Source organism: Oncorhynchus gorbuscha, linkage group LG22, assembly GCF_021184085.1.
Source record: "Oncorhynchus gorbuscha isolate QuinsamMale2020 ecotype Even-year linkage group LG22, OgorEven_v1.0, whole genome shotgun sequence".
Classification (NCBI taxonomy): Eukaryota; Metazoa; Chordata; class Actinopteri; order Salmoniformes; family Salmonidae; genus Oncorhynchus; species Oncorhynchus gorbuscha.
Window position 1 is genome coordinate 34035110 of NC_060194.1, and position 122500 is coordinate 34157609.

General features: G+C 44.9%; 2 protein-coding genes and 2 pseudogenes across 7 annotated transcripts; 2 read left to right on the forward strand and 2 right to left on the reverse strand.

Annotated features, from left to right (window-relative positions):
* The first annotated feature begins 23651 nt into the window (after positions 1-23651).
* Positions 23652-28197, forward strand: LOC124009970 (protocadherin-8-like). The gene is made up of 3 exons (XM_046322239.1): positions 23652-26266; positions 26987-27221; positions 27336-28197. Exons 1-3 carry the CDS (start codon positions 23858-23860, stop codon positions 27701-27703), a joined length of 3012 nt encoding a protein of 1003 aa, XP_046178195.1. The 5' UTR covers positions 23652-23857; the 3' UTR covers positions 27704-28197.
* A 1671-nt stretch (positions 28198-29868) lies between these two features.
* Positions 29869-53555, forward strand: LOC124009303 (annotated as a pseudogene).
* Positions 53556-55994: 2439 nt separating this feature from the next.
* LOC124009426 lies at positions 55995-90743 on the reverse strand (annotated as a pseudogene).
* A 324-nt stretch (positions 90744-91067) lies between these two features.
* LOC124009562 (ETS-related transcription factor Elf-1-like) lies at positions 91068-109111 on the reverse strand. Of its 6 annotated transcripts, none has more exons than XM_046321458.1 (8): positions 108962-109111; positions 101224-101858; positions 100449-100569; positions 95572-95682; positions 94862-95017; positions 94593-94661; positions 93598-93790; positions 91068-93494 (listed from the first exon to the last, which is right to left on the reverse strand). In XM_046321458.1, exons 2-8 carry the CDS (start codon positions 101293-101295, stop codon positions 92837-92839), a joined length of 1380 nt encoding a protein of 459 aa, XP_046177414.1. In that variant the 5' UTR covers positions 101296-101858; positions 108962-109111; the 3' UTR covers positions 91068-92836. The 6 variants fall into 6 exon arrangements, with proteins under 6 accessions (XP_046177414.1, XP_046177418.1, XP_046177415.1 ...); XM_046321462.1 differs by lacking the exon at positions 108962-109111 and adding an exon at positions 108780-108798; XM_046321459.1 differs by lacking the exon at positions 108962-109111 and adding an exon at positions 106264-106614.
* Between the last annotated feature and the right edge of the window lie 13389 nt (positions 109112-122500).

The following is a 122500-nucleotide window of genomic DNA, read 5'->3' on the forward strand; positions in this document are numbered from 1 at the left end:
CATTTAGGCATTCTGTCAGAAAGCCCTGTCTCCCCTCTGTGAGGTTGAATATTTAACTGTTCTCCTTTTGTTCCTAGTTTCATGTTTTTGATCATGAGGAGGAGAGTGTTAGGCACCTACATTATGGAGCTGTGTGTGTGTGTGTGTGTGTGTGTGTGTGTGTGTGTGTGTGTGTGTGTGTGTGTGTGTGTGTGTGTGTGTGTGTGTGTGTGTGTGTGTGTGTGTGTGTGTGTGTGTGTGTGTGTGTGTGTGTGTGTGTGTGTGTGTGTGTGTGTGTACAGTGCTATGATCTGACAGTGGGTTAGAATGTCGCTCAGGGAACTGTTACTTGTTAACCCTTTGAGTGAGGTTTGACTGTTCTACTCTAGAATGCATTATATTCACTATGCTACAGTTAAATGCCCAGTGTAGCTGTTCATTTAAGTGGAAATATGTTTGGACACACCTACTCATTCAAGGGGTTTTCTTTATTTTTACTATTTTCTACATTGTAGAATAATAGTGAAGATGCCAAAACTATGAAATAACAAATATGGAATCATGTAGTAACTAAAAAAGTGTTAAACAAATCAAAATATATTTGAGATTCTTCAAGTAGCCACCCTTTGCCTTCATGGCAGCTTGGCATTCTCTCAACCAGCTTCATGAGGTAGTCACCTGGAATGGTATAAAGTCCAGAAGATATTGGCAGAGTTAGAAAGTTGGCTGTGAGAAGTTTTACAATATGTTTAAAACAAAGTTCAGTCCAACCCACTGGGTAACTCACCGCACAATCACATGCTATGTTTTGAAATATGCAGATATAAGTATTAAAGGTTAACATACCGTAAAACTTCACACAGCCATCTTTCCTACTCTGCCTATAACTTCTGGACTTTATAGCACTTCCAGAATATTTTGATATTAAGTACAAAATCTATAACTTATTTCAGTAAAAGGATAGACAAATATGGAAACACACGTGCAATGAAGGTAAAGTGGCTTAAGGGTTAAGGGTGGACACACACATGAAGACACACACACACCAGATCTGTTCTCAATCCAAGGAGTAATTACTCATGCACAAACACTAAAAGGAAAAGCTTTTGTTATCGCCACAACAAAGAAGGCATTCCCCTAGATTCATGGACCCCCCCACACACATACACACACGCCAACAACACTTTGAACTCACACTTCATACTCCTGGGTTCCCCTCATGTGCCAAAACACAGAAAGTCCATAAGAGTCAATCAGGTAGAAACAACCACCCAACGCCTCATATAAACCGGGTCATTAAACATGTATGGTTATAAAACATGAACATTAATGTTTAGAGTGAATCATGTTCTCCCTCATCATGCTCTTTTCATGAGGACTCAAGGAGAGACCCCCCTCTGACTAACACTCTGCCTCTACAAACACCTGTGTGTGTGTGTGTGTGTGTGTGTGTGTGTGTGTGTGTGTGTGTGTGTGTGTGTGTGTGTGTGTGTGTGTGTGTGTGTGTGTGTGTGTGTGTGTGTGTGTGTGTGTGTGTGTGTGTGTGTGTGTGTGTGTGTGTGTGTGTGTGTGTGTGTGTGTGTGTGTGTGTACCACATGGACCCCATCTCTTGGGACACTGTAATGGCTTTCTTCCGTCGAAGGAGAGGAGGACCAAAATGCAGTGTAGTTTGTGTTCAACATGTTTAATAAAAGACGATAACGTGAACACTACACAAATACAAAATAACAAACGTGGCAAAACCCGAAAGAGTCCTATCTGATGCAGAGAACACAAAGACAGGAAACAACCACCCACAAACCCCAACACAAAACAAGCTAACTAAACATGGTTCCCAATCAGAGACAATGACTAACACAGGCCTCTGATTGAGAACCATCAGGCCATACATAGAAACAGACAAACTAGACACACAACATAGAATGCCTACCCAGCTCAAGTCCTGACCAACACTAAAACAAGGAAAACACAAAAGAAATGTGGTCAGAACATGACAGTACGCCCCCCCGACCTAAACCTATAGGGGAGGATCTGGGTGGGCAAATTGCAAATTATGGTGGAAAATAAGTATTTGGTCAATAACAAAAGTTTATCTCAATACTTTGTTATATACCCTTTGTTGGCAATGACAGAGGTCAAACGTTTTCTGTAAGCCGTCATAAGGTTTTCACACACTGTTGCTGGTATTTTGGCCCATTCCTCCATGCAGATCTCCTCTAGAGCAGTGATGTTTTGGAGCTGTTGCTGGGCAACACGGACTTTCAACTCCCTCCAAAGATTTTCTATGGGGTTGAGATCTGGAGACTGGCTAGGCCACTCCAGGACCTTGAAATGCTTCTTACGAAGCCACTCCTTCATTGCCCGGGCGGTGTGTTTGGGATCATTGTCATGCTGAAAGACCCAGACACGTTTCATCTTCAATGCCCTGATGGAAGGAGGGTTTCACTCAAAATCTCACGATACATGGCCCCATTCATTCTTTCCTTTACACGGATCAGTAGTCCTGGTCCCTTTTCAGAAAAACAGCCCCAAAGCATGATGTTTCCACCCCCATGCTTCATAGTAGGTATGGTGTTCTTTGGATGCAACTCAGCATTCTTTGTCCTCCAAACACGACGAGTTGAGTTTTTACCAAAAAGTTCTATTTTGGTTTCATCTGACCATATGACATTCTCCCAATCTTCTTCTGGATCATCCAAATGCTCTCTAGCAAACTTCAGACGGACCTGGACATGTACTGGCTTAAGCAGGTGGACACGTCTGGCACTGCAGGATTTGAGTCCCTGGCGGCGTAGTGTGTTACTGATGGTAGGCTTTGTTACTTTGGTCCCAGCTCTCTGCAGGTCATTCACTAGGCCCCCCGTGTTGTTCAGTGATTTTTGCTCACCTTTCTTGTGATCATTTTGACCCCACAGGGTGAGATCTTGTGGAGCCCCAGATCGAGGGAGATTATCAGTGGTCTTGTATGTCTTCCATTTCCTAATAATTGCTCCCACAGTTGATTTCTTCAAACCAAGTTGCTTACCTATTGCAGATTCAGTCTTCCCAGCCTGGTGCAGGTCTACAATTTTGTTTCTGGTGTCCTTTGACAGCTCTTTGGTCTTGGCCATAGTGGAGTTTGGAGTGTGACTGTTTGAGGTTGTGGACAGGTGTCTTTTATACTGATAACAAGTTTAAACAGGTGCCATTAATACAGGTAACGAGTGGAGGACAGAGGAACCCCTTAAAGAGGAAGTTACAGGTCTGTGAGAGCCAGAAATATTGCTTGTTTATAGGTGACCAAATACTTATTTTCCACCATAATTTGAAAAAAAAATCATTAAAAATCCTACAATGTGATTTTCTGGATTTTTTCCCCCCTCATTTTGTCTGTCATAGTTGAAGTGTACCTATGATGAACATTACAGGCCTCTCTCATCTTTCTAAGTGGGAGAACTTGCACAATTGGTGGCTTTTTGCCCCACTGTATGTATGTATGTGTGTGTGTGTGTTTGTCTGTGTGTGTGTCTGTGTGTGTCTGTCTGTCTGTCTGTCTGTCTGTCTGTCTGTCTGTCTGTCTGTCTGTCTGTCTGTCTGTCTGTCTGTCTGTCTGTCTGTCTGTCTGTCTGTCTCTGTCTGTCTGTCTGCCTGCCTGCCTGCTGTCTGTCTGTCTGTCTGTCTGTCTGTCTGTCTCTGTCTGTCTGTCTGTCTGTCTGTCTGTCTGTCTGTCTGTCTGTCTGTCTGTCTGTCTGTCTGTCTGTCTGTCTGTGTGTGTGTGTGTGTGTGTGTGTGTGTGTGTGTGTGTGTGTGTGTGTGTGTGTGTGTGTGTGTGTGTGTGTGTGTGTGTGTGTGTGTGTGTGTGTGTGTGTGTGTGTGTGTGTGTGTGTGTGGACATCATTTTTCATTCCGTTTTTCTTTCATCCTCTCAGTTCACCTTCAAAAAAAGTGTGATAAACATGTGAACCTGATTTGAGTGACAGCTGTTTGAAGGGGCGTGTGCAAAGTGGAGTAGAGATTACTGGGAATTGTGAGGGATGATAGTGGGTGGAGAAGAAGAGAGGAGAGAATGAGAGGAGAGAAGAGAAGGAGAGTCGAATGGAGAGAATGGAGAGGAGGAGAGGAGTTAGAAATGTTGAGATTATCAGTCAGACTGGAATCCCTCAGCAGCCAATCAGTATAAACACACAGCAACTTCAAGCCAACACACATATCGCCCCAAGCACAACATAGCTCGTTAGTGCAACATGCCCAAAATGTGTCTCTCTCTCCCTCCCTCTATCTCTCTCTCTCTCTCTCTCCCACTCTCTCACATAACTGGCAATATCATTCCAAATGAATACACATAGACATGACATTTTATGACACAGAACATATATTTAATATACGTGGTGAGAATGAAAGTAGCTCATATAGAACTGAAATGTATTTTTGACAAGGAAAAACATGCAATTACACAGGTAACTAACAAAATAAAGGAAACACCAACATAAAGCGCCGTAATAGATGATACCATTCTACCACAAGAAATTATATCCTTTGGGGTTGTGTTGATGGTGGTAGAAAACGCTGTCTCAGGCGCCGCTCCAGAATCTCCCGTAAGTGTCAATTGGGTTGAGATCTGGTGGCTGAGACACACACAACACATACCTACACCCTTTAAAACACTGTGCTCTTTGAGGCCCCTCTTCAAAGTCACTGAGATCTCTTCTAGCCATGGTAGATAAAATACTGGGCGACTGGACATTTTTATAAATGACCCTCAGCATGATGGGATGTTAATTGCTTGATTACCTCAGGAACCACACCTGTGTGAAATCACATGCTTTCAACATACTTTGTATCCCTCATTTACGCAAGTGATTTATTTTATTTTGTCAGTAATCTAAATATACAGTAGAATGGAATCATTTGTGTGTGCCTATGTGCATGTGTGTGTGTTTGTGTTTCTGTCTGTCTGTGTGTGTGTACCGCGCCTTTAGAAAGTATTCATACCCCTTGACCAGTGGAGGCTCCTCAGAGGAGGAAGGGGAGGGCCATTCTGCTCAGTGAATTTCATAAAAATTAAAATGGTAAAACATCTGAAAAGTTATCCTTTTTAGATAAAACTATACTAAATATAATCACGTCACAAAATATATATTTTTAAACAGGTCTACAGTAGCCTCAACAGCATTCTGTAGGGTAGAACCATGGTGTACCCGGAGGACAGCTGGATTCCATCCTCCTCTGGGTACATTGACTTCAATACAAAACCTGAAAGGCTCAAGGTTCTCACCCCCTTCCATAGACTTACACAGTAATTATGACAACTTCCGGAGGATGTCTTCCAGCCTATCAGAGCTCTTTCTGCATGAACTGACATGTTGTCCACCCAATCAAAAGATCAGAGAATTAATCTAGTGCTGAAAGCATAAACTACAGCTAGTTAGCACTGCAGTATATAAAATGGGGTGAGCATTTGACTCAAAGAGAGAGAAAGACAATAGTTGAACAGTTTTTAACAAATTAATTTCTTCCAAAATGAAGGAGATGTGAAACAGAGAAATAGAGAGAAAATATTTTTTTTTCAGTTTCACTTACCTTAGATAGCAAATGCAGCTAGCTAGTTTAGCCTACTGAAACACCCTGTTACTGTCTGTCGCCTCAAATGTGTCTCTCAACCTGCGTGCACCTACATTTTAAACTTTTATTCATAGGCTAGATTGTAGCAACCTCATGATGGGTACATGGAAAATGTGAGTATCATGTAGTAGCCTAAACCTATCGATGTTGCATTGAACTGAGTGAATGGAGTATGAATGAGAGTCATCCAATATGCTGTAATAGAAATAATGGTCATGAAAAAAAGATTCACCCTCCCTAATCTTAAACAGCACTGACCACCACTGACTTATTCCACATTTTGGTGTGTTACACCCCGAGTTCAAAATGGATTAAATGGATTATGTTTCTCACCCATCTACACACAATAACCCATAATGACAAAGTGAAAACATGTTTTTAGAAATGTTTACACATTTATTGAACATGAAATACAGAAATATCTCATTTATATGAGTATTCACACCCCTTTGCTATGACACTTCATATTGAGCTCAGGTGCATCCAAGTTGCTTTGATCATCCTTGAGATGTCACTAAAACTTGACTGGAGTCCACCTGTGGTAAATTCAATTGTTTTGACATGATTTAGAAAGAGACACACCTGTCTATATAAGGTCCCACAGTTGACAGTGCATGTCAGAGCAGAAACTATTCCATCAAGTCCAAGGAACTGTCCGTAGATCTCCGAGATAGAATTGTGATGAAGCATACAGTACCAGTCAAATGATTGGACACCTACTCATTCAAGGGTTTTTCTTTAGTTTTACTATTTTCTACATTGTAGAATAATAGTGAAGACATTAAAACTATGGGGAAAAAAACATTTGACTGTTACTGTATATCTGGGAAAGTGTATACAACTATTTCTAGAGTGTTGAAAAGTTTCCAAGAGTACAGTGGTCTCCGTCATTGGGAAATTGAACAAATATGGAGCTACTCAGGACTCTGCCTAGAGATTGCTGTCTGACCAAACTGAGTAACCCGGGCAAGAAGTACCTTGGTCAGGGAGTTGACCAAGAACCCAATGAACACTGTGACAATGACTGAGAACCTGTCAGATGGACAACAGTCTCTACAGCACTTCACCAATCTTAGATTTATGGGAGAGTGGCTAGACAGAAGCCACGCCTGAGAAAAAGCCACATGCCTGTTTGGCCCTGTCTGGGGGTATCGTCAGACAGGGCCACAGGGTCTCCCGACTCCTCCTGTCTCAGCCTCCAGTATTTATGCTGCAATAGTTTGTGTCGGGGGGCTAGGTTCTGTCATATCTGGAGTATTTCTCATGTCTTATCCGGTGTCCTGTGTGAATTCAAGTCTGCTCTCTCTAATTATCACTCTCTTCTTTTCTCTCTCTCTTTCTCTTCTCCTCTCTCTCTCTTCTCCCGGAGGACCTGAGCCCTAGGACCATGCCTCAGGACAACCTGGCCTGATGACTCCTTGCTGTCCCCAGTCCACCTGGTCGTGCTGCTGCTCCAGTTTCAACTGTTCTGCCTGCGGCAATGGAACCATGACCTGTTCACTATACATGCTACCTTGTCCAGGACCTGCTGTTTTGGCCTCTCTCTCTACCACACCTGCTGTCTCTAACTCTGAATGAACAGCTATAAAAAGCCAAATGACATTTACTCCTGAGGTGCTGACCTGTGCACCCTCTACAACCACTGTGATTGTTATTATCTGACCCTGCTGGTCATCTATGAACATTTGAACATCTTGGACATGTTCTGTTATAATCTCCACCCGGCACAGCCAGAAGAGGACTGGCCACCCCTCATAGCCTGGTTCCTCTCTAGGTTTCTTCCTAGGTTCTGGCCTTTCTAGGGAGTTTTTCCCTACCACCGTGCTTCTACATCTGCATTGCTTGCAGTTCGGGGTTTTAGGATGGGTTTCTGTTACAGCACTTTGTGACATCAGCTGATGTAAAAAGGGCTTTATAAATACATTTGATTGATTTATTGATTTATTGATTGATTGATTGATTGATTGGCAGCACACCTGGAGTTTGCAAAAAGGCAAGTAAAAGACTGAGAGCATAAGGCAAAATATTCTGTGGTCTGATAAGACAAAAATGTCAAATTGGCATGAATGCAAAGTGCTATGTCTGGAGAAAACCATGCACAGCTCATCATCCATCTAACACCATCCCTACCGTGAAGCATGTTGGTGGCAGCATCATGCCATGGGGATGCTTTTCAGTGGCAGGGACTGGGAGACTGGTAAGGATAGAGGGAACAATGAATGGAGCCAAATACAGGAAAATCTTTGACAAGAACCTGCTTCAGAGTGCAGGTGCTTCTACACCTGCATTGCTTGCTGTTTTGGGTTTTAGGCTGGGTTTCTGTACAGCACTTTGAGATATCAGCTGATGGACGAAGGGCTATATAAATACATTTGATTTGATTTGATTTGATTCAGAATGCAAACGACCTTACACTGGGGCAAAGATTTACCTTTTAACAGGACAATGACATCAAGCATACAGCCAAGCAACACTGGATGGCTTCAGAACAATTATGTGAAAGTCCTTGTGTGGCTTAGCCAAAGCCCAGACTTGAATCCCATTGGAAATCTGTGGAAAGACTTGAAGATTGCTGTTCACCGCTGCGCCCCATCTAACTTAACAGAGTTTGAGAAAATCTTCAAGGAAGAATGAAAGAAAATCCCCAAATCCAGATGTGCAAAGCTGATACAGACATACCCAAATACGACTAAATACTGTCATAATCACAGCCAAAAATGCTTCTACAAAGTATTGAATACTTACAGAAATGAGATATTTCAGTATATAATTTTCAATACATTTGCAAACATTTCTAAAACATGTATTCCCTTTGTCATTCTGGGGTACTGTGTGTAGATTGCTGAGATTTTGTTTTTATCCATTTGGAATTCAGGCTGTAACACAACAAATGTGGAATAAGTCAAGGGGTGTGATTACTTTCTGAAGGCACTGCATGTGTGTGATCTTTCATTGGAGTGTTTGTGTGTGTAATTTTGTATTACAGCGAGTGTGTGTGCCTGTGTGTGAGTGAAACACCCACAGCCATGCTCTGGAGATGAAAATGCGCATGTTGGAATTACCACATCTCCAAACAGCTTGTGGGCATTCAGTTAAACTATGAATTTTATGTATTTTTTATGTATTTTTTACTTAAACAGTCATCTCTCTTCCCCTTCGTCTCTCCATCTCCTCCCTCTTCCTCCTTTTCTACCACCTCTATTCCCCTCTCTCTTCAAGCCCCCCTTCTCCATTTCTCTCCCTCAACTCAAAAAGAGGGTGTATCAGTATTGCTGGTAGATATAGACAGAGTGGGTTTTATCGCCAAAGCTGCTTGTTAATTAAAATCAGACAGGCGTTAGCACAATCACTTTAGCTCATTCATATTCTCCATAAGGGCAGAAAGTAGGCCAGGCTTTGTGTTCCAGTCACTTTTATGCCATCCTTGCACTAGAATGACTTAAATCTGAGTCCAGGAGAGAGGAGAGGAGAGATAAATAATTGCCAATGTATCACAGATGTCAATCAGACCATGCTAGAAATGACATGAGTCCTTCCTTAACCTCATCCTTATCCTTAATGTTACCTGCACTCCTACATGAAGTTCAAATAGTGTGTTGTGTATCAGCTGCGGTTGAATGAGTACAAGGGATATAAATAATGGTCACAGATTCTGATGGAACAGATTGCACATTGTGGTCGCGCAAGCTCGAAGGTGGTACATTAAACTCTGCATGAGGTGTTATCATCTTACTTGAGTCTGTCACACAAGCTCATTTGCATAATCCCCTGTCTCCTTTTCCAAATGAACACAGTACACACACACAAACACACACACACACACACACACACACACACACACACACACACACACAAAACACAAATACACACAAACACACACACACACGCATACACACACACACACACACACACACACACACACACACACACACACACACACACACACACACACACACACACACACACACACACACACACACACACACACACACACACACACACACACACACACACACACACACACACACACACACACACACACACACACACACACTGTTATTAGCCCACTTGAGGATACGGACACTCCTATTAGAATAATGTAGCCTAACACACATTAACCCCTGCGGTGCTTGACAGACCTAGAGGTGAGAGCCTTCTCTTATCCCATATGTTACTGTATCAAACAGAGACTAAACACAAATGAACCACACACAACTTATCCCAGAGCACATCCCAGATACGACTCCTCTGCTCAGTTAAGTGTGGCTCTCACATTCTTCAGTCCAACTGTGGTCATGTGGTTGAAGAAAACAGTTCCCTATTAGGTCTAGGCTATAATTACCCTTGTACACACAGATCATCTTTCAACACATGGCCAATCTGAGATGGTATGAGTTCCATTCAGTGGGTCCCTCTCGTCCACTCATTGCAGTCATTGCATAAAGCTGAGTCCCTGAACCACCTGGAAATGAAAATGTGTAATACATTGCATGTAGGTCCTCGAAAAGTGAAATAGAAAGGCCTATCCAAAATGTGTTGGCTGCTGCAGGCCTGTTTGATTACATATTGAGATACTGGGTTGGTACTTAGTGTGCCACAGCCTTGTGGAATAGGCATGTAGTGGCCTATCCCTTACCATTAAGGCTTACTGCCCACTGGGCACACACTGGTTGAATCAACGTTGTTTCCACGTCGTTTCAATGAAATAACATTGAACCAACGTGGAAAATATGTTGAATTGACATCTGTGCCCAGTGGGTGGTCTATCCTGTTTGTCTCAACCCTGGCGGTCCAGTGTCTGAAAGCACACGCATGATATCAGTTTCTTGGCACCCATGCTCTTTGTTGTCTGTTCTACGGGATATTAATATAGGCTGTTTTTCTATAAGAGACTTGTTCACGATATATAGATAACCACTCGCCTCTGTTGGTTAAACAGTAGCAGTTGCTATCAACAGGGGTTTGGATCTACAATATAACTCCCGCTGCATGCATCCATTCACTGCCGTTTAGAGAGGAAAAACACTCTCTGATGGCTTTTGTCTAGTAAGGACTAACTCAATTGGGAGAATGGCGCACAGCAGGGTACACATTTGGATGCATTTAGACACACCTCATTAACAGTTTAAAATGCAGCCTACACCTGCCTCACGCATTCCGCTCCTCACAGGGGAGAACAGGGACCCTGCGGTGTTTTAACTAGGCCTTGACGCACGAGGACAATGACATCCTGTCTCAGAGGCTTTTAGATTCAGGCCAAGAGAGAGAGAGAGACGCCTGTATAAAGTAGTTATCAAGCCATTGATCTGTGATTGGATATTTGAATGACTATGAAGTTGAATACAGGGAATTTTTTGAGGGAAACCTGTTTCAGTCTTCCAGAGATTTGAGACTGGGACGGAGGTTCACCTTCCAGCAGGACAATGACACTAAGCATACTGCTAAAGCAACACATGAGTGGTTTAAGGGGAAATATTTAATATATTGGAATGGCCTAGTCAAAGCCCAGACCTCAATCCAATTGAGAATCTGTGATTTGACTTAAAGATTGCTGTATACCAGCGGAAACCCATCCAACTTGAAGGAGCTGGAGCAGGTTTGACTTGAAGAATGGGCAGAAATCCCAGTGGCTACATGTGCCAAAGTCATAGAGACATACCCCAAGAGACTTGCAGCTGTAATGGCTGCAAAAGGTGGCTCTACAAAGTATTGACTTTGGAGGGGGGGGGTGAATAGTTATAGACACTCAAGTATTCTGTTTTTTTGTCTTATTTCCTGTTTGTTTCACAATAAAAAATATGTTGCATCTTCAAAGTGGTAGGCATGTTGTGAAATAAAATGATACAACCCCCCCAGGTTGTAAGGCAACAAAATAGGAAAAATGCCAAGGGGGTGAGAACTTTCGCGAGCCACTACAACAAAAAATCAATGTGTACGTGTGTATAGTTCGTATGTTCTCATGTGTTTGTATGCATGTTTCTGTGCCTGTGTTGCTTCACAGTCCCCGCTGTTCCATAAGGTGTATTTTTATCTAATTTTACTGCTCACATGAGTTACTTAAGGTAGAATAGAGTTCCATGTAGTCACTGCTCTATGTAGTACTATGCGCAACCATAGTCTGTTCTGGACTTGGGGACTGTGAAGAGACCTGTGGTGGCATGTCTTGGGTTTCTGAGCTGTGTGCCAGTAGTTCAAACAGACAGCTTGGTGCATTCAACATGTTAACACTTCTCACAAATATGAGTAGTAATGAAATCAATCTCTCCTTCACTTTGAGCCAGGGAAGATTGACATGCATATTACGAAGGTTAACTCTCTGTGTACATCTAAAGGCCAGCCGTGCTGCCCTGTGCTGAGCTAATTGCAATTTTCCTAAGTCCCTCTTTGTGGCACATGACCATACAACTGAACAGTAGTCCAGGTGCAACAAAACTAGGGCCTGTAGGACCTGCCTTGTTGATAGTGTTGTTAAGAAGGCAGAGCGGCACTTTATTATGGACAGACTTCTCTCCATTTAGCTACTGTTGTATCAATATGTTTTGACCAGGACAGTTTACAATTCAGGGTTACTCCAAACAGTTTAGTCACCTCAACTTGTTCAATTTCCACATGATTCATTACGATAAACATCGATTACAGGAATATAGGCCTACCTCTTTTCGCTTGTCTTACTTTACAATTGTGTGTCTTTGACGGCTCGCCTAAATAACGTATGTATGACCACCAGATTCCTATTCCATCGGTCAACCAGGCCTGTAGAATACCTCACTGCATGGCCTCTCTTTACCACTTTCATCTGCGTCACATTCAGGATATATTTCATGCAGTAAAGAGCGCTGAAGCACAGCGAGAGCTCACGCTCAAATGACTTTAATTGTCCTCCTAATTGACAATTCAGTTCCGGTATATTACCGATTTTCCGGTCCTTCTTTATGGAGAGAGGGTAACCCCCGAGTTATGGGCTCTCTGATCAAATTCATTGGTAACACTTTTATATTGCACGATATAAAGTGAAATTGGTCAATGCATTGTAAGACTTGTCATAAGCATGAATTAACCACACATGTATTTAGCATCTCATAATGAATCAGTCATTTTGACATTGGAAGCTTACCACTCATAGCCTAAGACATGCCATTCTGATTTGATGATAAAAAGGCATCAGCCTTGTCTTTAGCAATACATTTAGCTTAATATGCAGGTTTTAGGTGTTATCACATTTCATCAATGTATGGACACCAGGAACTGAGGGACTAGTTTGTTTTTCTGATTTTGTAGGTTATATCCTGAAATGTAGGCATATGTGTATAATGGTGGGCCCAATAGCCAGGCCTTAACAGATTGAGGCTATGGACCTGAGTGAGTCTGTTGAGGTGGGTGTTTGAAGGAATGGAAAGCACCAAGAGTGTTGTCCATAGGCCTACTGATAAAGCTCATAGCAGGATGGGCAATTCACCCTCCGATGACCCCAGCAGTGTGGGTACAGGCTTTAACTCCAGCCAAAACATCTGAATCTACTAAATATGGTCTTCAATCAAGGTTTGATGAGAAGCCTTGAATTAGGCTTGTTAGGCCTACTGCTTGGCTAAGGCAGAAGCCTACATCCACATGGGCCCTTAGATGGTAAGGTTCCTTCACCCCTCCTTCAGGCCTATCTGATTACCCTGGGCCCCAAAAGCACTTGTCTTGGCGTAACAAACTGCCTTTAGTCCAGTCCCAGCCTCTGCATTAGACCACAGAGACCTTGAATATAGAGCAGGCATTCTTTCTAATGAGGCAGAACTTCATGGTTCCCCTTTAATAAAACTTTCTCTGGCTCCACTTCTACAGCAACAAAGCCTGAATTTAAAAAAGTTTGCCTGTTTTTGTTGTTGTTGCTGTGACACACAAACGGTTCAGATGAATCGAACACTGCTTCCTATTTCCCCTTGCGCTAATACTGACGCCAGCGTGTGTGTGACAGCGTTCCAGAGATGCTCATGCAGAGAAATAGGCCGCTTTGGCGGAAAGCGCGACTATCAGAACAGGGCTCCTCAGGGGAAAGCTTTGATGCCGCCTGGTTGTAGTTAATTACTCTACATTTCACTTTGTGTCTAGAACTCTGTTGAGGTAGAGGATTCCTTCCTTTTTGTATTTCTTATTATTCTTCCCAGACCCTTTTCAAAATGTTCTTAGGTTTATTTACTGTGCGCAGAGCTGGGTGAGGTAACTTTGTGTGTGTGTGTGTGTGTGTGTGTGTGTGTGTGTGTGTGTGTGTGTGTGTGTGTGTGTGTGTGTGTGTGTGTGTGTGTGTGTGTGTGTGTGTGTGTGTGTGTGTGTGTGTGTGTGTGTGTGTGTGTGTGTGTGTGTGTGTGTGTGTGTGTGTGTGTGTGTGTGTGTGTCATCCTCTCTGACTCCAACCATTGAACATTCACAGGATTTCACTGTGTGAAATCTTAAAGGGGATCCCGAGTGGCGCAGCGATCTAAGGCACTGCATCTCAGTGCTAGAGGTGTCACTACAGACCCTGGTTCAATTCCAGGCTGTATTACAGCTGGCTGTGATTGGGAGTCCCATAGGGCAGCGCACAATTGGCCCAGTGTGGTCCGGGTCAGGGTTTAGCCGGTCTGGGTCAGGGTTTAGCCGTGTAGGCCATCATTGTAAAGAAGGATTTGTTCTAACTCACTTGTCTAGTTAATAAAAACAAATAAAGATCCAGTCACTCCTGAGGGAAAGTGTGTGTATTTTGTTTTCAAAGTATATTTTGGTAAGCACCAAGAACCCAGTTTCGCCTCATTATCGTCTCAGGGCCGTCTTGAACAAGAACAATCAAAGCCAAGAGATTAAATATTAATTAGAGAATATTGTGCTCGATGTTGTTTAAGATTTCTCATGTGAACCTTTGCCGTATATATAAGGTATTTGTTTTAAATAAGCGGTTGTTTTCTCCTGCAGGAAAACGGGACCCTTTCTTTAAACTCTCCCTGGCACACGCAAAGAGATGAGAGTGTAAATTGGCGACGCGTTGATCGTGCGCAACTGTGTGTGAATGTGTGTATGTAGCCTACGTGTCTGCTGTCCCCTCACCGTCTGACCGATGTTGGCCCGATGTATACATGATACATCGTGAAGATGTAGTATGGAGAGTGTTGGCTAATTGGCAAGATGTTGCGGAGACGTGCGGACTGTGATCACATTCCCCCCTCAGTCGTTGTTTGGACGATGCACGTCAAGCTGCATGCTGCTCTACAGACGACATTCATTTACAGATTCTCTTTATTTGAGGTCTGGTATATAGGTTGTAATCCCCATGAACGATTTGAAACCCTTATCAAATAAACACATGATAAACATAGACTTTTAATGAGAGGAAAGATTATTAGCTAAATCACAACAGCAATAATGAAAAACAAATATGCCTGAAGACTTGGCTGAACCTGTGTGTTCTGTGTGCGTCTATAATGAAGAGACAAGATTTAAGTGAATTAAATTTATTAAGCTTTATAGCATGTTTCTGTCACAGCAACAGCCCACGTGGAAACTGCCTGCAGTTACACATGGAGTAAAACAAACATACAGTCACGAATACAGTAGAAAAATAAGTCTATATACAATGTGAGCAAATGAGGTGAGATAAGGGAGGTAAAGGCAACAAAGGCCATGGTGGCAAAGTAAATACAATATAGCAAGTAAAAAATAAATTAAAAATAAACATTGGAATGGTAGATTTGCAGTGGACCTGAAATCTAGCAGTCTGTAGTGACGCCTCTAGCACTGAGATGCAGTGCCTTAGACTGCTGCGGCACTGAACAGGGAAGGTTTCCGTTTTCCAAGCTATAATATCCTAACACAACCTAAATGTAAATATGTGACCAAAAAACATGAGATCACGTTATCAACAGATAGAACATTGGGATTTGGCACAAATTCTCCTTCGTTAGTAGGCCATTCTTGAACTCAAATTTCTTTCTCTATCTCCCTCCCTCCCCTCTCTCTTTTCTCTCTCCATTATTTTTGTCCTCTCTCTCCCTCTACTCTCTCTCCATTCTCCCTCTCTCCCATCTCGGTGTAAGTGTAGGCAGGTATCAGTTTTACATACTGATCCTACTGTGGGCTGATGAGACCACCATAGAACAGCCATTGGCTGATTAATTACAAATACATGCAGAGAGAGAGGCAGAGAGAGAGAGGGCTAGAGAAAGAGAGGTGGAGAGGGAGAGAGAAAGAGAGGGGGAGAGGGAGAGAGAAAGAGAGGGGGAGAGGGAGAGAGAAAGAGAGGGGGAGAGGGAGAGAGGAAGAGAGGGGGAGAGGGAGAGAGAAAGAGAGGGGGAGAGGGAGAGAGTGCGAGAGGGGGAGAGGGAGAGAGTGCGAGAGGAAGAGAGGGGGAGAGGGAGAGAGAAAGAGAGGGGAGAGGGAGATAGAGAGAGGGCGAGAGGAAGAGAGGGGGAGAGGGAGAGAGAAAGAGAGGGGGAGAGGGAGAGAGAAAGAGAGGGGGAGAGGGAGAGAGAGAGAGGGCGAGAGGAAGAGAGGGGGAGAGGGAGAGAGAAAGAGAGGGGGAGAGGGAGAGGGAGAGAGAGAGAGGGCGAGAGGAAGAGAGGTGGAGAGGGAGGGAGAAAGAGAGGGGGAGAGAGAAAGAGAGGGGGAGAGGGAGAGAGAAAGAGAGGGGGAGAGGGAGAGAGAGGGCGAGAGGGAGAGGGAAAGAGGGGAGAGGGAGAGAGAGAGAGGGTGAGAGAAAGAGGGGGAGACGGAGAGAGAGAGAGGGGGAGAGGGAGAGAGAAAGAGGGGGAGAGGGATGGGTGGGGGTTAGCGATGCGACAGAGAAAGGGGGAGTTGGGAGTGAGAGAGAAGACGGGTGGGGGTGAGATGTGAGAGCGAGAGAAAGATGAGAGATAGGAATTGTAAAGTGAGTGGTGGGAGGAAAAGAGAAAATGTCTTTATCGTTGTTTACTTTAAAGACCCGTTCCACCTCAGCGGTTAATGCAGTGAGTAGCGCTCGCTTGTGACTCATCTGCTCTTTATAAAGTAGGTCAGTAGGTTTTTTGCTCAAAGTTCTAATAAGACTTAGAGAGTTCTAAAGCCCCCATGTTCTGAAGTTCTGGGTAGAATCACGCCCACGCTCACCTCTACAGAGGCAGAAATGGTGTAATAGATCATTCTACCCAGAACATGTCTCATGAAATGCCAGTAGTTATACATGTTGTTTTATTGGAGTAGTCCTACATGTTATATAGACCTAAGATGATCAGTGTGACTCAGGGCATTGGCCCTGGCCGTTAGCACTAGTCGGGATCAGCTTAGGTCTAACCTTCCCTTAATCTTTATGGGGTGAAATGCAATTCTGACTTATGGCCAGTGTGGCAACTGCATAGTGTTCATGAGGACAACAACAGACATAACTTCACAGGAGTGATATCCCCCTTTAACAGCTTTCTTAACTCATCCTCCCCATCTGTCCATCTGCAACCCACCCCTCCACCCAGTCTGGCAAGTGTGTGCGTGTGTGTGTGCGTGTGTGTGTGCGTGCGTGTGTGTGTGTGTGCGCGTGCGTGTGTGTGTGTGTGTGTGTGTGTGTGTGTGTGTGTGTGTGTGTGTGTGTGTGTGTGTGTGTGTGTGTGTGTGTGTGTGTGTGTGTGTGTGTGTGTGTGTGTGTGTGTGTGTGTGTGTGTGTGTGTGTGTGTGTGTGTGTGTGTGTGTGTGTGTGTGTGTGTGTGTGTGTGTGTGTGCGTGTGTGTGTGTGTGTGTGTGTGCACTTGCGTTTTGCAGGTCCTCCACAAACCTGTTCTGACAGCTTTCCCTTTGATTAGTTAAACTCCTAAACTCTTTTATTTTTATTTTACAGAAATTTGAAAAAACTCCCATATTCGTCCTTCCACAATCCCCCTAAATTCTTTAGCTACAGCCTCCAACTGAAACGCTCCCTCCCTCAGTAATGTATGGACCAAGGTCCTCAGACAATAACTTTCTGCCATTCCCTTTATTCAACTAATGTGAGAATCTTTATGTGAGTGTTCCTTTGACCTCCTGCATCTCTTTCACTGGGATGGAGGACAGGGGCAGCGAGGCGAGACACAGCGAGACAAAAGCTGAAGAGATTCAAAAGGATCGAAAGAAACAAGGGACAGAGGAGGAGGGAGGAGACGGAGAAACCCTTTAAATCACCATTGGAAAGTCATTAGAAACCTGGCTGGGCCGGGCCGGGATGGCCGGGCCGGCTGCACAGATTGCCTGCTCCGGAACACAAAACCGGTAATGAAGTGGAAGCTCGGAGGGAGTGGCAGGAGACACATTTCTTTGGGTTAGCTATACTGGCCCTAAAGTTCCCCTCAGTCTGTGTGGGTGTAAAGAAAGATGTATTCATGAGGTGTTAACTGTTTTGTTTGTCTGATGGTGGAATGTATTCAAAGTGTTGCAGATATCTCTGCAACAGATGGCTGAGATGTGACGGATCTGAGCAGAAGTTAACTAACACATTGGAGAGAGAAAATAGAACCCCGAAAAGAGAAAGAATGATAATGTGTTGCCCATGCTATTTCCATGTTACCAATCTGGTGGTAATTCGAGTATCTGAGCTCTCCTCTCGGCTGGCTACTGGGAGAGAGTAGGAGAGAGGTGAGAGGAGCATATGATGGGAAAAATAGATGTGGTTAACATTGATAATGAATGTTTCATTCGAATAGTCTACATAATGTGATGCTATTATTTGTTTAAAAATAAACATAGCCTACTTAAATGATAGCTTGGTATAGCATATATCTGTAAAATGTGATGTGATACGCTACGTAAAACTATTCAGCCAACCACGCATTGAGGATAATTCATCTTTTATGAGCCAACGGTTTAAAAGCCTTCAAGGAGGTGCCTGAAACAGTCTAATTTATATTTCTTTATTCTCATTCTGTGTCCTGATTTCTCTATTCACACGACATCTGGAGCCTTACTGTCATTTAGAGGACCCGACTCAATACTCTTTCAAGTGCTCCTCTCTTTAACGTGGTTATGTCGAGGGCTAACTGTTGAGCCTGATGGGGCATTCACACATTTATACTGTCTTTATTTAGCAATGGTCGGTAGGTATTATCCCTTTGAGTCTCTCTCTCTCCGTTAGAGGCGATAATTAGATCATTAGTTGTGAATCACGTTAGGAACTAATTAGGATGTGTGCGTGTGATGGCACGTGAGTTAAGCAAAGGTTAGCGGGAGGTTGAAGGGGCGCGAGAGGGGCGACCGCCTGCCTGCCTCAACAGCTCGAGGGTCGATTATCTTGGACATCCCTATGTACCCCTCCATCCCTAACCGTCTCCTCTTCTGCCTACTTTCCCATCAGACGGATAATGAAGCCTAAATCACCTCATTTCCATCTCAATGAGTTAAACCCAAAAAGAGACGAGGATCAGGAGACGAGGATCAGGCGACGAACTCCTCACCACAAATGCCGGGCAATCACCAGAGCAAATCGGACAATGAGAAAGAGAGAGAGAGGGAGGAGGTAGGAAGGAAAGGGAGAGTGCGGGTCTGCAAAAAATATTTGTTAAGAAAATGCTAATATGTCTCGTGAACAATAGAAGGGATTTGCGAGGCTCGCACTAATTCTGCTATTGTTGAACTCGCGTGCAGACGGGTGAGAGTGACACACCAATCACGTGAGAGAATGAGGTGTATGTGCGAGTGTCAGAGCTGGAGTAGTGAAAGCACGCTCACACAAAAGGCAGTTTTGGGTTTGCCGAAAGCCTGTCCAGTATTTTAAAGAGAATCTAAAGAGGTTTTAAGAATAAACATCTCCCTTTCTCTCTTTCTCTTTCTCTTACACACACACACACACACGCACGCACGCACACACACACACACACACGCACAAACGCACGCACGCACACACACACACACACACACAGAGAGATCTCTCTCACACATAATCGACAAAGTGAGACTCTACACAGTGTAATTTGCCTTTGATTGCTCTCTCTCTGTGAGAACACTGAGCTGTGTATTACAACATGCAGGCCAGGGCAGCCTAATACAAAATAAACAGAGCAATTCTCACCGTATAGAATAGAATAGCATTCAGTGAAAAGTCAATAGGCCTACAGCTAGAATCAGTCTACAGAATGTATTGAGTTACATTAGACGGGTTTTAAAGAGGAAGGCCTGTTAAACCTTTTTTATTAAAGAATGTTTGGATTAAAGCTTTTGTTTCCACAATAGCAGGCTATATTTGATTGTTGACTGTTGCAAACACTTTGCTCAAATGTATTTTCTCACAGGCTGTTCTCTGGTACGCCTGGCGGGCCCGTATAGCCAACAGATAGCACTCACAGGCTGTTCTCTGGTAAGCCTGGCGGGTCCGTATAGCCAACAGATAGCACTCACAGGCTGTTCTCTGGTACGCCTGGCGGGCCCGTATAGCCAACAGATAGCACTCACAGGCTGTTCTCTTGTACGCCTGGCGGGTCCGTATAGCCAACAGATAGCACTCACAGGCTGTTCTCTGGTACGCCTGGCGGGTCCGTATAGCCAACAGATAGCACTCACAGGCTGTTCTCTGGTACGCCTGGCGGGTCCGTATAGCCAACAGATAGCACTCACAGGCTGTTCTCTTGTACGCCTGGCGGGTCCGTATAGCCAACAGATAGCACTCACAGGCTGTTCTCTTGTACGCCTGGCGGGTCCGTATAGCCAACAGATAGCACTCACAGGCTGTTCTCTGGTACGCCTGGCGGGCCCGTATAGCCAACAGATAGCACTCACAGGCTGTTCTCTGGTACGCCTGGCGGGCCCGTATAGCCAACAGATAGCACTCACAGGCTGTTCTCTGGTACGCCTGGCGGGCCCGTATAGCCAACAGATAGCACTCACAGGCTGTTCTCTGATACGCCTGGCGGGCCCGTATAGCCAACAGATAGCACTCACAGGCTGTTCTCTGGTACACCTGGCGGGCCCGTATAGCCAACAGATAGCACTCACAGGCTGTTCTCTGGTACGCCTGGCGGGTCCGTATAGCCAACAGATAGCACTCACAGGCTGTTCTCTGGTACGCCTGGCGGGCCCGTATAGCCAACAGATAGCACTCACAGGCTGTTCTCTGGTACGCCTGGCGGGCCCGTATAGCCAACAGATAGCACTAACAGGCTGTTCTCTGGTACGCCTGGCGGGCCCGTATAGCCAACAGATAGCACTCACAGGCTGTTCTCTGGTACGCCTGGCGGGCCCGTATAGCCAACAGATAGCACTCACAGGCTGTTCTCTGGTACGCCTGGCGGGCCCGTATAGCCAACAGATAGCACTCACAGGCTGTTCTCTGGTACGCCTGGCGGGTCCGTATAGCCAACAGATAGCACTCACAGGCTGTTCTCTGGTACGCCTGGCGGGTCCGTATAGCCAACAGATAGCACTCACAGGCTGTTCTCTGGTACGCCTGGCGGGTCCGTATAGCCAACAGATAGCACTCACAGGCTGTTCTCTGGTACGCCTGGCGGGTCCGTATAGCCAACAGATAGCACTCACAGGCTGTTCTCTGGTACGCCTGGCGGGTCCGTATAGCCAACAGATAGCACTCACAGGCTGTTCTCTGGTACGCCTGGCGGGCCCGTATAGCCAACAGATAGCACTCACAGGCTGTTCTCTGGTACGCCTGGCGGGCCCTTATAGCCAACAGATAGCACTCACAGGCTGTTCTCTGGTACGCCTGGCGGGCCCGTATAGCCAACAGATAGCACTCACAGGCTGTTCTCTGGTACGCCTGGCGGGTCCGTATAGCCAACAGATAGCACTAACAGGCTGTTCTCTGGTACGCCTGGCGGGTCCGTATAGCCAACAGATAGCACTCACAGGCTGTTCTCTGGTACGCCTGGCGGGCCCGTATAGCCAACAGATAGCACTCACAGGCTGTTCTCTGGTACGCCTGGCGGGCCCGTATAGCCAACAGATAGCACTCACAGGCTGTTCTCTGGTACGCCTGGCGGGCCCGTATAGCCAACAGATAGCACTCACAGGCTGTTCTCTGGTACGCCTGGCGGGTCCGTATAGCCAACAGATAGCACTCACAGGCTGTTCTCTGGTACGCCTGGCGGGCCCGTATAGCCAACAGATAGCACTCACAGGCTGTTCTCTGGTACGCCTGGCGGGTCCGTATAGCCAACAGATAGCACTCACAGGCTGTTCTCTGGTACGCCTGGCGGGTCCGTATAGCCAACAGATAGCACTCACAGGCTGTTCTCTGGTACGCCTGGCGGGCCCGTATAGCCAACAGATAGCACTAACAGGCTGTTCTCTGGTACGCCTGGCGGGCCCATATAGCCAACAGATAGCACTAACAGGCTGTTCTCTGGTACGCCTGGCGGGCCCGTATAGCCAACAGATAGCACTCACAGGTGTAACCTAGTAGTTCACAGGTATCAGAATATTTGACATTCTGCGGCAGCTGGGCCTTTAGAAGATGCCAACTGATATTAGTTCCCTCTGGAAAGTGTTGCCTTAGAGTGTGTGTGTGTGTGTGTGTGTGTTTGTGTGTGTGTTTCTGTTTCTTATGGAAAGAAAGACAAAATCTCTTAAAGACCCGTCACGGGTCCCAGGCCGTTTTCTAAATGTAGGCCTATTTGAATAGGAGGTGCCCCCATGTCCAGTCCAATTCATCCCCCATCTCCTGTTTAATGAAAGGAGTTGTGGCCGGTCTGGGGCAGGAGGAGGTGGGGGGGACAAAGGCTGCATGTGGCTCTGGCACATTATACTGCAGTTAGGGGGCTATGTGAGAGCAGCGGGGGTTTGGTTCAGTACAGGCTGGCTCACGGGCACAATACACCCGGCTCTGCATAAAGGGAAGCCCTACCATGCCGTTATATTGTCACTGCTAACGAGCGCTTCATACGCCTTTCATATAATCTCACTATTGAAATCCGTATAAATCTCCCCGCGTTTACAGCCAAATCCTATTTGTTACGGGTGTGTGTGTATGTGACTGTGGGGGTGAGTGAGTTTTGTCTCTTCACCTGCGCAGCTCTGTTCTGGCAGACGAGGCTGTGTAGAGGGGCGCGCAAGGCGCTGACACGCATGTCAAATAGACCCTGGTACACCGGCTTTCATTAACAAATCCCCACTCCCGCTCATACCACATCTCGTGGGCGGATCTGAGCTGAGGCACAATTAGAATAAAATCAATGTTTAAGTAGATAAGGTGGATATAGCCGTTACTATCGAGTCAAATCTGATCTGATAACAGTTATTGGATTACACATGGGGAATAATAATCTAAATATCTACACAGCTCTTGGTGAATAGAATTAAAGAATTATGAATGACAATAACATAGCCATGCACATTGGACAACCATCACAGAACACTGGTGCACTTGTTGGGTTCATATTCCTATATCTCATACATTTATGAAACCTTTTTTTGGTGCAATTTGTTCGTGTAATATAGTATAGTATATTGCACGTTTTGATTTACAGGCCCACACAGTGGTAGCCTACCCTTTCTTCAGGATTATTGGGTGAGAGGTGCTGCTGACACACGAATGTGTCCTCTAAAAGGCTTTAGGGGCTCTTTGGGTTGTTTGGACAGGCCTGTGTAATACCATTTCCTTTCGGAGAAGGGATGGATAGGTTTCTGTTCAGAGCTTCCCAACCAAACCTATCAATATTCTGATGATGCATCGATAGCCCAATGATCCAATACGTTTTCAGCTGTCATAGAGGAGAGAGCAATAGAAGAGGTTCTATAGCATATGTCCATAATGACGAAGGTTTTTCTTTTTAGGCTACTGTAGGCTAGCTACTGTCTGTTACCCGGGTGCTTTGTCCTCTAGCTCAGGGGCACTGCGCATCTTTTCTGTTCTCCACGTGTATTTGTGCGCAGACTCATTTAACAGACCAACCAACATAAACAAGCAACGGAAACATTTTAAATCAAGCCCAACGTTTAGCCCACCTATCTGTGCCAAGTTTCTCCACACAGTCCAGGAATCTCTAAGCAGGTTTAGGGGTCTTTTAGAAGTGCCCTTTCCGTTTTCAATGCGTGGATTGGTCACAGTGAAGCTCATTTGCATGCGCCGCCCATATAAATCATCCCACTGCAGCCCTCTCGCACTGGGAGAGCAAACCTCCGAGAGTGCAAAGCAGAGAGCGCGAGAGAAAGAGAATGAGCGCGTACTAAAACTAAGGGATTATTATCGCAGCATCCTAATAAGAAAACTGGCTTGCCCAACGAGAGAGGGCGAAATTCAACTTGAAAAGTGCTTTTGTTTTAATAAATAGTTGAGTTAAGTGCAGCCAGTTCAGTGGGTTTTAATTGTGTTAAATCGGCAGAATGTGTATGAGAGGGTGGAACTGGTGGGTGCTGGTGGGCATCCCACTGGCTGTCCTGCCCACTCTCACGCAGGGAAAGACAGTGAAGTACGAGACATTTGAGGAAGACGCCCCGGCAACTGTCATTGGAAACTTGGCCAAGGACATTTCATCCAGCCCCTCCTCCGGCTCCAAGACAAATTTCAGGATGATGAAACAGTTCAACTCGTCTTTTATCCGTTTGAGGGAGAGCGACGGACAGCTGACTATCGGAGAGAGAATTGACAGAGAGAGAATCTGTAAACACACCCTTCACTGCCTCGTCGCCTTTGATGTGGTAAGCTTTTCCAAAGAGCAGTTCAAACTCATCCACGTCGAGGTAGAGGTCAAGGACATCAACGACAATTCCCCCGAGTTTCCACGGAAAGAGTCGAGTCTGGAGATCTCCGAAAACACAGTGGTGGGCACGCGGATCCCGTTAGACTTCGCTGTGGATGAAGATGTGGGGGTGAATTACATCCAGAGCTACCAGATCTCCGTTAACAGTCACTTCACCATAGACGTGCTCAGCAGAGCCGACGGGGTTAAATATGCGGAGCTCGTGCTCATGAAAGAGCTGGACCGTGAGACACAGTCTTCCTATGCGCTCCAGCTGGTTGCTATGGACGGTGGCAACCCGTCCCGCACGGGATCCACGCGCATCAACATCAAGGTGAAAGACTACAATGACAACAGTCCCTTGTTCGACAGGAGCAGTTTTACAGTGGACCTCCCTGAGGATGCACCAGTAGGGTTTCTCTTACTGGACCTGAACGCAGAAGACCCGGATGAGGGGCTGAATGGGGAGGTAGTGTATGGTTTTGGTCACCAGGTGCCATCCGAGATAAGACAACTTTTCAGAGTAGACCGCAAAACGGGAAGGCTCACCCTCGAGAGCCCCATTGACTTTGAGAGCAAGAAAACGTACGAATTCAATGTCCAGGCGGCTGACCTGGGTCTGAACCCAAGCCCGGCCATCTGTAAGATAGTGGTGCGGGTCCAGGACGTTAACGACAACGCTCCAGAGATCTCCATCACTCCTATGACGTCCATCACGGCGGGAATCGCCTATATCACGGAGGCTGCATCGCGCGAGAGTTTTGTAGCGCTGGTCAGCACCTCTGACATGGACTCTGGAGCTAACGGACAGGTGCACTGTACGCTCTATGGCCACGACCACTTCAGGCTGCAGCAGGCGTACGAGGACAGCTTCATGATAGTGAGTACGAGCCCGTTGGACCGGGAGAAGATCCCTGAGTATAATCTAACAGTGGTGGCAGAGGACTTGGGCTCCCCACCGTTCAGAACCATCACCCAGTACACCATCCGGTTGATGGACGAGAATGACAATGCCCCTGTGTTCAGTAAATCGGCGTATGAAGTGGCTGTGGTGGAGAATAACACCCCGGGGGCCTACATCACCACGGTGGTCGCCAGGGACATGGACTTGGGACACAACGGGAAGGTGATCTACAAGCTCGCTGACACCTACGTCACGGGCTCCCCGGTGTCTACGTTCGTCTCACTGGACCCCGCGAGCGGCTCCATTTACGCACTCAGGAGCTTCAACTATGAAGTCATGAAACAGCTCGAACTCTGCATCACAGCCAGCGACGGTGGGTCCCCGCCCCTCACCGGAACCGCAAGCATTCATGTCAGGATAGTGGACCAGAATGACAACGCACCTGTCATCAACCAGCCCGCACTAAATAATGGGTCCTCTGAGATTCTGCTGCCCCGGGACGCACCCTCAGGCTACGTCATCACCCGGGTGGAGGCGCGAGATGCTGATGAGGGCGTGAACGCAGAGCTGTCCTATAGACTGGCATCTGGAGAGGGTTCCGTGTTCTCCGTTAGCAAGGCCACCGGAGAGGTCTACCTCAACCGCGAGCTCAGCCACGATGTGGACGAGACCCTGCGTATGACCGTCACTGTGAGTGACAATGGGAGACCTGCGCTCACCGCCACCGCCACGCTTCATTTCCTCATCATTGTGGGCGCCCCGCCGAATGACAGGACGGTGTACTGGGCAGGCAGCGGGGAGCACGCACAGTGGGACCTGTCAGTGGTGATTATCATCGTCCTCGCGGGGAGCTGCACGCTCCTGCTGTTAGCCATCATCCTCATCGCCACCACCTGCAGCCGGCGGAAACGGGACAAGACTGGAGATGACACCGACTCGTACGGGGAGAAGGAGAGTCTGGAAAGGGGCAAGAACATCAGCGACAATCCACTGCTGCCTCTCCATGGAACCGTGGGAGGGTTTGAAGCTCACACCTTCTCTAGCCAGCCCGGGTTTACTGGGGGACACACTGGCAGCAGCGACCTGTGCTCCACCTCTGAGGATGGGAGAGAGGCACCATGCGTCTACGAACCGGACAGCAAACCCAAGGTGAGATGCTGTTTTTAATCTAGGCCTACTACCACCCTTTGTCTGTTTCTCTTTGTCTCTCTCTCTCTCTCTCTCTCTCTCTCTCTCTCTCTCTCTCTCTCTCTCTCTCTCTCTCTCTCTCTCTCTCTCTCTCTCTCTCTCTCTCTCTTTGTCTCTCTCTCTCTCTCTCTCTCTCTTTGTCTCTCTCTCTCTCTCTCTCTCTCTCTCTCTCTCTCTCTCTTTGTCTCTCTCTCTCTCTTTGTCTCTCTCTCTCTCTTTGTCTCTCTCTCTCTCTTTCTTTGTCTCTCTCTCTCTTTGTCTCTCTCTCTCTCTCTCTCTCTCTTTCTCTCTCTCTCTTTGTCTCTCTCTCTTTGTCTCTCTTTGTCTCTGTCTCTCTCTCTCTTTTGTCTCTCTCTCTCTTTCTCTCTCTCTCTCTGTCTCTCTCTCTCTCTCTCTCTCTTCTGTCTCTCTCTCTCTCTTTGTCTCTCTCTCTCTCTTTGTCTCTCTCTCTCTCTTTGTCTCTCTCTCTCTCTCTCTCTTTGTCTCTCTATCTCTCTTTGTCTCTCGCTCTCTCTCTCTCTCTCTCTCTCTCTCTCTCTCTCTCTCTCTCTCTCTCTCTCTCTCTCTCTCTCTCTCTCTCTCTCTCTCTCTCTCTGTGCTCTCAGCCACATACAGTGCTATTGTATTGTGTTGCTGTCCATGGTGCTGAACTATGTGTGTGTTTCTCTCTCTGCTCCACAGGGCTACTCCACTCTGCCCGGCTACGGTAACAGCTACAATAATGGTAAAGAGGCAGTCAGACCAATCACAATCTGGAAGGGCAACTCCTACACCACCATCTCCGCGAGAGACCCCGCGTTCAGCGGGAAGGACAGCGGGAAAGGCGACAGTGACTTTAACGACAGTGACAGTGACATCAGTGGCACCGACCTGAAGAAGGAGGGGGTACAGGTACACCCCATGGGCTGTCACAGTGGTAAGAGACCATTATATTAATTTGAATGAAATCGGTGTGTATGGAATTTTGCTTTTGTTGTTGGTCGCACAAGTAGCCTAACCTCTTCCCTTCCCTCCTCTCTCTCTTTCTCAGGTCTATGGGCATGTACCAGTGAGTGTAAGGTTCTGGGCCACTCTGACCGCTGCTGGAGCCCCTCGGCTGTCCGTGCTCACATTGGTCCCTCACTCGTTCCCACCCCCACCAGCCAGACTGTCTCCTCCTTCAACAGCTTTTCCAAGACTGCCTCGCTGCCCCGGGACTCGCTCCGGAGGGATAACTATTACCAGGCGCACATCCCCAAAACAACGGGCCTGCAGAGCGTGTATGAGAAGGTACTACATAAGGAATATGACTATGTCCTGGTCACTCCTCCCAGACCCTTGAGAGTTCAGGAGATTAGTGACATCACTATCCCAGTCTATAGTCCCACCACAACACGGTGTCCCAGCAATGAAGTCTAAAAAAGAACTTAGTTCGCAGCTTTCCAAAAAACGGTTTAATTGATTAAATCATGTCAATGAGAATCACATGTTGCTTACTAATGTATGAGATTATTGTGGGAAGAATATGTAAATTCGTTTATATATCCAAAATAATATTTGTGTATTTTGCATTTTTAAGTGTTTCATTGTAAAAGTCACATTTGGAGTTTATATCCAATCACTTTAAAGACTTTGTTGGACATACTGTGTAATTTATGCAAGGATTTGTATATAAAGAGTTTATTTTTTATAAAAATCATAATAAAAAAATCGAAGATGTGTACATATTAATTGTAATTATACTCGATTCAAAGGCATGACTTCTATTTAAATGGCCCAGAAACCACGGTTTTAGGCTGGAGACCCAACGTACAAGTTGATAATTATGTATGAATTCATTTGAATGCAATAATGTAACAATTGTTTAGATTTTGTATCACGATATTCGAAAGAAAATAAACATTGAAATACTGTTTTGCAACCTTAGTAATCTTTTCCTACATTGTTTCTGTGCACTCCTGCATTATAGCCTATTTGTGCAAGTCATGCTGCTCTTGGTTTTAGAGGAATAAGGGAGCTAAATAAAAAGGGCTTCTATATTATTAAATAGAGGCATAATCCTTCGTCAAGACATTATGCCCCTTCTGACAATGAAATTCATTGCCCTCATCTATTCTGCAATTTGCAGAAGAGAGGTGTCGCTATTGTAAAAGCTGTGCGCTCAGTAGTTGTCATTCAGTGACAGGACAGTTTAGGAGTGAGGGATGAAATAACACCTAAAAGTGAATACAAAATACGAACCCCGACTACTCGTCTCATCCACATTTGATTGAAGATTGACTTTGACTACTACTTTGACTGTGCTCGCTAGAGGCAAAAAGTTGTAACCAAACAAGCTAATCAATCAGATTAAATTTAACGGAATCCTCTGCTCATATTATAGTCTCCAGGAGTTAGTTTCTCTGTCTAAAGAGTCAAATAGTCTGTGGACCACATCAAGGCGTAGAATCACAATCAGTTGCGCACACATACTCAAAATGCACGTTGCCAAATGCGCGCCAATGCGTAAAAGGGCCTTGGTACATTTGGATAGGGAACTGTTTACGCATGGATTGACTATCGCCTATAACCACATGGTGTAATGAGGATGGATCAATCAGTGCACATAAGCATTCCGGGGGGGGATTTGTTCCCATGGATCTTGCCTTAGTGGCAGAAATATGGTATCATCAGCTCGAGACAAGATGACACATTCCACAGGATCCACCGCTGAATTTAGGCAACTTTAGAACTGAGTGAGAGAGAGAGAGAGAGAGAGAGAGAGAGAGAGAGAGAGAGAGAGAGAGAGAGAGAGAGAGAGAGAGAGAGAGAGAGAGAGAGAGAGAGAGAGAGAGAGAGAGAGAGAGAGAGAGAGAGAGAGAGAGAGAGAGAGAGTGACTACTGTAAGAGCAGCTCAGGTATCCCACCTGACTGAACATATGTTCCAGGGTGCCTTTAGATCCGCTGTGCACGTTCACGTTCGTGTTCCACCTACAGAACAAGGCCTTCGTGTTCCACCTACAGAACAAGGCGTTCGTGTTCCACCTACAGAACAAGGCGTTCGTGTTCCACCTACAGAACAAGGCGTTCGTGTTCCACCTACAGAACAAGGCGTTCGCGTTCCACCTACAGAACAAGGCGCGTTCCCGTCTGGATTAGGACTAGAGAAATAGTGCATCATGTGTGCCTGTCAAACGTAAATACACACATTATGACAAATGATTTCTAAGATTTTGTAGTCCTACACTGCCTGTATTTGAGTGCCTCTGCCAAGAGATCTGGAGATGTTTTACACAGAAGTTAATGAATGCACTTGCCCTGTGGTTGGTTCAAGACCCGAACAGGCTGTTCTTCCTCAGTCTACTCAAAGCCTTAACACCGTCCTACTCTGCATTCCTTATGGAACCCCTGTTGTGAGGCCAACAGAGTGACAGAATTTGAAAACGCATACCGTCCACCATGTCGTTTCCCAGGCCGGTAATATAACACGCCTCTCGCATGAATGGGCAGTTTTGTGTTCCCCCTGCCCTGTCCCAGAGAGAACAAGAGAGAAGAGAGAGGAGAGAGAGAGACCTTTGCTCAGGCTCTCGGACCCATTCGCAGCCATGGCCGGGTGTTCAGAGAAAGAGCCCATCGCCTTAGCGATGACCTGCAACAGTTTATGCCACCAGTAAGCAGCCTATATCATATATCTTTGCTTGTAAAGTGTGCTAGATAGACTACTCTCAGAAAACTTTGTTTGGACATTCCACGAAGACACCTGCTCATTCTGAGGGAGGTGTTGTGGTTGAACTGAACTTTTATTAGCGCAACTCATTATAAACACTTTGTGAACTTTGTGTAGGTGGCATTCATGTGTAAATGGTTCATGTGTTCACCGCAGGCATACACTGCTGTGGCCGTTAAACCGGCTGCCACCAGCCGCCTGCTGACGACCCGGGATTGTGGTCCTTATCGCCAGGGCAATTCTGCTGCTGTTCGGGGCTATCGGAGCGTTTTACTTCTGGAACAGCAACAACGACCATGTAAAGCATTTAAACATTAGTCCCTCTGGCGATAGCGAGTTCCAGAAACATTGGGCCTTGAACCAGCCAGCGACTCTTGTTTTTCAAGAGTTAAGAGGGTAGCTGAATAGAAAGAAGCCTTGTATGTTTCTGAGACTGTCCTGCTGATGTACCGGGGGTCGAGAGGTGTGAGCGCAGTAGGACCTTGCTACTTTAAAAATACTTTGTTAGGAATTTCTCAATGCGTTTAATTGTGTAGGCTTTGGGTGCAGGGTAGTGTCTGTCTGTGCCTGTTTGTCTTGCTGTTTCTAGGATGTGGATGGGGGAATGTAAACAAAACACCCATTATGAACCTCCCCACTAAGCCATATATAGAATCTACACCCCCCCCCTTCTCTCTCACACACAGTAAACGAAAACTGAAACTAAAATAAAAACTAAAATTGGAAACCCACTTTTAAAACTGAAACTAAAATAAAATGAAAATATTACAAAAACTCAAACTATACTGAAATTACTTTCTTTGACTGCAAAACGAACTAAAATAAACTCAACAAAAATATAAATGCAGCATGAAACAATTTTAAAGATTTTACTGAGTTACAGTTCGCATAAAGAAATCAGTCAATTTAAATAAATTCATTAGACCCTAATCTATGGATTTCATATGACTGGGCAGGGGTGCAGTCTTGGGTGGGCCCACATGGGAGCGAGGCCCAGCCAATCAGACAGATTTTTCCACACAAAAGGGCATTATTACAGACAGAAATACCCACGCCGCCCCATCCCCCCTCAGACGATCACGCAGGTGAAGAAGTCGGATGTGGAGATCACTTAATGTCAAATTCTCTAAAATGACGTTGGAGGCAGCTTATGGTAGAGCAATTAACATTGAATTCTCTGGCAACAGCTCTGGTGGACATTCCTGCAGTCAGCATGCCAACTGCACGTTCCCTCAAGACATCTGTGGCATTGTGTTGTGTTACAAAACTACACGTTTTAAAGTGACCTTTTATTGTCCCCAGCACAAGGTGCAACTTTGTAATGATCATGTTGTTTAATCAGTTCCTTGACATGTCACACCTGTCAGGTGTGTAGATTTATTAGCAAAGGATAAATGCTCACTAACAGGGTTGTAAACAGATGTGTGCACAAAATTAGAGAGAAATAAGCTTTTTGTGCATATGGAACATTTCCGTTTTTTATTTATTTCAGCTCATGGAATATGGGACCAACAACTCACATGTTGAGTTTATATATTTTTTGTTCAGTGTAAAATAAAATCAATGATCAATTATGTTTAGTTTGAGTTTTGTTCTTCTAAACTTCCAAAATCAAATGGGGTTTTCAAGCTGGTTTTTGAATGGGGTTTTCAAGCTTCTGAATCTCGGTCGGCTAAATGCTGCCAGTAGATGCCACCGTTTCACATAGGCTTAGCTTGTGCATCTCTATCCCTAGCTATCACTACCTAACAGGGAAGAAATCAGAGGGCGAGCACGGAGTGTGACTGGGCCAAGCTAAAACAACTTCTGAAGTTGTAGGAGCCGTTGGCATGCCACACTGATCAACTTCAGACTGACAGCTGGTTGCTGTCTGATGTGGTGACGTGCCTTCTAAACCTTGGGGCACCCAGTTTCGGTCAACTACTGTTGCAAAACAGAACATCTTGTTTGGTTGAACAGAAACACACAAGCAGCATGTCTGTGAACTGATAGAGTTGTCATGACTTGTTGTATTGCTTATGTTTTTGCTGTTGTTGTAGCTGTATTTATTAACCCTATTGGAAGGGGTTACTTGTGATACATGTTTAATATTACAAAACATAACATGTCAAATGTGCCATGTGCCATGACTTCATTTGTTTTTTTCCCCTCTCTTTCAGTGAGATAAAGGTAAAGGTACTTGATTATTCTTATATCTACTATTCAAGTTTCAAAAAAGCATTCGATTTGTGTAAACATGGGCAAGACAGTTTCCTTCCATCATAATTATTGCACCAGACTAGGTGCTTATCCCTTAAATCCAATTCACATAAGATTGATTTATAATTTAAACCTAACCAAATAAATCAATTTCCTGGCCATGAAGTTGCACGGAGTCCTCTACTGGCCAAAAGCCTGCTAGCATGGGCAGCGCCATTGAGGATTTTTACCGTTTTGATTTAGACAACTGGGCGGGACTTCCAACTTCATTGACTGATCCCTCCAGATGACCCTGTTGGCATGACCTGATGACCCGGTTGGAGTCGTGACATCAGGATGGATCAGCCAATTAATTTGACTTCAAAAGAAGAAAATGGACTATTTCAAGATGGAGAGGGCCTCAATGGCACTGTGCATGCTCTCACAGAGGAATGGCAGACGTTTTACAGGCTCTTGACCAATTGTCCTATTTTGTGTATTTCTTTTGCACTGCTCTTAACTTTTTTTTAACATAATGTTTCCGCTATCGTTTCCTATGACCGGAAACAGCTTCTGGACATCAGAACAGCTATCACTAACCTCAATTTGGACGAGGACTTCTACTTCAATGATTCGGAAGTGAAATAAGCCCTACTCTCCGACACACAAAGAAGGCCAAGACGGTGCTATAGAGGTCGGCGCGAGGGCACAGTGATGAGCCTACAGTTGGAGAATTACTAAATCGCCTCTACCCTCTGTTCTATTGACGTGCACAATCGCTGGAGAATAAACAGGATGAGCTCCATTTGAGACTATCCCATCAATGAGACATTAAAAACTATAATTCACTACGCTTCTCAGAGACATGGCTGAAAAAGGACATGGATAATATACATCTAGCTGGTTTTTCTATTCATCGGCAGGACAGAACGGCAGAGTCCGGTAAGATCAGGGGGGTGGTGTGTGTCAGCTGGTGCACTATCTCTAATATTAAGGGGGTCTCAAGGTTCTGCTCACCTAAGTGATAAGCTGTAGACCATATTATTTACCAAGAGAGTTTTCATCTGTATTTTTCGCAGCTGTCTATTTACCACCACAAACCGCTGCTGGCAGTAAGACCGCACTAAATGAGCTGTATAGAGCCATAAGCAAACAAGAAAATGCTCATTCGGAAGCGGCGCTCCTAGTGGCCGGTGATTTTATTGCGGGAAAACTGAAATCTGTTTTACCTAATTTCTACCAGTATGTTACCTGTGCAACTAGAGAGATAAAAACATCTAGATCACCTTATTACAAACACAGAGAGGCATACAAAGCTCTCCCCCACCCTCAATTTGGCAAATCGGACCATAACTATATGCTCTTGATTCCTTCTTACAAGCAAAAACTCAAACAGGAAGTACCAGTGACATGCTCAGAAGTGGTTCGATGAAGCGGATACTACGCTACAGGACTATTTTGCTAGCACAGACTTGAATATGTTCCGGGATTTATCCAACGGCACATCAGTTACTGGCTTCATTAATAAGTGCATCAACGACATTGTCCCCACAGTGACCATATGTACCTATCCCAACCAGAATCCATGGATTAAAGGCAACATCCGCACTGAGCTAAAGGCTAGAGCTGCCGCTTTCATGAGCAGGACACTAATCTGGACACTAATCTTTGCCCGCTTTGAGGATAACACAGTGCCACCGACGCAACCCGTTACCAAGGAATGTGGGCTCTCCTTCTCCATGGCCAATGTGAGTAAGACGTTTAAGCGTGTTAACCCTCGCCAGGCTGCCGGCCCAGACGGCATCCCTAGCCGCGTCCTCAGAGGATGCGCAGACCAGCTGGCTGTGTGTTTACGGACACATTCAATCTCTCCCTGTCCCAGTCTGTTGTCCCCACATGCTTCAAGATGGCCACCATTTGTCCTGTACCCAAGAAAACAAAGGTAACTGAACTAAATAACTATCGCCCCGTAGCACTTCAGTATCACTTCTGTCATCATGAAGTGCTTTGAGAGACTAGTGAAGGATCATATCACCTCCAGCTTACCTGTCGCCCTCGACCCACTTCAATTTTCTTAACGCCCCAATAGATCCACAGATTATGCAATCCCATCACCCTGCACACTGTCCTATCCCATCTAGACAAGAGGAGGAATAAGAGTAATAATGCTGTTCATTGACTATGTCTCAGCATTCAACACCATAGTACCCTCCAAGCCTATCATTAAGCTCGAGGCCCTGGGACTGAACCCCGCCCCGTGCAACTGGGTCTTGGACTTCCTGACAGGCCGCCCCCAGGTGGTGAAGGTAGGAAACAACACCTTTGATCATCCTCAACACTGGAGCCTCACAAGGGTGTGTGCTTAGTCCCCTCCTGTACTCCCTGTTCAGCCATGACTGCATGGCCAAGCACACCTCCCACTCAATCATCAAGTTTGCAGACGACACAACAGTAGTAGGCTTGATTACCAACAATGACGAGACAGCTTATAGGGAGGAGATGAGGACTCTGGGAGTGTGGTGCCAGGAAAATAACCTCTCACCCAACATCAATAAAACAATGGAGATGATTGTGGACTTCAGGAAACAGCACCCCCCTATCCATCACGACGGGACCGCAGTGGAGGAAGGTGGAAAGCTACAAGTTCCTCAGCGTACACATCACTGACAGACTGAAATGGTCCACTCACACAGACAGTGTGGTGGAGAAGGTGCAACAGTGCTTCGTCAACCTCAGGAGACTGAAGAAATGTGGCTTGTCACCTAAAACTCTCACAAATCTTTACAGATGCACAATTGAGAGCATCCTATTGGGCTGTATCACCTTCTTGATAGGGTAACTGCACCACCCGCAACCGCAGGGCTCTCCAGAGGGTAGTGCATTCTGCCCAACGCATCATCGGGAACAAACTACCTGCCCTCCAGGACACCTACAGCACCCGATGTCACAGGAAGGCCAAAAAGATCATTAAGGACAACAACCACCCAAGCCACTGCCTGTTAACCCGCTATCATCCAAAAGGCAACGTCAGAGCCCAGCATCAAAGCTGGGACAGATAGACTGAAAAAACGCTTCTGTCTCAGACTGTTAAATAGCCAACACTAGTACTTATAGGCTGCCTACATAGACATGAAATCATTGGCCACTTGAATAAATGGAACACTAGTCACTTTAATAATGTCTACATAACTTGCATTACCCATCTCATATGTATATACTGTATCATATACTATTCTACTGTATCTTATTCTATGCTGCTCTGACATTGCTCGTCCATGTATTTATATATTCTTAATTCCATTTCTTTACTTAGATTTGTGTGTATTGGATATATGTTGTGTAGTTGTTATATATCACTTGTTAGATATTACAGCACTGCCAGAGCTAGAAGCACAAGCATTTCGCTACACCTGCAATAACATTGCTAAACATGTGTATTTGACCAATACAATTTGATTTGATTTGAAATGCCTTCTATGCTCGCTTCGAGGCAAGCAACACTAAACCATGCGTGAGAGCTCCAGCTGTTCGGAATGGCTGTGTGATTACTCTCTCCTTAACCTATCAGAGTGAGACTCTTAAGCAGCTTAACATTCACAAGGCTGCAGACCCAGATGGATTACCAGGACACGTACTCAGAGCATGCGCTGACCAGCTGGCAAGTGTCTTCACTGACATTTTCAACCTCGTTCTGACCCAGTCTGTAACACCTACATGTTTCAAGCAAACCACCATAGTTCCTGTGCCTAAGAACACCAAGGTAACCTGTCTAAATGACTACCGACCCGTAGAACTCACATCTGTAGCCATGAAATGCTTTGAAAGGCTGGTCATGGCTCACATCAACACCATCATCCCAAAAATCCTGGACCCACTCCAATTTGCATACCACCCCAACAGATCCACAGATGATGCAATCTCTATTGCACTCTACACTGTCCTTTCCCACCTGGACAAAAGGAACAGCTACTGTTTATGAGAATGCTGTTCATTGACTACAGCTCAGCGTTCAACACCATAGTGCTCTCCAAGCTCATCTCTAAGCTAAGGACCCTGGGACTGAACACCTCCCTGGACTTCCTGATGGGCCACCCCCAGGTGGTGAGGGTAGGCTGCAACACATCCACCACGCTGAACACGGGGTTTTCCGCGCATGACTCCAACACCATCAATAAGTGTGCCAACGACACAACGGTGGTATGCCTGATCACTGACAATGATGAGACAGCCTATAGGGAGGAGATCAGAGTCCTGGCATTGTAGTGCCAGGACAACAACCTCTGCCTCAACGTGTGCAAAACGAAAGAGCTTATTGTGGACTACAGGAAATGGAGGGTCGAACATGCCCCTTTCATTTTGACGGGGCTGTAGTGGATTGGGTCGAAAGCTTCAAGTTCCTGTGTCCACATCACTAAAGACCTATCATGGTCCGAACACACCAACACAATCGTGAAGAGGTCATTACAACCCCTCTTCACCCTCAGTAGGCTGAAAATATTTGGCATTGTCCCTCAGATCCTCAAAACGATATATAGCTGATCCATCTAGAGAATCATGACTGGCTGCATCACTGCTTGGTATGGCAACTTACTCTGCATGCGACCGCAAAGCGCTACAGAGAGTAGTGCGTACGGCCCGTATCATCACTGGCGGTACCAGAGTGCCAAGTCTGGGACCAAAAGGCACCTGAACAACTTCTACCCCCAAGCACACACACTACATACACTCACACAATTTTTAAAAATTATTTTTTCTATTTTACCTTTATTTTACTAGGCAAGTCAGTTAAGAACACATTCTTATTTTCAATGACGGCCTAGGAACAGTGTGTTAACTGCCTGTTCAGGAGCAGAACGACAGATTTGTACCTTGACAGCTCGGGGATTTGAACTTGCAACCTTTCGGTTAGTAGTCCAACGCTCTAACCACTAGGCTACGGGTACACACATGCATATTGACGCCACACGCACACTCACACAGACACAATTTCACACTTCACTTACGCTGCTGCTACTCTATTACATATCCCGATTAGGGTTGAATGGCGGGAACCCGGTTATCGAGATTTACAGGGATTTACCACCCAAAACCTCCCCCTTAATTAAGTAACTGCGAGAAACCGGTAAATTACAATGAATTATTTTTTGAACAGCATGGAGTGAAATGGAACTGGTAAATTATATGTGATGTCTAAATCTGGTTTCTTTATGGCCTCTGCAAGTTGAATCAACGCTCAGGATGGGGACAGATAGCCCATCACAGTATGGAGCGCAGTTCACAATGTATTGTAAACCTATCATTTCATCATGGTAACTTTTTTTCTTGTGACAGGTAGGCTTGCATTTGCTGAAGCATTGTCTATGCTACAGTAATATAAAGACCGCATTTACCCATCTCCATCTGGCTTTCAGGGCTCACCTTGTGTTTTTTTATTGTAAAGATTTTTAAATTGATTTCAGAGTCAGAGTTTTACAATCAAATATGGTTGTTTTAAATCAGTGAACACGCGAGCACTCTCTCGCATTCTTTCTCTCTCTCCATCAACTACATTCAAATTGATTCCAAAATAGATCATCCTGTTCTAGATTGATATATACATGTCATAGCCTACGTCTTTCAAGAAATATATTCAATGCAGTATTAGCCTTATGTTTAGCTAATTAATGATGGGTGATGCATAATAAGCTTCTAACTTATAACCTCTGTCTCTTGGGAATACGCACCTCTGCTGACCTCTCTCCTTTAAAAAAATGCTCTGTAGCTCTTGGAGTCCCAGGCAGGAAAAGCTAGACTAGAATAGCTTGTCGGACATCATTTTTTTCAGCATTTCTTATACCAATAGACTATTTGAAGAGGGATGCAAGCTCTTGTTAGCTGAAAGTTAAATACAGCAGCCAATAGAACTCACGGGTAGTTTGAAAGAAGAGCGAACATGCGATGGCGGTAGGAAATAGAGTCCCACATTGCAGGTGTCATAATAGCTATAAAACCTTTTGTTTTATTGTGGAGACATAAAAACTATGAAATAACACATGGAATCATGTAGCAACCAAAAAAGTGTTAAACAAATCATAATATATTTTTTATTTGAAATTCTTCAAAGTATCCACCCTTTGCCTTCATGACAGCTTTGCACACTCTTGGCATTCTCTTAACCAGCTTCACCTGGAATGCTTTTCCAGCAGTCTTGAAGGAGTTCCCACATATGCTGAGAACTTGTTGGCTGCTTTTCCTCCACTCTGCGGTCCAACTATAGGCCCAAAACACATACATGTCTCCTAGTCTCCCACGCTACATTCTATCCCTAACAGTAAATCATATAAAAATGAAATAGAAAGATTATTATCAAACTGAAACTAAATAAAAAATTATAAATCAAGTCTAAAAACTAACTTCAACTAAACTAGATGCTAAAAACAGATAGAAAACCCCCCCAATTAAATCTCAAAACAATGGTCACCTCATACAACCTCGCACAAAACTATGATTCCTTCCCCATCGCTGTGTGTGTGTGTGTGCGTGTGTGTGTGCGCGCGTGTGTGTGTGTGGCAGTTCTACAACATCCACTACAGCATGAGTATTAACGGTAAGGTGGAGGATTGATGGTACCAACAACATAGAGAGATTCCCCCCGGCAGTGGAAATGGTGAGGCAGTGGAGGTCCACGACTTCCAGGTTGTAAGTTTGAAAGAACAACAGCAATGACAACGACAACAAACCATTCTAATTCCAATGGTACATTGAAGTAATTATGTAACATGTTGGATGCACATTTCTCATTCAATTTGAAATGATTTTGTTATAATCCATTTGCTCTCTTCAATCTCTCTTTCTCCAGGGTATAACTGGTGTCCGTTTAGCTGGAGGAGAGAAGTGTTACATTAAGACCCAGGTCAAAGCTCACCTGCCTGATGTGAAAACTCTCAACAAAGACTCACTTCTGTTCGACCTGGTAGGAATGACCTCAGCTCTCCTACGGCCTCTCCCTATCCAGTCTCCCTCTCCCTCTGTCCACAGGCGTAACACAGTTTCTCTGGGGCCCCTGGCAAGGTCGCCATTTGTTTTAGCTATTGTTTATTGGTAGGCCTATTTGGTCGTCATTTTCTCAGGTTAAGCCTAACATTTTACGAAACTATACACGGTACCACAATGCTGACACTTCACAAAGCTATACACGGTACCACAATGCTGACACTTCACAAAGCTATACACGGTATCACAATGCTGACACTTCACAAAGCTATACACGGTATCACAATGCTGACACTTCACAAAGCTATACACGGTATCACAATGCTGACACTTCATGAAACTATACACGGTACCACAATGCTGACACTTCACAAAGCTATACACGGTACCACAATGCTGACACTTCACAAAGCTATACACGGTATCACAATGCTGACACTTCACAAAGCTATACACGGTACCACAATGCTGACACTTCACAAAGCTATACACGGTACCACAATGCTGACACTTCACTAAACTATACATGGTATCACAATGCTGACACTTCATGAAACTATACACGGTACCACAATGCTGACACTTCATGAAACTATACACGGTACCACAATGCTGACACTTCACAAAGCTATACACGGTACCACAATGCTGACACTTCACAAAGCTATACACGGTACCACAATGCTGACACTTCATGAAACTATACACGGTACCACAATGCTGACACTTCACAAAGTTATACACGGTACCACAATGCTGACACTTCACAAAGCTATACACGGTACCACAATGCTGACACTTCATGAAACTATACACGGTACCACAATGCTGACACTTCACAAAGCTATACACGGTACCACAATGCTGACACTTCATGAAACTATACACGGTACCACAATGCTGACACTTCATGAAACTATACATGGTACCACAATGCTGACACTTCATGAAACTATACATGGTACCACAATGCTGACACTTCATGAAACTATACATGGTACCACAATGCTGACAATTCATGAAACTATACATTTTACATTACATTTAAGCTACATGGTACCACAATGCTGACACTTCATGAAACTATACACGGTACCACAATGCTGACACTTCATGAAACTATACACGGTACCACAATGCTGACACTTCACTAAACTATACATGGTATCACAATGCTGACACTTCACTAAACTATACATGGTATCACAATGCTGACACTTCACTAAACTATACACGGTACCACAATGCTGACAATTCATGAAACTATACATTTTACATTACATTTAAGCTACATGGTACCACAATGCTGACACTTCATGAAACTATACACGGTACCACAATGCTGACACTTCATGAAACTATACACGGTACCACAATGCTGACACTTCACTAAACTATACACGGTATCACAATGCTGACACTTCACTAAACTATACATGGTATCACAATGCTGACACTTCACTAAACTATACATGGTATCACAATGCTGACACTTCACTAAACTATACATGGTATCACAATGCTGACACTTCACTAAACTATACATGGTACCACAATGCTGACACTTCACTAAACTATACACGGTACCACAATGCTGACACTTCACTAAACTATACATGGTATCACAATGCTGACACTTCACTAAACTATACACGGTACCACAATGCTGACACTTCACTAAACTATACACGGTACCACAATGCTGACACTTCACTAAACTATACACGGTACTACAATGCTGACACTTCACTAAACTATACACGGCTGACACTTCACTAAACTATACACGGTACCACAATGCTGACACTTCACTAAACTATACACGGTACCACAATGCTGACACTTCACTAAACTATACATGGTATCACAATGCTGACACTTCACTAAACTATACACGGTACCACAATGCTGACACTTCATGAAACTATACACGGTACCACAATGCTGACACTTCACTAAACTATACATGGTATCACAATGCTGACACTTCACTAAACTATACACGGTACAATGCTGACACAAAACTGCACGGTGACACTTCACTAAACTATACACGGTATCACAATGCTGACACTTCACTAAACTATACATGGTATCACAATGCTGACACTTCACTAAACTATACATGGTATCACAATGCTGACACTTCACTAAACTATACACGGTACCACAATGCTGACACTTCACTAAACTATACACGGTACCACAATGCTGACACTTCACTAAACTATACACGGTACCACAATGCTGACACTTCACTAAACTATACAAACTATACACGGTACCACAATGCTGACACTTCACTAAACTATACACGGTACCACAATGCTGACACTTCACTAAACTATACACGGTACCACAATGCTGACACTTCACTAAACTATACACGGTACCACAATGCTGACACTTCACTAAACTATACACGGTACCACAATGCTGACACTTCACTAAACTATACACGGTACCACAATGCTGACACTTCACTAAACTATACACGGTACCACAATGCTGACACTTCACTAAACTATACACGGTACCACAATGCTGACACTTCACTAAACTATACACGGTACCACAATGCTGACACTTCACTAAACTATACACGGTACCACAATGCTGACATTCTTTTACTTCTGGCTTGTGGCAATAATATAATTCACTAATTAAAGTTCAAAATTCAAACAATGCAGATTGTTAAATTAACTTCCGATACAACAGACTACTAATCAGCTACCAATTGATTTTTTAAAAATATACAGCTGAATATATAGGCTACCTGAACCTGCCGGACATGAGCTGTCCTCGCCTTCTCACAGCTTGGATAGAAAGTAAAACCAGTCTATTAATGTAAAAAAATACTGTGAGTCCACCCTCAAAACGCTAGCTTAGTAGGGATTGTTTCATTATGAAGTGTACTATCTTTAGTTACTGTACCAGTCCAAAGTCTGGACACACCTTCTCATTCAAAAGTTTTTCTTTATTTTTGTAACGCCTGAAGAGTGATAGGTGTGGAGTCAGGCGCAGAGAGCAGAAGATTCGAGGGGAAAACGCTTTAATGTCCAAAAACAGGAACGCTTACAATGGATGACGCCGAACACAGGCGTAAAACACAACCCAAGTATCACTGGTATAACCCGGACAGCGACAACCCAACAACAATCAATACACCTCTTACATATACAGCAACAAGCCCGCACAAACACAAGCGGGCTAATCGAACTTAAATAACCCCAACCCAAAATTCCCAACAAGGAACAGGTGAAAACAATTAGACAAAACCAAACGAAAAGGGAAAAAGGGATCGGTGGCAGCTAGTAGACCGGTGATGACGACCACCGAGCTCCACCCGAACGGGAAGGCACTCGAACACTTTCGGTGGCAATTTTAAACTATTTTCTGGACTCATCAGACCAAAGGACAGATTTCCACTGGTTTAATGTCCATTGCTCATGTTTCTTGGCCCAATCATGTCTCTTCTTCTTACTGGTGTCCTTTAGTAGTGGTTTCTTTGCAGCAATTCGACCATGAAGGCCTGATTCACGCTGTCTCCTCTGAACAGTTAAGGTTGAGATGTGTCTTTTACTTGAACTCTGTGAAGCATTTATTTGGGCTGCAATTTCTGAGGCTGGTAATTCTAATGAACTTATCCTCTGTAGCAGGTAACTCTGGGTCTTCCTCTCCTGTGGCGGTCCTCATGAGAGCCAATATCATTATAGCACTTTATGTTTTTTTGCAATTCCACTTGAAGACACTTTAAAAGCTCTTGAAATGTTCCTGATTGACTGACCTTCATGTCTTAAAGTAATGATTGACTGTCATTTGTCTTTCCTTATTTGAGCTGTTCTTGCCATAATATGGCCTTGGTCTTTTACCAAATAGGGTTCTGTATATCTTCTGTATACCACCCCTACTTTGTCACAACACAACTGATTGGCTCAAACACATTAAGAAGGAAAGAAATTCCACAAATTAACTTTTAACAAGGCACACCTGTTAATATAAATGCATTCCAGATGGCTACCTCATGAAGCTGGTTGAGAGAATGCCAAGAGTGTACAAAGTTGTCATCAAGGCAAATGTTGGCTACTTTGAAGAATCTCATTTACATTACATTTACATTTAAGTCATTTAGCAGACGCTCTTATCCAGAGCGACTTACAAATTGGTGCATTCACCTTATGACATCCAGTGGAACAACCACTTTACAATAGTGCATCTAAATATTTTAAGGGGGAGGGGGTGAGAAGGATTACTTTATCCTATCCTAGGTATTCCTTAAAGAGGTGGGGTTTCAGGTGTCTCCGGAAGGTGGTGATTGACTCCGCTGTCCTGGCGTCGTGAGGGAGTTTGTTCCACCATTGGGGAGCCAGAGCACTAAAGTTTTGACTGAGCTGAGCGGGAACTGTACTTCCTCAGTGGTAGGGAGGCGAGCAGGCCAGAGGTGGATGAACGCAGTGCCCTTATTTGGGTGTAGGGCCTGATCAGAGCCTGGAGGTACTGAGGTGCCGTTCCCCTCACAGCTCCGTCAGGCAAACACCATGGTCTTGTAGCGGATGCGAGCTTCAACTGGAAGCCAGTGGAGAGAGCGGAGGAGCGGGGTGACGTGAGAGAACTTGGGAAGGTTGAACACTAGACGGGCTGCGGCGTTCTGGATGAGTTGTAGGGGTTTAATGGCACAGGCAGGGAGCCCAGCCAACAGCGAGTTGCAGTAATCCAGACAGATGACAAGTGCCTGGATTAGGACCTGCGCCGCTTCCTGTGTGAGGCAGGGTCAGCTACTCTGATGTTGTAGAGCATGAACCTACAGGAACGGGCCACCGCCTTGATGTTAGTTGAGAACGACAGTTTGTTGTCCAGGATCACGCCAAGGTTCTTAGCGCTCTGGGAGGAGGACACAATGGAGTTGTCAACCGTGATGGCGAGATCATGGAACGGGCAGTCCTTCCCCGGGAGGAAGAGCAGCTCCGTCTTGCCGGGATTCAGCTTGAGGTGGTGATCCGTCATCCACACTGATATGTCTGCCAGACATGCAGAGATGCGATTCGCCACCTGGTCATCAGAAGGGGGAAAGGAGAAGATTAATTGTGTGTCGTCTGCATAGCAATGATAGGAGAGACCATGTGAGGTTATGACAGAGCCAAGTGACTTGGTGTATAGCGAGAATAGGAGAGGGCCTAGAACAGAGCCCTGGGGGACACCAGTGGTGAGAGCGCGTGGTGAGGAGACAGATTCTCGCCACGCCACCTGGTAGGAGCGACCTGTCAGGTAGGACGCAATCCAAGCGTGGGCCGCGCCAATGCCCAACTCGGAGAGGGTGGAGAGGAGGATCTGATGGTTCACAGTATCGAAGGCAGCCGATAGGTCTAGAAGGATGAGAGCAGAGGAGAGAGAGTTAGCTTTAGCGGTGCGGAGCGCCTCCGTGATACAGAGAAGAGCAGTCTCAGTTGAATGACTAGTCTTGAAACCTGACTGATTTGGATCAAGAAGGTCATTCTGAGAGAGATAGCGGGAGAGCTGACCAAGGACGGCACGTTCAAGAGTTTTGGAGAGAAAAGAAAGAAGGGATACTGGTCTGTAGTTGTTGACATCGGAGGGATCGAGTGTAGGTTTTTCAGAAGGGGTGCAACTCTCGCTTTTGAAGACGGAAGGGACGTAGCCAGCGGTCAGGGATGAGTTGATGAGCGAGGTGAGGTAAGGGAGAAGGTCTCCGGAAATGGTCTGGAGAAGAGAGGAGGGGATAGAGATCGAGTCAGGTTGTTGGGCGAACTCTGACGCGAGATTTCATCTGGAGAGAGAGGGAGAAAGAGGTCAGAGCACAGGGTAGGGCAGTGTGAGCAGAACTGTTGTTTGACTTAGCAAACGAGGATCGGATGTCGTCGATCTTCTTTTCAAAATGGTTGACGGTCATCTGCAGAGAGGGAAGAGGGGGGGGGGGGAGGATTCAGGAGGGAGGAGAATGTGGCAAAGAGCTTCGGGTTAGAGGCAGATGCTTGGAATTTAGAGTGGTAGAAAGTGGCTTTAGCAGCAGAGACAGAGGAGGAAAATGTAGAGAGGAGGGAGTAAAGGATGCCAGGTCCGCAGGGAGGCTTTTCCTCCATTTCCGCTCGGCCTTCCGGAGCCCTGTTCTGTGAGCTCGCATTGAGTCTGCCACGGATCTTCTGGGGAGGACCGAGCCGGCCTGGAAGATAGGGGACATAGAGAGTCAAAGGATGCAGAAAGGGAGGAGAGGAGGGTTGAGGAGGCAGAATCAGGAGATAGGTTGGAGAAGGTTTGAGCAGAGGGAAGAGATGATAAATGGAAGAGGAGAGAAGCTGGGAGAGAAGCGAAGGTGGGACAAAGTTGATACCATCCGAGTAGGGGCAGTGTGGGAAGTGTTGGATGAGAGCGAGAGGGAATATAAATATAAAATATATTTGATTTGTTCATATGTGTTCCATATGTTATTTCAAAGTTTTTATGTCTTCACTATTATTCTACAATGTAGAAAATAGTAAAAAAAATAAAGAAAAACCCTGAAATGAGTAGGTGTGTCAAAACTGTTGACTTGTACTGTATAATACCATCTATAGTGTCTTTAGCTGCGATTTAGGTGCTATTTATAATCTTTTTATAAAAATGACACATCAAATAGCCTAACAATGAGGAAAAAAGTAGTTGCCTTGAGGATAAATTCAGCTACTATTTATTGTCTCGCTAATAGCCTACACGCTAATAGGACTGCAATATTTAAGGAAAATTAAATGAGGCCTAAAACAAATGAAATCCAACTTGAGACTCCCTTGGTCTTCTGAAGTACTGTTTTCCCCATGGCCTGTAGGTCCAGGTTGCAGGCCCGACTGTTTTCTATACTGGGTATTGCCAACCCAGACAGTCTTTCCTGAGACATTGTGAATTATATGTCCATTGCGCTGCACACAATTTAAATTTATTTTTGAATGATGCATGCCAAGATATACCAGAGATAAGGGACTGTTGATATTCCTCAATCTCAATCGTCAATTCACCAGTAAGAACGAAAATCAAACCACGTTTTTTGTTCAAGCCCTCAGGAACTGTTGTCTGCAAAATATGACAACTTGTTTGTATCTGCTGATTTATTGTCTGTCCAATATGCAGACGACCCCAGAGCTTCCTATTCACTTCATCTTGTTCCGTGACGTGTTGAGGCCGGCAATTAAGGAGAATGAGAAACGCAATTAAAGATATTGCAAAACTGCTTTAATATTAGCACTCTTCCCTTCTACCCAGTTTCCCCGAGGTTGCTACGGCAATCAAGCTGTTTTTACCATCCCTGTAACTGTCGTTTCTGCAAAGACCTCGTTCTCTAAACTAAAACTCATAAAGAACTACGTAAGAAGCATTAGGCTCTCCGTCTGATATGAACTTTAGAAGACCTGACTAAGCTCCACTCATTGCACTGTTGTTCATGGATATCCCCCTTCTACTTTCAATCAGTTTAAATGTTTCTTTTTCAAGGCCTGAGGAACTTTTTCAGTCACATTCCTGAAGCCCAAGAAACAAACACGTATCTTCCTGGTACATATGGAAATCAAAAAAGGTATATGAATAAATGTATTTTTAGAAGGTTACTGTCAAAATGATTTATTACATTCAAAAAATAAATAGACATTGATGACAGGCACATGGGCCCGCAGATCTCATGGGCCCCTCAGCCTTGTTGGGGCCTGTGGGTGTGTCCTGTACGCCAGTGCCTCTGTCTTTCTATCTCTCTCTTTCCGTCTCTCTCTTCATCCCTCTCTTTCTCTCACTCTAACACTTGCGTGCTACTTCACTCATCACCTTCCTCTGTGTGTCTCTGTCTGTCTAAAGGTGAAGGTATCAGGTCAGAGAAGTTCTGGGTTACCTATCTGACCACGACACACACCTATCAACTGTCAGACACGGTTAACATTGGCTGAGGGTTGGGGGGTGGGGTAGGTATAGGGACTGAGGTCATTTAAGCGATTACAGGACAGATCTAAGATGAACTGAGTGGTTGACTCTGGCTGGGTTAGCTGTGTGTGGATGTGTCTGCCGTGGCGGTGTGTGTGTGTGTGGTTAGTTGGCCTGGATGTGTTTAGCCTGAGGGCTTGTAAAGGGAAAGGAAGAGATTGTAGTAGATTGGCATCCAGACCCAAACATGAGCTCTCTCTCTGGCCTTAGGGGGGCTCCTCTGCCACAAACTATACCCAAACCAGACCTGTGATCTGGCCTCACCTGACACAAGGGACTCCCCACCCCCTATGCCCCAAGTCATGTGTTATAGCCCGACTGTCATGTTGTCCATTTCTCTCAGAGTGAAGCCAGTTTAGGAGTATTTGATGGTGAACATATTCATGTTCCTCTACTGTATACTGGTGTTGTTTTTTCCCTTAATGTAGCAACTTAATGAACAGCCAGAGAAGGTCATGAGCCAGTAACCCTGCAGTCAGGAGAAGCACATAAAGTTCCAGCTCACATACAAGGAGGCTAACATACAAGGAGGCTTTAAAGTCCTGTTAGCAGCTGTCAGATTATCAGAGAGCTAGTGGCAGGATGGGGAAGTGGACTGTGAGCTGTGGAGCCTCACACACGCACACTAGTGCTGAATGATTGGTGCTTTTTGAGGTCTGTTTGGTCTTGGTTTGATTATTTAAAAAAATAATCACAGTTTTCAATTTTGGTTTCGATCATTTTTTAAAACCACTTAATGTACTAGTTATTATTTGGGTTGAATGCTGTAACAACACAGAAGAAAACCATTAGTGAATGTCCTATGTGTCACAGCTGTCGTGGGAAGGAGGTGAGGACCAAGGTGCAGCATGGTACGCGTACATTTTCTTTTTATTAAAAATGACGCTGACAAAACAAAGAACAAACACCAAACCGTGAAGCTTTGGTCTATGTGCCCTGAACAACTACAAAGTGAACTTCCCACAAACCAGGTGGGGGAAAAGGGTACCTAAGTATGGTTCTCAATCAGAGACAACGATAGACAGCTGTCCCTGACTGAGAACCATACCAGGCCAAGACATAGAAATACAAAACATAGAAAAAAGGACATAGAATGCCCACCCTAGTCACACCCTGGCCCAACCAAAATAGAGAATAAAAAGCCTCTCTATGGCCAGGGAGTGACACCCTGATGGTAGTGACTGCCCATTACTGCTTATCTCTTATTAGCCATCATTTATTCACATTACTTTACAATAGTTCAGTTGTTGTGTATTTTACTTTTGTTTTATTTGATTACTTTATTATTTAATTCCACGTCATCTTCTCATCTCTCTGTCTGACAAAATCACTATTTAGGTAGATCTTCAAAGTAATTAAGGCATACCTTTATGACTGCTGAATATAACTATCGATCACTTAGATCATGTATTTTCAGGTAGAAATACCTCGCAAAGCAACTGCTCTCTATCCCTCTCCGATCCTGCAGTCTCTTTTACATAGCAGGTGTAAAAGAAACACAGACCGGACAAGTAGGCGTGCAATGGATTATGGTCATTGTAGTTAATTACCATGTTTTCTGCACTAAAATATGTAGAATATTGTCCTGTTGGAAACTACAACTCCCTACTACTTCCCACAGTTCGGGCTTGAACGTATTTATCTCTAGAGAAACGGCTGCAATGTGCGTAATGAGCTCATGGAAAAAAACTAAATTCAAATAATTTAACCTAAGTCATTAGTTGTTTAAAAAGTGGAAAATATACATTTCGGTGAATCGCTCAGCACTATACACACACGTGTACATACACATACTAGCACATGCCTCTCAGAGAGAAGGATTGCTTTTACTTGTGAGACATGTTTTCACACTCTCACTCTCTGGCCAAACTGGGACGAGGTGGTTTGGATCAACACACTGATCTTAACAACATCTGAACACGCCTGTCAAGCTGTCACAGTGCTGGAAGTTGTGTTTGTGTGTGTTTCTCTCTGTGTGTGTGTGTGTGTGTGTGTGTGTGTGTGTGTGTGTGTGTGTGTGTGTGTGTGTGTGTGTGTGTGTGTGTGTGTGTGTGTGTGTGTGTGTGTGTGTGTGTGTGTGTGTGTGTGTGTGTGTGTGTGTGTGTGTGTGTGTAAGCTTTCCCTGTGCCGAAATGAGGCCGTCTGATTATTTAAATCAGTTAGCGCTGCATATGCACCATGTACACATTATTAAACATCATGCAGGGCTGTTCTCTCACAAACACACACATACACACAGTACCTTACTCTCTGCCTTGTAAACAGCCATTTATTTATTCTGCTGTGTGCCAAACTGTGTGTGTGTGTGTGTTCGGCTCAGATAGGGAGATGTAGTTATAATAGTAGCTGCAGGCTGGTCATCTGCTTTAATTTAGAGTGATGGGAAATATGGGTCAGATAAACTCTTATCAGTCTCGCAGGGGTGACACACACACACACACACACACACACACACACACACACACACACACACACACACACACACACACACACACACACACACACACACACACACACACACACACACACACACACACACACACACACACACACGCACTCACTGGGTCAGATAAACTCTTATCAGTCTCGCAGGGGTGAAACACACACACACACACACACACACACACACACACACACACACACACACACACACACACACACACACACACACACACACACACACACACACACACACACACACACACACACACACACACACACACACACACACTGGGTCAGATAAACTCTTATCAGTCTCGCAGTGGAGGACCCTTGCTGTTGTTTGTCCCCCAAGCTAATAATTTAAAATGAAAAAGTAATCTGTTGGGTTAGATGATAACACTTCCCTGACTATCTATTACCTGTTTAGTAACTAGCAACACATGTGTATTACTCTAATAATACAATGTTATTACCATGTTATTAGTGTTAGCTGTGTGTCTGTGTCTGTCTGTATGTGTGTTTTCGATATACTTTTTAATATGTAGGTCATGTTTTTCTGTCAGCTTGTAGACTTAATGTGAATGTCTCCTGACTTTGTTTGAGCACCTAAATACTGGAGAGAACCTAAAGGTTTTTTTCATCAACAGAAGAGCTACTGAGTCATTACACGAGATGAGTGCCTTTGCGTTCCTTTGATATTTTAAGTAGAAACTGTGCACCAACATTGAATATCAAAACCCTGCAATATTAAATGAAGAGAGCCTTTGGAGAATTCAATAAATCATAATTTTAATATAATAATTTATTACATGTCTAAATCACTCTTGATAACAATTTGGAAGCTCTTCAAAAGCAAAAAACAAACAAGCAATACATGATGAGTTCACTAGCTATAGTTAGGTCAACCAGTAGAGGACAAGTCTGTGTGCATCCTCCAAAGATGGAGAGGGACAGTTCATGGCTGGATCAGAGGAAGGTGGTCAGGGAGATGGTTGATGAAGGGTATGTAGAGGGCTGCTCTGGGAACCAGCCTGAGTCATGTAGCTACTGGTCTTCTCCTTCGCAATGCATGGCACCCACTTGGCTGATGCCTCAGCAGCTCTGGGTGCCAGAAAGCTCACCACACACAGTTATGACTAAAGGCTTGCTCCATCACTTAGTCCCACATTTTATCCAAGTTTAAATTGTAAAGCCCTAGTTATTTTTTGCTCTGACAAAGTTACTTCTGAAGAGTATTATTTATTTCATGTGATTAATGATTCATTTACATCTGTCCCTCATTTTAAGATGGTTAAACTATTCCTAAAAAACATCCCCAAAACATATTTGCTCTAGAGGAGATCTGCATGGAGGAATGGGCCAAAATACCAGCAAGTGTGTGAAAACCTTGTAAAGACTTACAGAAAACATTTGACCTCTGTCATTGCTAACAAAGGGTATATAACAGAGTATTGAGATAAACTTTTGTTATTGACCAAATACGTATTTTCCACCATAATTTGCAAATAAATTCATTAAAAATCCTACAATGTGATTTTCTGGATTTTTTTCTCTCATTTTGTGTGTCATAGTTGAAGTGTACCTATGATGAAAATTACAGGCCTCTCTCATCTTTTTTAAGTGGGAGAACTTGCACAATTGGTGGCTGACTAAATACTTTTTTTGCCCTACTGTATATGATTTACATTTCAATGTTTATTGTGTATTTATACCCCCCCCCCCCTGTCTTTCTCTCTCCAGGATGAGGTGACCCCTGCTAAATTTGAGGAAGTCATGGATCTGGGTGGCAGCTGACGTGCCCCTCTCTGACCCTGCCTTCCTCAGCACCAAGATCCGTGATTTGTGTGGAGACCTGCAAATCTTCTGGCTCCGTCACACCTACACCAACAGTACCCAATCAGCCCCTTTAAAATGATCACAGAACAACAATAAGTTATGAAAATGACTCCAAGCAATGCACATAGCAACATGATGCACTGGAGATATGCAAAACAATACAATTAGTAAGTTTTTTGAAATTAGTATTAGCAATGTAGGTGTGCTGCCTTCAAAAGTGGCTCCAATAATGACCAGATGTCAAATTATGTTGTGTTGGCTTGCATAGTGTATTGACTGTCTCTGTGCTCTCCCCAGGTGGGCAGGGGAAGAGGGCAGCCCCTCATCAACGTCGCCAGGCACCCAGGGCAGAGGAGGAAGTGGACCCGGAAGCAGAATTTAACCCCGAGAACCCCTATCACGAGTCCCCCAGACCAATCAGTCAGTATGCTGTGTTACTCAAGATTCCCACAGCAGAGCACTAATATTTGGCCTTCATTGAGTGTTTGCTGTGTCACCACTGGCCTATTCGAACAGCCAGACCACATCCTCTCTCAGATATATAATGTTATGTTCACAGTTGAGTGTCTGACGAATGGTTTCTGTCCTGGTCCCGTCTCTCTCCCAGCATGCACAGCTGTGTGAGCAGGAGCAGATGTTGGGGTCACAATGTCAGTGTGTGATTATGTGAGTGCGCCTGTCACGCAGAGCATGTGTGTGTTTGCCTGTAACGCAGAGCGTGTGTGTGTTTGCCTGTCACTCAGAGCGTGTGTGTGTTTGCCTGTCACGCAGAGCGTGTGTGTGTTTGCCTGTCACTCAGAGCGTGTGTGTGTTTGCCTGTCACACAGAACGTGTGTGTGTTTGCCTGTCACTCAGAGCGTGTGTGTGTTTGCCTGTCACGCAGAGCGTGTGTGTGTTTGCCTGTCACTCAGAGCGTGTGTGTTTGCCTGTCACGCAGAGCGTGTGTGTTTGCCTGTCACTCAGAGCATGTGTGTGTTTGCCTGTCACGCAGAGCGTGTGTGTTTGCCTGTCACACAGTGTGTGTGTGTTTGCCTGTCACTCAGAGCGCGTGTGTGTTTGCCTGTCACTCAGAGCGTGTGTGTGTTTGCCTGTCACTCAGAGCACGTGTGCGTTTGCCTGTCACTCAGTGTGTGTGTGTGTTTGCCTGTCACTCAGAGCGTGTGTGTTTGCCTGTCACTCAGAGCGTGCGTGTGTTTGCCTGTCACTCAGAGCGTGCGTGTGTTTGCCTGTCACTCAGAGCGTGTGTGTGTTTGCCTGTCACTCAGCGCGTGTGTGTGTTTGCCTGTCACTCAGCGTGTGTGTGTTTGCCTGTCACTCAGAGCGTGTGTGTGTGTTTGCCTGTCACTCAGAGCGTGTGTGTGTTTGCCTGTCACTCAGAGCGTGTGTGTGTTTGCCTGTCACTCAGAGCGTGTGTGTGTGTTTGCCTGTCACTCAGAGCGTGTGTGTGTTTGCCTGTCACTCAGAGCGTGTGTGTGTTTGCCTGTCAGTCAGAGCGGGTGTGTGTTTGCCTGTCACTCAGAGCGTGTGTGTGTTTGCCTGTCACGCCGAGTCTCTACGCCTCATGAACCCCTTTAAAATTCCAAACTAAAGTCCCATTGAGCCTTTCAGGAGTGTAAATTGCTCCCCTCCTGCCACTCTGTCCATGTGTAGACCCCCAGACTTCCCCTAATCCTCACCGCTCCTCCTTCTTCTCCTTCCCCTGAGAGAAACAGACATCCCCAGACTCTCACAGACACGGAACCATACTCCCACAGACATAGACACAGACTCTGTTTGCATTTGAGATAAATCATTGAATGAGAAATATAATTCTACACAGAAACACATTATACATTAATACAGACATAAATGGGTTTAGAGAGTTGAAAAATGTGGCTATTATCAGTATTTCACTCTCTCTCACTCCCTTTCTGTCTCCCTCTATCTGCCTTTCCTCCCCTTCTGTCCCTCAACATAAAGCGTGGCCTGGATGGCGATGAGGGCACAATGACCTTTGACCCCATGCTGGACCACCAGGGCGTGTGCTGTACGGAGTGCCGGAGGAGCCACACCCAGTGCCAGAGGATCTGTGAGCCCCTGGACGGGTTCCAACCCTGGCCCTACCACTACCGCGGGTGTAGGGTAGCCTGCAGAGTCATCATGCCCTGCTGTTGGTGGATGGGACGCATCCTGGGCATCCTCTAAACACCCCTCAACCAGCCCTGGACTGGTAGAGTCCAGAGAGAAGGAGAGGCGGGTAGAGAGAGAAGAGGATAGGTGGATTTGGGCAAGGGAGAGGGAAAAAACTAATCTTTCAAGGATATTCAGTTATTCATCATAAGATATGCTATAACACAGACTACAATACCATATGACATACTTTAAAAAAGAGTACTCTTTCATACCACATACCCGTGATAACAAAATCATCCTGTCTGATCTCGTCACCTTAAACCAAACATAACAAAGTAACACCAGCACAGCTTTTATATCAATTATAAATAATATGATCTGTGATAGTTATGATTTTGGAAACTTGTATGTAAAGAACTAACACCTTTCCTTTTAGCTTTCTGATGTAAATAAATGTAAGAAGTATTCTGTAGGCTGAAATATGAGTTGGAGGACTAGACTGTATGTCAGCTGTGCATGCCTTTAGGTATCCATCATGCTCGTGAGAAATGTTTCTGTCCTAACTATTTCCTAACCATTTCTCCAGAAGTAGGGCCTACTAACAACATGTGATGTTTGCTTTGTAGTTCTCCTCAAAAGTAACTATATTTCCCATCAGCATGAAATAACTATTTCAAAGTGCAAACATTTAGAATTCATTTTTGCCATTCTTATTGCATAGCAACACATTACTTCAGTAATGTGCGGTCCTCAATACATAAGCGGCCCTTCAAACTGTATGTTGCGAATGAGTCTGTACTGTATGTGTCAAGAGCAGAGATGAATGCTACCGTACACACAGCATGCAGCCAAACACACTGGAGTTTATATGGAAAATATTCTAGTTGATCCAGAAGGTGAAAAACTTTGAGAGCAGCAGTGAGTTTCAGAGGTCTCGAAAGCTTTAATGTCAGAGTTGCAGTTCTAGAAGTGTTAAATGAGACAAAAGACTGCAGCCGTCATGCTGAGATCTTACCCACGATGCAAAGTGCTTAACTCCTTTTGATGTTAGTAGAGCAGCTTCAGGAAGGGGCTGTGTGGGTGCGTGAGATGCAGTTAAGAGTTTTAACCAAAGCCATTTGATCGCCACGGCACCTGAAACAACGTGCAATGAATTTAACACTTAACTCAGTGAGGAAGGGGTGTGTGTATTTTTCACTTAACTCAGTGAGGGCTGATGATGCAGTTAGATCCATATTAATGTTCCTGCACTTAACGCAACACCCATTCAAAGCAGAGAGCAGCAGAGCGTGGTGTGTGAGGATGAGGTCTACTCCCTGTAATATAGTACAGTAGATTAGTACAGGATTGGGTGTGTTTGGTATTGGTAATTGACGATACTAGCATTCTTTTGGGCCACCTTCAGTAGCCAAATGTTGCAGATAAAATGCCACGAATAGAGCAGGTTTGATTCCTTTGATGTACATAACATGTGTTTATCAGAACGTTTAAAAATGGTTGTCCTTCTGAACACGCCATGAGGTCACTTAGACAACATTACACACAGTGAAACAAACAATTGTGATCCATAAACAAAATAATTTACTTACATTTAAGTTTGAATCACATTGAGGAAAAGGAAATTAAAATTTGACTTCCATTGCATGACTGTATTGCTGCTGATGTGGAAAAAGATTCTACCAACAAAAAAAAGTTAAAATAAAAAAATAAACATTTCACATATTTTGTATTCTTTCCAAGTGGTGAATGGGACAAACCTCCCACCCACCCCAGATAAAGAAAGGCTCTAAACACAAGAACAGCCACAAGAGCTGAAAAGGGTTTCCTAACCTTTCAGTCCAGGAATCAGGTCCAACCCTACCTTTAACCAAATTGGCCATTCAGATGATTCCCAGTTTTTATATTATATATAGGATAGACAGATGTATTGATTAACCTCTTTATAGTGTTTGTGAGAATGGTTAAATGCTAGAGTTACCAGTGGTTCCTGGACTGTGGCGAAAAGCACCAAAGCTCTAAAACCAATATTGACAGATGGACTGGAAGGAAGGGTGGGTTTGGGGGAATAAAGTGGACATGTCCATTGGAGGCAAGGAGGAGAAAGAAACATCTCTGAAACTGGAGACACTTATCTCCCTCACTAACTTTAAGCACCAGCTGTCAGAGCAGCTCACTGATCACTGCACCTGTACATAGCCCATCCTACTACCTCATCCCCATACTGTTTTTTATTTGATTTATTTTGTGCCTTTGCACCCCAGTATCTCTACTTGCACACCTATCATTCCAGTGTTCAATTGCTATATTGTAAGTATTTCACCACTATGACCTATTTATTGCCTTACCTCATTTGCACACACTGTATATAGACCGTTTCTCTATTGTATTATTGACTGTATGTTTGTTTATTCCATGTGTAACTATGTTATTTGTGTCACACTGCTGTGCTTTATCTTGGCCAGGTTGCAGTTGTAAATGAGAACTTGTTCTCAACTAGCCTACCTGGTTAAATAAAGGTGAAATTAAAAAAATAATAATATAATATAATAATATTAACAGACATGGCCTGGGAGGAGGAAGAGGGGGGGTGGGGGGAGATATGGGCGATCCATTTGAGACAGAGAGCGAGAGTGTTCTTCAGTACTTCTTAAACTCCATGTCATAAGGAGGGCTCATCTCTATCGTTCTCTTCCCGACGTCTGTCCAGTTGGTGCTCAGGACTGTACCACCCGACTCTACCTACAGGGGGAGGAGAAGAGAGGCAGTGATACTGTGTACTGCTAAAACAAAAACACCTTTCTCCGTTCCTCTCGTGGTGTGTGTTCCTCTCGTGGTGTGTGTTCCTCTCGTGGTGTGTGTTCCTCTCGTGGTGTGTGTTCCTCTCGTGGTGTGTGTTCCTCTCGTGTGTGTGTTCCTCTCGTGTGTGTGTTCCTCTCGTGGTGTGTGTGTTCCTCTCGTGGTGTGTGCATACCCACAAAGGATTTGTTCATGGCCAGTTTGACCTCGTCAGTGCCGTCACAGTAGATTTGTTGAAAGAGTTTGTTGAGCGCTGCGTGTCCCTCCAGCTTCTCCTCCAGATGTCCCCCACCACCTTGTCCCAGTTACGGCTGGAGGCAGACGATGACGGGTACTGGTCTACACAGGAACACACACACATTAAAAAGGTTTCAGTACCAGAAACCAGTTCTGAATTTGTTATATGTTAGTGTAAGGCAGAGAGCGCAAAAGGTGGAGAGAGCATGCGTGTGTGTGACGGAGAGGAACTGACTGGGGATGAAGTGTTTGACGTTGGGCTCCTGTCCCTCTCCCTCCAGCTTCTCCCACCTGATCCACTCGGTCTTCTGCATTTTGACCTCTACCTAAGAGAGTGGGGAGGAGGACAGAAAGAGAGCACGAGCGAGGACAGAAAGAGAGCACGAGCGAGGACAGAAAGAGAGCACGAGCGAGGACAGAAAGAGAGCACGAGCGAGGACAGAAAGAGAGCGCGAGGAGAGAAAGAGAGCGCGAGGAGAGAAAGAGAGCGCGAGGAGAGAAAGAGAGCACGAGCGAGGAGAGGAAGAGCACGAGCGAGGAGAGGAAGAGCACGAGAGAGGAGAGAAAGAGAGCACAAGCGAGGACAGAAAGAGAGCGCGAGCGAGGAGAGAAAGAGAGCGCAAGCGAGGAGAGAAAGAGAGCACAAGCGAGGAGAGAAAGAGAGCGCAAGCGAGGAGAGAAAGAGAGCACAAGCGAGGAGAGAAAGAGAGAGAAAGAACAAAGAGAAAGTGAGAGGACAAAGAGAAAGAACGCCAGTAAAAGAGTGGGGAGCGGAGGGAGAGAAGAGTAGTTGGTAGTCTAAATAGGGCTCAACACAGAAGTTCAGAAGATGGTAGCTCAGACAGAGCCCACCAGTCTCTTAGTGGTGTGATCAGCTCACCACAGACACACAGGGATATGCGGGGGCACAGCCCACACCCAGATCATCCAGACAGAGCGCTAACGAGACGTCTGTCAGATTGAGGGGCCGGAGTGTGTGATCAACACAGCTCAATATACTGGTGTGTGTGGGTGAGAGCTATCACTCTGTGGATCACAGCGGCAGGAGCACATATTTTGGGACAGATCATTACATCGGAGAAGAAAGGAGACAAGAAGATGAGAGGAGAGCCTCCACCATCCACACCCACTGAGCTGCAGCGACAGGCCCCATACCAGTGGGACATGCAATCTGCTGAGTTCTCCAGTACCCCCGTCATCTTAGGTTTGTTTGTGTGTAAGTAACTGTGTGTGTGTGTTCAGAGACGGTCTGATAGAGTAGGGGATGCGCTGGCATGTCGACGCAATTAAAGAACATTTTTGCTCGGCAGGGAGATGAGATTGTTCATTCATGAAGGTGTCAGGAGTAGATGCCAGAGCATCAGAGGACACACATTCAGACAAGAGCACCGATTACAGAGCTAACAGAGGAGCTCAACACAAACCCAATACGACGGACCAATCTGGGTTTGGAGAACGCTACTAGTCTCAATGCATAGTGCCAACTGTAAAGTTTGGTGGGGGGAAGAATAATGGTTTTTCATGATTCAGGCTAGTGAAGGGAAATCTTAAAAGCTACAGCATACGACATTATAGACAATTCCGTTCTTCCAAATATGTGGCAACAATTTGGGAAAGGCCCTTTCCTGTTCCAGCATTACAATGCCACTGTGCACAAAGCGAGGTCCATAAAGAAAGGTCCATACAGAAATGGTTTTTCGAGATCGGTGTGGAAGCTGCACAGAGCCCTGACCATAACCCCATCAAACACCCTTTGGATGAATTGGAACGCTGAATGCGAGCCAGGCCTAATCGCACAACATCAGTGCCCGAACTCACTAATGCTCGTGGCTGAATGGAAGCAAGTCCCCGCAGTAATGTTCCAACATCTAGTGGAATGCCTTCCCAGAAGAGTGGAGGCTGTTATAGCAGCAAAAGGGGGGTGGCACTCTATATTAATGCCCATGATTTGGAATGTCCACATACACCACATGACCAAAAGTATCTCAAATATTGGGAGACTGTGGACAGCAGTTGAACATGGGTCAGTCAATTTTTCTACGGCTGTTGACTCCTACCCCGGTCAACAGCACTGCACCCCCAACAGCAACTCGCCCAAGCCTTCCCCATTTCTCCTTCTCCCAAATCCGTTCACCTGATGTTCTAAAAGAGCTGCAAAATCTGGATCCCTACAAATCAGCCGGGCTAGACAATCTGGACCCTTTCTTTCTAAAATTATCTGCCGAAATTGTTGCCACCCCTATTACTAGCCTGTTCAACCTCTCTTTCGTGTCGTCTGAGATTCCCAAAGATTGGAAAGCAGCTGCGGTCATCCCCCTCTTCAAAGGGGGGGACACTCTTGACCCAAACTGCTACAGACCTATATCTATCCTACCATGCCTGTCTAAGATCTTCGAAAGCCAAGTCAACAAACAGATTACCGACCATTTCGAATCTCACCATACCTTCTCTGCTATGCAATCTGGTTTCAGAGCTGGTCATGGGTGCACCTCAGCCATGCTCAAGGTCCTAAACGATATCTTAACCGCCATCGATAAGAAACATTACTGTGCAGCCGTATTCATTGATCTGGCCAAGGCTTTCGACTCTGTCAATCACCACATCCTCATCGGCAGACTCGACAGCCTTGGTTTCTCAAATGATTGCCTCGCCTGGTTCACCAACTACTTCTCTGATAGAGTTCAGTGTGTCAAATCGGAGGGTCTGCTGTCCGGACCTCTGGCAGTCTCTATGGGGGTGGCACAGGGTTCAATTCTTGGACCGACTCTCTTCTTTGTATACATCAATGAGGTCGCTCTTGCTGCTGGTGAGTCTCTGATCCACCTCTACGCAGACGACACCATTCTGTATACTTCTGGCCCTTCTTTGGACACTGTGTTAACAACCCTCCAGGCAAGTTTCAATGCCATACAACTCTCCTTCCGTGGCCTCCAACTGCTCTTAAATACAAGTAAAACTAAATGCATGCTCATCAACCGATCGCTACCTGCACCTACCCGCCTGTCCAACATCACTACTCTGGACGGCTCTGACTTAGAATACGTGGACAACTACAAATACTTAGGTGTCTGGTTGACTGTAAACTCTCCTTCCAGACCCATATCAAACATCTCCAATCCAAAGTTAAATCTAGAATTGGCTTCCTATTTCGCAACAAAGCATCCTTCACTCATGCTGCCAAACATACCCTTGTAAAACTGACCATCCTACCAATCCCCGACTTTGGCGATGTCATTTACAAAATAGCCTCCAATACCCTACTCAACAAATTGGATGCAGTCTATCACAGTGCAATCCGTTTTGTCACCAAAGCCCCATATACTACCCACCATTGCGACCTGTACGCTCTCTTTCGCTCTCTCTCCTCGCTTCATACTTGTCGCCAAACCCACTGGCTCCATGTCATCTACAAGACCCTGCTAGGTAAAGTCCCCCCTTATCTCAGCTCGCTGGTCCCCATAGCATCTCCCACCTGTAGCACACGCTCCAGCAGGTATATCTCTAGTCACCTCCAAAACCAATTCTTTCTTTGGCCGCCTCTCCTTCCAGTTCTCTGCTGCCAATGACTGGAACGAACTACAACAATCTCTTAAACTGGAAACACTTATCTCCCACACTAGCTTTAAGCACCAACTGTCAGAACAGCTCACAGATTACTGTATATATATGTATATATGCCATATATGCCATTTAGCAGACGCTTTTATCCAAAGCGACTTACAGTCATGTGTGCATACATTCTACATATGGGTGGTCCCGGGGGATCGAACCCACTACCCTGGCGTTACAAGCGCCATGCTCTACCAACTGAGCTACAGAAGGACCACCTGTACATAGCCCACCTATAATTTAGCCCAAACAACTACCTCTTTCCCTACTGTATTTTATTTATTTATTTATTTTGCTCCTTTGCACATTTCTTCCATTGCAAATCTACCATTCCAGTGTTTTACTTGCTATATTGTATTTACTTTGCCACCATGGCCTTTTTTGCCTTTACCTCCCTTATCTAACCTCATTTGCTCACATCGTATATAGACTTGTTTATACTGTATTTTTGACTGTATGTTTGTTTTACTCCATGTGTAACTCTGTATCGATGTATGTGTCGAACTGCTTTGCTTTATCTTGGCCAGGTCGCAATTGTAAATGAGAACTTGTTCTCAACTTGCCTACCTGGTTAAATAAAGGTGAAATAAATTTTAAAAAATGTTTAAATTGCAACCTCCATGGCCACCATGGATATTATTTGACCCTGCTGGTCATCTATGAACATTTGAAAACATCTTGAAAAACGATCAGTCTTTATGGCAACACATGTACTCTAAAAATGTCCACCCTGGTACAGCCAGAAGAGGACTGGCCACCCCTAGGAACCTAGTTCCTCTCCAAGTTTCTTCCTTGGTTCCTGCCTTAATGGGGAGTTTTTCCTGGCCACTGTGCTTCTGCATTGCTGGCTCTTTGGGGTTTTAGGCTCGGTCTCTCTTAAGCACTTTGAGACAACTTTGTGAGAAAGGGCTATATGAAATATATTGATTAATTGATTGATTGATGGAACCCTCCACTTTGACTTTCAATGTTCTTCATAGTACAGTACATTTGGAAATTATTCAGATCCCTTGACTTTTTCCACATTGTTACGTTATGTGCCTTATTCTAAAATGTATTAAATAGTTTTTGCTTTTCTCAATCTACACACAATACCCCATAATAACAAAGCAAAAACAAGATATTTTTTTGATAAAAAAATAAAAACCTGAAATATGACATTTACATAAGTACTCAGACCCTTTATTCAGTACTTTTTTGAAGAACCTTTGGCAGCAATTACAGCCTGGATTCTTCTTTGGTATGACTCTACAAGTTTGGCACACCTGTATTTGGGGAGGCTCTCACATTCAGCTCTGCAGATCCTTGCAAACTCTGTCAGGTTGGATTGTGAGCATTGCTGCACAGCTATTTTCAGGTCTCTCCAGAGATGTTTGATTGGGTTCTGGCTGGGCCACTCTGGGACATTCAGAGACTTGTCCCAAAGCGACTCCTGCATCGTCTTGGCTGTGTGCTTAGGGTTGTTGTCCTGTTGGAAGGTGAACCTTTGCCCCAGTCTGAGGTCCTGAGAGCTCTGAAGCAGGTTTTCATCAAGGATCTCTCTGTACTTTGCTCTGATTATCTTTCCCTCAATCCTGACTAGTCTCCCAGTCCTTCCTGCTGCAAAACATCCACACAGCATGCTGCCACCACCATGCTTCACCGTAGGTATGGTGCCAGGTTTCCTCTAGATGTGACGCTTGGCATTCAGGCCAAAGAGTTCAAGCTTAGTTTCATCAGACCAGAAAATCCTGTTTTTCATGGTCTGAGAGTCTTTATGTGCCTTTTGGCAAACTCCAAGCAGGCTTTCATGTGCCTTTTACTGAAGAGTGGCTTCCATCTGGCCACTCTACCATAAAGGCCTGATTGGTGGAGTGCTGCAGAGTTGGTTGTCCTTCTGGAAGGTTCTCCCATCTCCACAGAGGAACTCTATCAGACTGACCATCGTTTTTTTGTCACCTCCCTGACCGAGTCCCTTCTCCCCAGGTGGCCAGCTCTAGGAAAAATCCAAACTTATCCCATTTAAGAATGAAGGAGGCCACTGTGTTCTTGGGGACCTTCAATGCTGTTTTTGCTGACATGCACCATATACTGTGGGACCTTAAAAAAACAGATGTGTACCTTTCCAAATCATGTCTAATCAATTCAATTTACCACAGGTGGACTCCAATCAAGTTGTAGAAACATCAAGGATGATCAATGCAAACAGGATGCACCTGGGCTCAATTTCGAGTTTCATAACAAAGGGTCTGAATAATTATGTAATTATTGTTTTTTATTTTTAAAACATTTGCAAAAATGTATTGTGTGACAATTTGGGAGCAATTTCCAAACACCTGAAGGTACCACGTTCATCTATAAAAACAATAGTACGCAAGTATAAGCACCATGGAACTACGCAGCCGTCATACCGCTCAGGAAGGAGACACGTTCTGTCTCCTAGAGATGAACGTACTTTCGTGCGAAAAGTGCAGATCAATCCCAGAACAGCAGCAAAGGACCCAGAAGATGCTGGAGGAAACAATTACAAAAGTATCTATATCCATAGTAAAATGAGTCCTATATCGACATAACCTGAAAGGCTGCTCAGCAAGGAAGAAGCCACTGTCCCAAACCGCCATAAAAAAGCCAGACTACGGTTTGCAACTGCACATGGGGACAAAGATCATACTTTTTGGAGAAATGTCCTCTGGTCTGATGAAACAAAAATAGAACTGTTTGGCCATAGTGACCATCGTTATATTTGGAGGAAACAGGGCTTGCAAGTCGAAGAACACCATCCCAACCGTGAAGCACGGGGGTGGCAGCATCATCTTGTGGGGGTGCTTTGCTGCAGGAGGGAATGGTGCACTTCACAAAATAGATGGCATCATGAGGAAGGAAAATTATGTGTATATATATTGAAGCAACATCTCAAGACATCAGTCATGAAGTTAAAGCTTGTTCGCAAATGGGTCTTCCAAATGGACAATGACTCCAAGCAAACTTCCAAAGTTGTGGCCCAAATGGCTTAAGGACAACAAAGTCAAGGTATTAGAGTGGCCATCACAAAGCCCTGACCTCAAGCCAATAGAACATTTGTGGGCAGAACTGAAAATGATTGTGCGAGGAAGGAGACCAACAAACCTGACTCAGTTACACCAGCTCTGTCAGGAGGAATGGGCCAAAATTCACCCAACTTATTGTGGGAAGCTTGTGGAAGGCTACCCGAAATGTTTGACCCAAGTTAAACTATTTAAAAGGCGATGCTACCAAATTCTAATTGAGTGTATGTAAACTTCTGACCCACTGGGAATGTGATGAAAGAAATAAAAGCTGCACTTGCACAATTGATGGCTGACTAAATACTTTTTTGCCCCACTGTATATTAGCATTTTCATGCTTCATGTGTGAATCACAAGGTATAAAAAAATGTATTGTATAACTCAATGATGGTTTGCATATGAAGCGTAGAAATGCTAATATAGGTACCGTTGACTTGTGCCACAAATGCTAAAAAGATAGCATTTGAAACAGTGGCAAGGTAAACAATACCAAAATCATGGGTTGCTGTCATATCTTGTCCAATTTTGTAATTTGGGTGAACTATCCCTTTAACATTGATGGGGGGGGTGGTAAAAAAAAATACAAATTAAATTAAAATCGGAATAGCATCTGGTGGTCAGAACCTAGTAATATCAGGATGTAGGATGGGACAAATCTAATTTCAATGACCAATTTCTCTGAAAAAAATAAATAAACATAATTACAGATTGCATGACATAGGATGAAGAAACAATACTACATTCTACTTATTAACCATAATTTATTCACGACTAATTAAATATTTAAGTTGTGTATATTACACTTGTTTAATTTGATGACTATTATTTATAGCCAAGTCGTCATCTCTATAGAGCTGCTGCCTATGCTGTTTGACAAAGTCACTATTTAATCGTTTTTCAAAGTAAATAAGGCATACATTTATGTAGTGATGGGTGAAAAACCAAATCGATAGTTACATACTGTATGGCTTTAAGAACAAATTCTCAATATTATTTTTGCGCTAGTTGGCTGTACCTACACCAAAGCGGCAGTATTTTAATAATAAAACAAAAGGAATAAAATGTGTTTTCAACACTTTTACTGCTATGACTGATAAAAACGTGTTTTCTCATGGCTCTCTCATCCCTCTGCAGCGGACATATGGTAAGCAATATGTTTGGAACGTTGAATCGCAACAAAAATCAGTATCGAATCGCAATATTTTTTAGAATCGTGAGAATCACAATACATATCATATCTGCAATAAGAATCGTGATAATATTGTATCGTGAGGTCCCTGCCAATTCCCAGCCCTACTTTTATGACTGCTGAATATCAACTATCAATCACTTAGAGGATGTCTCTTCGGGTAGAGATGCCTCGAAGAAACTGCTCTCTATCCCTCTCGATTGTGTATTTCTCTCTTCTCTCCCTCCGTGTCTGCCCCACACTAACCTAATGTAGCAGGTGTAATGGATTATGGTCATTGTCGTTAGTTACCACTTTTTCTGCCCTAAACTATGTATAATATTGGCTTGATTTGACATGTTTCACATTTCAAATGGTACAGCAAAGATGGTCAGAGGTTCACACATTTTTCAAAATGATTTTCTCATTAGTCTTTAAAAATGGACATTCGACAGTGGGTGGACTAGCAGCCATCTTTGTGGAAGTAATTAGAATTTCAAATGTAAATTACATTTAAATGTCTATGGTGTACCAGCTAAAATGCAGTGGTTCGAAAGAGATGGTCTGAAGAGAAATAGTTTTCATTGAATGGACCTATGATTGAAATGACACCCACCCTGTATTCATGAGCATGTTGTGTCTTAACCAATGGCAGCACAACACAAGAACCTCAGATCATATAAAGTAGGGACTTAGCTACAACGCATGCTAATATGAAGATGTTTAAAAAAAATGTTCTTCAATAAATGACTTCGACAACCCTGTTTGTAAGCTTCTAAATAACACCTAACTCAACCGTTAATATTTTCCATTGAACATTTACATTACATTTAAGTCATTTAGCAGACGCTCTTATCCAGAGCGACTTACAAATTGGTGCATTCACCTTATGACATCCATGGATGTCTCATGGTATGGTGGGGTATGCAAAATGGGTCAACTTTGAGCACCTCCATCTCCTAAAGGTTTTTTTGCCTGATGACTCCAACAATTCTTCTGCTACTCTGTTTGCTACATACTTCAGTCTGAGACTGCCATTATTGAAGTAGTTTGTGGTGACATCAAAATGAGGGGTGTTGTACAAAACAAAGTATTCAGTGATTGGATCATTTCTAACCAATCAAAGTATCAAAGGCAATGACACATTGTCAAAATGGCGCTTTACCCACATGTGTTTGTTCGGGCTCTGGCTCAACCCATTGGTTTCTGGGACGAATCACAATGGTTAGAATGTGTTTGCATTCTAGAAATAGTCGGGGAGGTGCTCAGATCCAGACTCATTGCAGAGAATAAAGTAACATCCGTGGCATAGTGTTTGGCCGGAGCAAGGACTTTGGGTAGCCAGCAAAAAGATTTTAGCATTCAGGTTAAAAAAGTCCCTTTCTGACCACTTCTTCCATGGCCAGATATGTATGGAACCAAGGTATGGTCATTATTTGGTTCTCGCAAAATAAGAGGGGCGCACCGCCACCTTGTCGACTTGGCTGCGACACGATTGAAAGATTTCAGGGCAAATTAAACAGATATTTAGATATGATAAAGTTACTATCTTTGATTGACAATGACATTGTTGAATCATAGAAACTTTGTAATGGCAGTCAAACAAACGTCAACTGACCAAAGTTGCTAAGCTTGCTTGATAACCTTCAAATGAATTACAGAATATCTCCTATATTTATACAGATATCAGATCAGCTCGTGAATACCGGGGAGATGACGAGTGGAAATAGTTCAAGGTATCTTATGGGGACCAACTATTTTAAAAATAGCCATACCTACTCTCGTACCGTTTGTTGCTCACACCTACTGAAGCTCTCATATGGGCAACAAGTACGAGACAGCACAGAGAAGGGGAAACGTAAGAGCGGTAATTTAGGGGTTGGGTTAAATGCGGAAGACACATTTCAGTTGAAACTATTCAGTTGTACAACGGACTAGGTATCCCCCTTTCCCTCTTACATAAGCGAGCAACGTGCTTTGATTACACAACCTATAGATTACAGAATAAAGTTAGGAATTTTTAGGTGAGATGAGAGTCAGAATTTGGGGTTTCAGTGGGATAGGGAACATTTCCCTCATGCCTATCTGAATTGTTAACAGCATTCATGTCTGACAGAGATGTCCATGTATTGAATTGTGCATAGGCCTATGAAATTTATGACTGTCTGAAGAGTCACAATAACAGCTCAAAGAGGCACACGTTATTTTATAAGCTATACCAGTGATTCCCAACCAGGGCTACTACTTGGCCTATCCACAGGGGTTCTTGAGAAGTTCGATACTGTGAACCATCAGATCCTCCTCTCCACCCTCTCCGAGTTGGGCATCTCCGGCGTGGCCCACGCTTGGATTGCGTCCTACCTGACAGGTCGCTCCTACCAGGTGGTGTGGCGAGAATCTGTCTCCTCACCACGCGCTCTCACCACTGGTGTCCCCCAGGGCTCTGTTCTAGGCCCTCTCCTATTCTCGCTATACACCAAGTCACTTGGCTCTGTCATAACCTCACATGGTCTCTCCTATCATTGCTATGCAGACGACACACAATTAATCTTCTCCTTTCCCCCTTCTGATGACCAGGTGGCGAATCGCATCTCTGCATGTCTGGCAGACATATCAGTGTGGATGACGGATCACCACCTCAAGCTGAACTTCGGCAAGACGGAGCTGCTCTTCCTCCCGGGGAAGGACTGCCCGTTCTATGATCTCGCCATCACGGTTGACAACTCCATTGTGTCCTCCTCCCAGAGCGCTAAGAACCTTGGCGTGATCCTGGACAACACCCTGTCGTTCTCAACTAACATCAAGGCGGTGGCCCGTTCCTGTAGGTTCATGCTCTACAACATCCGCAGAGTACGACCCTGCCTCACACAGGAAGCGGCGCAGGTCCTAATCCAGGCACTTGTCATCTCCCGTCTGGATTACTGCAACTCGCTGTTGGCTGGGCTCCCTGCCTGTGCCATTAAACCCCTACAACTCATCCAGAACGCCGCAGCCCGTCTAGTGTTCAACCTTCCCAAGTTCTCTCACGTCACCCCGCTCCTCCGCTCTCTCCACTGGCTTCCAGTTGAAGCTCGCATCCGCTACAAGACCATGGTGCTTGCCTACGGAGCTGTGAGGGGAACGGCACCTCAGTACCTCCAGGCTCTGATCAGGCCCTACACCCAAATAAGGGCACTGCGTTCATCCACCTCTGGCCTGCTCGCCTCCCTACCACTGAGGAAGTTCAGTTCCCGCTCAGCCCAGTCAAAACTGTTCGCTGCTCTGGCTCCCCAATGGTGGAACAAACTCCCTCACGACGCCAGGACAGCGGAGTCAATCACCACCTTCCGGAGACACCTGACACCCCACCTCTTTAAGGAATACCTAGGATAGGGTAAAGTAATCCTTCTCACCCCCCCCCCCCCCTTAAAATATTTAGATGCACTATTGTAAAGTGGCTGTTCCACTGGATGTCATAAGGTGAATGCACCAATTTGTAAGTCGCTCTGGATAAGAGCGTCTGCTAAATGACTTAAATGTAAATGTTAAATGTAGAAGATTCATGAGACCATATACCTATAGGTAAAATGCACGAGGGGGGTACTTCTGGGGTATCCAGGCAGAGCTAAATTCAGTTGGTGGAACAGTAACCAAAAAAAGGTTGGTAACCACTGGCTATACTGTAATCAAATCAAATCAAAATCAAATCAAATTTATTTATATAGCCCTTCGTACATCAGCTGATATCTCAAAGTGCTGTACAGAAACCCAGCCTAAAACCCCAAACAGCAAACAATGCAGGTGTAAAAGCACGGTGGCTAGGAAAAACTCCCTAGAAAGGCCAAAACCTAGGAAGAAACCTAGAGAGGAACCGGGCTATGTGGGGTGGCCAGTCCTCTTCTGGCTGTGCCGGGTAGAGATTATAACAGAACATGACCAAGATGTTCAAATGTTCATAAATGACCAGCATGGTCAAATAATAATAAGGCAGAACAGTTGAAACTGGAGCAGCAGCACAGTCAGATGGACTGGGGACAGCAAGGAGCCATCATGTCAGGTAGTCCTGGGGCACGGTCCTAGGGCTCAGGTCCTCCGAGAGAGAGAAAGAAAGAGAGAATTAGAGAGAGCATATGTGGGGTGGCCAGTCCTCTTCTGGCTGTGCCAGGTGGAGATTATAACAGAACGTGGCCAAGATGTTCAAATGTTCATAAATGACCAGCATGGTTGAATAATAGTAAGGCAGAACAGTTGAAACTGGAGCAGGAGCATGGCCAGGTGGACTGGGGACAGCAAGGAGTCCTCATGTCAGGTAGTCCTGGGACATGGTCCTAGGGCCCAGGCCAGTTGAAACTGGAGCAGCAGCATGGCCAGGTGGACTGGGGACAGCAAGGAGTCATCATGTCAGGTAGTCCTGGGGCATGGTTCTAGGGCTCAGGTCCTCCGAGAGAGAGAAAGAAAGAGAGAAGGAGAGAATTAGAGAACGCACACTTAGATTTACACAGGACACCGAATAGGACAGGAGAAGTACTCCAGATAAACAAACTGACCCTAGCCCCCCGACACATAAACTACTGCAGCATAAATACTGGAGGCTGAGACAGGAGGGGTCAGGAGACACTGTGGCCCCATCCGAGGACACCCCCCGGACAGGGCCAAACAGGAAGGATATAACCCCACCCACTTTGCCAAAGCACAGCCCCCACACCACTAGAGGGAAATCTTCAACCACCAACTTACCATCCTGAGACAAGGCCGAGTATAGCCCACAAAGATCTCCAACACGGTACAACCCAAGGGGTGGGGGGGGGAACCCAGACAGGCCGACCACAACAGTGAATCAACCCACCCAGGTGACGCATCCCCCCCCAGGGACGGCACGAGAGAGCCCCAGCAAGCCAGTGACTCAGCCCCCCGTAGGGGCTGTAGGGGCTTTCCTTTAGGGTTTGTTAACTGCATTCGGGTCGCATGGCAGCCCCTACTTTAGATTACAGTAGAGAAGAATTTAAAAAGCAACTTATCAAATAAAAACATTCTGGTTAGGGAGGCTGACAAGCATGGAAATTACAGGGAGGGAGGTTGTATGTTATCTATTCACAAAGACGAGATGAGTTTGGAGTGTGTGTGTGTTTACCCTTCCATTCTGATCAAACACTCTGGTGTGTAACTGGCTGTGCTATCGTGACAACCCAGCGCGCTAAAATGTCTGTCATAGCCGATGAGGGAGGTGGTCAGAACTGACAGATGTGAGACACTCATAACGCACACATTTACAGGACAACTTCGGGAAGATTCTGTGAAGACAGCTCAATAGTGTTAAGTGTAATTTCTGAGCATGTGTGTGTCTATCTTCCCTTCTAAGCCCTAGTTCAAACAGCGCCCTACCGCAGCACAGAACTACGTCACATTCTTTTTCAAAGAGTGGTTAGAGTGCACAGAGTGTGTCTCGGGCCCCGACCTCTGACTTCCTAGGTTTTGGCCTTTCTAGGGAGTTTTTCCTAGCCACCGTGCTTCTACACCTGCATTGCTTGCTGTTTGGGGTTTTAGGCTGGGTTTCTGTACAGCACTTTGAGGTATCAGCTGATGTACGAAGGGCTTTATAAATACATTTGATTTGGATAGATTGCCGTCTGAAACAATATAGTACCCTTCGCCTGTCATTTGACGATAGTTCGGCAGCCTCTGATGCTCTTTCGGAGTGGTGCTGTTTAAGCATTCCTTCATTTTATTAGACTTTTTTTTACCCCCTTTTCGTGGTATCCAATTGGTAGACAGTCTCGTCTCATCACTGCAACTCCCGTATGGACTCTGGAGAGGCGAAGGTTGAGAGCCGTGCGTCCTCCGAAACACAATCCAACCAAGCTGCACAGCTTCTTGACACAATGCCCACTTAACCCGGAAGCCAGCCGCACCAATGTGTTGGAGGAAACACCATAAACCTGGCGACCGTGTCAGTGTGCACTGCTCCCGGCCTGCCACAGGAGTCGCTAGTGCACGATGGGACAAGGACATCCATACCGGCCAAACCCTCCCCTAACCCGGACGACACTGGGCCAATTGCGCACTGCCCCATGGGTCTCCCGGTCGGGGCCAGTTGAGACAGAGCCTGGACTCGAACCCAGAATCTCTAGTGGAACAGCTAGGACTGCGATGCAGTGCCCTAGACCACTGTGCCGCTTGCCTTCTTTCATGCAGCGATCCATAGAAGTTCTTCCACTGTCGGAAGAAATGGTAATGCATGTTAATTTCATGCAAAAAAAGGGTTTCCTCTCGACCACAATCACAACGGAAGCACAATCATGGCTCCAGATCGCAGGTGGAGAACATCTCTGAAAGGTCGCTGTTACGCCAGAATTCGAACCAAAACCAACCAAAGAAGTCTGCTGCAGTGTTGAGAGCGACTGTATGAAACCAATTGGTACATCAATCATGCCAGCCCGTTCTTAATTTCTATTCAGTTCGACTCGTTATTAATTCAGTGTCTGAACTGTGCGTCAGGGAAAGTAAACAAACATTTGGAGTGAAAGGAACCCAATGCACCCCGATAAACAGTGAGCCCTGCAGCTAGTCGGACTTCTGCACAGCCATGGGACTGAAGAGAAGTTAGTTGGAGACAGGTTAGGGATAAAAGGGAGGTCTGTTTTTCTGTACTTCTTCCTTGTCATACCAGAATACGGATCTACTCAAATTAAGTCAGACAAGCATCAAATAATCTCAGCACACACTCTCTCGCTCTCTTTTTCACACAACGCACACAATTCACCTGTTCAGAAATCAGCCAGTCTCTAGGTGTGCCTAGCGGAAAGGAATGCACCCATCAACTGATGTGTTTCTCCCTGTGTTGTGTGTGTGTCTCCCTGTGTGCGTGTCTCTCCCTGCGTCCATGTGTGTGTGTGTCCCTGTGTGTGTGTGTGTGTCCCTGTGTTGTGTGTGTGTGTCTCCCTGTGTTGTGTGTGTGTCTCCCTGTGTGTCTCCCTGTGTTGTGTGTGTGTCTCCCTGTGTGCGTGTGTCCCTGTGTGTGTGTGTCCCTGTGTGCGCGTCTCTCCCTGCGTCCGTGTGTGTGTGTCCCCCTGTGTGTGTCTCCCTGTGTGTGTGTGTCTCCCTATGTATCCGTCTCCCTGTGTGTGTCTCTCCCTGTGTGTGTCTCCGTCTACCTGTGTGTGTGTGTCTGTGTGTGTCTCAGTCTCCCTGTGGGTGTGTGTGTCCCCATGTGTGTCTCCGTGTGTGTGTGTGTTCCTGTGTGTCCCTGTGTGTGTGTGTCCCTGTATGTGTGTGTCCCTGTGTGCGTGTGTCCCTGTGTGCGTGTGTCTCCCTGTGTGTCTCCGTCTCCCTGTGTGTGTGTGTCCCTGTGTGTGTGTGTCCCTGTGTGTGCGGGTGTGTGTCTCTCTCTCCCTGTGTGTGTGTGTTTAACTTGCCTAGTTAAAGGACCTGCCCAGTTAAAGGACCTGCCCAGTTAAAGGACTTGCCCAGTTAAAGGACTTGCCCAGTTAAAGGACTTGCCCAGTTAAAGGACTTGCCCAGTTAAAGGACTTGCCTAGTTAAAGGACTTGCCTAGTTAAAGGACCTGCCCAGTTAAAGGACCTGCCCAGTTAAAGGACCTGCCCAGTTAAAGGACTTGCCTAGTTAAAGGACCTGCCCAGTTAAAGGACTTGCCTAGTTAAAGGACTTGCCTAGTTAAAGGACCTGCCCAGTTAAAGGACTTGCCTAGTTAAAGGACTTGCCTAGTTAAAGGACCTGCCCAGTTAAAGGACTAGTTAAATCGGGCAAAATCTGCGTCCAAAAATACCGATTTCCGATTGTTATGAAAACTTGAAAATCGGCCCTAATTAAATCGGCCATTCTGATTAATCGGTCGACTTCTACCCTTAACCCTGTGTCTTTCTCTCCCCCACCCCTGTGTCTCTCTCTCCCCCACCCCTGTGTCTCTCTCTCCCCACCCCTGTGTCTTTCTCTCCCCCACCCCTGTGTCTTTCTCTCCCCCACCCCTGTGTCTTTCTCTCCCCCACCCCTGTGTCTTTCTCTCCCCCACCCCTGTGTCTTTCTCTCCCCCACCCCTCTCCTCACCCACCCCTGTGTCTTTCTCTCCCCCACCCCCGTGTCTTTCTCTCCCCCACCCCTGTGTCTTTCTCTCCCCCACCCCTGTGTCTTTCTCTCCCCCACCCCTGTGTCTTTCTCCCCCCACCCCTGTGTCTTTCTCTCCCCCACCCCTGTGTCTTTCTCTCCCCCACCCCTGTGTCTTTCTCTCCCCCACCCCTGTGTCTTTCTCTCCCCCACCCCTGTGTCTTTCTCTCCCCCCACCCCTGTGTCTTTCCTCCCCCACCCCTGTGTCTTTCTCTCCCCCACCCCTGTGTCTTTCTCTCCCCCACCCCTGTGTCTTTCTCTCCCCCAACCCTGTATCTTTCTCTCCCCCAACCCTGTGTCTTTCTCTCCCCCAACCCTGTGTCTTTCTCTCCCCCACCCCTGTGTCTTTCTCTCCCCCACCCCTGTGTCTTTCTCTCCCCCAACCCTGTGTCTCTCTCCCCCACCCCTGTGTCTTTCTCCCCCCAACCCTGTGTCTTTCTCTCCCCCACCCCTGTGTCTTTCTCTCCCCCAATCCTCTGTCTTTCTCTCCCCCAACCCTGTGTCTTTCTCTCCCCCAACCCTGTGTCTTTCTCTCCCCCACCCCTGTGTCTTTCTCTCCCCCAACCCTGTGTCTTTCTCTCCCCCACCCCTGTGTCTTTCTCTCCCCCAACCCTGTGTCTTTCTCTCCCCCAACCCTGTGTCTTTCTCTCCCCCAACCCTGTGTCTTTCTCTCCCCCAACCCTGTGTCTTTCTCTCCCCCACCCCTGTGTCTTTCTCTCCCCCAACCCTGTGTCTTTCTCTCCCCCAACCCTGTGTCTTTCTCTCCCCCACCCCTGTGTCTTTCTCTCCCCCACCACTGTGTCTTTCTCTCCCCCACCCCTGTGTCTTTCTCTCCCCCCACCACTGTGTCTTTCTCTCCCCCACCACTGTGTCTTTCCTCCCCCACCCCTGTGTCTTTCTCCCCCCAACCCTGTGTCTTTCTCTCCCCCAACCCTGTGTCTTTCTCTCCCCCACCCCTGTGTCTTTCTCTCCCCACCACTGTGTCTTTCTCTCCCCCACCCCACCCCCTCTCCTCTTCTTCACCCCCTCCCCCCACCCCTTTCCACTCCCCCCCCCCACCCCTCTTGGGCCTCAACACACGTGCACCTCTGTGTCTGCTGTCGCCATGGTGAACTGTGAGTGAGTGTTTGTGGGGAGGAAAGAGGTGCTACATCCTCTCTCTAGGGGGGAAACTAGTTTTGGCATTGGCTGGCAGGAACTCAGGAATAACTTGACACTTCTCTACCCCACTTTCTAATCCATTTCTTCTTTCTGTCCCTCCATCTTTTCCCCTCTCTGCTGAGCTATGAGGCTGCATGTCTATCTGTCCTCCAAATTATCTCCCCCTTCACGCTCTGTCATCCTCCCTCCCCGTTGTGCTGTGTGTGTGGCATGTCCCACTATCTCGTTAGCAGACTGAGCACCATGTCATGCCCTGAGCAAGCCCCGACAGCCTACACCTATCCACAGATTCCCAAAGCACACTCGATGGGTTGGCTCTCTCCCTCCCTCTCACCCAAACCCTTTTAGACATGTACACACACAAACACAGGATGAAATTCTCACAAACTCATTGGATCCGTTTCAAGCTAGTCATACACTCATTGAAACCTTTTCAAGCGTGCCATTTGTCGTCGATACAATATATCTATATTCCATTTTGACATTCAGAAGGACAGTTCAACAGAATACAGCAGAAACACCTGAGAGCCATGGAGAGATGCCTACACCCTCATTAGACTACACCAGGGCTCTCCAACCCGGTTCCTGGAGAGCTTCCCTCCTGTAGGTTTTCGCTCCAACCCCAGTTGTGACTAACCTGGTTCAGCTTATCAACCAGCTAATAGAATTGGGTGCGCTAGATTATGGTTGGAGAAAAACCTACAGGGCGGTACTAGGAACAGGGGTTGGCAGCAGGTAGTCTAGCATTAAGAGCTGACTAAGTGAAAAACCTACAGGGTGGTACTAGGAACAGGGGTTGGCAGCAGGTAGTCTAGCATTAAGAGCTGACTAAGTGAAAAACCTACAGGGTGGTACTAGGAACAGGGGTTGGCAGCAGGTAGTCTAGCATTAAGAGCTGACTAAGTGAAAAACCTACAGGGTGGTACTAGGAACAGGGGTTGGCAGCAGGTAGTCTAGCATTAAGAGCTGACTAAGTGAAAAACCTACAGGGTGGTACTAGGAACAGGGGTTGACAGCAGGTAGTCTAGCATTAAGAGCTGACTAAGTGAAAAATCTGTCAATGGGCCCTTGAGCAAAAGCACTTAACACTAATTGCTCCTGTAAATTGCTGTGGATAAGAGTTTCTGCCAAATTACTCAAATGTAAAAATGTTAGACCCCTGGTCTACACTATATACACACATATTAGTGTACACTAACAAGTGTCCTTCCCAGTCATTAATGTCCATAATTACCAACAACTTCAGAGCTTGTGTAACGTCGTTCTTCGTTTGTAGAATGAGAGTCGGACCGAACTGCAGCGTAGTGGTTACTCGTGACTTTAATGGAAAAGTGACACATGAAATAACTATACAAAATACAAAACAAGAAACGGAACGTGAAACCTAATTACAGCCTATCTGGTGAAACTACACAGAGACAGGAACAATCACCCACGAAATACAAAGCGAAACCAGGCTACCTAAATACGGTTCCCAATCAGAGACAACGAGAATCAGCTGACTGATTGAGAACCGCCTCAGGCAGACAAGCCCATACAACACCCCTACTCAGCCGCAATCCCAATAATACAAAAACCCCAATACGAAATACAACAACATAAACCCATGTCACACCCTGGCCTGACCAAATAATAAACGAAAACACAAAATACTATGACCAAGGCGTGACCGAACCCCCTCCCTAAGGTGCGGACTCCCGGACGCACCTCAATAACCATAGGGAGGGTCCGGGTGGGCGTCTGTCCATGGTGGCGGTTCCGGCTCGGGACGTGGACCCCACTCTATTAATGTCCTAGTTCCTCCCCTTCGCGTCCTGGGATAATCCACCCTCGCCGCCGACCATGGCCTAATAGTCCTCGCCCAGAACCCCACAGAACTGAGGAGCAGCTCGGGACTGTGGGACAACTCGGGACTGAGGAGCAGCTCGGGACTGTGGGACAACTCGGGACTGAGGGGCAGCTCGGGACTGAGGGGCAGCTCGGGGCTAAGGGGCAGCTCGGGGCTAAGGGGCAGCTCGGGGCTGAGGGGCAGCCCGGAACTGAGGGGAAGCCCAGTACTGAGAGGAAGCCCAGTACTGAGATGAAGCTCAGGCAGGTAGTAGGCTCCGGTAGATCCTGGCTGGCTGGCGGATCTGGAAGATTCAGGTTGACTAGCAGATCTGGAAGATTCTGGTTGACTGGCAGATCTGGAAGAGACTGGTTGACTGGCAGATCTGGAAGAGACTGGTTGACTGGCAGATCTGGAAGAGACTGGTTGACTGGCAGATCTGGAAGAGACTGGTTGTCTGGCAGATCTAGAAGATCATGGCTGACTGGCGGATCTAGAAGATCATGGCTGACTGACAGCTCTGGCTGCTTCATGCAGACTGACAGCTCTGGCTGCTTCATGCAGACTGACAGCTCTGGCTGCTCCACGCAGGCTGGCAGCACCTTGCAGACTGACAGCTCTGGCTGCTTCATGCAGACTGACAGCTCTGGCTGCTTCATACAGACTGACAGCTCTGACTGCTCCATGCAGGTTGACAGCTCTGACTGCTCCATGCAGGCTGACAGCTCTGACTGCTCCATGCAGGCTGGCAGCACCTTGCAGACTAGCAGCTCCTTGGAAGACTGGCAGCTCTGGCTGCTTCATGCAGACTGACAGCTCAGGCTGCTTCGAACAGGCAGGAGGCTCCGGCAGCGCTGTAGAGAAGGAAGGCTCTGATAGCACTGAACAGGCGGGAGACTCCAGTAGCGCAGGAGGGAAGGAAGGCTCTGGCTGTGCTGAACAGGCGAGGCGCACAGAAGGCCTGGTGCATGGTGCTGGAACTGGTGCTACAGGATTGAGGACACGCACAGGAAGCCTGGTGCGGGGAGCTGCTACCGGAGGACTGGTGTGTGGAGGTGGCTCTGGATAGACCGGACCGTGCAGGCGCACTGGAGCTCTTGAGCAATGAGCCTGCCCAAGCTTACCTGGCTCGATGCCCACTCTAGCCCGGCCAATACGAAGGGCTGGTATGAACCGCACCGGGCTATGCACCCGCACTGGAAACACTGTGCGCTCCATAGCATAACACGGTGTCTGCCCGGTCTCTCTAGCCCACTGGTAAGCACAGGGAGTTTGCGCAGGTCTCTTACCTGGCATAGCCATACTCCCATTAAGCCCCCCCAATATTTTTTTTGGGGCTGCTTTTCGGGCTTCCTTGCCAACCGTGTTCCCTCGTATCGTCGGCTCCTATCTCCGGCTGCCTCTGCTCTCCTTAGTGCCTCCACCTGTTCCCATGGGAGGCGATCTCTTCCGGCCAGTATCTCCTCCCAAGTGTAACAACCTTTACCATCCAACACATCTTCCCATGTCCATTCTCCGAATAATTCATCCACCTTTTGCTGCTCCAGCTTTCGCTGCCTGTTTATACCAGCACCTCTCCGCTTTAGCCGACGTGTCTTTTTTTTGACTCCATTCGCCTATAGCCCTCTTCGCACTGTTTCAGCGAATCCCAGGCGGGCTCCTGCACTCTCTCTGGGTCGGCCGCCCACCTGTCGATTTCTTTCCACGTCGTATACTCCATGCCTCTGCTGTCCATAACGTCCTCCCTTCGCTGTTCAAGCTGTCGCTGCCTGTTAACAAGCTGCTCGGTCCGAGTGTGGTGGGTGATTCTGTAACGTCGTTCTTTGTTTGTAGAATGAGAGTCGGACCGAACTGCAGCGTAGTGGTTACTCATGACTTTAATGTAAAAGTGACACATGAAATAACTATACAAAATACAAAACAACAAACGGAACGTGAACCCTAATTACAGCCTATCTGGTGAAACTACACAGAGACAGGAACAATCACCCACGAAATACAAAGCGAAACCAGGCTACCTAAATACGGTTCCCAATCAGAGACAACGAGAATCACCTGACTGATTGAGAACCGCCTCAGGCAGCCAAGCCCATACAACACCCCTACTCAGCCGCAATCCCAATAATACAAAAACCCCAATACGAAATACAACAACATAAACCCATGTCACACCCTGGCCTGATCAAATAATAAACGAAAACACAAAATACTAAGACCAAGGCGTGACAGCTTGTTAATCAGGGCGGCAGTGTAGCCTAGTGGTTAGAGTGTTGGACTAGTAACCGGAAGGTTGCGAGTTCAAACCCCTGAGCTGACAAGGTACAAATCTGTCGTTCTGCCCCTGAACAGGCAGTTAACCCACTGTTCCCAGGCCGTCATTGAAAATAAGAATATGTTCTTAACTGACTTGCCTGGTTAAATAAAGGTAAAATAAAAATAAAATCCTCACAGGGAAGCTCTCTGGTGTGTGTTGACACAGTCAGGTCATTAAAGAGAACTCTCTGTTCTACGTATGGTTAATTACCACATTTCAGTGTGGTTATTCTCTGGTAACCTGCCGTGTGTTAAATCACAAAGACTGAGCGCTGCAATGTTATGCCCTTTTTGAGGCAAATGGTAGAGTTCTGATAGGCTGAGAGGTTTGACGTGTGTGTTACCTTTGTGGAGAGGACCTTGAAGGTGCTGTGTTGGGGGACAATGGAATGCAGCAGCTTCATGTTCAAGCTGAAGTCCTCCCCTGAAGGAAGCTTCACCACAGCCGACAACTAAAGGGAGATATACACACAATTATAAAACACACACCTCTTTTTATAGTGGGGTGGGGGTCGAGGACCTTTTCGTCAAATTCACCCTAAGGGGTTTAGTGCTGGTCTGAAATCAGTTGGGCTTTCTTTCTTGGATTGTAGATTTAGACTTATATCTAGGAACAGTTCACCCTCCCTGAGTTTACAGGCACCCCTGAGGGCCTAGCTGGGGGAGTGAGTGAGCGTGTATGTATGAAGGAACATGTGCCCATAGCAGTGCCTCTGGAGGAAAAGCCCCTAGCCATCTTATTACCCATAATAACACCTCCCCTACTGTTCTTACAACCACAGAAAGAGAGAGTGGGCAAGGGCAGAGAGAAGGGAGGGGTGCGAGATGTGGAATTGGAATCAGGCCCCTCTCTGTGTGTTTCAGAGGGAGCGCTGCTCTACTGTAACGGGACCTCAGGGGACACAACAACCCCCTATTTTACTGCTGTACAGCTGTGTACGCACACGAGCCCTACTCAGCCTCTGGGCGAATGACTCCCCTGAAATCTTTCATTTCAGATCCAGAACATCCATTACTCCTCATCTCCATCTAATTTAAACCCAAATCATTCATTTACAGCACAGATACAACACTATGCCCATACTTCGAATTGATTCAATGTTATCTACACCACCGCCGCAAACAGACTCATTTTAACGTCAATAAGATGAGAAATAAAGACATGCTAGGGACAGCTTCCTCCTCAGCAACTATACAGGGCTAATACTCTGGCAGCTTGGAACTGTACTTCTCTCCTCAAGAGCCCCTTACACTGATGTGTGTGTGCGTGTATATAAACTCAAAAAAAGAAACGTCCTCCCACTGTCAACTGCGTTTATTTTCAGCAAACTTAACATATGTAAATATTTGATGAACATAAAAAGATTCAACAACTGAGACATAAACTGACCAAGTTCCACAGACATGTGACTAACAGAAATGAAATAATGTGTCCCTGAACAAAGGGGGGGTGGTAAACAGTCAATGCAGCTGGTGGCCACACCAGATACTGAGTACTGCAGTGCATCTCCTCCTCATGGACAGCACCAGATATGCAAGATCCTGCTGTATGTTACACCACTCTTCCACCAAGGCACCTGCAAGATCCCAGACATTTCTGGGGGGGGCCCTAGCCCTCACCCTCCAATCTAACAGGTCCAAGACGTGAGAACCAGGCTCTTCGCTGGCCATGGCAGAACACTGACATTCCTGTCTTGCAGAAAATCACACACAGAACGAGCAGTATGGCTGGTGGCATTGTCATGCTGGAGGGTCATGTCAGAATGAGCCGGCAGGAAGGGTACCACATGAGGGAGGAGGATGTCTTCCCTGTAATGCACATTTTTGAGATTGCCTGCAATGACAACAAGCTCAGTTCGATGATGCTGTGACACACCGCCCCAGACCATGACGGACCCTCCACCTCCAAATCGATCCTGCTCCAGAGTACAGGCCTCGATGTAACGCTCCTTCCTTCGACGATAAACACAAATCCAACCATCACCCCTGGTGAGACAAAACCGCGACTCGTCAGTAAAGATAACTTTTTACCAGTCCTGTCTGGTTCAACGACGGTGGGTTTGTGCCCATAGGTGACGTTGTTGCTGGTGATGTAAGGCAGGTCCTCACCAGACAACAAGCCTACAAGCCCTCAGTCCAGCCTCTCTCAGCCTATTGTGGACAGTCTGAGCACTGATGGAGGGACTGTGTGTTCCTGGTGTAACTCAGGCAGTTGTTGCCATCCTGTACCTGTCCCGCAGGTGTGATGTTCAGATGTACCGATCCTGAGCAGGTGTTGATACACTTGGTCTGCCACTGCGAGAACGATCAGCTGTCCGTCCTGTCTCTCTGTAGCACTGTCTTAGGCTTCTCAGTACGGACATTGCAATTTATGCAATTTGTGCTTTGAATGGCTGGTCATATCTCACATCAACACCATAATCCCAGAAACCCTAGACCCACTTCAATTTTCATACTGACCCAACAGATCCACAGATGATGCAATCTCTATTGCACTCCACACTGACCTTTCACACCTAGACAAAAGGAACACCTATTCATTATGGCTATTCAATGAATAGCTTTCAGGTGTTAAGGTCAGTGTCAACACCATAGTGCCCTCAAAGCTCATCACTAAGCCAAGGACCCTGGGAACAAACACCTCTCTCTGCAACTGGATCCACGACTTCCTGACAGGCCGCCCCCAGGTGGTGAGAGTAGGTAACAACACATCCTCCACACTCACCTCAACACAGGGGCCCTTCAGGGGTGCATGCTTAGTCCCCCCTCCTGTACTCCCTCCTGTACTCATGAATGCACGGCCAGACACATCCCCAACACCATCATTACGTTTGCTGATGACAACAGCCTGATCACGACAATTTATTTGACCTTTATTTAACTAGGCAAGTCAGTTAAGAACAAATTCTTATTTTCAATGACGGCCTAGGAACAGTGGGTTAACTCCCTGTTCAGGGGCAGAACGACAGATTTATACCTTGTCAGCTCGGGGATTTGAACTTGCAACCTTCCGGTTACTCGTCCAACGCTACAGAGGGCAGTGCGTACGGCCCAGTACATCACCGGGGCCAAGTTTCCTGCCATCCAGGACCTCTATAGTAAGCAGTGTCAGAGGAAGGCCCTAAAAAATGTCAAAGCCTCCAACCACCATTGACTGTTTCCTCTGCTACCGCACGGAAAGCTGTACCGGAGTGCCAAGTCTAGGTCGAAGAGGCTTCTAAACCGCTTCTACCCCCAAGCCATAAGGCTCCTGAACATGTAATCAAATGGCTACCCAGACTATTTGCATTGCCTGCCTGCCTGCCCCCCCCCCCTTTACGCTGCTGCTACTCTGTTATTATCTATGCAAAGTCACTTTAATAACTCTACCTACACGTACATATACCTCAACTAACCGGTACCCCCTGTATTAGGGATGCACGATATATCAGGGAAGATATCGGAATCGGACAATATTAGCTTAAAACGCAAACATCGTTATCGATGTCTAGTTTAACGCCGATGTGCAATACCGATGTCAAAGCTGACGTGCATACCTATAACGTAGGTACATGACGTAATGACGCCACGTAAAATGTTGCGCTACATAGCATTCCTAACCTGGCCCACAATGTCTGCTGTGTGGATCGAGCAGTCAACAAGTCCAGCAGTCATTTGAAAGAGTAAGAGCATTTCAGTGAGACAACTCAAATGCGAAATCCATTAAAGCCAAGATAATGGAATTCATTGTCCTTCACAATCAACCGTTCTCTGTCATGGGTGATGTTGGCTTTTTCAGACTCGTCAAGCCCTGGTACACACTACCAAGTCCGCTATTTTTCCTGATGTTTCCCTACCAGAGTTACACAGTAATAGCGTCACTGCTGTTAGCTTCACGACATACATACAATGGAACGCTGTTTGGGTCTTTGCGTGTCAAAAAAGATACAGCAGCACCGTCAAAAGAATTATGCCATACTTTTATTTTGAAGGCTAACCGCTATTGTGGCTAATCCTTATTGAGGCTAGCTTCACATAGATGGCTCCGACCACCATTAATCAAATAAGAACGGTCTTCTAAATTAGGGTTATTTTAGATGACAACATCTAAAATGACACCTAGCAGATTGTCGTGTTGCTATATTTTTGGGGAAGAACATTGTTTACATCCATCCAGCTTTTTTATGACCAGCACTGTAGGTGCAAGACAACTTTACCAGCAACATAGCATTCGTCTCGGTGAATCGTGAAATTCTAGTGCTAGTGTAATCAATGTGTTATAACTACGTAAAAAATGTATGAATGTGTTCAATTATTATGAGACGTGCAGTCGTATTCAGGTCCTGATTGGTCAACAAGCTCATTTGACACGTCAAAGTGTTATTTGACGCATATCTTTTTTAACATGCAAAGACCCAAACGTCGTTCCATAGAAATCCTGGATGAGAATGAAACGACTGAGCAACAAAACAGCACAGCAAGTAAGTGAAAGAAATAGGTTATTATTATGTTTTACTGGTAAATGGGGACATGCATAAATGCCAACAAAATAACTTTTTGGTCAATGTGGTGTGTGTGTGAGTGAGTGTGTGTAACCTTTATTTAACTAGGCAAGTCAGTTACGAACAAATTCTTATTTACAGTAACGGCCTACCCCAGACGATGCTGGGCTAATTGTGCCCCGCCCTATGGGACTCCCAATCACGGCCGGGTGTGATACAGCCTGATTCGAACCGGTGACTGTAGGGACGCCTCTTACACTGAGATGCAGTGCCTTCAACCGCAGCATCCATGTGCCTGTGTGTTAACTATTTAACTGTACTAGAATGCTTAAAAGGCCCCTAAAATATAAAATATCAGTATTGGGTTTTTCTGGCAAGGAAAATATCGCATATCGGCCAAAAATGTCATATCGGTGCATCACTACCCTATATATAGCCTCGCTATTGCCATTTTACTGCTGCTCTTTAATTATTTGTTATATATTTTTGGGGGGGTATTTTTCTTAAAACTGTATTGTTGGTTAAGGGCTTCTAAGTAAGCATTTCACTAAGGTCGACACCTGTTGTATTCGGTGCATGTCACAAATACAATTGTATTAGAAAATTAGTGCACTATAGAGAATAGGGGGATATTTGGAATACAACCATGAAGTATACTTACTTGATGTGTGGTGTCTGCTGTGGCATCCAGGCATCCCAGGAAAAGAGAGAAAGTTTAAACAAACAAAAAAGGGGAGAAAGAGACAGGGCTTACTGGATGTGCTCGCTCGAGCAATTAGAACAGAATAAGTAAGGTTTGGAAAGATGGGAACAACAGTGCCCCCATGAGGCGGAGAATGGAACTGAATGTCAGAAAAAACTGTTGATTGGTTGATTTATTTCAGTTTGGAAATACACACAATATAACATAAATAAAAATTGCAACATTTCCAGGGATAGCACAATAAAGAAAATTACTTATTTCCATAGTGGCCCTTTAAAAGTGCATGGTGCAATACTTACATAGATACAGGCATGGTACAGAGATAGATAGAATAATTGTAGGAAGACCCGTTAGCACTCACCTTATTCTCGTTTCCGTTCTGATTTGCCGCTGCAATAGACAGAAAACAGAATGTTATAGTCAAACAGTTTTAAATGACCCATACATTAACCGAACAGAGGAACACACAAACACATGCAAGAAAGCGACACAGACACACACCTCCCTGACATCGCAGAGGCAGTTTGTTTGCCAGTCCATCTACACCTATTCAAACCTCAATGTATTTACCAGTTATGTCTGTTATAATACTCACTGCTTTCATTAGAGAGAGAGGAGGCAGAGGGAGGCGTGTGTGAGTGATATCGCCATGTGCACACCACGTTTTGATGTGAGTGGGGGAGTCAAACAGAAGGGGACTGGCGGTAAGCACTGTCACTATACACATGAAAGAGACGGGAGGTAACTCACAGGGTAAGGCCAGCTCATGGCAACAGACGACTGAGGTGTGTGTGTCTGTATTGAATATGTGTAGTTTTTAATCTATTTGAAGACGTATTATCCGTGTGTGTCTGTGTATATGTATATTCTGTTATGATGGGAGGGGGTCACATGGCTGTTTTGAACGCGAGCCCAACACCCCATGGATGTGTGTGTGTGTGACTGTGTGGACGTTTACTGGGGTTGATCTGAGGCAAGGCACCTCTCCCCCACCCACCACCCCAGACAAATGCACTGTACTGCCCGCCTGTCCAACATCACTACTCTGGACGGCTCTGACTTAGAATATGTGGAAAAACTACAAATACCTAGGTGTCTGGTTAGACTGTAAACTCTCCTTCCAGACTCACATCAAACATCTCCAATCCAAAGTTAAATCTAGAATTGGCTTCCTATTTATCAACAAAGCATCCTTCACTCATGCTGCCAAACATACCCTCGTAAATCTGACCATCCTACCGATCCTGGACTTCGGCGATGTCATTTACAAAATTGCCTCCAATACCCTACCCAACAAATTGGATGCAGTCTATCACAGTGCAATCCGTTTTGTCACCAAAGCCCCATAAACTACCCACCACTGCGACCTGTACGCTCTTGTTGGCTGGCCCTCGCTTCAAACTCGTCGCCAAACCCACTGGCTCCATGTCATCTACAAGACCCTACTAGGTAAAGTCCCCCCTTATCTCAGCTCGCTGGTCACCATAGCAGCACCCACCTGCAGCACGCACTCCAGCAGGTATATCTCTCTAGTCACCCCCAAAACCAATTCTTCCTTTGGCCGCCTCTCCTTCCAGTTCTCTGCTGCCAATGACTGGAACGAACTACAAAAATCTCTGAAATTGGAAACACTTATCTCCCTCACTAGCTTTAAGCACCAGCTGTCAGAGCAGCTCACAGAATACTGCACCTGTACATAGCCCATCTATAATTTATCCCAAACAGCTACCTCTTTCCCTACTGTATTTATTTAGCTATTTTGCACCCCATTATTTCTATCTCTACTTTGCACATTCTTCCACTGCAAAGTGTTTTACTTGCTATATTGTATCTACTTCGCCACCATGGCCTTTTTTTTGCCTTTACCTCCGCTATCTCACCTCATTTGCTCACATTGTATATAGACTTATTTTTCTACTGTATTATTGACTGTATGTTTGTTTTACTCCATGTGTAACTCTGTGTTGTTGTATGCGTCGAACTGCTTTGCTTTATCTTGGCCAGGTCGCAATTGTAAATGAGAACTTGTTCTCAACTTGCCTACCTGGTTAAATAAAGGTGGGAAAAATGGTGATCCAAACAGGCTGTGGCTTTAGATGGTGGTTGAGCTAAGAGAACAGATCCTACTTACTCGCCATCATCTCCTCACAGCGTTTGAGCCATGTTCGGAAAGTGTCATCTGAACCTGTGGAGCAGAAAGGAGAACACAGTGTTCAGACTATCTCACCCAGTTGGAACATAACTACTGCAGGCAGAATCTACACACAGCCACTTACACTTCTGTACATTTGACCAGAATGGAAGGCGCATCCGATACAGTTAATATTCCTATCAGAGGTCAAGAGCTGTTACTATTAGGGATGTGCAGCTCTCCTTTCATGAATGATTCGATATGCATGGTCTCCGATACAATACAGGAAAAACACTTTTTAGTTTGTGTCAATGGTGTGTGTAGCCACCAGATCTGAGCAATTGGGCAGACTGAGCATCTACCACCCAACTATCAGATTAGGAATGGGGAAATGTATGCTTTTGTCCCCAACTTTTAAAAATCTGAAACCACCATCACCCACTGATTAACTTGTCATTTTTGCAGACTGAAAAAACTAGTACTACGTCAATAGCTTGGCATTTAGCCAATGAACATAAAGCAGCTATGGATTTGACCTGTCTTGAAAGTGAATGTTTCAGACTGTTTGTAATTTTACAGGAGCTCTCCCTAACGAGAAATGATTGGTCTTTTATAAAATTACCTTGTTCGTGTAAAAATGACCAATTACACTGACTGTTAAAAGCAAAAGTGGCAAAAGTATTTCTTATGGTGACTCTAAATTCAATCTGAATGATTGAAAACCCCAATCAGCAATTGGATGCGAGTTGCTTTCCTCTCTGGTAGGCTATACAACTCCAGTAAAAAACAATTGTCTACATTTGTTAACAAGGACCCAGCAAAATACATAGGCTTCATTAGCTGAGTGACAACCTATGACTTGACATTGTCAAAAGTCATTTTACAAGCATCTGAATGCTGAAGGTGCCAGATGTATGAATATCCTTTTAGAACAGGGATATGCCTACCTCCCATTGAGCAGCTCTTTCCCCACACTTTTCACACAGTTGTTATCTGACAGTCATACACAGTTACATGTATAAAAGTTGGATAGGCTACTAAACTAAAGGAGGACGCATCCGTTCAGTCAACAGTTAAAAGGTATTTTCCGAATAAAAGAAACTGTGAAACGGAAATGAGTAATATTTGAATGGGATTTCTGAGCCATGCATACTTAATCTGGATTGGTTCAAACCAATGCACTTAAATCTTAAACATTAGAACCGGGGGCCGATGCGTATCGGTGAATCGCTACATACCAAGTTACTATACATTTCTAACACCAACAATATCTTACGGTTTTAGATCTACAGCACCAGTCAAAAGTTTGGACACACCTACTCATTCAAGAGTTTGATTAAAAAAAAAATATTTTCTACATTGTAGAATAATAGTGAAGACAAAAAAAACTATGAAATAACACATGTAATAATGTAGTAAGCAAAAAAAGTGTTAAACAAAACAAAATATATTTTATATTTGAGATTCTTCAAAGTAGCCACCCTTTGTCTTGACATCTTTGCACTCTTGGCATTCTCTCAACCAGCTTCATTAGGAATGCTTTTGCAACAGTCTTGAAGAAGTTCCCACATATGTTGAGCACTTGTTGGCTGCTTTTCCTTCACTCTGCAGTCCAACTCATCCCAAACCATCTCAATTGGGTTGAGGTCGGGTGATTGCAGAGGCCAGGTCATCTGACGCAGCACTCCATCACTCTCCTTCTTGATCAAATAACCCTTACACAGCTTGTAGGTGTGTTATGGTTCATTGTCCTGTTAAAAAACAAAATGATACTCCCACTAATCGCAAAACAGATGGGATGGCATATCACTGCAGAATTCTGGGTTAAAATTTCCGGTTAAGTGTGGCTTGAATTCTAAATAAATCACAGAGTTACCAGCAAAGCACCCCCACACCTCCTCCTCCATGCTTCACAGTGGGAACCACACATGCAGAGATCATCTGTTCACCTACTCTGCGTCTCACGAAGACACGGCGGTTGGGACCAGAAATATCAAATTTGGACTAATTTCATTAGACAGATTTCCACCGGTCTAATGTCCATTGCTAGTGTTTCTTGGACCAAGCAAGTCTCTTCTTACTGGTGTCCTTTAGTAGTCGTTACTTTGCAGCAATTGGACCAAAAAGGCCTGATTCGCGCAGTCTCCTCTGAACATTTGATGTTGAGATGTGTCTGTTACTTGAACTCTGTGAAGCATTTATTTGGGCTGCAAAAACTGGTAACTTCATAGCCAATTTCATAGCGCTTGATGTTTTTAGGCAACTGCACTTGAAGAAACTTTCAAAGTTCTTGAAATGTTCTGTATTGACTGACCTTCATGTCTTAAAGTATTGGTGGACTGTTATTTCTCTTTGCTTATTTGAACTGTTCTTGCCATAATATAGACTTGGACTTTTACAAAATAGGGCTATCTTCTGTGTACCACCCCTACCTTGACACAACTGATTGGCTCAAACGCATGAAGAATGAAATTCCACAAATTAACTTTTAACAAGGCACACTTGTTAATTGGAATGCATTCCATGTGACCACCTCATGAAGCTGGTTGAGAGAATGCCAAGAGTGTGAAAAGCTGTCATCAAGACAAAGGGTGGCTACATTGAAGAATCTCAAATATAAAATAAATGTTGATTTGTTTAACACTTTTTTGGTTACTACAAAATTCCATGTGTGTTATTGCATAGTTTTGATGTATTCACTATTATTATACAATATAGAAAATAGTAAAAATAAAGAAAAACCCTTGAATGAATAGGTGTGTCTAAACGTTTGACTGGTACTGTACATGACGTGTCTAAGGATAGGGGCAAGGGGCGATTTGAGATTTAGGGATTAGGGGAAGGTGTTAGTGGAAGGGTGTAGGTGCTGAAATGGAACCAGGCCCCTGTGCCCTCCACTTGTCCCCTCAGCAGGCCTCACCATCCAGGCTGTGTCCCTTCGTGAAGGCAGCATGTGACACCTCAAAGTGGTTCAGGTGGTACTCTGCCATTCTGAAGGGGGGGAGACAGGGGCAGGCTTGTTGTCAGTAACAGATAGAAACTCAGGGAAAAACTGACACCAATTTAAGTTTGACATGTATAATGATTTAAGGGGGATGTGGAGTGGCAGGGTTCATGCACATTTTAACAGATGGAATATCATGCCTACTCCATGACTTAACCAAATGTCCATGACCAACAATTGGTGGCGTCTCTATGTACGTATAAAGAAAGTAAGCAGAACGTGGCATTGACACTGGGAGGTTACTCTCTGATCCCATGTACCATCTCCTGATGTTGTACAAGGCACTTAACCCCCCCACAGTCACAGAAATAAAGTCAGACAGACATTCCTGCCAGAAAATACACAAGCTGCAAAAGTAAATGCATGTCAACTCAGCTATCATGGGCTAGGGCCAAATTGCACACATACCCTATTCTCATGAAGGCAATGGAATGCCTTCATCATCACATACACACTAGGCAAGTCTTACCCCATTCTCATGAAGGCAAGAAGAAGGCTGGGGTTGAGCTGCTGGGATTTCTTGGCATTGTTGACAGCTCCTGTAGAGACAGACAGACACACACACGAGAAACATATCTTAAGTTTCTGAAGCAAAGACAAAAATATAGAACTAACATAAGACAATCACTTTAATTAAATTATTCAAATTTCAGAAAATCAGTAAAGAAAGGTTGGATTTTATCAAAAGCTAGAGCAGTAGCTTGTCGACCAAATCAAATTTTATTTGTCACATGCGCCGAATACAACAGTGAAATGCTTATATACAAGCCCGTAATCAACAATACTTTAAGAAGATGCTAGGAGGATTGGGGTTAGGGTCTGACTGATAGCAGTACTTTAGGGTTAAGTTTGGGTAAGATGTTGGGGGTTAGCATAAGAAACTTACAGCTGTAGTTTTTCAGTTGAAGGTGGGCGTAGGCTCGTTGGCAGAAACATTCTGCATTGTCAGAGTGTCCTTCCAAGGCTTCATTCAGTTCCTGTGGGACAATTTCAGTGTCATCAACTAGGCAAGTTTGGGGTCAATTTAATTAAATTCCCAAGATACCTATGTTTATGAGCACTAGCGAAGGTTGACTGTTGTTTGGATACATTTTCATGTTCCCAACAACTTAACCTGGCTTTCTGCACAAAATCTACACTTACATTAGCTAGCTAGCTATAATAAAGTGTGACGACAGGTGGTTAGCCACTTAGCTAGCTATGCTGGTTAGATTTCTTGGTTTCTTGTCCAAGATGTTAGCTAACTGCTGTAAAAAAAAGTTACATATCACTACTGGAGTAGAGCAACAACTATTTTCAGACAAAAATAATTTGGTAGTGTGGCTAGCTAACTGTAGTTAACTTAGTTTCTAAATGTAACGTTAGCACAACATTAGCTAGAGTCACTAATAAGTTGCCTAGCTATACACTTTTCACCTTTATTTAACCAGGTAGGCAAGTTGAGAACAAGTTCTCATTTACAACTGCGACCTGGCCAAGATAAAGCAAAGCAGTGCGACAAAAACAACAGAGTTACATATAAACAAACGTACAGTCAGTAACACAATAGAAAAATATATGTACAGTGTGTGCAAATGTAGAAGAGTGGGGGGGGAGGCAATAAATAGGCCATAGAGGCGAAATAATTACAATTTAGCATTAACACTGGAGTGATAGATGTGCAGATGATGATGTGCAAGTAGGGATACTGGGGTGCAAAAGAGCAAGAGGATAATTAACAATATGGGGTTGAGGTTACTGAAAACATTTAAAATCCCCAGACTATTTAGTTATCAAGAATAATGCATTTTACTTTCAGTTAAACTAGCTCATTCTAGTTTGACAGATAGTTGGCTAGAAAGTTAGTCAGTTAGGTAACATTGGCTATCCAGCTAACGTAAACTCACCCCAATCCATACAAATGTGCGCAACCGCAACATTCAAACGAGGCTACAAAGAAAACTAATGGGACTGTAGCGACTGTGTTGACTTCAAAATCTGGGGTGTGAACTACGTTTCATTTCAAGCGTTGATCGACATGGTCCTCTATAGTATTGGAGAAAAGTTTTTAAACTGACCATCCGTTACATCTTGACGTGTCATGTCGTAACATACAGCACGCATAAAGTAACTAGTTCTGTCTTACAATCTCTCCACCCGGTGTAGCACTTCTATCATCCTTTAAAAACAAGAACTGGACAGTGACGGGGGATACCTAGTCATTTTTTGTGTCATCATTCTCAAAGCCGCTGTTTACTTCTAAAATCACTTTAGCACCGCCCTAAAAACCAGATAAAATTTGACACAAACCTTCAAATAGGTATGTAATGACACATTATATAAACTCTTTATAGTGTTTTATTTACATTTTAGAGCCGATACAGTGATAAGTTGTACAGATCGAGTGAAAAAAAGCCATTTTCCCACACGACATCTCTCCTTCTCAACATCACGCATTAGTTTCGCTTCCCCATCCGCCATTTTTAAAAAGACCCAACGGGGCTCATTGCCTGCTTGAATTATGCCGGAACGGGCAGCGTTTAGGTCATGTAATTGATTATGTTGGAAAGGGGAGAAATTGTGCTTTACAATGGTATTGACATTACAATTGATCTGGAAGTATTACGTTTTTGGGCGCTAAAATAAGGGCAATTGTACGGACCAGGGCGATGTACGAGTTTACACGTTTTTTTTACCAAGAGCGTTCTGTGGGTCCTCGTCTGACTCCATCGGGGAAACTGCTAAAACAGAAAACAGAACTAACGTTAGCCTCTTGAACAACGACAGATTTAAAATAAAATACTAAAATGTAATATACTTGCCGTTCGGTTGTCATGGCGCTAGAAGTGTTGTCAGAGGGAGATAGCCGTGGCTAGCTAGCTGGAAAGTCCTCGGTAGGAATCAGAAAACAGTAGAGGCGTGTGTACGGTGCAGACACTGTCAACTAGGCTAGGTAGGCACTTCTCACTACTGAACCCTAACCGCGTGGACGAGTAGGTGCGGGCAAGAAACAGTTTCACACGGTTTGAAAAAAAACAAACAAAACAGTCAGGATTCATTCAAAATTAAAACTTTTATTTTTTGAAAACAAGTTTAATAATTCCTATTTTATCAACTCCTTCTGTATATATTTTCACAATTCGTTCCTCACACAATAGCAGTGACAAATATATCAGAGACTTCCAGCAGAAGCAAAGAAGCATAAGGCAATATTATCAAAGGAAAAGATTGCATGGGAAAATGTGCTTTTAATTAGGATATATATAAGCCATCCTTGTAGGATCAGCAAAACTAACCATATATCAGAGTCTAGGCCTGAGGAGCAACATCATCATACTTCTTTGCATAGATGAGTACATTTGGAAATTGGGATGGTATATACTGTGTTTGTGCAGCAAATAAACACAGATGCACCTGAGAAACAACAGACAGAAAAAGTATTAAGTCACATGTTCACAAACACATATATATCAAGGCATATATGGTCCAGGAAAGCACATGTATAACTATTACAGCATATCAGGAATGCTAACAAGATTGCTGGCAGAAGGGCTCCAGGTAGGAGTTGCCCATAGGGGCAGATCTAGGATCAGCTTACCGTCCCCAAATGATGACCAGGGAAAACCTTAGATCAGGGTCATTGGGCAACTACCAACTCTGGCAGAAGTACGTTTACTCTCTTAAAAGCAAAAGCGTGAGAGAAGTTTTATCATTCAGTTATCATCATTGATAGTCATCAGCCACCCCGTTAACATTGAGGTTCAAATGCAGTAAAGCCAACAGTACCGTTGCAAAAATGAAACAGAAAATCCCTTTTGATTTGTATTCTCTACTTAAGTATGAATAACCAAAAGCCTGTAAAGTTAAGGGCTCAGACACACCAGTAGTGTTTGCTGGCTGAGAGTACTTAGCATCTCTGAACGTAATTTCCGATTTTACATGTAGAATCCTGTGGAAAATGTAGGCAGTCAGATGTCTACAGCGGGTGGTCCCTACAACACAGCACGTTGAATGATCTGCTGACAAACACTAGAACCCCAATCCGTGCGATGTGCCATCTCTATGGAATTTACTCCCTGAACACATCGACTAGGACACATTTACCTCAAGCACTGATGGTGGGTCTTCTACTGGTGAGGGTGACCGTATGAGAGTGTGTTTACGTTGAAGATCAACAAGTGACACACACATAAATAAGAATTTTAAGGAGCAATATGTGGTAGCTAGCATGCTACAGATTTAAGACTGTCTTTGGTGAAAGCTGGAAAATTATTATTTGAGGCACTTTGGTAGGTGAGAGCGGTGACAAAGAAATGGTACATGTTAATAGTGCAAAGCACTGGTCATGGTGGAGAAAAGAACATTGAGAGAACAAGAACAGTGCACAAGCTCCCGTGCATTCAGTGGAGCTGAGTTGCGAACAGAGATAGAGCAGAGCAGGATGCCCTGCAGCGAGGCTGTAGAATCCAGTGCATGTCTTTGGTCGGCAATTAGAATGTCTGTCATGTTGGTATCAAGAGTTCTAAGACAATTACATTCTTGTTAGAATGCCGATTAGGAATGTTATCGACATGGAGTGTTTGGTGCCAACATGGAAGACAGTTTGGTTAACTCTCTGTAAGAATGGCTCTGGTGCATAAGGGAATGTAAGAGTGAGAGAAAGACCATCCAGGTCTGTCTCTTCTGTAAAATAAATCAAATTTACATCACAACTGTCCAACATCTTTCTCTAAAGGCTCCCTTTGAAAATCATTGTCTTCTGCAGTCATCTTGGCTATGGGGCAAGGACAGTGGCTGATACTGATCAGATGTCTCGGGGCATCCTACTCCACAATCAGTCCTGAGTCTGGGTCCTCCTCAGTCCTAACCTCTAGCTCCTCCTGCTTGACAGGGCAGGTCAAGGGCTGTAACTGCAGAGTCACTATCTGACTGGTGGTCTGTTCTGCACTAGCAGCCTGTCTCTCACACAGACTCCCCAGCAGCTGAGCAGTTCTGAAGACTGACCCATGCTGACCAGGCTGCAAAGACTGCACGTTCTGCAGGGTCCGCAGCATCTCAGCTGAGACTATAGGCAGATGCTGCTGCTGGATCAGACTGCTCCCTGGTGGCCGGAGGACTGTCCTGCGATGGGCTAAGGACGAGGCTGGGAGTTGGGTCTTGGGTTTTGGGCCGGGTCGGCGCCTCTGGGCTGCTGCTGGACCTGTGCTGGTCTGTCTGGGCCTATGGTAGCCTCTGGTAGCCTGGGGTGGGGGAAGGAAAGAATGCTCGTAGGACCCTAAATCGTCCAGGGATTGGTCGCTGTAGGGCAGACTGTCATCTGGGACGCCATCATCGCCATCGTCCTCTTCTTCCTCATGATTGTCTTGGTCCTCCTGGTCTTCATCGTCGCTGATGAAGACCATGTCTTTGGGCAGAGAGGCAAACTGGTAGACCAGCCTCTGACCCTCCACCTTGTTCAGAATCCCACGCTGGTAGTAGTACCTGTCAGGGACAGAGAGAGGACAGCTTTGATACACACACACCTGCAGGGACACAGACTGTAACTTATTATTATTGTAATGTAATTAATGTAACTACAGCGTACCGGAGTGCTCGGCCCATGGTCTCATAGTTCATGTCTGGTTTGTTCTTGTGTTTGCCCCAGAGTCTGGCCACAGCCTTGGAGTTGACCAGCTTAAAGATCCCTGCATGCCGATTGGTCCATTTGATGTAACGTGGGCAGGCCTGTCTGTCCTGGAGAAGCTCAATCAGGAACTGCCACAAGAACATAGTGTTACCTGAAACAGGTGAGGGAGAGGTGAGATGGAGTGTGTGTCTGTTTGTGTGTATGTACCAGAGGAGAACGGCAGGTAGCCTAGTGGTTAGCGCGTTGGGCTAGTGACCGAAAGGTTGCTAGATCGAATCCCGAGCTGACAAGGTAAAAAAAAAAAATCATAAATCTGTCATTCTGCCCCTGAACACTGTTCCTAGGCTGTCATTGTAATTAAGAATTTGTTCTTAACTGACTTGCCTAGATAAATTTAAAAAACGACCGCCTCTTCTCATTGAAGCCACAAAGTTCAAGGCCGACCGTGGTACTGCATGCATTGTTTGCAGAAAACAGGATCCCCATTATAGTGAATGGGAAAATAGGTATCTACATGGTCATTCTTTGTGTAAACATATATATTTTTAAGACAATCTTGGAACCAATAATTGCTTCTACAAGACCAGATTATTTTAAAATCACATAAAGTAGAAGTTATAAGGGTAATTTAGTTGCTAATGAAATCCTGCCGTACCCCAGTCAGTCTTGAGATACTCAATAAGAGCGTATGTTATGCATCAGTTAGTGCTATCCGGGGTCCTTGGGACCTCCCTGTCCTAAACCCTAACCCCTACCTAACCATAAGCCTTACCATTTTAAAATGTCAACTTCAATGTGGTAGGGACGTCCCAAGGATACCAAATAGCAATAACCGTTATGTAGCCATAAGACACCATCTTAACCGACTTCCTTGTCTTCAAATGCACTATTGAGTCTTCACATAGAAATGAATGGTATCACGTGATTGATCATATACAGCCATTGGTGTGTACCTTTGCTGTATTTGCCCCTCTTGAATGTGATGTCCGGTGTGGGGGATTCAGGCCTTTTGGATTTCTTAGCTAAAATGCATAACAGAGTAGTTGTTATGTCACAATGTCATTTTGACATTGTCAAAATGACAGTAGTCCATAAATGGCCAGGTGAGAAAGAAAAAGTAGTTGTATTGTCAAAAATGATGAGCAGGCATACGAGCTAAGGTTGTTGTGGTTATGATTACAATTTATAGTTTAAAAGCATGGCCAGATAATGACAATCTAACCTCTCTTCTTCTTTGGTTGCTCAGCAACAGTCTCCCTCTGCAGTGTGACCCACTGGGGCTGGCCCAGAGCTCCCACAAGGCCTTCCGCTGACACCGTCAATTGGTGGGTAACGGGTGACGTGATGACATCACCCAGGGCAGGGACGTACAGCTGGGCTAGAGGGGAGGAGACAAACACACTGTTAGGGGTTACAGTGTAATAAATGAGTCTACAAGGAGACAATTTGATTATATATGAGAACAGGATTAATTCATCTGCTCCAAGCAGAGCAGAAATATAGATGCTTGTTTGCACTAGGGAGTGATACAAAGAAACCTGGGGTGCGTTCAGCAGGATGCAATGTTTTGGAACATTCCCGATGTAGAATAACATGCCCCTCTGACATGTATAATAAGGGATCATATCAGCTCTGAAACGTTCAACAATGTTTGGCAACTGAACGTGGCCATTGTGATGGTAGACAAGCTCCAAACCCAGTTAGATTTGTTTACGCAAAGACTGAGTTAGAGTCAAAACAAGTTACTCCCTGAGCTACTAACTTAAACTAGCTGTGTGTGTGTGTGTGTGTGTGTGTGTGTGTGTGTGTGTGTGTGTGTGTGTGTGTGTGTGTGTGTGTGTGTGTGTGTGTGTGTGTGTGTGTGTGTGTGTGTGTGTGTGTGTGTGTGTGTGTGTGTGTGTGTGTGTGTGTGTGTGTGTGTGTGTGTCTCACTGTAGTGCTGTTGGTCCAGAGAGAGGGAGTCAGGGGAGTCCATGTTGAGGAGAGCCTCAGCTGCCACCAGTGTTTCCATGGTTTCCTCATCTCCACTCTCACTGTCCTCCACTGGAGACGGAGAGATAGGAGAGAGATTGGGATACAGGGAAGATATGTAGAGAGAGAGGCGGGGTAATGTGTCAGCATGACATCATGGCTCTGTCTGTGGGCCTATCCCTAGTGATGGGACAGTGGGAGTAAACAAGAGGGCTATCTAGCTTCTACACTGTTAGCTAGCATAGCTGGAGCAGAATGGTATCGAATACACCAAACACATGGATGGTTTCTATGTGTGTGATGCCATTCCATTTGCGCAGTTTTAGCCATTATGAGCCTTCTTCCCCTTAGCAGCCTCCACTGCTTTCTATCACAACAAAAGTCTAACTGTATATTCGCTGGCTAGCAAAATCAAGCTTAAACTGAGATGGCCATAATAATGTTGTAACAGGCCATGGCTGAACGATTGAACTAAAGTTAGCTAACATGCTAGAAAGTAGACAAGTGAAGCTACAAACCCATTGGCTACACATTTACTTGCATTAACAGCCTCACTACTAAATCATTAGTTTCACAAACGGTTTACTCCAGAGAGCTAGCAACATGATAAGCAACTTTGTCAAAGCTGCAGGAGCCACAAGACGTGTATTTTGTTTCACTTCCTGGATTTTCCAACTTCTCTGATTGGTTCAAGTGTGAAGGCCACAGTATGCATGTGCTCAGCCAGCTTTATGATCTTTGTTTACAGCCCCCTCATCAAAATGAGTAGAGATATCTGGGTCATTCCTACCTTGACGTGCATTTTGGACCTCATAACTTTTTGGGGGGAAAGTTGAAATATAAAAGAAAAAATGTATTCTATCAGAAAAAGGACATTTGACTTTCAGGCACTTTGTGTGCATTTTCCAAACTGTTAGGTGTATAATCATAACAGGGTGGAAATTTGGAGCCTAAATTAGCCATAGCTCTGTGAGTGAGCAAGATTGAGCTAGCATAATGGTGAACACTTGAACAGGACTTTAACTTCTCTATCAAACATATTTTACCATTTTGAAAAGTGGTTAATTTTCTCTATAGTTTAGCCTAACAGGGTGGACATGAATGGGACATAAAGACTAACAACATGAAACATGGAAAGACGGACAGTGGTGGAAAAAGTACTCAATTGTTATACTTGAGTAAAAGTAAAGACAGCCAAATGGTGCAACTAAAAGTAAAAGTTACCTAGTAAAATACTACTGAGTAAAGTTTAAAAGTATCTGGTTTTAAAAATGTACTTAAGTAGAGAGGTGAAAAAAGTACTTAATTGTCATACTTGAGTAAAAGTAAAATTCCTTATTTTAAGCAAACCAGAAAGGCACACGCCAACACTCAGGCATCATTTAGAAACGCAGTTTTGTGTTTAGTGAGTCCGCCGGATCAGAGGTAGTTGGAATGACTATGTGTTATATTGATAGGTGAATGAATTGGACAATAATTCTGTCCTGCCTGAGGATTCTAACTGTAATGAGTACTTTTTGGTGTCAGGGAAAATGTATAGGTGTAAAAAGTACATATTTTCATTAGGAATGTAGTGGAGTAAATAGTAAAAGTTGTCAAAAAGATAAATAGTAAAGTTAAGTACAGATGACACCACCTTGAGATAGTGTGGGGTATTGTAGCAAAGGGGTTGTTTTCTTAAATGGAGAATTGCAACAAACTAACAGGGTGGAAAGTGATAACAGGGTCACAGAAGTGATATTTCCTGTGAACAGAAAAGACACTGCATTATAGGAATAACCCAGCTAGGGTATTCTTTCTAAATGACCCAGCTAGGGTATTCTTTCTAAATGACCCAGCTAGGGTATTCTTTCTAAATGACCCAGCTAGGGTATTCTTTCTAAATGACCCAGCTAGGGTATTCTTTCTAAATGACCCAGCTAGGGTATTCTTTCTAAATGACCCAGCTAGGGTATTCTTTCTAAATGACCCAGCTAGGGTATTCTTTCTAAATGACCCAGCTAGGGTATTCTTTCTAAATGACCCAGCTAGGGTATTCTTTTCTAAATGACCCAGCTAGGGTATTCTTTCTAAATGACCCAAATGCTAGGGTATTCTTTCTAAATGTATATTCTTTCTAAATGACCCAGCTAGGGTATTCTTTCTAAATGACCCAGCTAGGGTATTCTTTCTAAATGACCCAGCTAGGGTATTCTTTCTAAATGACCCAGCTAGGTATTCTTTCTAAATGACCCAGCTAGGGTATTCTTTCTAAATGACCCAGCTAGGGTATTCTTTCTAAATGACCCAGCTAAATGACCCAGCTAGGGTATTCTTTCTAAATGACCCAGCTAGGGTATTCTTTCTAAATGACCCAGCTAGGTATTCTTTCTAAATGACCCAGCTAGGGTATTCTTTCTAAATGACCCAGCTAGGGTATTCTTTCTAAATGACCCAGCTAGGGTATTCTTTCTAAATGACCCAGCTAGGGTATTCTTTCTAAATGACCCAGCTAGGGTATTCTTTCTAAATGACCCAGCTAGGGTATTCTTTCTAAATGACCCAGCTAGGGTAATGACCCAGCTAGGGTATTCTTTCTAAATGACCCAGCTAGGGTATTCTTTCTAAATGACCCAGCTAGGGTATTCTTTCTAAATGACCCAGCTAGGGTATTCTTTCTAAATGACCCAGCTAGGGTATTCTTTCTAAATGACCCAGCTAGGGTATTCTTTCTAAATGACCCAGCTAGGGTATTCTTTCTAAATGACCCAGCTAGGGTATTCTTTCTGGGGTATTCTTTCTAAATGACCCAGCTAGGGTATTCTTTCTAAATGACCCAGCTAGGTATTCTTTCTAAATGACCCAGCTAGGGTATTCTTTCTAAATGACCCAGCTAGGGTATTCTTTCTAAATGACCCAGCTAGGGTATTCTTTCTAAATGACCCAGCTAGGGTATTCTTTCTAAATGACCCAGCTAGGGTATTCTTTCTGAATGACCCAGCTAGGGTATTCTTTCTAAATGACCCAGCTATTTCTTTCTAAATGACCCAGCTAGGGTATTCTTTCTAAATGACCCAGCTAGGGTATTCTTTCTAAATGACCCAGCTAGGGTATTCTTTCTAAATGACCCAGCTAGGGTATTCTTTCTAATGACCCAGCTAGGGTATTCTTTCTAAATGACCCAGCTAGGGTATTCTTTCTAAATGACCCAGCTAGGGTATTCTTTCTAAATGACCCAGCTAGGGTATTCTTTCTAAATGACCCAGCTAGGGTATTCTTTCTAAATGACCCAGCTAGGTATTCTTTCTAAATGACCCAGCTAGGGTATTCTTTCTAAATGACCCAGCTAGGGTATTCTTTCTAAATGACCCAGCTAGGGACCCAGCTATTCTTTCTAAATGACCCAGCTAGGGTATTCTTTCTAAATGACCCAGCTAGGACCCAGCTATTCTTTCTAAATGACCCAGCTAGGGTATTCTTTCTAAATGACCCAGCTAGGGTATTCTTTCTAAATGACCCAGCTAGGGTATTCTTTCTCCCAGCTAGGGTATTCTTTCTAAATGACCCAGCTAGGGTATTCTTTCTAAATGACCCAGCTAGGTATTCTTTCTAAATGACCCAGCTAGGGTATTCTTTCTAAATGACCCAGCTAGGGTATTCTTTCTAAATGACCCAGCTAGGGTATTCTTTCTAAATGACCCAGCTAGGGTATTCTTTCTAAATGACCCAGCTAGGGTATTCTTTCTAAATGACCCAGCTAGGGTATTCTTTCTAAATGACCCAGCTAGGGTATTCTTTCTGAATGACCCAGCTAGGGTATTCTTTCTAAATGACCCAGCTAGGGTATTCTTTCTAAATGACCCAGCTAGGGTATTCTTTCTAAATGACCCAGCTAGGGTATTCTTTCTAAATGACCCAGCTAGGGTATTCTTTCTAAATGACCCAGCTAGGGTATTCTTTCTAAATGACTGAATGACCCAGCTAGGGTATTCTTTCTAAATGACCCAGCTAGGGTATTCTTTCTAAATGACCCAGCTAGGGTATTCTTTCTGAATGACCCAGCTAGGGTATTCTTTCTGAATGACCCAGCTAGGGTATTCTTTCTGAATGACCCAGCTAGGGTATTCTTTCTAAATGACCCAGCTAGGGTATTCTTTCTAAATGACCCAGCTAGGGTATTCTTTCTAAATGACCCAGCTAGGGTATTCTTTCTGAATGACCCAGCTAGGGTATTCTTTCTAAATGACCCAGCTAGGGTATTCTTTCTAAATGACCCAGCTAGGGTATTCTTTCTGAATGACCCAGCTAGGGTATTCTTTCTGAATGACCCAGCTAGGGTATTCTTTCTAAATGCCTCGTTATATAGAAGCTAAGTTAGCCACAGTACTAAACTACAGTATTTTAGACTGAAACTGCTCAGTTGTTATACTCCAGTAAGGAAATGTGCTATAAACACATCAGATAGCATCTTAGTCAAAGTAGTTAGTGTGCTAGATAACCTTTCTACCATAGCAAGCTAACCGGCTAACCACCTGAATGTACTGACTGACTGCACAAAGTCTGTATCATGAATTGTTTTGCCCAGCACAGTTTAGGATGTGCATATCACCCTCCTGTTATACACAGACATTTTCTCTCAGGAGCTGAATGAAGCCTCGGAGCCTACACCCCCCAGCTATACAGAAAAACCCCTACCTGTTAGTCAGACCCCTTACCCTAACATCTTACCCAAACGTAACCCTCCTAATCTACTACGTCAATGTGTCTGTTTCTGTCTACAGGTGCTGTTGATAATGCCAAGAAGGCCAAGCTGCTCAACCCCAGATTGCCTTCATTAGACCGTGCGTGTTTGTTGTTACCTGTTGTTAGCAGGTGGTCTTCTGTGTGTGTCTGCTCACAGGCCAGGCCTGTGTAGGAGAGCAGGTGGGATTGTGGGATCTGCTCCACTATCACTGCAGGATAGGCCAAGTGCTCATCCAGCTGCAACACAGGGACAAATGATCTATCACTCACTTCAATTGAGTTATTTTACATTTGAGCCAATGCTTTATTTAATAATTTCCAATATCTAATGTTTGATATTGTAAGACAACAGTCAAGGTAAGGCTTGAACCAGCAACTCTGCAGTTAAATTGGAAGGGTACTAACATCTGTGCCACGAGGTTCTGAAATCTTGGCAGAGGTTGTACACTGACATACAGTGAGGCTAGACTTTAGGGTTTTAACTTAAGAGTTGTGTGAGTGAGAGGACAACTTTCACTGTTCCTATTTGAAATAGGTCAGTATGTTCCCAATGTAAATTGGTGCTGATCTTTCAATGACTATGGCTGACGTTATCCTCATGTTATCCTTGGCTACTCTACATGTAGATTCTATCTCTGATTCAATACAGCTTATCTGCACTTTGATATGTCATTTCCCAAGTGGTTCTCCACTGACGTGTGATTTTAAGAGGCTTGATGTTTTATCGGTTGGTGTGCAAACACACACACACACACACACACACACACACACACACACACACACACACACACACACACACACACACACACACACACACACACACACACACACACACACACACACACACACACACACACACACACACACACACACACACACGGTTGTTCCCACCTGTAGTCCATTGTTCACGTGGTCGCTGGCAAACTCAAAGATGAGTTCCGTCTGCTGCAGCATGGAAGACATCCCAGAATACTCCAATAACAGGTCTACGATGTCATCATCCCAGCATTCCACATCAGATGTCCAACAGTTTCACACAACCAACACGTTCTACGTTCCAAAGCACCAAGTTACAGGTGTCAAATCACAGGTTCTGTGTTCCAGAAGTTCCTGAGCAGAGAGAGTCGTATCAAAAGCTTCCCCCTGTCTGTTTCTCACAGGTCCTCCTGAGGATGAGTCACTCTTAACTGCATGCCTGAACAGCACAGCGATTAAACTGTCTAAATGAAAGTAACTTCAGATAAATAGCTGGCTAGTAACTCGTTCCTCACTCCAGCACAGTGGCTTGACCTCTCAGAAGAGTGAGTGTTGGCTTGGCTAGTTGGTTAAATGGTTGAGGTAAAATCCTGCAGGAGTCCTCAGTAGATGTTCCATAGATGAGATGTTGAACAGGAGCAGACAGAGAATTTGCAGGGAGAATCAATTACTTGTTTCCTTCTCTCTTTCTAACTTTCTACCCTCGATGAAGAAGTGGAGGCCACCAACGGTCCTGTGGTCTCAACCTGAGAAAAAGGAACAGAGAGAGACTGGTGGTGGGAGGGAGGGAGAAGAGAAAGAGATTACATTAGAGAAGTCTCTTCAAGCCATGATAACTCTACTTGTAGACTACATAAGCCACACTCTTTCTGATCAAAGTGCAGACAGTGAACAGAATCACATGATCAGGGCTCTATAAACTCCGCTGGCAGAACAGTAGTCTGTGGGTTCAGTCTGTTAGTGAGGGGCAAAAACACTGTCCTCTGACAAACTGAGCCAAGGCCTCTTATAACAAGCAACTGTTTATATTCATATCCCTCTTATCACACTATTATGCCACACAGACCTTCTGCTCTCTTTCTCTCAGCTCTCACACGCACTGCTTTCTTATCTCCCTTTCTAAAGAGACCAGCAACAGGAAAGAAGCTTCCGGACTGCGTCATGAGTGTGTTTGTGTGTGTGTGTATGGGGGAGGGGTGGGAGGAGGCAAAAAATGAGCAACTGCGCCTGCTCAGAGAACCTAATGCTCAGGTCGGACAATGGACTTCTGCATTAGGGTGTGTATCATCCATACACTGTGCCAGGTCACCCTGACGTGTGTGTGTGTGTGTGTGTGTCAGTTTGAAGGGAGAGGAAACTCCTCATTCGGAGATATGGTGCTTTCCCTCTGGTCAGGGCAGGCACGTCTGGAATGTGTTTGGAGTAGTTCATATGAGAGATAAGCACAGAGCGAACAGACAGACACAGGGTTACATTACTACAGAGAGAAGGAATCACAAAAAGTGCTAGGTAATGATTGCCTGTGTTTTCGACGGCTGTTTAATCTTATTAGGATTTCTTCACACCCCGACACAGACTGTAATGTACATTTTCTAGACAAACACTCATAAGGAATTTGTTGCGTTATCAATAAGAAACAAGACTGAAAAACCTACATCTTCGCCCATCACTCCAACATCATTATAACAGGGTACTGTTGTTCCACCAATTGAGTACTTTTGGGTAGTGTAATTAATTTGGTGAAGAAAAAAACAACTTTTATTTTACCTAATTTTAACATTCTGTCCATCATAAAAGAGCACATGTTCAACTTTTTCCCATCTTAAGAGGTAAGAGGTTAAAGATCTACAAAAATTGTATCTTTCAACAGGGGTTGATTTTTATTTTGTCTAACTTTGTCTATTGCAACAAATGATGGTGGAAACTATTTTAAAAATAAATTATGATTGCCGAATACTTTTGAAAATATGCCGGGCACGTGATGTAGGCTAATCACGTACCAATAAGCTCCACTCCACATTTAATGCTAAATGCCTACTGCTTGCCAAATAAAAAATGTATGTTTCTTTGCAGAACAGGGATTGTCCTGATGTGCAAGAATGCCTGAAATGCTTGGCCTTGCTTATCTGGTTGGCTTGGAGGTTTCACCATCCAATTATTTCAGATCTACAGGAATGCAAGTTTCAGCAAGGCATGGACCGTGGCAATATGTTGGTACATGATAATTATTAGAATATGGAAAATATTAGTCAATTAGTACATTTTATCCATGCTGGCTTTCGCAGGCTACATGAGACAAAAAAACTGATAGGTGGGGGGGCATAGTTTTATGCGTCGCCAATTTATTAATGCACAATTGACCTAAATGGGTAATTGAAACACTTCAACCACTACATTTTTATTTACACTGTAGGTTTTTGCAAAAAAAAATGTATTTTTTAAGGTGTGACATCATTATGTCCAGCTGTTTTCATATATATATGCCATTTAGCAGACGCTTTTATCCAAAGCGACTTACAGTCATGTGTGCATACATTCTACGTATGGGTGGTCCCGGGGATCGAACCCACTACCCTGGCGTTACAAGCGCCATGCTCTACCAACTGAGCTACAGAAGGACCACACACAGGGTAGATCAATGGAAACTCACCCTAGCAGATAATTGTTGCATGTATTTTCTATGCAAACTTTCTAAATGTCGACAAAGAAAATCATTATCACTGGAAAAATGTTGTGGAAATATAGCTATTGAAATCAACCATCAATCCCCCTTCTTTAAATCAGCCATCAATCCCCCTTCTTTAAATCAGCCATCAATCCCCCTCCTTTAAATCAGCCATCAATCCCCCTCCTTTAAATCAGCCATCAATCCCCCTTCTTTAAATCAGCCATCAATCCCCCTTCTTTAAATCAGCCATCAATCCCCCTTCTTTAAATCAGCCATCAATCCCCCTTCTTTAAATCAGCCCTAAATCCCCCTTCTTTAAATCAGCCCTAAATCCTCCTTCTTTAAATCAGCCCTAAATCCTCCTTCTTTAAATCAGCCATCAATCCCCCTTCTTTAAATCAGCCATCAATCCCCCTTCTTTAAATCAGCCATCAATCCCCCTTCTTTAAATCAGCCATCAATCCCCTTCTTTAAATCGGCCATCAATCCCCCTTCTTTAAATCGGCCCTAAATCCCCCTCTTTAAATCGGCCCTAAATCCCCTTCTTTAAATCGGCCCTAAATCCCCCTTCTTTAAATCGGCCCTAAATCCCCCTTCTTTAAATCAGCCATAAATCCCCCTTCTTTAAATCAGCCATAAATCCTCCTGTGACAGAGGAAATGGAAGCTTGTTGTGTGCAACAGGGTGGGGCAATTGAATGCAAGCTTTATTTTATTTATTTTTTAACACAATAAAAACTACACAGTTGGCTTGTTACAGTGTGATCGATTTGCTCGCTTTTCCACCACAAAACCTGCTTTTCCACTATGATTTGACAATTAGATGTTCAATGTTTCTTTAGATAAAATTTAAAAAATGAGTCACCATAGCAGGGTTGACATTAAAACGAGTCACCATAGCAGGGTTGACATTAAAACGAGTCACCATAGCAGGGTTGGCATTAAAACGAGTCACCATAGCAGGGTTGGCATTAAAATGAGTCACCATAGCAGGGTTGACATTAAAAGGAGTCACCATAGCAGGGTTGACATTAAAACGAGTCACCATAGCAGGGTTGACATTAAAAGGAGTCACCATAGCAGGGTTGACATTAAAACGAGTCACCATAGCAGGGTTGACATTAAAACGAGTCACCATAGCAGGGTTGACATTAAAACGAGTCACCATAGCAGGGTTGACATTAAAACGAGTCACCATAGCAGGGTTGACATTAAAATGAGTCACCATAGCAGGGTTGACATTAAAACGAGTCACCATAGCAGGGTTGACATTAAAATGAGTCACCATAGCAGGGTTGACATTAAAATGAGTCACCATAGCAGGGTTGACATTAAAACGAGTCACCATAGCAGGGTTGACATTAAAACAGTCACCATAAAATGAGTCACCATAGCAGGGTTGACATTAAAATGAGTCACCATAGCAGGGTTGACATTAAAACGAGTCACCATAGCAGGGTTGGCATTAAAATGAGTCACCATAGCAGGGTTGGCATTAAAATGAGTCACCATAGCAGGGTTGGCATTAAAATGAGTCACCATAGCAGGGTTGGCATTAAAATGAGTCACCATAGCAGGGTTGACATTAAAATGAGTCACCATAGCAGGATTGACATTAAAACGAGTCACCATAGCAGGGTTGGCATTAAAACGAGTCACCATAGCAGGGTTGACATTAAAACGAGTCACCATAGCAGGGTTGACATTAAAATGACTCACCATAGCAGGGTTGACATTAAAATGACTCACCATAGCAGGGTTGACATTAAAATGACTCACCATAGCAGGGTTGACATTAAAATGAGGAACAGACGTAAATAGATCACACTAATCACACGAAATAAAAACATTTCTTGACACTTTGTCAAAGCAACAAAATAACTAGGGCTTTACAATGGTGGTGAAAACGAGGATACATTTTGGGGTTTAAATGGGTTTAAATCTTCCTAGAAGTCACAGAGGGACGCTTTAAGTCTTTATTCATATCAAAAAACAGATGTATTGCATTTTCCATGTGGTTTATTTCAATGGGCACTTCATTGAATAAGCTTTTAAAATGCAATATTGGTGCACAACTTGTAAAATATCAAAGGGACACAAAACGCACTCTTTACGTCGATTGACCCAACACCATCATCACGTGACTGAAACAATCAACCCCGAACAGCAACCCAGCCCTGTCCTCTCTGTGTTTAAGGCCTTGTCCTTGTTGCCACGTTATATAGACTGTAATATAGACTTTTCTATTGTGTTGTTGACTGTACATTTGTTTATTCCATGTGTAACTCTGTGTTGTTGTTTGTGTCGCACTGCTTTGCTTTATCTTGGCCAGGTGGCAGTTGTAAATGAGAACTGAGAACTCAACTGGCCTACCTGGTTAAATAAAACAATTCAATTAAAGATAGGATAACATGCACACACGCTCCTTTACTTTGTAGGTTTTCCCCTCCTCCACCTCTCTATTTGTTCACTCAGTCACTCACATTTTCTCTCCACTCTTTTACTCACCTGTCCTCCACTCTTCAGGCAGTTACTGACTGTTGTAAGCACCAGAAAATCCTGTTTTGCTGTTTCTGTCCTACCATGACCTCTCTTTCTCACACACAGTAGGTAAACAACCACGTACAGGTAACATGCACCATGACGACAGTTGTTGTGCTACACGCCTCTGTTTACCTGAGCTCCTCCCACTCTATCCTTAAACCCCTTAGAGAGAGACTTCCCATGAGATAGCCTGAGAGCTGCTCACAGGTCAGACATCATGCATGCTATATTCATGCCGATGCATTTTGAATGTCAGTATTTTCTGTTTTGCCTGTTCAGTAGATATGTTGCTCTTTGTGTTGTATCTTCCATAGTGTGTGTGTGTGTGTGTGCACGCGTGCGTGCATGTGACGGCTGAGAGAGCAAGATGCGACTGAGGCTGTTATCGCACAGGAAGCACAACCCATTCTGTGGGCTCCACTTCCTCCTGAGAGAGCGGGAGGGAGCCAAACAACGCTGGAACAGCTGTCACCACGGAGAGAAATGTTCCATTGTACGTCTGCCAGGCTGCCATCTTGTATTGTGGTTGTTTTGAATGTTGGGTTATCGCTAACGCTTCCCCATGTTCTATGTGCTGTATATTTCCCAATATTGTTAAATGACTCCTTGTTTCCATGGACAATGGTGACGAGAGGAGGTTTTTAAGAATGTTTGGAACATGACACAGTCCATCTAGAAGGTTCATCCATCACATGTGTTGGTGTCTGTGGCTTCAGTCATGTGATCTGATCCTGTGAAGTTGCTGCCAGACCCTTAGGGACAGTGATAAGCTCCATAACACACTCGCTGTCCTTTGTGTGTGTGTGTGTGTGTGTGTGTGTGTGTGTGTGTGTGTGTGTGTGTGTGTGTGTGTGTGTGTGTGTGTGTGTGTGTGTGTGTGTGTGTGTGTGTGTGTGTGTGTGTGTGTGTGTGTGTGTGAAGAGCATTGTGAATTAGGCCAGGCTGGTAGGGGAATAGGGTGGGGAGCCGATAAGCTTCCCCTGTTGCCCGGGGTGACTGGGCCTGGCCAATCTAACATGGAGGAATTATGAGGCGATTCTGAATAACACAGCTGTGTGTTTTTGTGATTTTAAAATCTCACCCCCCTTTCTGTGTATGACTTGTGTGTACGTATGTGTGGCCCTGTGTGAGTGTGTGTGTGTTTGCTCGCTCGCATAAACACTGAACAAAAACGTAAACGCAACATATAAAGTGCTGGTTCCATGTTTCATGAGCTGAAAGTAAATGATCCCAGAAATGTTCCATATGCACAAAAACCTTATTTCTCTTAAATGTTGTGCACAAATTTGTTTACATCCACGTTTACCAAGATAATCCATACACCTGACAGGTGTAGCATATCAAGAAGCTAATTAAACAGCATGATCATTACACAGGTGCACCTTGTGCTGGGGACAATAAAAGGCCACTTTAAAATGTGCAGTTTTGTTACACAACACAATGCCACAGATGTCAAGTTGAGGGAGAGTACAATTGGAATGCTGACTGCAGGAATGTCCACCAGAGCTGTTGCCAGAGAATTGAATGTTCATTTCTCTACAATTAGCCGCCTCCAAGTCATTTTAGAGAATTTGGCAGTACGTCCAACCAGCCTCATAACCGCAGACCTTGTGTATGGCATTGTGTGGGAGAGCGGTTTGTTGATGTCAATGTTGCGAACAGAGTGCCCCATGGTGGCATTGGGATTATGATATGGGCAGGCATAAGTTACAGACAACGAACACAGTTGCATTTTATCTATGGCAATTTAAATGCACAAAAATACAGTGACAAGATCGTGAGGCCCATTTTTTGTTAATGTATCTGTGACCAACATATGCATATGTAACCGATGTGTAATGGCTAGCTAGTTAGCGGTGGTGTGCGATAATAGCGTTTCAATCGGTGACGTCACTCGCTCTGAGACCTTGAAGTAGTTGTTCCCCTTGCTCTGCAAAGGCTGATGCTTTTGTGGCACGATGGGTAACGATGCTTTGTGGGTGTCAGTTGTTGATGTGTGCAGAGGATCTCTGGTTCGAGGCGAGGAGAGGGACGGAAGCTATACTGTTACACACATCTGTATTCCCAGTCATGTGAAATCCATATATTAGGGCATAATGAATTTGTCAATTGACTGATTTCCTCATAACTGTAACTCAGTAAAATCAATGACATTGTTGCATGTTGCATTTATATTTTTGTTCAATATATATGTGTATACTACAAAGTTACAGGTGCCTGGTAACTTTATGTAAGTACTCTAAAGCTAAACAAACAGATACAATATAAGATATGTATGTATTCTCAAGAACACATGCCAAACGCACAATTTCTGCAATGCTCAACTGTAGAGCACTAAACGCTTTCACTTTCACTTCAGCCTCAATCTACTACACCACATGTGTCAAACTCACTCCACCGAGCGCCGAATGTCTGCGGTTTCCGCTCCACCCTTGTACTTGATTGATTAAGGTCACTAATTAGTAAGGAACTCCCCTCACCTGGTTGTCTACGTCTTAACAGGAAGGAAAAACCAAAAACCCGCTGGCACTAGGCAGTCCGTGGATATGAGTTTGACACCCCTGCATGACACAGACCCACCTCCTATTATTAACATAATAGCATTATCTTTGTAAATTTGCCTTTTATCGCTTCTGCTCTGCGATAGGAGCAGTGCGCTTACCTTGTGTTGTATGTTACTGCTGTGCTGTGTATGTGTGTAGCAGCTGGCTGGTACAATACGGACAAAGCTGAGAACAGGAAACTGTTTTTTACCCCTCCTGTGACAAAAAACAAACTCCGGTAAGAGAATGCATTTTCGCACAGATATAGGTTCAGCTTAAAGTCCTCAAACCCTCACAGTAACCACTAGGGGGGGAAATACAAAGCCGACCTCAGATCAGTATCCAGACTTCATACTTCTCCGCAAACAGCGCTGCTTCCTCTTTCCCCTAAGGGCCCCTCCCACAGTGAATTCTTATTGGCCACCTGTCCTGAAGTAGAGGTAATCCAACGTGCTAATCATCTAAGGCAGCGTTTCCCAAAATCGGTGCACGTTTAGTTTTTTTGCGCAAACACTACACAGCTGATTCAAATGATCAAAGCTTGATGATTAGTTGGGGGGGGGACCCTGATCTAAGGTAAACACAGGTAGGTATACGACGATCTTTGCAAATCTCCAGAGGGCAGAGCAACAATACCATGTAGTAAACAACAGCGTTTCTCAATTACATAGTCACTAGCGCCCCCTATTGGCCGTGTTTATTACGTTTGACATTTTAGTAATTTAGCTGACGGTCTTATCCAGTGGTGAGTGCATAAATTTCTTTATTTTCGTACTGGAGTGTAGAACTGCTAATACATTCATGCATAATTCTATATAGGCCTATCCTTCCTTCTTCCCGTCTATAATGTAATCACTGATCTGACATTACTGGAACTTGGTTAACTGCAATGTACAGAAACCTGGTTTGTACTTATCCAACGTGCTAATATCCGGCTTCAAGCAGGTCCCTAATCGCTCAAAATGGAATGCCAACACATGCTAAAACAACTATTCCCTGTGGCCTGTAGGGGGCATTTTTCTCTCCTGAGAAGCATTAACTATTCCTGGGGCCAACAAAAAACACAAAACATGAGTAACAAAACACGGATACACTAATAGACAAGGACAGTCATACAAATGTCAAATACAACTGCAGTATATACAAACAATACAACAACACAAATAATGTGTGTGTTAGTGTGTCTCTTTGTGTGTGTGTGCCCACATCAGAGTATGTTAGCGGAGTTGAGTGGTTGGAAATCCTGCTCCTTGCTCATGGAGCAGTGGTCGTGCTCCACTACCTACGTCCTTTCCAACAGCTCCACTGAAAACCGCTCCCTGCTCACAGGAAACAACTGCAGCTCCATTCATTCAAATGACAATTTAACCAACAGCCATTTATTTCTGTGACTACTTGGACAACTGCGCTGCTACCATTTGGTTTTGAGGTATTGGAACCAAACCACATGATTTGAATGAAAAGTATTTGAATAAACTTGAAAAGGTGAATGTAAGAAGCACATATCATTTCAAGTAGGCTACTTGTCATATTAAACAGCATAAATAGGTCAAGAACCAGACAGGGAGCCTAAGAAGGTGCAAAAATGTATTATTTAGGCTATAAATTAATTAATTGTGAAGCATTTGCGAGTGCAACACAACAGGCTGGAAGGGACATAAAGTGCTCAGCATTTAAACATTTCACTGTATCTCATCATTGTAGTCTTGATAAATTATGCATATAGGCTGTGAATTACTTCAAATTAAATGAAAAATGTGTTATTAGTGCATTTGAATTTATTTTTAGAATCATGAGTTTGGCCAGTCTGTGGATTCAGGCTCATGCGATGGTGCCTGGAGAGCCGGCCAGCAGCAGAGAACCTCTTCTCCACACTTGCAGGGCCACTGGGAATGATAAACTCCCTTTTGGCCAGGCTGGGCAGAGATGCAGAGTTGTTTAAAAAAGAAAATCTATAGGTGGTCCTAAAGGTTTTTAGGCAAAATGACCCAATTTAAACAGAAAGCTCCTTGACTGTGGGAGTTTCCACAACTGGGCCAAAATATATTATGGCCTATTATATAAATAATAGAACAAACATGAATGAAACGTTTCAGAGATTAGATTTTTTGTTCATAAATACTTTGCTACAATGACAACCTTAGTTATCTTACCCACCTCGTTCCTTTCTTTGAGCATGTACACGTAGTGAGTGCATCATCATGCTTTCGGGATACATGTCTTTTCAGATTCCACAATGATTCCTTAGTTGTGGACACATCAGTTGTGGAAACTACAAATTAGGCGCACTCTGCCCCTCGCTCCGCTCCAGCTCCACTCACAACTCTAGTCCACATAGTCCCCACCATTCCATGAGATGTTTTTTTAAATGTCATTTTGCTATTTGATTGAGTAATAGGAAATGGAAGAGAGTCTCATGCTATCGTGGCTCTGTACAATACTGTGCATTGCCGTGAATTGGTTTTTGGACTTTGGGACTGTAAGGATAACCCTGGTGGCAAGGTCTTGTGGAGTATGTATGGGTGTCTGAGCTGAATTTAAAATGATTATGCAGACAATCTGAAATTGTCATCACAGTAATATTTCTCATGAAAGCTAGAAGAAAAGCAGTTAATCTCTCATCAACCAGGAAAGACTGGCAGGGCATGTTGTTGATGTTAGTTCTGTATGTGCGGTTAAGGACAAGGCGTGCTGCTGTGTTTTGAGCCAGCTGCAGCTTTGCTAGGTCTTTCTTTGCAGAGCTTGACCATATTACAGATAGTAATCAAAATGGGACAAGACCAGAGCCTTAACTAGTACAGTTGATTTTTGTCTCATAAACGATGAGCATCTTTTTATAACAGACATACGCCTCCCAATCTTCATAACTTTGTCAATATGATTTGAACATGATAATTGACCATCCAATGTTATACTTAGGAGTTTAGCTTCCTCAACTTCATCAATGGTCACACCCTATATACACAACTCCAGTTGAGGTTTAGGTCTTAGAGAATGTTTTGAACCATATACAATGCTTTTAGTTGTAGATGTATTTAAGACCAGTTTACTATTAATCACCCTTTGTGATACTGACTGTATCTCCTTATTTAGAGTTTCAGTGGCAATTCATTTTGTAAAAATCTTGAAAAGTAATCACCCAAGGCAACTGCCATGAGGGACACCATACTGTATACAGTGGGGCAAAATAATATTTAGTCAGCCACCAATTGTGCAAGTTCTCCCACTTAAAATGATGAGAGACCTGTAATTTTCATCATAGGTACACTTCAACTATGACAGGCAAAATTAGAAAAAAATTCAGAAAATGACATTGTAGGATTTTTAATGAATTTATTTGCAAATTATGGTGGAAAATAAGTATTTGGTCACCTACAAACAAGCAAGATTCCTGGCTCTCACAGACCTGTAACTTCTTCTTTAAGAGGCTCCTCTGTCCTCCACTCGTTACCTGTATTAATGGCACCTGTTTGAACTTGTTATCAGTATAAAAGACACCTGTCCACAACCTCAAATAGTCACACTCCAAACTCCACTATGGCCAAGACCAAAGAGCTGTCAAAGGACACCAGAAACAAAATTGTAGTCCTGCACCAGACTGGGAAGACTGAATCTGCAATAGGTAAGCAGCTTGGTTTGAAGAAATCAACTGTGGGAGCAATTATTAGGAAATGGAAGACAAACAAGACCACTGATAATCTCCCTCGATCTGGGGCTCCACGCAAGACCTCACCCGTGGGGTCAAAATGATCACAAGAAAGGTGAGCAAAAATCCTAGAACAACACGGGGGGACCTAGTGAATGACCTGCAGAGAGCTGTGTGTGTGTGTGTGTGTGTGTGTGTGTGTGTGTGTGTGTGTGTGTGTGTGTGTGTGTGTATGGTAGGGTGACATATAGGGGAATTCCATGACAGCGGGAGCAGAAAATATTTTTGATATCAGATTGTTTTGTCTCAATTCTCACATAGGAACTTCATTGAACGAAGGATGTTTAACATGCTTTTCACATTTGTATAACAAACCATTTAAAAAAAGATCATGATGAAAATTGCCTTTTTTAGACCTATACATTAGTGATGGGGGAGGAAATCTATATAGTTACATATCGGATATTATTTTTACGATATATCGTATCGTTTTGACAATATGGCAGTATTATTTTTGCACTAGTTGGCTGTACCTGCAACAAAACGCCACTATTTTCCCTTCATAGCTGGTTCTCTATCTTCTTTTTAAATAGGGAGCCCATTTGTTTTCAGCACTTTTATGTCCCATGTTTTCACCTCTTGTCTCCTCTTGTCCCTCTGCGGCAGACATACTGTATGGTGAGCAATGTTTTCACCATGTCTCCTCTTGTCCCTCTGCAGCAGACATACTGTATGGTGAGCAATGTTTTCACCATGTCTCCCCTTGTCCCTCTGCGGCAGACATACTGTATGGTGAGCAATGTTTTCACCATGTCTCCCCTTGTCCCTCTGCGGCAGACATACTGTATGGTGAGCAATGTTTTCACCATGTCTCCCCTTGTCCCTCTGCAGCAGACATACTGTATGGTGAGCAATGTTTTCACCATGTCTCCCCTTGTCCCTCTGCAGCAGACATACTGTATGGTGAGCAATGTTTTCACCATGTCTCCCCTTGTCCCTCTGCAGCAGACATACTGTATGGTGAGCAATGTTTTCACCATGGAATTGCAATAAAATTGCATTATTGAATCGCTATACATGTAGAATCGTCTATACCTCTGCAGCAGACATAAATCTGTATCAAATGGTGAGCAATGTTTTCACCATGTCTCCCTTGTCCCCTCTGCAGCAGACATACTGTATGGTGAGCAATGTTTTCACCATGTCTCCCCTTGTCCCTCTGCAGCAGACATACTGTATGGTGAGCAATGTTTTCACCATGGAATTGCAATAAAATTGCATTATTGAATCGCTATACATGTAGAATCGTGAGAATAGCTATACATATCGTATCAGCACCTAAGCTTTGTGATAATATCGTATTGTGCCTCCTGTCAGACCCAATAATATGTGACCCGTAAATCAAATCAAAATCAAATCAAATGTATTTATATAGCCCTTCGTACATCAGCTATTATCTCAAAGTGCTGTACAGAAACCCAGCCTAAAACCCCAAACAGCAAGCAATGCAGGTGTAGAAGCACGGTGGCTAGGAAAAACTCCCTAGAAAGGCCAAAACCTAGGAAGAAACCTAGAGAGGAACCAGGCTATGTGGGGTGGCCAGTCCTCTTCTGGCTGTGCCGGGTGGAGATTATAACAGAACATGGCCAAGATCTTCAAATGTTCATAAATGACCAGCATGGTCAAATAATAATAAGGCAGAACAGTTGAAACTGGAGCAGCAGCACAGTCAGGTGGACTGGGGACAGCAAGGAGTCATCATGTCAGGTAGTCCTGGGGCACGGTCCTAGGGCTCAGGTCCTCCGAGAGAGAGAAAGAAAGAGAGAATTAGAGAGAGCATATGTGGGGTGGCCAGTCCTCTTCTGGCTGTGCCGGGTGGAGATTATAACAGAACATGGCCAAGATGTTCAAATGTTCATAAATGACCAGCATGGTCGAATAATAGTAAGGCGGAACAGTTGAAACTGGAGCAGCAGCATGGCCAGGTGGACTGGGGACAGCAAGGAGTCATCATGTCAGGTAGTCCTGGGGCATGGTCCTAGGGCTCAGGTCCTCCGAGAGAGAGAAAGAAAGAAGGAGAGAATTAGAGAACGCACACTTAGATTCACACAGGACACCGAATAGGACAGGAGAAGTACTCCTGATATAACAAACTGACCCTAGCCCCCCGACACAAACTACTGCAGCATAAATACTGGAGGCTGAGACAGGATGGGTCAGGAGACACTGTGGCCCCATCCGAGGACACCCCCGTACATGATACAGACAACATCTTGGTGTCATTATACTCCTTATAGTGTACTCTATCATTTGGAGTATGTCTACATTCTGAAATATACATTTTTATGTTGAATTATTCAACATTCAAAATGTGAATATCTCAAAACTCCCGCTGGTGTAGAACCACCCTATAGTGCCACTGTGCCACATAGACAACCACTGGTGTAGAACCACCCTATAGTGCCACTTAGACAACCACTGGTGTAGAACCACCCTATAGTGCCACTTAGACAACCACTGGTGTAGAACCACCCTATAGTGCCACTGTGCCACATAGACAACCGCTGGTGTAGAACCACCCTATAGTGCCACTGTGCCACATAGACAACCGCTGGTATAGAACCACCCTATAGTGCCACTGTGCCACATAGACAACCGCTGGTGTAGAACCACCCTATAGTGCCACTGTGCCACATAGACAACCGCTGGTGTAGAACCACCCTATAATGCCACTGTGCCACATAGACAACCGCTGGTATAGAACCACCCTATAGTGCCACTGTGCCACATAGACAACCGCTGGTATAGAACCACCCTATAGTGCCACTGTGCCACATAGACAACCGCTGGTGTAGAACCACCCTATAGTGCCACTTAGACAACCGCTGGTATAGAACCACCCTATAGTGCCACTGTGCCACATAGACAACCGCTGGTGTAGAACCACCCTATAGTGCCACTTAGACAACCGCTGGTGTAGAACCACCCTATAGTGCCACTGTGCCACATAGACAACCGCTGGTGTAGAACCACCCTATAGTGCCACAGACAACCGCTGGTGTAGAACCACCCTATAGTGCCACTTAGACAACCGTGCCACTTGGTGTAGAACCACCCTATAGTGCCACTGTGCCAAATAGACAACCGCTGGTGTAGAACCACCCTATAGTGCCACATAGACAACCGCTGGTGTAGAACCACCCTATAGTGCCACTTAGACAACCGCTGGTGACAACCGCTGGTGTAGAACCACCCTATAGTGCCACTTAGACAACCGCTGGTGTAGAACCACCCTATAGTGCCACTTAGACAACCGCTGGTGTAGAACCACTGGTGTAGAACCACCCTATAGTGCCACTTAGACAACCGCTGGTGTAGAACCACCCTATAGTGCCACTTAGACAACCGCTGGTGTAGAACCACCCTATAGTGCCACTTAGACAACCACTGGTGTAGAACCACCCTATAGTGCCACATAGACAACCGCTGGTGTAGAACCACCCTATAGTGCCACTTAGACAACCGCTGGTGTAGAACCACCCTATAGTGCCACTTAGACAACCACTGGTGTAGAACCACCCTATAGTGCCACTTAGACAACCGCTGGTGTAGAACCACCCTATAGTGCCACTTAGACAACCGCTGGTGTAGAACCACCCTATAGTGCCACTTAGACAACCACTGGTGTACCACCCTATAGTGCCACATAGACAACCGCTGGTGTAGAACCACCCTATAGTGCCACTAGACAACCGCTGGTGTAGAACCACCCTATAGTGCCACCCTATAGTGCCACAACCGCTGGTGTAGAACAACACCCTATAGTGCCACTTAGACAACCCACCCTATAGCTGACAACCGTATAGAACCACCCTATAGTGCCACTGTGCCACATAGACAACCGCTGGTGTAGAACCACCCTATAGTGCCACATAGACAACCGCTGGTGTAGAACCACCCTATAGTGCCACATAGACAACCGCTGGTGTAGAACCACCCTATAGTGCCACTTAGACAACCGCTGGTGTAGAACCACCCTATAGTGCCACTTAGACAACCACTGGTGTAGAACCACCCTATAGTGCCACATAGACAACCGCTGGTGTAGAACCACCCTATAGTGCCACTTAGACAACCGCTGGTGTAGAACCACCCTATAGTGCCACATAGACAACCGCTGGTGTAGAACCACCCTATAGTGCCACTTAGACAACCGCTGGTGTAGAACCACCCTATAGTGCCACTGTGCCACATAGACAACCGCTGGTGTAGAACCACCCTATAGTGCCACATAGACAACCGCTGGTGAACCAGTGCCAACCACCCTATAGTGCCACATAGACAACCGCTGGTGTAGAACCATCCTATAGTGCCACTTAGACAACCGCTGGTGTAGAACCACCCTATAGTGCCACTGTGCCATAGACAACCGCTGGTGTAAAACCACCCTATAGTGCCACTGTGCCACATAGACAACCGCTGGTGTAGAACCACCCTATAGTGCCACATAGACAACCGCGGGTGTAGAACCACCCTATAGTGCCACATAGACAACCGCTGGTGTAGAACCACCCTATAGTGCCACATAGACAACCGCTGGTGTAGAACCACCCTATAGTGCCACTTAGACAACCGCTGGTGTAGAACCACCCTATAGTGCCACTGTGCCACATAGACAACCGCTGGTGTAGAACCACCCTATAGTGCCACATAGACAACCGCTGGTGTAGAACCACCCTATAGTGCCACATAGACAACCGCTGGTGTAGAACCATCCTATAGTGCCACTTAGACAACCGCTGGTGTAGAACCACCCTATAGTGCCACTGTGCCATAGACAACCGCTGGTGTAAAACCACCCTATAGTGCCACTGTGCCACATAGACAACCGCTGGTGTAGAACCACCCTATAGTGCCACATAGACAACCGCCACATAGGTGTAGAACCACCCTATAGTGCCACATAGACAACCGCGGGTGTAGAACCACCCTATAGTGCCACTGTAGAAACCACCCTATAGTGCCACATAGACAACCGCTGGTGTAGAACCAATAGTGCCACATAGACAACCGCTGGTGACAACCGCTAGAACCACCCTATAGTGCCACATAGACAACCGCTGGTGTAGAACCACCCTATAGTGCCACATAGACAACCGCTGGTGTAGAACCACCCTATAGTGCCACATAGACAACCGCTGGTGTAGAACCACCCTATAGTGCCACATAGACAACCGCTGGAACCACCCTGTAGACAACCCCATCCTATAGTGCCACTGTGCCATAGACAACCGCTGGTGTAGAACCACCACCACTAGACAACCGCTAGTGCCACTGACAACCGCTGGTGTAGAACCACCCTATAGACAAGACCGCTGGTGTAGAACCACCCTATAGTGCCACATAGACAACCGCTGGTGTAGAACCACCACTAGACAACCGTGCCACATAGTGCCACATAGACAACCGCTGGTGTAGAACCACCCTATAGTGCCACATAGACAACCGCTGGTGTAGAACCACCCTATAGTGCCACTGTGCCACATAGACAACCGCTGGTGTAGAACCACCCTATAGTGCCACATAGACAACCGCTGGTGTAGAACCATCCTATAGTGCCACATAGACAACCGCTGGTGTAGAACCACCCTATAGTGCCACATAGACAAGACAACGCTGGTGTAGAACCACCCTATAGTGCCACATAGACAACCGCTGGTGTAGAACCACCCTATAGTGCCACTGTGCCACATAGACAACCGCTGGTGTAGAACCACCCTATAGTGCCACATAGACAACCGCTGGTGTAGAACCATCCTATAGTGCCACTTAGACAACCGCTGGTGTAGAACCACCCTATAGTGCCACATAGACAACCGCTGGTGTAGAACCACCCTATAGTGCCACATAGACAACTGCGGGTGTAGAACCACCCTATAGTGCCACTGTGCCACATAGACAACCGCTGGTGTAGAACCACCCTATAGTGCCACATAGACAACCGCTGGTGTAGAACCACCCTATAGTGCCACTGTGCCACATAGACAACCGCTGGTGTAGAACCACCCTATAGTGCCACATAGACAACCGCGGGTGTAGAACCACCCTATAGTGCCACATAGACAACCGCGGGTGTAGAACCACCCTATAGTGCCACATAGACAACCGCGGGTGTAGAACCACCCTATAGTGCCACTGTGCCACATAGACAACCGCTGGTGTAGAACCACCCTATAGTGCCACATAGACAACCGCTGGTGTAGAACCACCCTATAGTGCCACATAGACAACCGCTGGTGTAGAACCACCCTATAGTGCCACATAGACAACCGCTGGTGTAGAACCACCCTATAGTGCCACTTAGACAACCGCTGGTATAGAACCACCCTATAGTGCCACTGTGCCACATAGACAACCGCTGGTGTAGAACCAGCCTATAGTGCCACATAGACAACCGCTGGTGTAGAACCACCCTATAGTGCCACATAGACAACCGCTGGTGTAGAACCATCCTATAGTGCCACTTAGACAACCGCTGGTGTAGAACCACCCTATAGTGCCACTGTGCCATAGACAACCGCTGGTGTAAAACCACCCTATAGTGCCACTGTGCCAGACAACCGCTAGACAAGTGCCACATAGACTGGTGACAACCGCTGGTGTAGAACCACCCTATAGTGCCACATAGACAACCGCGGGTGTAGAACCACCCTATAGTGCCACATAGACAACCGCGGGTGTAGAACCACCCTATAGTGCCACATAGACAACCGCGGGTGTAGAACCACCCTATAGTGCCACTGTGCCACATAGACAACCGCTGGTGTAGAACCACCCTATAGTGCCACATAGACAACCACCCTATAGTGCCACATAGACAACCGTGTAGAACCACCCTATAGTGCCACATAGACAACCGCTGGTGTAGAACCATCCTATAGTGCCACTTAGACAACCGCTGGTGTAGAACCACCCTATAGTGCCACATAGACAACCGCTGGTGTAGAACCACCCTATAGTGCCACATAGACAACCGCTGGTGTAGAACCATCCTATAGTGCCACTTAGACAACCGCTGGTGTAGAACCATCCTATAGTGCCACATAGACAACCGCTGGTGTAGAACCACCCTATAGTGCCACATAGACAACCGCTGGTGTAGAACCATCCTATAGTGCCACTTAGACAACCGCTGGTGTAGAACCACCCTATAGTGCCACATAGACAACCGCTGGTGTAGAACCACCCTATAGTGCCACATAGACAACCGCTGGTGTAGAACCACCCTATAGTGCCACCATCCTATAGTGCCACAACCGTGCCACTTAGACAACCGCTGGTGTAGAACCACCCTATAGTGCCACTGTGCCATAGACAACCGCTGGTGTAGAACCACCCTATAGTGCCACTGTGCCACATAGACAACCGCTGGTGTAGAACCACCCTATAGTGCCACATAGACAACCGCGGGTGTAGAACCACCCTATAGTGCCACATAGACAACCGCGGGTGAACCACCCTATATAGTGCCACATAGACAACCGCGGGTGTAGAACCACCCTATAGTGCCACATAGACAAATCGCTGGTGTACCCTATAGTGCCACTGTGCCACATAGACAACCGCTGGTGTAGAACCACCCTATAGTGCCACATAGACAACCGCTGGTGTAGAACCACCCTATAGTGCCACATAGACAACCGCGGGTGTAGAACCACCCTATAGTGCCACTGTGCCACATAGACAAGAGAATGTGATGCCAGTTGTCATACTCCTATCCAGAATAGATAAAAAGGAGAAATAACGCTGTGTGTTTGGTTGTTGTTTTCAGTGACAGTAAAGGCAACATTCTGCTTTTAATACTCCCTTTCTCTTTCTCCCTCCCCCTCTGCCATTATCTGCGGTGTATAAACTTGGGTCCAAGAATTTCATGGTTTGGCCCAAAAAGATAGGTACACTCCGCCTACTGTTATTATAAAGTAGCAGAGGACACATTCTGATTGTGTACATGAATATGTGTGTGTGTGTTTGTGCGCAGCCTGCGTACGTGTTTGTGTGTGTGTGTGTGTGTTTGTGCGCAGCCTGCATACGTGTTTGTGTGTGTGTGTGTGTGTGTGTGTTTGTGCGCAGCCTGCGTACGTGTTTGTGTGTGTGTGTTTGTGCGCAGCCTGCATACGTGTTTGTGTGTGTATGTACTTTTTGTGGACATTCTTCCATGATAACTCCTGCGTACGTGTTTGTGTGTGTGTGTGTGTGTGTGTAGCCTGCCTGCGTGTGTTTGTGTGTTTGTTTGTGAGCAGCCTGCCTGCGTGTGTTTGTGTGTTTGTTTGTGAGCAGCCTGCCTGCGTGTGTTTGTGTGTTTGTTTGTGAGCAGCCTGCCTGCATGTGTTTGTGTGTTTGTTTGTGAGCAGCCTGCCTGCGTGTGTTTGTGTGTTTGTTTGTGAGCAGCCTGCGTACATGTTTGTGTGTGTGTTTGTGTGTGTGTTTGTGAGCAGCCTGCGTACGTGTTTGTGTGTGTGTGTGCGTACGTTTGTGTGTGTGTGTGTGTGTGTTGTGTGTGTGTGTGTGTGTGTGTGTGTGTGTGTGTGTGTGTGTGTGTGTGTGTGTGTGTGTGTGTGTGTGTGCGCAGCCTTCGTACGTGTTTGCATGTGTGTGTTTGTGCGCAGCCTGCGTACGTGTGTGTGTGTGTTTGTGCGCAGCCTGCGTACGTGTTTGCGTGTGTGTGTTTGTGCGCAGCCTGCGTACGTGTTTGCATGTGTGTGTGTGTTTGTTTGCATGTGTGTGTGTGTTTGTGCGCAGCCTGCGTACGTGTTTGCGTGTGTGTGTGTTTGTGTGCAGCCTGCGTACGTGTTTGCATGTGTGTGTGTGTGTACTTTCTGTGGACATTCTTCCATGATAACTCCTGGAGCAACGCACATGTTCCACTCCGTTTTGTCAGAACCTTATTCTCAGATTTAGGAAACACATGCAGGTATAGATATATAGATCACTCGAGGATCTCATTTGAAGAGACTGACAGATCCTAGTGATCTTATTGAAGATATATGTTTTATAATGTCGACTGGGCTATTTGCATAGTACTGCATAGTCTACAGTGTTTTATACATCACATTCTATTGCATCATTTGACCATAAAATGGCATAAATGAAGATGACAGGTTCTTGGACATAGAAAGAACTAAACTGTCTGTGATGTCTGACCATTACTCTCATACTGGAGAATAGAGGGAGAAAACCCAGAAGGAATTTTCCACAAAACAAACTGATCAATCCTTTGTGTTGGCATGAACACTTGACCCTCTGCTTTTGAAGTCAGCCGGTTCTGTTCTCCTGGATTTAACATAAAGCTTGGTGTGCCCATCTTCTTCTCCATATGAGTTATTTATGAGGCTTTGGATCAAAGTTGTGGCAACTTTGTTCTTCTCCTCGCTATGTATTTGAAACATGTGCACGACACACACACACATTCCAGGCCCACATAGCTTCTCTTGGTGGAGTGAAGATCTTACTTTGGGTTACTTCATATTTGCATTGAAGTGATTTTATGGTAGAGCCAGGAGAGTGTGTTTTCTTTGTTCTGTCTAAACACACACACACACACCCTGCAGGACTATTTGATTTGTTCTGTCTAAACACACACACACCCTGCAGGACTATTTGATTTGTTCTGTCTAAACACACACACACCCTGCAGGACTATTTGATTTGTTCTGTCTAAACACACACACACCCTGCAGGACTATTTGATTTGTTCTGTCTAAACACACACACACCCTGCAGGACTATTTGATTTGTTCTGTCTAAACACACACACACACACACACACACAGGACTATTTGATTTGTTCTGTCTAAACACACACACACCCTGCAGGACTATTTGATTTGTTCTGTCTAAACACACACACACAGGACTATTTGATTTGTTCTGTCTAAACACACACACACCCTGCAGGACTATTTGATTTGTTCTGTCTAAACACACACACACACACACACACACACCCTGCAGG

What these genes read in the sequence shown, in the direction of transcription:
- LOC124009970 (XM_046322239.1), top strand. Translation starts at nt 23,858, where the DNA reads ATGTGTATGAGAGGGTGGAACTGGTGGGTGCTGGTGGGCATCCCACTG. An exon ending in AACCGGACAGCAAACCCAAG is followed by an intron (nt 26,267 to 26,986) that starts GTGAGATGCTGT and finishes TCTGCTCCACAG; the next exon opens with GGCTACTCCACTCTGCCCGG. An exon ending in CCCCATGGGCTGTCACAGTG is followed by an intron (nt 27,222 to 27,335) that starts GTAAGAGACCAT and finishes TCTCTTTCTCAG; the next exon opens with GTCTATGGGCATGTACCAGT.
- LOC124009562 (XM_046321458.1), bottom strand. Translation starts at nt 101,295, where the DNA reads ATGTCTTCCATGCTGCAGCAGACGGAACTCATCTTTGAGTTTGCCAGC. An exon ending in GCAACCAAAGAAGAAGAGAG is followed by an intron (nt 94,662 to 94,861) that starts GTTAGATTGTCA and finishes TATGCATTTTAG; the next exon opens with CTAAGAAATCCAAAAGGCCT. An exon ending in GAGGGGCAAATACAGCAAAG is followed by an intron (nt 93,791 to 94,592) that starts GTACACACCAAT and finishes CACCTGTTTCAG; the next exon opens with GTAACACTATGTTCTTGTGG.